This window comes from Rhinolophus hipposideros (assembly GCF_964194185.1).
Source record: "Rhinolophus hipposideros genome assembly, chromosome: 2".
Classification (NCBI taxonomy): domain Eukaryota; kingdom Metazoa; phylum Chordata; class Mammalia; order Chiroptera; family Rhinolophidae; genus Rhinolophus; species Rhinolophus hipposideros.
This window is the reverse complement of record NC_138048.1, coordinates 64,247,268-64,391,446: the sequence shown is the minus strand read 5'-3', so window position 1 is coordinate 64,391,446 and position 144,179 is coordinate 64,247,268. Positions and strand designations below refer to the sequence as shown.

At 36.2% G+C, this 144,179-nt stretch overlaps 1 pseudogene across 1 annotated transcript; it reads right to left on the bottom strand.

Moving 5' to 3' along the window:
- Positions 1-49,529: 49,529 nt before the first annotated feature.
- On the bottom strand, positions 49,530-119,735 carry LOC308510140 (heterogeneous nuclear ribonucleoprotein A1-like; annotated as a pseudogene). Its single transcript has 2 exons — positions 119,658-119,735; positions 49,530-50,457 (listed from the first exon to the last, which is right to left on the bottom strand). The product of its transcript is annotated as a heterogeneous nuclear ribonucleoprotein A1-like (transcript).
- Between the last annotated feature and the right edge of the window lie 24,444 nt (positions 119,736-144,179).

Below are 144,179 nucleotides of genomic sequence, written 5' to 3'. Positions count from 1 at the left end.
ATTGTCTGTAATTTTCTCTGCTCATATTGCCAATGAGAAGTGGCATTATATTAAGGGCTTTTTAGAGAGGGAGTGTGGTTTACGAAAAAAGTGAGAATAAGTAGAAGCTCCAAACTAACTAAATGCCTCCGAAGTTTTGAACCTGAATGCCTGGGGAGGCAGTGGTGCCATTAGCAAAAATAAATGAGGGAAAAGAATGCTCTCCGGTGAAGCCATTTTGCTCTTGAGTGTCTGTCAAATCCAGGCAGACATGCCCAGCAGGCCGTTGGAAAAGGGCTGACGTTTAGGAAAGAGGCCAAAGTTTAGAATGCTCTTTTAAAGATATGAGAAAAAATCAAAATGGTAAGAGAAAGAACAGGATAGTGCTGCGACATATAAACCTAGAGGAAAGAAACTTTCAGGGAATGAGTAGTCAGGTGCCATTGATGAGCTAGGGAGACCAAGGAGACTGACAACCTAGGGAAAGGCCATTGGGTTTGACCACTCATAGCTCATTAGGAGGCTGGGAAATCAGATCTGCTTAGGTTTCAATCCTAATTCCCCAATTATTAAGGGAATTGTGTATCCTTGGGGAACTGACTTTACCTGTCTGGGCCTAACTCATTTACTCTTCACAACAACCCTGAGGGGTGGTCAAGTTATTAGGACACAGCTAAGATGCAAATGAGTAATTTCCCCAAGGTAACACAGCAAGCCATGGCCGAGTAAGGGTTAGAACCATGACTTGTGAGTCTCCTTCCTGTTTAATAGGTCAGTTGCTAGAGATGCAGGAAGATTAAACCATGATCTCAACTCACGCCCATCAGACTCTCAACTAATACCCGTTCACTGTATCACTTTTCCAGTTACTGACCATGAGATTGGGGAAACAATTTATAGGGATCAGCAATACTGGATCTATTGACTTAAAGTAGCTCTGCTTAGGGACCTATGACCTCTGTAGCCAGATGATGATGGAAGAACTCAGAGTGTATTCTCTGGGCCAGTCACACAGGCATTACCTGGAAACTTGTTAGGACTGCATATTCTCTGCTTCCCCCCAGACCTGCTGACTCTGGCAGTCTGTGTTTTAGCAAGTCTTCCAGGTGAGATTCTCACACATGCTAAGGAGTGAGAACTACTGTCTTAATCTAACCTCGCTTCCAAGTATTTCTGTTTCTATTGCCAAGTGGCCAGGTGGATCTGATTGTGACTAGAACCGTGAGTCCCACTATCAGAATCAACGGAGAAGGTTTAAAGGTTACTGAAATCTAGGTGCCATGTCCAGAAATTCTTATTTAATTGGTCTGGGATGTGGCCTAGAAACTGGGAGTTCTAAAACTTCCCCAGGTGATTTTAATGCATGTCAAGGGCTAGGAACTTCTGGTCTAGAGTCAGGATTTTCAAACTTTAATATCAATCAGAATTACATGTGGAGAGCTGCTGGTTAAAAGGCAGATTGTTGGGCCCCACTCTAAGAGTTTCTAATTCAGTAGATCTGAGATGGGGCCAGAGAATTTGTATTTCTATCAGGTTTCCAGGTGATGCTCGTCTGGGGACCACACTATGAGAATTGCTAGTCTAGATGTCACATGTTCCGTTTGTGAGATGTGATGAATTGACTGGCAGTTTCAGTCAGAGAGCTCTGATTCCTGCCTAGGTGAGGGTCCCTGCCAGAGTGTCCTGGTGATACTTCCATCTGTATCTCATTGGCAGCGGAGACTTGGTCTGGAAAGACAGGTGTCTGGACAGTGCTTCTCAAAGTTTAAGCAGGGCACAGATCACCAAGGAATCTTGCTGATGCAGGTTCTAATTCAGTGGGCTTCGGCTGGGCCTAACAGTCAGCCGTTTAGAACTCCTTCCCTGGAGATGCTGATACTGCAGTCCATGGACCACGCTGGCTAGCGAGGCCCTTAGAGTATTTCTCAAATCGGCCGATCATCCAAGTCACCTGACATGCTTGCACTACAGGTTTTTGGCTTCACCTGAGTCCTACTGAGTCAGAATATCCAGGGGGAAATAGCTGTATCTCTATCTGTGTTAAGCAAAACAGATCTATTGAGCACTTACTCTGTGCCAGGCTCTGTCCGTGCTAGGCTAGATGTAAACAAGTAGGTGCATAGTTCCCGATCTCATGGGCCTTCCGTTTTAGTCAGAGAAACAAGCGATATACAAAACTTGTAAAAGGTAACTTATGATAGTGACAACTGTCTGAAAGCACACCAAGCAAGGTGATGAGTCAAGTTCTGTAGTGAACCAACATTGCATAGGGTTTTCAAGAAAGGCCTCTGAAGGAGGAGCCATCTGGTCTCAGCCTGCTGATGTGAAGATGGTGGGAGAGCAGAAGCAGAGCCTCTGGACTGAGCTTGGCTGACTGACTACCTGGAGCTAAGGGGGGGCGGGAGGGGCACAGGTGGGGCAGTCGAGGGCCCTGCTGATTTTGATGCTTCCTCACATTTGGAAAACACTTTCTTTCTTTCTTTTTTTTTAATTTATTAGTTTCAGGTGTACAAGACAAGGTAATACTTAGACGTTCATCATTTATATCCCTCACACTGTGAACCCCCCTCCCCCCATCCACTATCCCTCCGACCTCACACTGAACCATCACATTATATATATAAAATTATAGTTGGCATTCATTAATGTTTAGCTTCTGGTGTACAATGCCATGATCAGGCATCCACAGTATCCCTGAGGTGGTCTCCCAAATAGGACGCATGTCCATCGGATACCCAACAAAATCTTTACAACATTATTGAATAAGTTCCCCAAATTAATTTTCAGAAAACCCTGAGGCCATCTTGTGGTTACCAGCTGCTTCCTAATCCCTTCACCTCTCCCCTTATCCCCAACCCTCCCCTCCCATCTATCAACTCTCGGTTTTTTCTTTGTGTCCCCAAAACTGTCTCTGATTAGTTCATTCACATATTCTTTTCTTTAGATTCCGCATATAAATGAGATCATATGGTACTTGTCTTTCTCTTTCTGACTTATTTCACTTAACATAATGTTCTCTAGATCCATCCATGTTGTTGCAAATGATAAGATTTCTTTCTTCTTTATGGCTGTGTAATACTCCATTGTATAAATGTACCACAGCTTCTTAATCCAGTCATCTACGGATGGGCATTTCGGTTGTAAACATTTTCTTATACCTGTCAAGAATAGGGTAATCCTTTGAAAATGTCAACAATCACCCCATCATTGGTCCCTAGAGGTGGAATGTGGAAGCTATTATATAGTAGTCCCCTAATGGCCAACAGAAAGAAATTATCTCTGAAATTCATAAGGATAAAATTACAATGATGCCCTGCTAATTTTTTAACTATGCGAAAGTGGTCCTGTGCACAGAACATTACAAAAGGCTCAGAGTTATATTCCACTTAGAGAAGGTTTCTACAGCTTTGAGGTTCCTATAGCATAACAAATACTTTTTGGAGGGTTTCTGTGATTTCCCAGAAAGACTAACTGGGTTTCTAAAAGGAGCAAGAGAAATTAAAAGAGTCAAGAAAAAAGTTAAAAAACAAAGACAGAATTAAGTGGGTTTTCTCAGGGAGGAAGGGAGCTCCTATGTTTTTAACATTAAGTTATGCATTTGTTTTATGGCTACTATTGACACAGATAATTTTAAAAGCTTGCTTTTTTTGTATATACGCTGAATTCAAGAACTACCAGTATCTAAATGGTAGAGGAAAAATAAATAAGAAGAAATCTTTGGGCAGAGGCAGATTTCACCTGTATTATTTTTTTTTCAAGCTGTGAGCACTCCTTAATTAGGAGTTTAAAAAAAAAATTAAGATTGGTAACATATGTTGTTGTCAGCATGTATTTAACACCTGCAGAAATGAACATGAAAAATGTGACAGCGCATAGGTGGAACACCCACTGCGTTGACTGTGAACACTGTCAACAAATTTTACTTTGTTAATTTTTTCTTATTAAAAAAATCCAAGAAAAGAATTTAATAGCGCAGGTGTTCAGAGCATCACAGCAAGATGATATAATAAAAGGGGAGGTTATAAACCTTTAACATGGAAGCCGGGGTCTGGATTTGTGGATCTTTAAGCTCTGCTTCTAGCACACTTCCCTCTACTTTTCTTTTAATTAAAAACAAATCGTCCCCCGCTTGTGGGTCTTGGCAGTTGCTGGTGTCCTGCGAGGCATTTCCCCTGGAAGTTAGGGTAAGAGGCAGCCAGGGAAGATCAGCTACTACAGACAGGATCAACACTTTACGCTACCTTTTCCAGAGGATGGACATTGAGATGTTCCTTGTGCACCTAATTTTCCAAGAATGAAGCTGGGATAACTGTAGATAAGAGGTCCCATATCCGCTCCTTCCACAGCAAAGGTTCTATGAATGTAGGTTCTGTCTTCTGAACTCTGTGGACACCCTTCCGTGGAGCAGAGACTGTTTCATTTAGCGGCTGGTGCTCCTCACAGTGCAGGGCAGAGAGTCTGCCCTGGCAGTACTTCCCAAATGATGCTGCAGTTGCCATGCCCGCTTCTGATCTGACCGATTTGTTTCATTACAGAATGGGAATCTTGCAAGTTGTTTCCCATGATTTCCCATCATTGATGATTTCATTTCCTAATTCTATAAACCGGTTTACTCAGGAGGAATGGATAATACTTTTCATTTGAAGAGATAGTTCCACCCAAAGAAGTTGCCTACAGGTTAAAAATAAATACTAGTACGTATGTTAATTTCTACTTTTAAAACTTTGAAGTGCTGATGCTGTCAAAGTATCTACAGGACTTTTCCCATTCTTCCACCTTTCTCTGTCCACATTTTTGCACTGACCTAACTATAGCTAATCCTTCATTCTGGTAGCTCATAAAAAGAAATTCATAAACACAAAGTATTCCAGGGACACAAAATAGAGGGATTTAGGTTAAGTTTAAGTTCTGCCAGGTCTGTGCTTTCCACCAGGCCTAGGCAAAGGCTCTTGATTAAGTCACGGCTCTGGCTGTGTGGTGAGAGAAACGTGTACTTCTCACAGCGGAGCGAAGACCCTGGAAATGATACGTTTTACACCTCTTAGATGAGACTCGGGAGCTAGAAAGCACTTCACTCCCATCCCTCTGGGACGAAGAATCTGTTTGTGGTAATCACTGGCAGTGTTGACAGAATGTTCAAAACCATCTGCTCAAGGGCAAGTGTTAACTCTATCAAATCCTAATATTTTAAGCACACTGATCCCCGGGCCCAGGAGACCTCCTGACAGAGCTCTCCTTGGGCTGTGTGTCAGCTTGCTGTCAATTATTGCCCCACTGCACAAAGGCCTGAGACACCAGCCAAAACTCAGTGAGGAGAGGCCGTTAGAAGAGAAATGCAGCAACAGCATACACTTCATTCAGACCTTGTTAGTTACTGTGAATCCGAAGCTTTCTGATTCTTTAATACAAGAGTTTCTTTGTAACATATGCATAATTTTTGCCTTTGAATTTATCGTTTGTAAATGGGCTTTTTAGGCCCCAATGTATACCATCTTCAGTGTGGGTTTTATATATCCATGTAGACTTACTGTGCTTACATAATTACATACAATTAAGCATACTGGCATATATATCACCAGATTAAAATCCTTTACCAAAATTACCTAATAAAACACAAAATTCAGCTGGTAGATTTTTGGTATATTAGTCTCACAACACTCATCAGCAGCCATAAAAGTGTTTAAACCAGTCAGAATATTTATTTACTTAGTTTTAATATACTTTGCCAGCATAATTGCTCCTTAATATTTCAGAATTAAAAGCATATAAAACATTTTTTTAAAAAGCATATAGCAGTAAAAATATTACAAAGCCCAACGAGCTGGAAACATTGCCTTATCAAAGGAAGCCAGTTTAAATTTTCAAGGACAGGTGTGTACCATTTTCCCCAGTAAGGATCCCACACTGGACAGGAAATGCACTGGTCTGAACCATCTATGAAAATGTCTCCTTGCTTCTCCATCCTTGTCAGAGACATTTCAGTAAAGCCGGTATTATCTGCCATAATGGCTTGGAGGGGTTAAGGCAAATACTGAGAAGAAACCCACCACTAATAGAAATTTCTCAGCCACAAATCCCCAGAAGTTCAACTGTAACATTTTTATTGTTTTAATTTTTTTTGTGTGTGAAAATTTCATCCTATGTATCACTTACCATGATAGGCAATTGTAGGCCATCAATAAATAATGTGTGTTGAGTAAATGGATATAGGTTTTGCTGTACTATGGTACTAATACTATCTGGATTTATGTTCCAGATAAACAGAAGAATTGGTGACAGTCACCACCACCACCAATGCCATCTCCATAGCTAACCATCACTGGTTGTGTGCTACCATGTGCCAGGCACTTGAACGCATTGTCTCATTACCTAATAAGTTGGTCCTATTACTATTATGATAAGCACCATTTCAGAGATAAGGAAACTGAGGCTTAGAAAACTAAATGGATTGACCAAGATCACACAACTAGTTAGTGGCAGAGTCCTGATTAGAGCCTGGGCAGAAAGTTCCAAAGCTCATTCTCTCAACATAATGCTGAACCATCTCTAAAAGAGAACCATTTACTGTCTACAAAATTATTGGAGGCCAAAAACCTGGATGGGTTTGCATATTTTCTTCTCGAGTCCCATTGAATGCCATCCACTCGTTTCTTGGTCAGACATTTATTGAGTGAGGTCCAAGCATTGTGTAACCACAGGAAATGGAGATTGGCCTCAGAGCCTAGAGCAGGGCTTCTTAACTGACAGTTGTATATATTTTTGAAAGTCTGAAGAAAGTTATGAAATATTACCCCAGAAAACACACAATTTTGCATGCATTTGCAAGTGGTTGTTTTGGGGGTCTGGTAGTATTTGGCGAACTATAGGTACAGTTGGTGAATTATAGATTTAGAACTTCTAGGAGAGGCTGCCATGTAATTTAACAAGGCAAAACCTATATCAGACAGTTTTTAATTATTATTATTCTAAGGAAAGATTTGGTAACTGCTTGGAGAAGTCAGAAAATGAATCTTAGAGTTCTGTTTGTTAAACAACTAGTCTAAAACCTACCTATAGGGTACTCCTCTTACCTACCACCTAAGAGCTCTACATTGCAATTGCTCTATCTAAATATGACCTTCAAGGCTTCTCATTTGACAGTTTCTGAGCCTGATTTTCATGAGATGATGTAATATTTTAGGATTTTGTATTTATTTCTGCCATCCAGAGAACATTACATGTTATTCTCAGCAGTCAATGTTTTGTTGTAGTTTTTAAACTGTGTGTCTGCCTCTTTCTGTGTGTGTGTGTGTGTGTGTGTGTATGTGTGTGTGTGTGTGTGTGCAGAGAGAGACAGACACAGAAAGAGGAAGACTTGGTGAACACATAGGCATGCAAATTTACTCATAATTAGGAATTCTGATTCATAGAACTCTTAGATCATCATTCTCTTGAATCGATTGCTTAAGGTTTCTGAGCTTCAGTTTTCTCATCTAAACAAGAATACTTATTTCTCAGGGTTATTGTAAAGATTGAAATAATGTGAGAAAGAGTATCAGTACTTTATCAGGCACATTTTAAATGCTGAATGAATATTAATTCTCTGTTCTCATCCTCTCATCTTGGTTTTTTTTATTTGCTGCTTGTAAAAGGAAATAATGTTAGCAACCTTGGTTCACAGGGAAGAAAAGGGACAGTAATGGTATATTCATATAAAGCTCTTTGGAGAGAGTTTCTCTGAAAATTAACTTGTATTTATGTTAGGATATTGTGACTTTTGTGTTACTATTATTTGAGATGAAGCTACCAAAAAAAGAAAATCCTATAATTAAAATAATAGACTGGCATAATGATTACTACTCAAAGATTTTTAAAAAGATGATTTTGCCTTTTGCCTACATCTTGAAAGCTAGCCTTTGGAGTTCTGAAATACACAGAATTTTGCAGTGGAGCTCTTTGCCTCAATATCTACCATCTATTCGTTCAAACACCTAAGTAGTGGTGAAATGCAGCACTGTCCTAGGTGCTGAAGGGGCTTAGAAGCGATAGACTCAAAATAAGACTAGATAACATAAGCAGTAGTTTTTCAATGCCTAAGTGTGTAAAGATAACTGTACACAAAAAGTGTGTTACTTTTTGTTCTAAAGGATGTCCTGTAGAATTTTTTAAAAAAGGTATGAAAAGCACTCCCTAAAATTTCAGCTTTAAAAATTGAAGAGGATAATAAATAATAAAACATGTAATAATTGACAGTAGACTGTAAAGCCCTACATTAATGCAAAGGACTATCATTATCTTAATTTCCTCAGGAATAAAATGAGGATCTTTATAAGTTGTGAATGTTTTGTTCTTTTTTTATTTACAACATTAACAATAAAGAAGTTTAATATGTTCTATAAACAGTGGCTTTCAAAAAGTACGGACATTCAGCTTTTTCCAGATGGCTGGATTTTTTTTTTCTTTTTCTTTTTTGGAAGGTCTCTGAGGAGTGTTAATTTGTTATTTACTCTTATTCACAAAATGTGTTCTAATCTCTCTGTTGTCCAGAAATTCTGTCCTTTCATGAATCTTGGTCATTTTGATTTTCCTGAATGGCAGGAAGCAGGAGTAGCATTAACTTCTGGGGATGGGAATGGGAGCGTGAGTCCCTGATGCCACTTAGAGAGAAGAATCATAGTAGTGGGCAATCCCTCCCAGTTTTCATAGTCAAGGTCTAATATAGATGAATGGATTTGCCCTTTGGGAAATGAGGATACAATAGAAGAATTGCCAGCAGGGATATGTATCTTGGGTGGGCCTTGATCACAGAGGCCATGAATACCCAAAAGGGGCAAATGGAAGATTGAAATGTGAGTGAAATTTTTCTGCAGGCTGTAAGGGGGAAGGGGAAATTACCTAAGTCCCGTTTGGGAATTCACGTCTCCCTCGCTCTGTGTGGATACTTAGGAAGTATTGCAAGCTGTGAGCTCTGGGCACACTTGTCTCTCGCCTTGCCTCCCTGAGCCCCTTCCCTCGGTGGCTCCATTCTTCCAGCTGCTTCTATAAACTCTCTTCTGTGGCATCTCATCCCCCACGGCTACTCAAATGCGACTCCCCCAAGCCTCTCTTCCTCTCCAGCTTCATCTGTTCACCTCCCCTGCTGATTGATATACTTCTTTAGCTCAGGGACAGTGAGAGGAAATGATTCCAGCAGCTAAACAGCTTTTATTCAGAGAGAATATTTAAATATGCTCAGTTTGCATGATTCCCCTTCACCTCATGTTATGATCAGAGGTTAATGGATTCAGTTCGGGGCTCTCTCTGTTGTACAGACCAGAAGACTTTCAGAAACGAAGGCCAAGATCTTGTCAACACTGTCCCCCCTCCGCTCCCCCAAAACATATATTCATTTAAGAGAGTAGAAATACTTTCCATTCAAACTCCTTTTTAGAGTGTGCTCCATTTTCACCCTAACTCTGGGTAAGACTCCAGCCAAATTAGAAGCTGTTGTTAATATTTATCATTTCTAGTAGATGGAATTTTAAAATGAGTACTGAATTGTCAATGTTAATAGCACCAGAATTATCTTTTGATATATAAAGTGTATTTTTTTCGTGGTACTTAGTGGATATTTTAATTTTTTGTGTTTTTTTGACATAGCTTAAATTTGCAAAAATAAACTTGTGAGACATTGTGCAAAATAATCTTCCAGGTATGCTTGTCTTGAGGATTAAACTATGATGATAGCTTCGCACGGTGCCTGACCCATAATGCCCAATAAATACTAATATATATGCATCCTCGTATATATCCTTCATGTATCTGTCCACTATACATATTTATTTTCTAATTAATTACATGGTATCTCCTAGTGTTGTTGTGCCATTTTCCTTATCTATTTCCTTATTCTTGGGCATTTATTTCTATTTTTCTTTTTTTATCTCCCTCCCTTTTCTTTCCCTTCTTTCTTTCTTTCTTCCTCTCTCTTTTTTCATTTAACATTTTTCTTCCTACTGTCATTCTGTTTTTCTGTCCTTCCAACCTTTCTTCCTTTATTTTTTCCTTTGTTTTGTTACTCTGGAAGATTTAAGAAGAAATACCATTTCTTTACCTTTCTGGAGTCTTCTGTTGTGATGTAATCTCCCCAAATAAAATTTCTAGTTCAAAGATCTGAGCAATGTTTGTCTAGATCTGAGCAATTGTCAAAGATCTGAGCAATTGCTTTTCTCCAGAGTTGAATGTTTTCACAGTAATGTACACTCTCACATATGCCAGGTTCTCCACAGTCCTGGTAACAATGTGTTTTCTTATTTTTCATTTATTTTTGCATGTTCAGTAAGTTTTTAGTGGTATTTTTAAAAGATATTTTTGTTCTGTTAGCAAGGTTATAATTTTTCCATTTAATAATGTTGTAGTTAAATGTTCTTATATGTAAACTGTCTATCTTCTTATACTACTATTTAGCCAGTGAAATCTGGGTAATGATATGTTTCTTTCAAAGTATTACATATTTTGAGTAGTAACTCAACCAGTTAATATTAATTTAGTGACTATTTTGTGCTAGGCATTGTTCTAGGAACAATAGGAAACTGGGGATACAATGATAAATGACATGGACACTGGCTTCCAGGAAGTTTGACAAAATTATCTATTATATAAACAAAGTGCATCATAGTGTAACAGGTGCTGTGATGGAAATTTGTACAGGTTTCACTGGAAATGGAATGATTAATCAAACCAACGATTAAAGAAAACTGTTATTATGGAAGATCATAGAGGAAACTTTTACCGGTTATATTTGTCATTTGTTTTCATTCTGATTCTCATATCCAAGAGTTTCTTCTGATTGTTCACCAAAGCAACTCCATTGGTTTCATTTACCTGGTTACACCACTGTTTCTATAACTCTATGCTATATAACAACATATTTGTGTAGAACATAGCATCAAGGTTCATAGTACTGTAATGGGCTTTTTAGGATTTAAGGTGAAAATCAAATACCCCGTTTCCCTGAAAATAAGACCTAGCCAGACAATCAGCTCTAATGCATCTTTTGGAGCAAAAATTAATATAAGACCCGGTCTTATATTAAATTATATAAGACCCGATCTTATATTATAGTAAAATAAGACCTGGTATTGTATTGTATTGTATTGTATTATACCCAGTCTTATTTTACTATATTAATTTTTGCTCCAAAAGACGCATTAGAGCTGATCTGACTAGGTCTTATTTTCGGGGAAACACGGTATGATTCATGCTGAAGGTGACTTAGTCACCCATGCTTTATTTATTTACTTGAGTGCCAAACTAGTGATCATACACAGTCCCAAGTTTGTGGTTGATCATCTCATGCCTACCCACCACAGACTCATCTACCCCTGCCAGGAAGTCCATGGGATGACCTCATGGGAGTGCAGCTTAGGGAGCATAGTGGACTCTGAAATGTGTCCCTTCCAATTCCCCCATTCCTGAGGATTCATCCAACTGCACAGACCCTGACCTTTCTGTTATCAAGATCTATGTAAATTTACTAACAATTGTCACCCCAATAAATTTAATTAAAAAAAAAGAAAAAGAAAAAGAAAAGATCTTCACTTCTTTCAGAATGATATTAATGACAGGACCTTCCTTAGGTCCTGCGTTATGGATAACAGAGTTTATCTAGTTTCATCTTCTGCTAGCTTTAACGATCTGTGTGTGTGTGTGTGTGTGTGTGTGTGTGTGTGTGTGTGTCTGTCTGTCTGTCATAGGTACTCAAGAACTACTTCCATGCTTGGTTGACTGGTTAGGTTTAGAATCTTGTTTTAAGAGCCATATGAAAATGTTCATTTTTTTCCTCCTTTGGAGATACAGCTTCCCTTCCATCTTTCTGTTTCTTCCTTCCATATTTACTTTTCTCCAATGTGGTTATGTTAGTCCATGAGCTGCCTGAGGGCAGAGACTCTATTCTATCTGTCTTTGTGTCCCACACGCATAGCACCAGTGCTGGCCCATGGTGGGCTCCCAACAATGTTTACTGGATGAGTAAAGCATGCCCTCCTTTTCTTTGGAATTACCTTGGTGCCGCCTTCTTTCTCTTAACATCTAATAATAATAATAAGATGTCTTTGGGGACCCAAATTCCCAACTCCTGACCCTACTCCATGTGAGAAAATTGCTTTGCCGCCAGGTGTTTGTATATCCACTAGAGGGCACTGTTTTGTCAGAGGCTGTTGCCCAGCCTTCAATACCAAGAGCTAGCTCAGCTCGGTGGTCCACGCCCAGCTTTAAGTTCTTTCTATATTTGCTAATGAATGAATGACTCTGAGCTTTCCACTACAACCGTGCTTACAAAAATAGAGTCACAATAGTAAATCATGGTTAAAAAACAATTGTAATAAGGTTAGCTGCAAGCTAACAGTACTAATTGATATGACAAATACGTATTTACTAACAAAAGAGCATATGCTAATTAAGCATGCTCGTATACATTAAGGTCATTCTTCTTATATTTTTCAGATTTTCTTCAGATCAAAACTAGAAGGGCAAGTAAAGTTTTCAGTTAGTCTCCAATTTCATTTTTGCACTTATGTAATAAAAGTGTGACATCGTGACTGGAGAAATTCCAAGTTAAACACATTATATCCAAATTTCAAAGGTAACTTCAGTGGAAATTTGTTGTGAATGTGAATGGCAGTATCAGGTATGCTGCTATTTTTTAAAGTCATGAAAGCTACATTTTATGAAAAGATTTTTTCCTCCTCCATCACTTCTAATCCCACAGAACTATCTTAAGACAGAATCAAATGAGTTTCCTGGGCTTTAATGTTAAACAGCTCAAGTTTGCAAATATTTTCAACTTACACGTGAATCAACACAGGGGATATGTGAGAAGACAAAGCTGCTCTAACTGTCAGCAAGCTTCCAAACACATCATTAACCCAGTGGTGACTCTCCGAGTCCCCACTGGAGCTGTCTGAGGAAGCTTGCAAAAGAGGGAGAAGCCAACGTGGAAGACGGTATCTTTCCCAAGTCGAAAACCTTAACTTGGAATCATGTCATAGAATTGAAGGAGACGGTGGGGCCCAGTACCCAGTCCAATAGTAAGGCACAGAGCATTCATAAGAACGCTTTGAGTCAGTCCTGACAAGAATCGTTGCGATAACGTTAGTGAATTTTCCTTTAAATTACACGTAAAGACTTAAAAAAAAAAAAAAAAAAGCTCACCTTTTTTTTTTTTTTTTTTTTGGTGCCAGGCTGCAAAGTCATTCTTGAAATATTTAATCAAGTTTACTCTGATTTAAAATGTAGGCTTAAATATCTGTTGATTTTGTGATAAGCTGTAGATGTTAATTGTCTTGATTTTATTTTGTATTCCCAGGACAACAAGATCATATATGCATAACTGTCATTGGGGAAAAGAAGGAAAAAATACATTTTTTTAAACAGAATTTCTTAAGTTAGCCAGATGTTACAAAACCACATATATAGGAGGCATCAAGCCTGACAGAAAAATTTGAAAGACGTAGAAAAGAAATTGAAGTTCCCTTCCCTGAGAAGTTATATACAGCAGAAAAAGATGACAGTTTTTTTCATGAACTTTATTTGAAATTTAGAGCCTGTCTAGCATCCTATTCAATAATCCCAACAAGTGGATGTTTGTAAATGACATCATGTCTCTTAAATATTATACTTATTTTCTGAAGGGCTTTATAACTTTAAACAAGAGGAGAAACCACTTCTTTCTACCTATTTGGTGTAGCAGATTATTTATGGAGCCAACATGTTGACACACTATAAACTGTAAAAAAATGAGGCCTAATAAGGTTAATTGTCATCTGAACCTTCCTATGTAGGCTGCAATCTGTGGGCTTTGATTGTTTCCCTTGGGGAAACTCTGCCCAGATGGCGAAGTCCTCAAGGCCCTGACCCACAAGAGGCTGGTAGAGATGGAGAACAAGGTGCTTCTCCACACACTAATTAATTTACTAGTATAGCACCTGTTCCAGAATAGATAGGGCTGGAAGGGAAAGCAGTCCCTGGGCACAGTGGCAAGCTTGTGGGTAAATGGATTTCAGCTGATTATATTAAGCTGATGCTTTGATCGTCTAAAGGCGTTAAAATGGAAATATGTTTTTTCTGGCTGTTGGCCTCCACGAGTGTGGTTTGTACTATTATTGTTATAAATATTGGGTAATAGAAATGGCTGTTTTAGATTTCAGCACGTCCTGTTTAAAAAGTGTGCAGCGTATTTGTTGATTTCTTTTTCCAGTTTAGAAATGCATGTTGTCATAAAGCTGTACCTTTTAAACAATTATACTTTCTTGTTTCCATTTTATTCCAGCCAAATTACTAGCTGGAAATCAAACACCAACACAGATTCCTTTTAGCTAGAACATTTTATTATGTACTCACACCTTTAATTCAATGTGTGTAATTAGGCTTTAATCAGCTGAACACTATTTGTGAAAAAAATATCAGACACTTCTTTAAATGAAATTCTGGTAAAGTCATGCTATTAAGCTTTGGTGACTAGTTACTGGCACGAATAAATCCTTGAGTAAACAAGCCTTGGTAGTAAATGGATTTACAATGTGAGTCTTTCTGCACTCAATTTCACTTTATTGCCTCTTTGATTCCCAAAAGGATTAGAGGTAATTTTTTCAGTCCTTTAGATGCCATAAAACGGTTTCCCTTTCCAAATTAACACTATGATCTTCCATGTAATGTGTTTGGCAAACATGAGGAATTTATAAGGCCACTAGTCTTATGTTGCATAGTAATGGAGATAAAAATATGGTGTCTTAGACGACATGGCCTTACAGTGGGCAGCTTACACCAGGATTTTGAAAGGTTAATGTTTTAAAAATAGAAAAATACTCTTGGTTATATGGAAGACAGCCAAAAGAATGCTAATGATTTGGTAAGTTAAATGATTTGAACTATTTCTCTTACCATTTTGTGTTAAAGTGTGACATTGCAACAGTGAAGTGATTAACAGTGAAGTGTATTAACATTACAATGGGTAAGATTGGGTCTTTTTTAAGGAAGAAAACAAAGCAAACACACAAATTTAACATATAAACCTAGGACTTGTTTCCAGATTGTCCTCTCTTGGTGTGTCCTTATAATCCTTGGAACTATCTGTTATGTGGAAGAAATTGAAATTTTCATGGCTGCTTTTCCTTGGTTTTCTCTTCTAAAACTCCAAAAGTATCTTTAAAATTTTTGTTTTAGTGGATTTATTTTTAAATGTACTTTCATTTAAAAAATAAAAAGGCACAAAAATGTATCTAGTGAAAATAGTGAATTCACTCTTCCACTCTTGAGCCTGGTCCCTCTGTCCAGCTCACATATCGACCAGTTAGTTCTTCGTGTGGCCCTTCCGAGGTGCCGTAATGGTGGTCCATATGAAATGAGGAACATTTGGGTTCTTTCCAGGGATTTACTTCTATAAACAATGCTGCCGTAATATCCCTCAGCACGTATTTCTGGGCCAGTGGTACAAATGCACCTGTAGTATATATTCCTAGAAGTAAAATTACTGGGTCATGGATTGCAAGTATTTTGAATTTGGATAAACATTAAGTTGTGCTCCAAATATGATGCATGAGTTTGACTATTTCTCCACAATCAGGTTTGTTATTTTCCCCCAACTTGAAAGTTAAAGATTTCATCTTATTATTTTGATTTGCATTTCTTTAATTATGACTGAGATTGAATATCTTTTCAAATGATTAAAAAATACTTCATTTTCTTTTGACTTGAACTGTCTGTTCAAGTCCTTTGCCAGTCTCTCTTTGGGTCATCAGCCTTAGTCTTGTGGCATTGAAGAGCTCTCTAGGGAATAAGGAAATCGGCCGTCTGTCTGCCAGTGTGCAGCATTTGTCATTTCGGTGGCATTTCCCCTGTCATCTCTTATTTACCACACCTTATATTCCTCTTCTTTCATCATTGGAAGTCTGGATTTAAGGTTGTTTAATAACTCCTGGAAACTAGAAATGATAATGTCATGGGAAAGGGGTTAATTTTGGTGGTTTTCTGACTTTGACTTATTTTTTTTTTAAGAGTTTAGCAAGTGTTTATTAAACACTGACCTCTGGAGTCAGACTTCTTTTTTTTAAAAAATTTTTTATTGGGGAATATTAGGGAACAGTGTGTTTCTCCAGGGCCCATCAGCTCCAAGTCGTTGTCCTTCATTCTAGTTGTGGAGAACGCAGCTCAGCTCTAAGTCCAGTCACCTTTTTTCAATCTTAGTTGCAGGGGGCACAGCCCACCATCCCATGAGGGAATTGAACTGGCAACGTTGTTGTTGAGAGCTCGTGCTCTAACCACCTGAACCATCTGACCACCCCTCTGGCAGTTCAGTGGCAGCCCGTTGTCTTCAATCTAGTTGTGGAGGGCGCAGCTCACTGGCCCATGTGGGAATCGAACCGGCAACCCTGTTATTCAGGTCTCGCATTTTAAACAACTGAGCCTTCCGGCCTCCCTCTAACTTTGACTTTTGATGAAGTAGGAGGAGAAGGCCTGAAACGGCAAATTAAAAAGAGGGTGAAGTGACTTAGGGATTTGAAAGTGGGGTTTTTACACTGACAAGACCTTTAAAAAATAATTATACAAAAAAAAAATAAAGGAATTTATTTTGACTATAATTTTCTGCTTTCTTTTGCCATTATTATAGGTGTTTGTGTTAGAGTAAGGATTCTCTTTCTAGGTACTTTGGCCATACAGTCATATTTCTGTGTTTTGGACATCACAATTTGTGGTCATCAAATGGAAGTGATTATAGGGCCACAAATTCAGCACAATAACCTTGATCCTGGGTCGAAGTGGAGAGGGGGGAGAGAGAACAGCAAGACTAAGAGCTCTTGTTTAAGCACAAGTACTTTTCATGTTCAGCTCCATATGATGACAAAGTAAATACAAAAACAGGTTTTAGGTGTTATGGCTTTATATCAAAATAAAATATTTTTGTGATGTTCCAAAGTTATCACCATTACCTTCAGAGTAATGTATGAAAGCATGAGCTTTGGAATCCAGCTGCTTGGTTCAGATCTTGAGTCTTTCACTTCTTAGCTGTTTGACCTTGCTTAAGTTCTCATCTTTAAAATCAGGATAATGAGAGAAACGACTTCATAGATTCTTATAAGGATAAAAATGAGATAATGCATGTGCCTGGCATAAACTCCATCAGTACTCATTATTAGCTTTATGAATTGTCAAAGACTATTTGAAAAATATTATCTAAATTGTGCTACACTCAATCTGGTTTAGAATAAGTGAATGGACATCTAGGAAACTCGTACATGTGCTAAAATATGTTGCAGGCTTCATTAAACCACACATTTGAATAGTTTCTCGGTGAAGTTACTTCATGGTGTTTCTTCTCTCTTTGGAATTCTTATTGAAACATGATACCGTAGTAGTAGTGATCAGAATGATGGTAGCCATGGCAAGGGGCCTCATGTACCCTTCACTATGTTACAGTGACTATTGGCTAGCTTTGTCCGTCTTGGTCCCCATTGCATTCGTGTGTTTGCTCATGCTATGTCTTCTGTTTGAAATGCTATCCCTGTCTTTACCATTTATGTAGAAACACACACACACATACATATGTGTATATGTGTATAAATGTGTGTATATATATATGTATATATATATATATTTGTGTGTATGTGTGTATATATATATATATATATATATTTGTCAAGGAAATTGGTAGCTAAATTTTATTCTAAGTCACTTCTGCCGATGAACAAGAATAATGCAAAGAAACACTGCTAAATTAAGTACGACTATCCAGTATTATAAGGGAAACGAGTGTGTTTATTTATTAGTTTTAAGTGAATGACTTTCAATCACTCCAGTCAACATTTCTGATATGAATATTTCACGTGAAATGATTGCTATTGTGTTGGTTAGTTTTGCAAATCAGAACCTATTTGCAGAACACCATTAGGCCAATATATCTTATCAAAATATTTGCTAGTACCGCAGGTTTTACAAATTAGTTATTGTGACTGTAGTTTTCTATTAACATGAATTTACTGATTAACTAATTTGTTTACTTTATGAGAATTAATATAGCAGTGCCAGTGTTCCATGACTAAGCATGATGCATGGATTCTTGGTGTTAAAAACAGCTACCACCCCATTGTACGTTTTCAATTCTGTTTCTACATGCCCACAAAGTGCCCTGCGGAAAAGATGATAAAATAGTCCCTTAGGAAATTAATCAGTAACATTTACAGACAAAACCCTGAATAAAACCTACTCTGTTTTTGAGGGTTGTCCCTCAGGAGTGACTGCAACTTCATCAGACAAAGATCACTGCAATTGTAGTTCCTAACATCTTCTTTTCCCTCCAGATAAACAAGTGAAAACAACGATCAAATACCATTTCCATCTATCAAATAGGTAAAGGTTCCAAAACTCATAGTCGGTTCTGCAGACTGTAGTGAGATGGGTACCCTCTGAGTGGTTGGTGAGGCAGTATATCGGTACAACGTTTCTGGAAAGTAATTTGGCAGTACTTATAAGAATTATACAATGGGCTTCGTGGCAAAATGGTTCATGGAGCACAAGAGTATAGCCTCTCCTCTGTGCACGTTCCCATGAAATCACCAATGAAATATAAAAATAGAGACATATCAGTAGCCAGACTATACTACTACTATAACTGCTACTACTAAGAATAATCTGAACCAAGAATCCAAGATAATAATAACAAAAAGTTGGGAAATTGGTAGAAGAAGTACAATGTGCTATTTCTCATCTAATTCAGGAGTCATTAGATGTTGTTTCATTATGGGAAGAAGTATGTGTGTGTGTGTGTGTGTGTGTGTGTGTGTGTGTTAAACTTACAGGTAATCACTACTAAAATATGATAAATGTTTTCCAGATTACTAGAGAAACAAATATAGGACATAACAGACATGATTCATGATGCAAAATACATGCATACATACATACATATATACATATCATGCATAATAAAAAATAGAGAAAATAATAAGGCAGATATTTCAAACTTGAATTCAGGGATGTCATTGTTACATGAACAATGGTTCATTGTTACATGAACAGTAAGACCAATTAAATTTTATAATTTAATTTTTAAATTTTAAATGGTAGCTATAAAAGGGGGTGCAGTCTGGCAACAAGGGCTGAGAAGACATTCTGGATGTCCATGAGCATGGCATGGCTCTCACGCCTTGCCAAGAGCTCTGGCTGTAAGTAATTGCAGTTATCCAGAATGAAGTGGTTTCATACCTTCCAGTTTAGAAAGATTTAGAATCAAGTAGCCTCAGTTAATTGCCAGGGAAATTGTTATCCTTTAGCAAGTATGCATGTTTCAACCCCAGGAAAATTTAAAATTAAGTATGCAAAGGTCAAGAGAATCAAACCCATAATATATAAACATTTTTGTATTAAGAAGGTACATGCACATATTTAGTATCTTATGTACTTGGAATGCTGAAATTAAATTGGTCTATTAGACATCTGTTTTTTTCAAAATCAAATTTGGTCTGTTACAGTCTTGTCACTCCAACTTAAATGTGCTAAATTGTTAATTTTATATGTTAAATTGGGTAAGTGATTTACATTTACATTTTTAAAATTGAAATATGACTAAAGTTTAAGCACAATATTGGCAACCTAAATAGCTATTAATTATATTTATAAATGTAAACATTGGATTTTTTTGTTTATGCATATAGGAAGTTTAGGTTTGTTAATTCATACAACTGAAGTCCTTAAAAAAGAAACCAAATGTATTAAATACATAAATACAGTTTTAAATATTTGAAGGTGTTTAGTTATCTATAAATTGATTGAGCATTATCAAAAGTCCCTTAGAAATTATTGCTGATATCTTTCAACTTATAAATAGAATTCTGTATTTATTAAGCTCAATTTAAAAACATGGAAAAGCTAGATTTTAAAAAATTGTGCCTTATTCCATTCAATATAAATTTTAAAACCAAAAATAAACCCAATAATAGACATTTCTGTATTAAAAGCCATCTTATGGACAAAAAAAAAAGTCACATTGACAGATATGACAGTACATAAGAATAAAAATAGGGGTGACAATATCAATATTAGAAAATGTAAAATTCAATGCAAGAAACATCAACTGGGACAAAGCAGATCAGTTTATATCAATTTTAAAAATCCAAAATGAGGATAAAATAATCATGAATTATTATATGCAAATAACAGCACTGGAATTTTTTATTGAACAAAAACGTACAGATTTATAAAGAAAACTAACAGAAATATGAGAGTAGAAGGCTTCACACACTAACAGCAAAAGATACATATTCATATTTTCCTAGCCTGAATTTTCACTTCTAGGAATCCACCCTTATAGTATAATTGGAAATGTAGACAAATCTTTAGATGCAAGAACATCCATTAAGTGTTAATTATAATAGTGAAAAATTAATTATTCAAATGTATGACAATTGGGAAATGATCAAATTAAGGTTCTTAATTGAAAGGATCTATGAACACCTGAACTTACGAGGCTAAATTTGGTATGCCTGTTCATAACTTTATCAGCTTCACAAAGTGCCGCATGTAATAATAATAAAATCTCATAATAATAACTAAAGCAAGAGTTTGAGCATCTGTAGACTGCTGATTGTACAGCCACTAAAAAGTTTCCAAATAATTTTAATAACATTTAATATTAATTTTAATTGGTAAATGTTTCAAAAGTATTTTAATAAATATAATAACAAGCATAACAAAATGCTTCTTATGTTGTATGCAGTGAAAATCAGCTAAAATATCTCTACATATATGACAATTGAATAAAACACATACAAAGCACATATTCATAGACTCATTGTAGAAATATCTATGTGGAAGCTTAATTAAGGGCAGGAAAATTGGGTTGTTTTCATCACTTCTGTAGACTCAGCATGTAGAATGGTGTCTGGATGTAGTAGGTGCTTAATAAATAGTTCTTGAATGATTAAATGGAAATTCACCAAAGTGTTAAAAATAATGGTCTCTAAGTGATAGGATTATGGGTATTCTTTGCTTTCTTTATATTGCATTTTGCATAGCTGTTCTACAATACGCAGAATATTTAGAATGCCAAAAAAATCTTCTAAAACTGGGTCAGTATTTATATTATTACATTACAATACTGATACATTATCAGTATTTATATTAAGGAGAAACCATTCTTTTCTTCCCCAAGTTTCATTTTCCCAACAGGGGTAGCTGGGGTGTAGCGTTCGCCATCTGAAATAAATCACATCACCCTGCTGCTTGCTTAGAAGTCTTGAATGTTTGTAAGCCAAATTTTGCATTCAAATTCTAAAATCTTATCCCAACATACCTCTTCAACAGATTCTCCAATTCTTCCATGTTAGAAAATGCTGTTTCTGTGTTCAATCTCTGTTCTCAGTCTTTGCTTCCAGGATGTTTCTAAGACCATCCCAGCCAAATGATCATATAGCTCTGCTTCTAACCTGATCTTCAAAAATCCTGCTTACCTTCACACTTCTTCATGCTTTGTCTGACGATCCCAGCCCAAAGTGAGTTCTGCCTCTGATATTCTTCAGCACCTATAGTAGATGCCTACTGATTCTTGCGACTCTTACTCCTATATCCTTACTGTTTTTCTGAAATGTTTTAGAAGTATATGTCTTGATTTCCACAAGATGCTAGTAAACCCCATGGGATTAGGGAGAAGGATGCTTACTTCTTTATATCTCTCTTCTCAAGCCTGGCATGATGCATTGAAAAGAGCAGGCAGCAAACACATGTTTATTGAAAATGGCTGTTCAGTTCTGACACAATATTTGAAAAAGGAGAGCTTGGGAGTCAGACAAATAAAAAAGTTCATATCCCACACTTGTTGATTATTATTTAGCTTTGTGATCTTACATTAGTAAATTTCTTTGAGCTTTTAACGGTAGCTTACTGCAGTGATTATAAGATATTATAATCTTGGTTCTATTATTTACTAACTATATGACCTTGGGCAAATTATTCTGCCTCTCCACGTCTCAGTTTCCTCATTTGGTAAATAGAGACAACAATACCAGCTAGCTCATAAGGTGTCAGGAAGGTTAATGAAATCAAGCTTGGAAAAGCCCTTAACATAGTTCAGAGCACGTGATCAAGTCTTGCTCAAAAGATAGCGATTATTTTGGTGTGTTTGGGAGGACAATAATAGCAAAGAAATGACATTATTTCTGAACCTACTTCATAGACTTTCTATAAATGTTAAATAAGCTAATGCACAGAGAAGTACTTAGCACGATTCTGGCTCAGTAGTACTAGTGATCATTATTTTAGTTTCAGATACAATGGATTAGTAATACCTACTTTACAGAGTTGTTGGTGGGGGTCAGTGTGAAATTAGTATAATACACGTGATTGATAGATCATAATTTTTCTCTTTATCCTTCTTTATTTTTCTTCTCTCAGCCCCTACACTCCACTACTAATTCTTGGCCACTTTATGAGATAATATTGAACATCTGAAGAACTGTTGGGGTACTCTAGTCATGTCTGAATGTCGAAATGGTTTGTGGAGGAATGCAGGGCCTCACTGAGGTTCTATCTGTGTTCTTTGTCCCCAGAGGCAACTACTTTGCGTGCATTATGACTGAACTGGCGATTGTACTCAAAAGGTAGCTGCATGTGACCAAACAGAATGACAATTCCATAGTTTGCAGATATAGAAAAAGACGACCAGAGAGATTCTTTGTTTTTGTCAAGGTCACACAGCATCTTGTCTTTGTAGTGCTACGCATTGTGCAGATCTACAATGCCTTTCCTCCCCGGGCTTGACGATTACGTGTTATCGCTCTCAGGACCCACATGAGACCCGCACAGCCTTCTACAGAGCTGCAAGACCTGGCTCATCTCCTGCTGGACCTCCCAGAAAATACATTTAAATAAAAGTTTTCAGCTCTTATTCTTTCCCCAAAGCTCATGTTAGTCATTAAATGGCTATTTAATAGAAGGAAACAAATTAACAGGGGAGGGGAAGGAAAGCATTTCTATAATTTTTTTCCCAGTTGCTTTCTGTGCAGGTGGATTGCTGCAGGAGTCCCCTCTTCCGAAACCCATCTGGGATGTTAGTTTAGCTCTATTGATGTTTCAGACTCCATCTTTCATCATATCCACATGCCAAGACAATAACTAATTGAACCACATGTTTTGCCTTTTTAAAAAGGTGTAATCTCTTTCTGAAGTGTAGAGATATTTAGCGGGATTTTTCTAATTTATCTGTCATCACACCATGTGGGCGAGGCTCCAAGCCCTGACTGCAGTGTCTCTTTATCACTGTCTTTTGATGAACACCTGTTTCCAGCATACAAGTATATCTGCTGAAATGCAAAATTAAAATAATTTCAACAGTATATGAATAATTAGGAACCTTTTTTTGAAAGGTCCACCTGTTCCAAATATCAAAATATTGTATTTAGTTGCATATACATCTTTTTATCACCATATATTCTTTATGGTAGGTATGTGTATATTTGATAATAATTCTCCTCTGATATTCCATTAAATAAAAAATAAATATTTTCATTTTTAAATATTCAATTATAAACAGTTTGTTTTTTTAAAAACAACCTGAGTTTTCTATATTCATTGAAAGAGATAAGGAGAAAGAAGGAAATTATTCCAAAACTTTTTAAGAGAAGAAACTTTTAAAATGTTCTATTCTTTATGATTAATTGTGCCCTTTGTTAAGGGTTTGATTTCAAAACTACAACAATGATTATGTGAGCCTTACCTTAGTTATAATTGGCATTATTTTTTAAAGGAAAATATATAAGGGCCCTTATAAGAAAAGCCTTTTTGTTTAAGTTTGGTATATTAAACAATTAAATCAATATATTTAATAAGAAGAATTATTTTTTATAATTATTGTTAATGTCAATTTATATTTAAGGCTTTATCCATCATGCTTCCCTTTAGCTTTCCTGCAAACTATGAGCTTGGGGGTTTGAGTTTTTAGGGTGAAATTACATACCATGTTTCCCCCAAAATAAGACCAGGTCTTATATTAATTTTTGCTCCAAAAGACGCATTAGGGCTTATGTTCAGGGGATGTCGTCCTGAAAAATCATGCTAGGGCTTATTTTCCGGTTAGGTCTTATTTTCGGGGAAACACGGTAGCAACTATAATCTTCTGCTTCATGGTGCCCTTATCAAGAGTGATCCCTGTCCTAATACATGAGAGAAAAATCCCCACTTCCAATAATTCATATAAGTAAAAAACTAAAAACAAAGATAACAGCACATAGATTTTTTTTTATTCCAGAGTTAAGATGACTTTGATATACAATAACCTACATGATAATTTCCATTTAACATTAGCCACGACAGTGTTCACTGTGGGTAAGAATTAACTCCATATTTATACAAGCATCCTATAAAGCAAATTCATAAATGAAATCCAATTTATATAAAAATATATTACAATTTGTCTTCATTTTAAAAATGAGAAATCTAAAGTGCCATATTTTTGGTTGTTTTCTGACAGCCACGCAAAAAAGTAAATCACCAGTTGCCTGGCCCTAACATGCAAAGCTGTCCACAAGGTGTTATATGGCTGGTTGCTTTTTAGCTGTCGGGGACATTTTGGGCAGTGGTTATATACACAAGACTAATTACACTAATTAATCCACACGAACGTGTGAGCAGTAAGCATGTTTTTACAATTAGGATGTAATTTTTTTAAGTCCTTTATTGGGAACATTTAGAGACACAGCAGTTTCAGATTTACCATACAATAGGAACAGGAGTTATCCAAATTGAATAAATGTAAATTTGAGTTTGGGCAAATACATTGATATGTGGCAAATGAAACCTACACTTGTGTCACAAATACACACTTGGTAAAAAATGATTTTTCTAAGCAGGTGTATGGATTGTAACTTTTGTGATCATTAAATTATTGGGATCTCAAATCACTTTGCTTAATGCGATGTGGTAACTTCACATTACTTGTATAGCTTTCTCTTATATGAGTAGTTGTATTAGACAAAATAATGGCCTTTCAAAGATGTCTACATTCTGATCCCCAAAATCTGAAATATGTTACCTTACACAGCAAAAAAACAAACAAAAAACAACCCTTGCAAATGTGATTAAGGATCATGAGATGAAGAGTTTATCCTAGGTTATCTTGTCAATCCCTAAGTATTCACAAGAGTTCTGCTAAGGGAGAGGAGGAGGCAGGGGAGGCAGTGTCAGTATATGACATGAGAAAGGCTCACCCTGAAATTGCTAGCTTTGAAGGTCGAGTTAGACGCCACCAGCCAAGGAATGTAGGTAGCATCTAGAACCTGGAAAAGGCAAGGAAACAGATTATTCCCTGAGCCTCCAGAAAGGAACTATAGCCTTACCACCTTGATTTTAGCCCACTGAGACCTCTAGAATTATAATAAATTTGTGTTATTAAGCCACTACGTTTGTTGTAACTTGTTGCAGCAGCAAAAGGAAACGAATACAGTTTTTCCTGGCTTCAGATTCCTCATCTTGAAAATGGCAATATCATTTACTTGTTATTTTTTATAAGAATTAATAAAATAGTGCATGTGAAATTGCTGTAAAATGTTCAAAACTAAGATATGATCTCTTATAAAATCAGTAAAACTATTTCTAAATTTCACAGTAACTAAGAGACTCTACCAATATAAGACTCAATCTTTTAAAAATCTTCCCCAAATCCCTATCAATTAAGGACTAGCGACTAGAGAACATGGAATATGTCCAACGTCATTAGGAGCATCTGTCAGAAGGTATCCAGGCAGCCAAAGAAAGGGATGGAGTAAATGACCTGGCCAATATAAAAGCCAAGAACAGAACTGATGTCAACAGGGCAGCAGAGAGTCAGTGGACAGGAAATTATCTCAGCAGGGCCGAGGAACACAGAAAATACAAGGACTCATTAAAAGACTGAGTTAGATTATTTAGAGGGAAAAAAACACTTAAATACCCTTTAAATACTATTTTCTAAAAAGATAAATAGACAACTCTTTTTGTTCAGAAGTATTCAGGACTGATTATTTTAAATAGAAAAAAAAACTTGAAAACCATATTAAATGTCCTACAATTAGGGAATGATTAAGTAAAATATGGTTTAACAGTAGAATAAGACACTGGAATTAAAAGCACTTATGAAAAACTTTGAATAACCTTTGGAGGAATACAGATACATATATGGAGTAAAATAATAACTATATAAAAATACTTTTGAAAAAAATGGATGAAATTTACAAATTAAAATGTTATCAGTGGTTGTCTCTGAATGATTCAGTAATGGTAATGTTTTCCTTTTAATTTTTCTTTTCCAATTATAAAATGCACATACGTTACTTCCTGTAATTCTCCCAAAACAGCATAAACTTTAGAATATTATACCATAGTCTTAAAAGAATCTTCCAGCTAGGCAAATGTATTCACACTTACTACTTCCTAATTAATGACTGTCTCACTTCTAATTTAATTCAGTGACATGTATTGGGTAGCTACTTTGTTTCAGGCACTTTGCTAGGCAGTGTGAAGATTATAACAGTGAACAAAATATAGCAATTGACCTCTGGAAATTTATAAGCTAGTGGGCAGGAAATAATAATAAACATTATACTCCAGGCTGGAGTTGTACAGATAAGACTATGTAAGAATAGGGGAAAGTGAGATTAAGCATCTCATGGAAGAGGTAGAGTTTCTGCGGGCCCTTTATACATGATGAGTACAGGAGCAAAGAGATTGAGGAGGGCAGGAGTGTGTGTGGAGATGCCATTAACACCAGGATAGAAGGAGGAAAGGCATGTTTGGAGAACAGCAATATTCCCACTCAGAGTTTGGGGGAAGTAGTAAGAGGCTGGAATGGAGGGAGGACAAAGAGTTGGAAAGGAAACTGAAGACCTGGTTGTAAAGGGCCCTGAAGGCTTGCCTGGTAAATCTGGATATCAGCTTTGTCCATACTAGCTTCTTGACACAAAACCACCATGACAAAAAAAGCTAAGAAGAAAAGGTACAGTCATCTGAATGTTTGACAGCAAAGTGGTTGACTCGATGTTTACCCTTCATTCAAATGTTTTAGGATGTTGAAGACACGCCCATGGGACAGGTGGATTTTCCCATTGATCCATTGATTGTATTTACTGGGAAAGGATTATAAAGAGGAGATTCCAAATGGCCGGCTCACTTGTCCCAGTCAGACCCCTGGGAAGAATTTTACAGCAGTCCTGTAACTGGCATTCAAATTCAGAAGCTTGAGACTGGCTTCTTCCACATTCAGCAAGTTCTCTCTCTCCCAACTTCTTTAATTTTTATTTAATATTTGTATACCACTGTCTCCTCCCCAAAAATGTAGCTCTTCAGTCAATAAGAACAGTGTCTTTGGATGTTTGTTCTTCTCCTTTCTCCCATATTTGGACATAGAAATATAACCATTTTTTTTTACATAAATAGATTGGCATTCTATCCATTTGTGCCAATTCATGTGCAGCGGCACCTACTTAGCCTTTTGATAGAAAACATTTCTGTTGGATTCAGAAGCCATTGCCTGAGATATTTAGAAGGACCATGGCAGCATCCTGAATCCTCCAATGTTATCTTACCATTTTCCCCATTTCTGCTACATTTTCTGACTGAACGTATGATTAGGCATCATGTGTTTTGCATGTTCATAATTTAATTCTCTTTTTTAAACTACTAATATAAGTGCCTGGACTGAGAAAAAATAATCTCTTTTCTTTTTAGAAGATTTCTTTCCACATGGTATTTTAAAATTTTTTCTGTCTCCATCAGTTATCTGATCTCTTGGCAGTTCATGCTCCATTCTCTTACACTCTTTTTAATGACATGTTTTCCAAGCCTTTTGTCATTATTACTACGCTTTGGATTCTAATTTGGATTCCAAATTAGATTATCTCTCTCTCTCTCTCTCTCTCTCTCTCTCTCTATCTCTATATCTATCTAGAGAGAGCCAAAAATTACATGCAGTTTTCCAGACAGAACTTTAGGAATGTGGTAGGTAGTGGGATAATTACTTCCCACCTGAGCTTCATTGGCACCCAAATGGATTTGTAGGTATTCTCTTTTTCCCTTTTTTCATACCAAAGGATGGTGTTCACTAAGCAAATGATCAGATCTTTTATTGAGGAAAATTTAATGAGGAAAAGTTTTGCTAAGTAAGAAATTAGGTGATGCCAAAATACTGATAATTATCTAAAGATGGCCATTTCTGTTGGCAAGTTTTAGATTTGGTAGAAATTTCAAGTTCCAACTAAGTAGTATATGTATTTTGTGTTCCATGCAGTAGTAGAGAGAGAGTAGAGAACTCTCAAGTAGTGGTTTGAGGTGGGGAGAATAACTCATTAACACCACATTTAACCATGCAGCATTGGAACTTACATTAAAAGTGGCCAAAAACATAAGAAGTGAAATTGACATCAGTTAGCACTGTATATTCCTACAGAGTTTTATATATGTTTATTAAACAATCATTCTGTTAAGCACTGTTGTATAATCTATGACTATAAATCATATATAAAATGTCAACAAAACTGTTTCTGACTATAAACCAGATTATTCAGTTCTCTCTTCAAAACTCTCTAGTGGCTTATTCTCTCAGAGTACAATCCATATTCCTCACTAGTTTACAAGGCACCATGTAATCTGGGCCCTGCTCCCTTTTTGACCACATGACTTACCCTCTCCTCCTCAACTCACTCTGCTTTAGTCATCTGGGACCTTGGGGCCTCTGCCAGAAGAGCTGCGGCCGTGGGCAGAGCTCTGAGAATCACTGTCTATTAACCCTTACTCTATGTCAGGCATTGTGCTAAGTGCTTTATACACGTTGTATTCATGCTTTACATCAAAGCAGAAAGATGGTTATTACTATTTCTATTATTTTTATTACTAGTATATTAAATATTACTGATATTGTTAGTAGTATTAAACCATTATTACTGTCTTAGTGAAGAAGAGAAGAAGTTAAATCAGTAGCTCATTCTCACTCAACTAGTAGTTGGTAGAACCAGATTACTACTATGCTCTAAAGAGCTTCTTGTCCTTAGATGTTCTGTTGAAAGTTTCAACTGTAGAAAAACTTGACACCAAGAAACTTGAAAATTTATCCACTGGATCCTTTATTCATATATTCAGCAGTTACTTTGAGCCTCTTCTTACATGCAAAGCTTATGGGAGGCATTTACGTGTATAATGGGCAAAAAAACTATTCAAGAAACTTCCAATTTAGTACAGTTATAGTTATCATATGGACAGCAATCATTCAGATGACTTCCTAAGACTGAAGAATTAACTGTTCTATAATTGACTTCCAGTTCAAGATGATTGTTTAGACCAAAGAATTTAATTCTGCTCCTTTTCAATTTCCCATTGAAATAAATAAGGAAATATAAATTAGGAAGAAAACAACTGTTTCAGTCCTAAACAAGTTGGAAAAGATAGACCAACAGGTCAGGAACTTGGAGTTTATACTATTCTGCAAATAGAATTGTATCACCTCCTGCTGTTGACCTTGAGCTTTGGCCTAGGCACTTTCTCTCTCCAATTATACATAACAAGCCCAATCTCTATTGCTGCCTGTCATGTTACCCAGGACAAAATAATAAGCTTGTATACCCAGCTGACTACTCGACATCACCCGTGGATACTCAGTGAGCATCTCAAATTTAAGTTAGTCAAATAGAACTAATACGTCTTCTACCGTATATCAAACCTGTCTTTCCCCCAGGCTTTTGTATTTCAGGAAACACCACCGTCTACCCAATTACTGACAATAAAAATCTCAGTATTATATTTGATTCTGCTCTTGCCCTCACATTCCCCATCCCCCAAATTCGATCCATCAGCAAATCCTGTGATCTCAGTATCCAAAACATGTCCCAAATCTGGTGACTTCTTTCCATCTCCATTACCTGTCCTAGTGATGCTCTTGCTTCTTCTAAAACAGACTCTCACACAGCAGCAGAGAGAACTTTTACAATAGAAAAACCTGATCATGTCATTCCTTTCCCACAGCAAAAACAAAAAACAAACAGGACCCCAATTTAAAACCCTCCAATGGCTTTGCATTACACTTAAAATAAAATCCACACTCCTTATTGTGATTTATGAAGTCCTCTTTTACCTGGTAACTACTTTTATCACCTTTTCACTCACTTAATATGCTCCAGTTTCTTTCAAATTTTAAAACTCACAACTCTTCCTCAACTCAGGGTCTTTGTGTGCTTGGGTTTTTCTCTCACCAATATCAGAAGGATCATTACTGATCATTACAGGACTGGCTCTTTCCCATCAGATGGGTCTAGCTCTTTAGAGCGACCTTGCCTGCCCTCCCAATTTAAAGTGGGTACCTGTACTTTAATTTTTCACTAAGTATTACAACCGGTTTATTTGTCTATTGTTTCTTTTCATCTTCTCAGAAGAAAATCCCCTGAAAATAAAGACCATATCTATTTTGTTTAGAATTTGCTCTACCTGTGTGATACATAGTAGGTCCCCAATTGATACTTGAATGCATGAATGATTTCATTGTTATTAATATGGTTTTGAAATGTAACACAAATATCAAAAAATTAATAATGATTATTATAATCTAAATGTAAACATCATTTCAAAAAAATCTGAACCATATGGTAAATCTATATAAGAGAAGCAAAAAATACAAAATAAGATGAAGCTAGATCAAATGTTACTAGTTAGTACAATAAATCTAGGTTAAACTCCACCGTTAAATAACAAGTATTTTCAGATTGAGTCTCAAAATATAATCAAACTACTCAGTGATTATAAGAGACACACACCTAAAGTAGAAAGATATAGAAAGAAGAAAAATAAAAGGCAGTACAAAGAAAAGTAAGGAAAATGCAAAAATGGGTAGTAATATCAAACAAAATAGAAATGAATAGAACATGTATTTTCCATTGTTTAAATGTATGCTTCATAAGGAAACTGCAGAGTAATACCCCTTGTGTACTCACTAACATAATGTTGAAATATATAAATCAATAACAAAGCAATTTTAGGTTTAAAAAAACCACAATCATAGTAGAAAGCTTTGGTATACCTTTTCAAGACTTTGATAAAACAAAATACAGAGGAGATAACACTATCACTGATAGTGTTTAGATAGATAACATTATCTAAAATAGATAATATCTATTTTTCAAACATCAAAAGAAAGTTACAAAAGTTGTTTATATCCTAGGATGCAAAGAAAGCTTAAATAAATGCCCAAAAAGTAAAAATAAAAAATATAAACAATATATACAACATAATAAAAATATAAACAAGACACTAGAAGACTAAATAATCTATTTAAAAAGTGTCAAAAAAGAACTAAAGTTTAATGGAATCAAAATTTATGGGATGCAGCTACAAATTCATACAAAGGAAAATTCATAAATTTAAGTGTTCAAGAAAGAAGGATGAATAAATGAACTAGGCATTTGAATAAAGAATTTTAAAGCAACCAAAGATACCTGAGAAAGAATAGAGATTGATGAACAATGAAGCAGAAATTATTAAAATAGAAAGGAGAAAAATGGTTGAGTTTATAATGCTGTAGTACATTCTTTGAAAGGGCCAATAAAATAAAGAAACTTAAGCCTTTTGTGATTAAGAAAAAATAATTGATTGGAATAGATATATAAATGGAAAAGGGGTGATACTTATAAAATAGAAATAGACCAATGGAACAGAATAGAGAGCCCAGAAATGAATTCATACATTTATGGTAAATTGATTTTTGACAAAAGTGCCAAGAACACACAATGGGAAAAAGGCAGTCTCTTTAATAAATGGTGTTGACAAAACTGGTTTTCTATGTGTGGAAGAATGAAATTTGACCCTTATCTCACTCCACATACAAATATCAACCAAAAATGGATTAAAGATTAAAATGTAAGACCCAAAATCATAAAACTATTAGGAGAAAACACAGGGGTAAACCTCTTGATATTGATTTTTTTGGATATGTCCAAAAAAGCCCAGGCAACAAAAGCAAAACAGATAAACAGGATTGTATCAATCTAAAAGCCTTCTGCACAGCAAAGGAAACAATCAACAGAATGAAGAGATAACCTATGGAATGGGCAAACATTTGCAAATCCATATATCTGATAAGGTGTTGAAATCCAAAATATATCAGGAACTTATACAACTCAATAGCAAAAAAAAAAAAAAAAAAAAAAGCCCAGTTTAAAAAATGGGCAAAGGACATGAATTGATATTTCTCAAATGATGATGTAAAAATGGACAGCAGGTACATGAAAAGGTACTCGACATAACCAATCATCAGGGAAACGCAAATCAAAACCACAATGAGATATCACCTTACACCTGTTAGAAGAGAATAACTGTTAACATAAAGACAAAAAATAACAAGTATTGGCAAGGATGTGGAGAAAAGGAAACCCTTGTACACTGTTGGTGGGCATGTATATTTGTACATCCAACATGGAAAACAATATGGTGATCTCTCAAAATATAAAAAAATTAGAACTAATGTATGATCCAGCAATCCAACTTCTGGGTACATATCTAAAGGAAAAGAAATTAGTATCTCAAAGAGATATCTGCACACTATGTTCTTTACAACATTATTTACAATAGTCAAGAAATGAAAAAAACCTAAGTGTCTGTCAATGAATAAAGAAGGTATGAGATACACACACACACACACACACACACACACGAATATTATTCGGCCATGAGAAAGAAGAAAATCCTGCCATTTATGACAACATGGATGAACCTGAAGGACATTATGCTAAGTGAAATAAGCCAGACAGAGAAAGACAAATACTGTTTGATATTATTTATATGTGAAAACTTAAAGAAAACAAACAAACAAACAAAAGTTGAACTCATAGTGGCAGAGAGTGAAACAGTAATTACCAGGAACTGGGGGTAGGGGGAACTGGAGGCAAGGGGGAGATGTTGGTCAAAGGGAACACATTTGCAGTTATGTAGGATGACTGAGTCTAAAGATCTCATGTGAAAGGCATGATGACTATATTTAATAATACTGTATTGAACAGTATTGCTAAGAGTAATTTCAGGTGCACTCATCACACACAAAAAAGTAACTATGTGAGGAGATGATCTGTTAATTAGCTTGACTGCACTAGTCACTTCACTGTGTACAGTCATGTGCTGCATAATGTCCTTTGGGTCAACGATGGACAGCATATACAATGGTGGTGTTCTAAGATTGTGATGGAACTGAAAAATTCCTATTGCCTAGTGATGTTGTAGCTGTCATAAAGCCGTAGTGAAATGCATTACAGTCGCCTACAGCATTCAGTGCAGTAAAATGCTCTGTAGGTTTGTAGCTTAGGAGCAATAGGCTATAACATACAATGTAGGTGTGTAGTGGGCTATACCATCTAAGTTTGTTCACTCTGTGATGTTCACACAATAAGGACATCGCCGAACGATGAATTTCTCAGAACATATACCTGTTGTTAACAGATGCAATACTGTATATCAAGTCATCAATATTTTTCTTTATTTTTTTCCCCACACTGGTATTATGTTAGAACATCTTTCCACACATCAAGACTATATTAAGAATTAATCTACATTTTCTTCAAGTACTAGCATATTTTATTTTCATATTTAATATTTAAATCTCTAATCCATCTAGAAGTTACTTTGTATAAGATGTAAGGTAGAGTTTTAATTCTATATTTTTTAACTTTATGTTTTACAGTTTTAACTTTATATTTTTTAACTTTATATATTTTTCTGCTCGGTTATTCCAATACCATTTATTGAGTGATCATTTTATCTATCAACTAGAAATTGCACCTTATTGGTATACTAATTTCTTAAATTTACTCAAATCTGTTTCTGGAATTCACTGAGCCAATTCTAACACCAATATCACACCCTTCCAATTATTGTCATGATAATAATATATTGTTTAAAAGAAAGGAAACCCCTGTATGCCATTTAAAAATAGTTTTTCTAAATATTCTGTGTTCTTTTATGAATTAAAAAAAAAAATCCCTGAGAAATTTAATTGGATTTTGTTAAATTTTCAGAATAATTTGGAGATGCTGGATATTTTTTACAGTAGTGGGTCTTGTCATCAATAATATAGTACCTCTAATTATTAATTCAAATCTACTTTACGTCTGTCAATATAATTTTATAGCAAATATACAAATCACCAGAGCTAACAATGCTACTGTGAATCAGCTTAACTTACCTCAGAACATCATAGCGACCAATTAGAAAAGGTAGCTATGATTAGTTATATAATTATTATCTGAGATAATCAGTCTTTTATAAGTTATTCTGGAGATAAAATTTGAGTCAAGTATAGAATTTAGAATACTTTGAAGAATAAATGAAAATGACATATCTCCACCTTTCCCCTCTAATAGCAAATCTATCAGGTATTTAACTGGGTTCAGATGAATTTTCAGAAGCTGATTGTCAATTCCTTCATGAACAACCTGAGAGCAGAGCTTTGGGCATAAATAATCTCTGTTGATGAATCAGGGAAGACCCCTGTGCCAGGATTTCATTCTCCTATGAAAGCTGAAGGTCCTGATCATGAGTTCCTTTGTGATCACCCAGGGACGAACACAGTAGTTAGATTAGATCTATGTCTAAATATACAGAGGCCCTTCCCTTCACATCATTTCACAGACACTGCCTCGGCCCTCCAACGGTACTCACTGTATGCTAGGCACTTTGTAATCATAATCTCGTTTAATTCCCACAAAGACTGGTAGAGATGAGGAACTTAGAGATCCCATCTTAGAGATGAGGAACTCTCCCAATTCACACAGCTAATCAGTAGCAGAACTAGGATTCAAACTCATATTTACATGGCAGCCAAGCCTATGGTCCCAACCACTACCCTACATCACTTTTACAATCCAGCATTAGTGTCAGCAGTGTTCACCCTAGACACAAAAGACGTGAAAGTGAGAACATTGGCTTTATCTACTCAGTTTGAATATACGAACTTTTGCATTTTAAAGTAATAAGAAGCATTTGGCTTATTTTTAACACTTGGGGTTTCTGGAGTTTGGGCTAGAGTAACGCTTCTCAAACTTGAAGGTACATGTACTCGAGGATATTATTAAAATGTAGATTCTATTTCAGTAAGTCTGGGGTGGGGCTGAGAATATTTCCTTTTTTTTTTAAAGTTTATTGGGGTGACAATTGTTAGTAAAGTTACATAGATTTCAGGTGTACAATTTTGTATTACATCATCTATAAATTCCATTGTGTGTTCACCACCCAGAGTCAGTTCTCCTTCCTTCACCATATATTTGATCGCCCTTACCCTCATCTCCCCCCTTACCCCCCTTACCCTCTGGTGACCACTAAACTATTGTCTGTGTCTATGAGTTTTTGTTTTTCATTTGTTTGTCTTGTTCTTTTGTTGTTTTTGGTTCATACACCACATATCAGTGAAATCATGTGATTCTCCGCTTTTTCTATCTGACTTATTTTGCTTAGCTTTATAATCTCAAGATCCATCCATGTTGTCACAAATGGTACTAGTTCATCTTTTCTTATCGTCAAATAGTATTCCATTGTGGATATATACCACAACTTCTTTATCCATTCATCTACCAAAGGACATTTTGGTTGTTTCCATGTCTTGGTCACCATAAATAAAGCTGCATTGTAGCACACGTGTCTTTATGGATAAATGTTTTCAGATTTTTTTGATAAATACCCAGGAGAGGAATTGCTGAGTCATATGGTAATTCTATTTGTAATTTTTTGAGGAACCTCCACACTGCCTTCCATAGTGGCTGCACCAGTCTGCATTCCCACCAATAGTGTATGAGGGTTCCTTTTTCTCCACAGCCTCTCCAACACTTGTTACTATTTGTCTTGATGATGATAGCCATTCTGACTGGGATGAGGTGATATCTCATTGTGGTTTTTATTTGCATTTCTCTGATGATTAGTGATGTTGAGCATTTTTTCATATGTCTATTTGCCATTTGTATGTCCTCTTTGGAGAAATGTCTCTTTGGGTCAGGTCCTCTGCCCATTTTTCAATTGGGTTGTTTGTGTTTTTGTTGTTGAGTTGCATGAGTTCCTTGTATATTTTGGATATTAGCCCCTTATTGGAGGCACTATTTGCAAAAATCTTCTCCCATTCAGTTGGTTGCCTCTTTATTTTGCTGATGGTTTCTTTTGCTGTGCAGAAGCTTTTAAGTTTCATATAGTCCCATTCATTTATTTCAGCTTTTACTTCCCTTGCTTTTGGAGTCAAATTCATAAAATGCTCTTTGAACTCAAGGTCCATAAGTTTAGTACCTATATTTTCTTCTATGCAGTTTATTGTTTCAGGTTTTATGCTTAAGTCTTTGATCCATTTTGAATTAATTTTCATACATGGTGATGGATAGCAGTCCAGTTTCATTCTTTTGCACTTGGCTTTCCAATTCTGCCAGCACCATTTATTGAAGAGGCTGTCTTTTATCCATTGTATGTTTTTTGCTTCTTTGTAAAAAATTATCTGTCCATATTTATGTAGGTTTATTTCTGGGTTCTCAATTCTATTCCATTGGTCTACTGTGTCTGTGTTTCTGCCAATACCATGCTGTTTTGATTATTGTAGCCCTGTAGTACAAACTAAAGTCAGGGACAGCAATACCTCCAGTATTGTTCTTTTTTCTTAAGATTGTTTTGGCTATTTGGAGTCTTTTGTGGTTCCAAACAAGTCTGATGATTTTTTGTTCTATTTCTTTAAAAAATGCCATTGGGATTTTGATGGGGATTGCATTCAATCTGTAAACTGCTTCGGGTAATACGGCCATTTTAACTATGTTGATTCTTCCAATCCATGAGCACAGAGAGTATTTCTAATAACTTCCCAGATGGTGCTGGTGTGGTGATTTGACAAACCTCACTTTGGATAACGGGGCAAAAGATCATCACCCACTAATATTCTCTACATTCGTGGCACAGATTTCAGGCAGAAAAAACCAAATGGGTGTATAGAAAAGTTCTAAAGGTCTTTATTATATATTTGCCCAGAGGATCTTGGCCAAAATTAGCTCACAGTTGAAGGGAGGGGGGGAGAACAAATATTTACCGAGTGATCAGGGCTAAATCCTGTGCTGCATACTTGTGTCATCCCTTGAATCCTCACCAGATCCTTGTCAGGAGGAGGTCTGCCCATCCCGCTTCCCCGCACATGACAGAAGCAGTGCAGTGTGGAGGCCGGAGGAAGGCAAGTGTAGGCAGGGGAGGGCACACAGCTCACCAGCACCACCATGTTCTTGTACTTTCACACCCTCACGACTACATGAAATAAGTAATTTTACCTCTAGTTTTGCTCAATGAGGAAACTGAAGCTCAGAGATGTTAATTAACTTGTCTGAGATTGTTGAACTGTGGGGGCCAGAGTAGGGTTGAAATCTAGAACTGCCGGGCTCCCTGGTTACTATTTTCTTCCACACCCTAATGTATTATCAGACCCCTCCCCACTCTGTGGAGATGTGGATATGATATATTTTATTAGAATCAGGGCCCATGAGTCATGATTTGTTGCACACCTATTCTTATTCATAAACACAGGTATAAAACAGATCAACACAAGTGCAGTCAGCTTTGTTTACTCATTTTGCAGGAATCTGAGCTTGATTGAAGCCTGTCGTCACCCAGGGGTTAGAAAAAGGGGGCTGCTGCTGCCTCAGTAAAGCTGCGGTTCATTGTCCAAGTTGAGTTGCATCCAGTAATGGATTCCATAAGCACTGCAGTGCTTTCCTCCTCACATTGTCCCCCTTGGGCCTCATCTCCTTTATCCTGGGGGTGTTTGTGGCTTCACTTTGATTGTTGAGCTCTAGGGAGGAGAGGGCTCTTCTCAGCACCTCATTTGACAGATCCAAAAGGAAACCAACAAAAGAATAAAAAATTGAGGTGGCATTGTCACCCCATTCTCTTCTTTGGAGACATGACTTCAATGAATCCTTTTCCACTTCCTGGACCTTTGGCCCTCTCACAGACACTCGGGGATTTTTCTGGACGCGCAGCAATGAGATCAAGATGACTTCCTCTGGCAACCCTGCTCGGAGTGCTTTCACGGGTCATGAGTTAGGTAAGCTGGGGAGAGCACATCAGACGTAAAAATGTTAGTCTAGAATTAGCTAGAAACTTAAAAGTTGTAAATATTGTGCATGTACATATGTATGTTATATTATAGGATGTCTCTGATAGCTAATCCGCATCTTACATCAATGGATTTGTTTCGAAGTAGGCTAGAGAAAAACAAGGTAGGGAAACAAAGTTGAAAGTGGTTGTCACAGATGGCTACTGAGGTGTGACCGTGTTTTCTGTGCAGAATCAAAGGATGAATGAGATTGGAGAAGAGGGAGGCAGAGAAAAAAGAGGGAAAGAAACTCTTGTTCTAGAAGTGGGGAACAGAAGCAATAGCCTACTAGCCCCTCAGTAAGAGGAAGAGAAATCTTGATTAATTACTGGGCAATAATGTAGAAAGACTGAGCTGGAGATGAGTGTATGAGGGGATCTGAAAATGAAGAAGAGAAAATTACTTCTCTGGAAAAGCAAGTAGAATGCCAAGAGATGTGTGCCAAGGAGAAAAAAGTTTTGCTGTGAACAGTCTTAAGGTTTTGCTAACATTGTGAACATAAGCAAACAGAGTGAGATACATTTCTGCCCGCTGCAGGTAACTTCCTTTCAAGATCTACTCCCATATGGTTTTCATTATGTTTGGCTTTGAATTTTGTAAATCATCTTGTAAAACATTCCTATTAAACCATGGCTAGGATATGGAAGTGAGGGAAAATGCTCCCTAGAGGGATTGCAGGGACACGGGGAGAGAGTAATGTAAGGAAACAGTAAGGAGTCCTTTTTCAGTGGATTATAGGATTCTTGGTGTGGAATAGAACAGGAACTGATTGGAAATTAGATTGGAATAGGCTTGCAGAGGTCTTAAACTTTAGGATGAGGAGTGGAGTTTGGAATTTGCTCAGCACAGATTTTTGTCCTGAGAGCTTGCTTTTTTTTTTTTTTTTTTTTTTTTAAGTGTGTGTATGACATATTCAAGGGAGGGTGGAAATGTCTCGTGTTCTGGAAAGAGGTGAGGTCAAGATTAATGATACCAATTTCAGTGTCTTTTCCGTAGAAGTAATATTCGTAACTTTGGGAGGGATGATGTGGTCCAGAGAGAAAATGTAGGGAAAGAACAGATCGCTTAGAAGAGAACTTTAGGAATGCTCACGCTTTTAGATCATCAGGATAAGTAAAACAAAGGTTATTTATTGATGAAGACAGAGAAGTGGGAAAAGCATCTGGTTGCACATTGCCATAGAAGCTGAATAACAGTGTTTTAAGAAGCCAGGCTGTATTTAACCATACTGAAAACTGGGGGGAAATGAGGAATTAAACAGAGAAGAATTTGTGGGGTGTAACAATTTGTAGGTCAAAAAAGCCTGGTGACTACAAGGATCATAGAGAGACTCAGGTGTCTATAATTATAAACCCATTTCTTGTCCTAGTTCTGTAATGACTGCGAGGGGCTCAGTGTGTCATTAATCTAACTGACAGAAAAGACTCCTCTTGGTCTACACATGGAGAATTAAAAAAAAACATATTTATGATTTAGATCTTTTAGAGGAAAGGGCAGCTAACGTCAACGAGAGGCAGTAAGGTTAAAAAGACATAGGTCTAGAAGAAAACATTCGAGAGGCAGTGGATTTGTTCTTTTGCTGCCCCAATTCTGCTTTATTTTACTTGTAGTGTTGGGGTTAAAAAAAATTTTTTTTTAAATATGAAAGGGTGTAGAATAGGAGGAGAATAAGGAGCTGGAATATTCTGAATTTGATATTTTTGCTTCTTGTGATGATAGCCAGGCCTAAATGTGAGCCTAGGGCTTAATTTCCTTGACTTCTCTGCCCTAAAAATTAAGGACTACATATTTGGAAGTGCCTAACAGTGGAAGAATGAGAAGAGAAAACCCTTTTAGAACTTTCCCATTCAATGTGGTCTCTTGGTTTGTGTTCAATCCCCAAACCTGTCTAGTTTCTCCCTGCCGTTTCTACCAGCCGCGGACTACCAACAGGGTCACCCTCATTCCCTTTCCTTCAAGGAACATATCTGTTCCTTGCAGATTTGCTGACTTACAGTTGACAAATTCTAGATGATGCTTTAGGTTGGGCCTGGTACTTTCTGCATATAGAGTGAACCTTTAATGTACGAGTCTTTTGAAAGACTTTGAATAGTCTTTGAAAAGCAAGGGGCCTATGATAAAAGACAGTTCTGAGGAATGTATTTCATTGTGTTAATATTTTAAAATACATTTTAGTTTGGAACACATTCAGGACCTGTACCAACATTACGTTTTTGTTGATTGAAATTTGCATTTGTTGTATATGTCTGTCTTCATTCACCCATTCCTTTTCCAGGAGGTGGTCTTCCATATTTCCATAAACATCTCATAAAGAGATACTATTTCCCCAGTCCCTTTGAAGTTTGGTTTGGCTATATGACTCACTTTGGCCAATTAAATATGGGCAGTCGTAGTATAAGTCACTTCCAAACGGAAGGTTTAAGGCCTAGGATATAATGCTTCCCACTTCTCTTCCCCCCATCATAGCTTTCGGAAATTCCCCAGATGGTGGCTGCTCTATCAATCTGATCTTGGAGTGAAGACCATGGGGACAGAGATCCCAGCCAACCATGGGAGAGATCCCAAGTCTCATGGACATGTAGCTTGAGAGAGAAAAATACACTGAGATTTTTTCCCCTGTAGTATAGTTTCCAACAACTTAAAATATTTTTGTGGCTTTAAAAGTGTTCTTGATCCTTGTGCCTGAGTCATACTCTTGGTAACCTGCCCAGCCTCCAGACCTGCTACCTGCTGACCTAACAGCTGCCTGCCTGCCTTTTTTAGCATGTCATTATGCATAATTTGTTGCATGGCGTCTAACTCCTTATGTCATCCCTGTTGTTTTGTATTGTACTTAGCTGACTCATCTATCATCATCTGTTACTATTACTATTGTCTCCAGAGGTCCTCTTCTCTTTGGACTCCCCAAACTCTACAGCTGGACCTGTCCTCTAAGTATCTGGCCCACTCCAGTGTTCTGCCTTTGCCAGTTTCTATGGAATCAGTAATGCCCAACAATGTCGCATGATGTGGTGAATCCAGATGACTCTAAACTAATTGATGGTAGGATGATGTTAGAATCAGCACTGTAATACCCTCTTGCTTCAGGACAGGTGTTCTATAAACATTAAATAAATAAATGCATACTTGTAGTAAATTGCATTAAAATTTATTCAAGTTTATTCAAATTTGAGAAAGAGTACCACCTGTTAAGTAGATGGCTTCCATTTTGTTTCAAATTAAACCGCAAATTAGAGTGTCTTTTAGTAAATTTCATCAAAATCTATTGTTTGACAAAATCAACAAAATCAATTGTTTGACAATGAGCAAAACATGTCATTAATGTTTGATTGGACATTAAGAGGTAAAACCGTTATTTCTGCATACTCTTGCAAGATATTCTTAAAATCGTTAGTAATTCAATATGGATAACTAACACGTACCTGGGGTACATAATATCCCATCTCGTTGGCCCACCTCTGAGTTTAGCTGCTTTCTTCCTCAGACTACTCTCCATCAGGGAGCACATTAGCTAGGCTACAGAACAGCAAGTGCAGGCCTTCACCACCTCTGTGGGAATCCTCAGCCAAGAGATGAATGGAGCCGAAGAATGCCTGAGTTTCCCATCTTTGAGGTATTCTGAACAATTTTCAGGAGTCCTGGCAAATCAAGTCCCTATTTTCCACTTGGGAAATGTTTCCAATGTTTCCAAGAACATTAAAGCCACAAAAACATTTTCCACAGCTGTAAATTTGACACTGAACCTCTGTATTGGTCTTCCTTCCCATCTCTCCCTTCCCTGTTCCCTCACTCTTGCATCCTGGGCTTACCTCCCAAATAAATCTTTTTCACCCAAGTCTTTGTCCTAGGCTGTGCTTACGGGGGATCCCAAACTAAGACAGTAATACTCTCTGTATTATAATCCAGTTAACTACATATATTCAACTACAATAATCCAGTCAACTACAGATATCAGCCTGCCCTGTACACTTTTGATTTGTTCTCATTTCAAAGTGAATGTTTTACGTGTTTTTAAATCTTCAACCAATTATTGTGTACCTACTATGTGTTCAACACTGCGCAAAGTCTTGTGAGAGAGCACACTGTAAAAAAGCATGAGGTTTGCTCTCAGAAGATCTGGTGTCAATCTTGGCTTTGCCATACACTATCTAGTTAGTACTTGGCAAATTATTTAAATTCTCCAACCTTGCCTATAGAATAGGGAAAATAATAATGCTTTTCTAAGGAAATGGGCAAATATTACCAATGTTTTAATTAACCATAATAGTATAACACATGTAGTCCACACTGCAAAATATATTGCATAATTATAGAATATCGTCTTGGTGTTGATGTTTCCCTGTTGTGAAGGCTGGAAACACATTGAAGCCATGGAGCATATTTTATATTTTTCTAATCCTTAAAAATACTCGATAGTGCTGGGTATATGTTACTCAGTGAATAAATTATTGGTTGACATAAAACTATAGGATTGTTGTCTAGACAAGTGACACAATTAGGGTGCTCATTTTCATTTTGAGTTACTTGTAGATGTATTTTCTAGGTATCTGATTTGTACATTACAGAAAATGGTATATTGTTAGTTTAGTAGTTGTAAATGGTGATCTGTATAAGAGTGTGTATGTGTGTGTGAGAGAGATAGGAGGAGGAAGGGAGGGGAGGGGAGGGGAGGGGAAGGGAGGAGAAGGAAGAGGAGGCAAGAGAAAAGGAATCAGTTCATGAATGGCTATTTACTTCTCTCCTCAAAAAACTGTATGTTTGGTGATTCAGGGAAGATTTTATTGAAGTAGATGAACCGTCACATGCAGAATAAATCTACTGTTACTGTTAATCCATTTTAAAAACCCATGTAAAACAACTGAGTCAAGGCACAACCTTGAAATTTGTGCAAATTGGTTCAGATGGCTATTCTAAGAAACAAAACAAGCAAAGGCCAGTGGGATAGAGGATGAGTATAAGCATTTGTGTTCTTACAGTAGTTTGACGTCAGTTGATTTTTCAAAGTATTCTCTAAGTAACATGAAATTGCCAAAGGATCCTTATGCAGTGCTATCTGGAGCTACGCAAAAACTAGAAATGTGGTTCTTAGGTTATGGAAAACAAACTGCAGTTAATACTACCCATTTTTTGAAGACAATGTCTTAAACCATGTCCTCCTGCCTGGTAGATTTATCTTGGTGACCTCCCCTCTCCCATCAGCGGGAACAGGTTATTGACCTGGTTGAAGACTTTGGACTAGAGTTAGAGCCAGGCTTTAGAGGTAGTGGAGATGGTTCTTCTCTGTGGGCCTGGACCAGATGGTACAGCTTCGTTTTTGGTTGCAGCACTTTGCAAGTCTAGTCCTTGATAAAAATAAAATTAGAAGAACAGACTAATTAAAACAGAGGTAATCTAACCCTAGTATAAAGCTTCCCAAATTACCACTAGTGGTACATCAGATAATTTTAAGTGATTCATGAATGAACAGTTTTTAATTTTAAAAGCTATACATCTATTTCAGTGTTTATTAGGTACTTCCTATATATGACTAGTAATTCCAGTTATGGAAAACAAATAAAAAGGAATGAGTCCACTAAAGAAATATTGTCTGCCTTTTCAAAAGATGTAATTCAGATGATATATGAGATAATTTGGGTGCTATAGGGATGAATATTTCTTAACTTTTTTAAAATTGGGAAAATAAAATCTATACACAGAAATGTGTATAAAACAAGACAGAGTTTAATGACTTACCAGACACCAAACATCCATGTAACTACTACTCAAGACAAGTAAAAGAATATTGCCATCACCATGGAAACTTTGTGTTTCTCATCCAATCAGTGCCCTCTGCTTCTCCCTAAGAACCATTGTCTTGACTGTCTTTGTGCTGAATTCCATGCTCTTCATTAGTTTACCTATATTAAAATGCACTCCTCAACACCTTCAAATTAGTTTTGACTATCATTTTAATTCTTTGTAAATGGAACTATGTACTATGTATTCTTTGTGTCTGGCTATTTTATTTTATTGTTTATGGGATTCATCAATATAGATCTGGCTGTGTAATATTATATTGCTGACTAACCATAATTTACTTATTCATTCTATTGATGTACATATATTTGTACTGCTTCCAATTTTTAACTATTAACAATAATACTGCTTTAAATATTCTTATACATGTCTCGGGATCTATATGCACACATTTCTGTTGGATATATACTAAAATAGAATTGTTGAATTACTGGATATGTATAAATTCAACTTTACTTGATGATGAAAACTGTTTTTAAAGTGTTACCGGTTTCTATCACCAGCAGAATATGATTGTTCTACATCCTCATCATACTTGTCAGTCTTTTTAAATTTAGCCATTTTGGGGTGTTTGTGTAAGGATATCTCATTATAGTTTTAATTTGCATATTCCTGATTCTTAATGAAAATAAACACATTTTTGGTGTTTATTGGACATTTGGATATGCTCTTTTATAAAGTATCTGTTTAAATCTCTTGCCCATTTTTTTCTATTCTGCCATTTTTCTTCTTCATATTGATATCTTTATATATCTGGATATTACACTTTTTTGGTAAAATACTGGTGTCTTTAATGAGGAGAGGTTCTTAATTTTAATATAATCAATTTTTCAATTGCTCGAGATAAGTGCTTTTTGTCTTCTAAGAAGTATTTCTTATCTTAAGGTCATAAAAAATATACTCCTGTATTTGTTTTCCAGCTACTTTATTGTTTAGCCTGCCATATGAAGTCTGACAATTAGGTTCAGTGAACTTGTTGCAACGATGTTGCTAACCTTTTTTGATATCAGAGGGATTATTCATTATGAATTTGTACCAACTAGACAAACAATTAACCAAGTTTACTGTTTGGAGGTGCTGACAAGGCTGCGTGAAAAAGTTAGACGACCTGAACTTTTCTCCAACAATTCATGGCTCTTGCATCACGACAATGCACCAGCTCACAGGGCACTGCCTGTGAGGGAGTTTTTAGCCAGTAAACAAATAACTGTATTGGAACACCCTCCCTACTCAGCTGATCTGGCCCCCAATGACTTCTTTCTTTACCCAAAGAGAAAGGAAATATTGAAAGGAAGACATTTTGATGACATTCAGAACATCAAGGATAATATGACAGCAGCTCTTATGGCCATTGCAGAAAAAGAGTTCCCAAATTGCTTTGAAGGGTGGAGCAGGCGCTGGCATCAGTGCATAGCTTCCCAAGGGGAGTGCTTCAAAGGTGACCGTAGTGATATTCAGCAGTGAGGTATGTAGCACTTTCTCTAGGATGAATTCACGAACTTAACTGTCAGACCTCGTATTTAAATCTATGATACATCTGGAATTTCATTTTGAGTAATCTGTTAGATAGGACGCAAGTTTCCACTTTTTCATCACCATATATGGAAAACACTGTTCTTTCTCCAGAGCTCTGCAGTGCCATCTCTTCATAAATCATGCCCTCATTTGCATAGGTCTGTGGCTGAGATCTCTGTTCCATTTCATTGCTCTGTTTGTCTATCCCTTGTCAGTACTAGACTGTCTTAAATCTTGTTGCTTTTTAAAATAACTCATGACATCTGGTAAAGCATGTCTTCCCCTGTTTCTTTAATTCTTCAAGTTCATCTTAACTATTGGATTGGTTCTTTTTTTTCTTTTTCATATCAATTTTAGAATAAGGTCAGTGGTGTGTTAGCCAGTTGGCTCTATGTGAGAAAAAAAATCTGTCATTTGTCTTTTTCCCCCCCAATTTCCATAGAGTAAATACTCCCACAATGGCTATTCAAGCCACCACAAACAACACTCTAACTATTTTGATTTGAATCTATAGATCTGTCTGGGAAAAGTCGACACATTTACAATAGGGAGTTGTTCAGCCCATGAATATGATATATCCCACCATTTATTTAGGTCTTCTTTAATTTATCTAAATACTTTACAATTTTTTCTCTTTTTTTATTCTTTTTGATAGAGATCTTGCTCATCCCCTTTAGTTAAATTCATCACTAGAAATTTGGTGTTTTTATGATATATTTATATATTTATGTATTTACATGTGAAATATATATGCATAATTTATATATAAATAAAAGGTTTGTTTAGTTTTTTAAATGTTTGCTGCTGATGTAAAGAAATTGATTTTTTAAAAAGGTTATATTAACCTTGTACCCAATAACATTCCCCAGCCTACGTATAATTTTAAAAATTTATATGTGTTTTTTTAAGTTTATGTGTGCAATCATTTTTGTGTGTGAATGACAGTTTTATTTAATTATTTTCAATCCTTATCTCTCATATGTCATATGTCTTCTTGCCTTGAGGCATTTTATTCCAGTACAATGTTGAATACACTAGTTACTAATGGCAGTCTTGTTTTATTGCAGATTTCAGAGTTAGAGCTTTCAGCATTTAACTGTAAAATATACTGTTTTGACATAGGACTTTTTTGTTATTGTTTTCTATTTGTTTTTGTTTGTTTATTTTTGTACATGTCCTTATTGAATTATGGAATTTCACTTCTGGTCTTAGTCTCCTAAGGGTTTTATAATCATGAAGATTGCTGAATTTTGTCAAATGCCTTTTCTCCATCTATTTAGACCATATTATTTTTTTCTTTCTTATGCAAATGTAATGAATTGCACTAATCACTGTTTTAATATATACCAATCTCAAATTCTAGATAAACTAGTAAATACGTATTACTGGTTTCAGTTTGCTAAGTTTGTTTAAAATGTTTACATCTATGGTCATGAGTATGCCTGCTGGTCGTTTTTTTGTTTGTTTGTTTTTTGTTTGTTTTTTTTATGTCCTTGTCAGGTTTTCATATCAAAGACATTCCGGCCTTGTAAAAGAAGTTAAGGTGTATTTCCCCTTTTTCTAGTTTCTGGAAGAATTGGGATTTATTTCTTCCTTAACTGTTTGGTTCAATCCAATATGAAAGATAAACAATTCTATTAAAGAAAACAGGACTATTGAAGTTTTATACTTTTTGTGCTAGTTTTAGAAAGTTATATTGTTAGAAATTTCCATTACTTCAGTATTTTCAGATTGATTGGCAAAAAGTTGTTCATAATATCCTCTTGTAAACTTTTCAATATCTACAACATCTATAGTGATGCTCCTTTTTTGTTGCTAATATTGGTTTTTCACGGCCTTTTCCTTTTTTCTTCATTAATATCAATATGGGTCATTACATTTTACGAATGTCCTAAAAGAAACAATATTGGTATCGCTTGGATCTTCTCAATTGTTTATTTTCTATATCATTATTTTCTGCTAACTTACCTCTTCTTTCTTTTGGGTTTTATTTTATTGTTTTTTAACTTTTTGAGATAGATGTATACAGAGGTCATTAATTATCAGTTTATCCTTTTTTTTGAATGTGCTTTTAAAGCTTAAAGTTTTCTCTGATCATGACTAGTTGTAGCTCATGTATTTTGATACATAGTAATTTTATTATCTTTTAGTTAAAAATATTTCATAATCTTCAGTATATTCTGTTTATTAAACCATAATTTACTTAAACATATGTTTCATTATTTCTAAATCAACAGGGTTTTTCCAGTAAAATATTTGTTATTGATTTATAAATTAATGGCATTGTGACCCTAAAATATACTCTGTATGATTTTAATACTTTGAAATTTGTAGAACCTTACTTTGTCACCCACATGGCAAATTTTTGAAATGTTCCAGGTATGCTTAAAAGGATTGTGTATTATTCAGTTTTTAGATGTATTATTTTATGCACGTTAATTAGGTCAAGTTTGCTATTTGTGTTATTTCACTGTGTCCTACCTGATTTTCTGTCTGCTTGCTTTTGTTATAAAGAAAAGTATGTTAAATTCTTATGTTGTAAATGTGGGTTTCTTTATCCCTTTTTACTATCAATTGCTACTTTATTTTAAAGCTATGTTATTAGATACATACAAACAGAATTGTTACAAAATGTCCTTTTACTTTTTACCTTAAATTCTCCTTTATCTAATATTATAGTTACACAAATTTTCATTTGGTAAATCTTTTTCATCTTTTTACTTTCAATCTTCTCATGTCTCTTAAAATCTTATCTAGATCTTAGATATGTCTCTTGTAAAAGAATATAGCTTTGAATGCATTCTGATAATGTTTGTCTTTATCTTTTAATTGGAATATTTAGTCTATTTATATTTAATAACATTACCGATCTATTTAAATTTAAATCTACCATTCTATGATGAGCTTTCTATTTGTTATGCACACTTTGTTCTTTTCCTCTTCTTTTTCACCATTATTTATATTGATAATATTTTATTATTCCATTTTACTTCTATTTCCTCAAAAGTTATGCATTCTTATATACTCTCAGTAATTGTCTTAGGGATTATTGTATATATTCCTGGCTTATCAAAATCTAATATTAACAGGTTTTTTTCAGACTCTACACACACAAGGCAAATAGATCAAAGATATTAGAATAATTTAATTTCATTTACTCTCATTTTAATTAGAATGATGTAATTTCATTTATATATAAATACCATTATTTGGTGTGTATTTTATTGGTATATATATATATATATATATATATATATATATATATATATATTAGACCCAACAAAACACTATTATGAGTCTGTCTCATAACCAATAATTACTTTTATTTACTCACTTATTTAGCTGTTATAGCCACTGTTCAGAAATAGGATAATTCCAGTTTGGTTCAACCAAAATTTGGTTCAGTTCTCAAGACTGATGATGCCGCACACATAAAAAGAGGGTATGGAAAGGTTTATTCCTTACCTCATAAAGCTGTGTGAAAAGAGCAGGTCAGAACTCCCAAGCTGGTCTCAAACACTTGGGAGGATAGGAACAAGAGATCAGCTTGGGGTTTTCATGGTGGCCCGAGGGTAGATCTTAGATGAGGGTTCCTGTGCATGAGTAGGGGCTTGGATGGCTTAAATGTCCCACTGGCACTAAAGGAGGAAGCACCCAGGCTTTCTTATTAGCTTGTTCAGATGTGGAGTGGAAGGGAAAAAAGGAGAGGATATGGCTGAAAAGCATAGAGCCAGATTCCTTGCTACACCAGCTTTTCCAAAATTGCTCTTCATTACTTCCTCTATTTCTTTTCTTTTTTTAAAAACACATTTATTCAGCATGATGATCAGACTGTTACATTTAGCATTCAAAAGCCTGGGTCTAAAAAGAACTCTACATTAAAACCCTTTGCCAAAATGTTTTTACACTTTCCACAGAACAGAAACTAAAATAACCTGTTATACAATTAGTCACAAATACAGTCCTTGAGTTTTTCACCCGTACACATGAGTATTGCCTATAACATGTCTTCTTTGTAACAGCTAGGCCCTGACGCTACTGTGCTTGGCTGAGCTCACAAATTTGTTATAACCTGTAGCTTCCCTGTCACTTCTCTGGCTCTCCTCTCCTGCTAAGCTTTGTTTCCTGGAAGTAATTAAAACCCTCTGCCACTGCCATAGCTACTGCTGCTGCTGGAATCACCATAGCCACCTGGGTTTTTGGGTTTGGCAAAGTATTGGCCTCCACTATCATAGGGGCCAGAGCTTCTGCCTCCAAAGTTTCCTCCTGTCATGGATCCAAAATTTAAAGATCGGTTGTTGTAATTGCTCAAATCATTATAGCTTCTGCCACCTCCAAAACTGCTTCCATTATTACCAAATCCATTATAGCCATCCCCACTGCTACCATATCCTCCACTATCACGACTGCCTCCAAAGCCACCTTGACCACTGACGTTTCCTCCACGTCCAAAGTTGTCATTCTCACCAAAACTGCCTCCAGGAACACCACGGAAGTTTCCAGAGCCACTTCGACCTCTTGGCTGGATGAAGCGCTAGCCATCTCATGCTTAATAGGGCTTTCCTTACGTTACAGTTGTGCCATTCACAGTATAATGTTTCTGAATGACAGTCTTGTCTACAGAGTCATGGTCATCGAAGGTCTTTTCTTGCCACTGCCTCAGTCAGTCATGATGTCAATCACTTCAATGTTCCCACACTGTTCTAAAGAATCTCTTAGGCGATTCTTCAGTCTTCTTTAATACCACCAACACAAGTCTTTTCCACAGTGAATTGGGCACCAGGTTTTTGAGAATCTTCTCTTGAGCAGCCCACTGTGATTCCACGACTCTTCCAGCCACTTTACGTGGCCTTGCATTCATGGCTGCCTCCACGTCCTCCACAGTGACACAGGCGACAAACCCAAAGCCTCTGTAGCGCTTGGTGTTTGGGTCTCTCATCACCACACAGTCTGTGAGCGTTCCCATTGCTCAAAATGGATCCTCGACTCTTACTGGTTGTTTCAAAGCTCAAACCTCTGATGAAAAGCTTCTGCCACTGCTCAGGCTCTTTGGGAGACTCTGACTTAGTTAGACATGACAATCACGGGAAGGGACACCTCAGTGATGCTTACTTGGCAGCGTCCACCGACAGGAAGGCTACTTCCTACATGTCTAAGCTTCCATCTGAGATCTTTTTCAGTCTGCCTGAAAAGCATCCTTTAATATTTATTTTAGTGTGTCTGATTCTGGGAAATTTTCTTACTTTGTTAATCTGAAAAGATTTTTCTCAGCATCAATTTCAAAAGGTACAAGTTTGACAGTTGTTTAAACACTTTGAAGATAAAATTTTATTGTTAGGTGAGGTTCATTGTTTCTGCTGAGCAGTCAGCTGTAAGTCTGATTATTGTTCTTTTCAAGGTAAATCTTTCTGACTGACTTGAGATTTTTTTTTTCCATTTTTGGGTTCTAGCAGTTTTATCATTTAGTGCATCAGTGTGGATTTCTTTTTCAGTTATTCTTCTTGGGGTTTGTGGTGCTTCTTGAATTAATAGCTTGATGTCTTTCTCCAGTTTGGGGAAGTTCTCAGCTATTATTACTTCAAAATTTGCTTTAGTCTGATTCTCTCCTCTTATTCTGCTTCAGGCCTATTATTTTACTCCTCTATTTTTAGGACTCCATTTAAATGTTATTCTTTCTAACTGTATCTTCTATATCTCTTACTGTCCTTTCTGTATTTTCTATCATTTGATTTTACAGGGTTCACTGATAATTTTCTAGGTAACTAAATCTCTCTTTGGCTGTGTATGATCTACTGTTAAAGCCATCCATTGAGTTTTTTTTTTTTTTCATCCACCGAGTTTTTGTTTTAATTTATTGAGTTGATAATAGTAAAATCACATAGGTTTCTTTTTTTTAAATTAAACTTTATTGGGGTGATACATTTCTACAATACATCATCTATATATCACATTGTGTGCTCACCACGCAGCCATGTGACTTACTCTCGCCAATTGAATGTGAGCAGTAGTAATGCATACCACTTCTGAGAACTTTAAGAATCATCATGTGCTTCTGCCATCACCCTTCTCCATCTGCCACAAGCGTGGCATATCCCAGATAGAGGCTGCTTGCTTCATCCTGGAAGAGGACACAGGGAATAAAGCTGCAGTCAACCTACCGCCAATGTAGAACTATGTAACCTGAGCAAACTATAATTCTTTGTCTTTGTAATCCACAGAGATTTAGAGATTGTTACCACAAAGTAGATGCTGCCATAACCAGATCCCTAAAATATGTCCTACTGATTTTGTAGTAGAGTGATGGATAACAAGAAAACTGATATTAGAGGATGGCAACCTATTCTGCAGTGGTGAAACATTTTTTTTTCTTCCATACCTTTTTTTTTTCCAATAACAATTGACATTCAATATTTTTTTGTATTAGTTTCAGGTATACATCATAGTGATTAGACATTTATGTAATTTATGAAGTGATCCCTTTGATAAGTCTAGTACCCACATGACAGTATATATATACATAGTTACTACAATATTATTGACTATGCTAGCTTTACATCCCCATGACTCTTTTGTAACTACCAATTTGTACTTCTTAATCCCTTCACCTTTTTCATCCAGCTCCTAAACCCCTTCCCATCTGGCAGCCATCAATTTGTTCTCTATGTCTATGAGACTGTTTCTGTTTTGTTTGTTCATTTATTTTGTTCTTTAGATTCCACATATCAGTCAAATTATATGATATTTGTCTTTGTCTGACTTATTTCATTTAGCATAATACCTTCTAGATCGATCCATGTTGTCACAAATGGTAATATTTTATTATTTTTTATGTCTGAGTAATATTCCATTTTATATATGTACCAGTGATGAAACATTTAATGAAACCACAGATATAATAACATAAAAAGCAGATAACATATGGAGTAACTTTGTGACCTTGGGCAAAGATATTGGGCAACAGAATATTACTAGCATGTTCTGGTTACTATAGGCTGCATTTGAAATGTGGTTCAGAAAGAGAAATGAGCTCACAAAAGGATCGGCCAATTTGTAAGCAAAGATGAATAAGAAATGAAGTCAGAAATCTGGGGACTTAGGGGGTTGGAAGATACGACTTATTCTCATATCTAAAAGTAAAACTGAGAATGCCTCTGAGTGACAAAGCCTGATTAGAACTCAGCTTTGGGGAGTCATAGACCAAATCCAAGATGTTAAGGGTGCTTTTGTTGAATTATGGAGATAACTGGTAAATGTTTTCAGGCACACAAATGGCTTAAAAGAACCTAAGGGTATAGCTCCCGCAGAGAAGTCTGATAAGCTCAGAAAAACCTCTATGTTTAAGTCTAGAGAAAGAGAGGAATGTCTTGAAAAGAATTGTGATGTGGCTCTTAGTACAAAAAGCTAGTGAAGTTGTTGGGAGAATTATACTGCCAAAATAACCATCAGTCTATATTAAGAGACGGTGTCTGTTCTAAGAGCCTGAAGCAAGAAAATCTTAGCTCCTAAGGGAGCATATTCTCCAATGGCTATTTCAGATAGGGTCCAATGAGGATAATGGAAAAGGAAGAAATGCCTAGAGAGGGTGGAGTCAAGAGTTGTCTATAACAATGAACTGGGGAACTACACAAGAGCCTGACCAAGAGGCATTCTCCCTGCTTTCCATGGTGGAGGGTCTTCACCACATTTGCACTTTGGGATTTCGGAATTGGTTTGCTAGAGTTTTAGTTATAGTTCATGGATCTGCAAATGAAGAGCTATATTTGGACCTGATCGTAAGGGCTTGATCACAAAATCCTGGAATTAAAATATGATGCTGTGATGGGATTCATCCTTTCTGCTATTTTCCTTGGGGTTGGGGGTGGGGGTACTTTATTATGAAGAGAAATGAATATTTAGGGCCAAGAGAGCAGAATGTGGTCAATTTTATTGTTGCTCACTATTCACTCATCGTTTCCCACAGGGGACCACATATCCCTGTCCTTTGCCATGTCTCTTGTAGTGTCCCTCCCTATGACAGAGCCTCCCCACTGATAATAGGTTTGACCAATGAAACGTAGAAGTAGAAGTTTTTAGAGCTATCACATGGTTTTGCCACTGATCTTTTTCCTTTGCAATGAGACCGACATAGGGGCTGTACCTTTAGCCTGAGTCCTGGAATGAAGAAGACATGGAACAGAGCCAAAGCCGACTCACACACAGCCAATCTGCACCAAATGTGTACTTGAGCAACAAAATCAACACTTCTTTGTATAAGTTGCTTCTGCAGCAGAGTAAAGCAGACTAATATAGCATTTACATAAATGAGAATGAAAGGAAAAACAAGAGAATTTTAAACAAAAAAAATGGGATAAATGGTTGTCTTTAGTGGGGAGGCAAGAAAATAAAGGGGGGAGCACATGGGTATTTAGATGGGGGTATATGGGTGTTTATTTTATCATCCTTTTGCTTTGCAAATACGATCAATCAATCAATAACTATTAATAGATGGTAGATAGATGATAGATAGATAGAGCAAACATATTTATATGTGTATGCACATATGTATATACATACATGCATATATAAATGTATATATTCTATAAACATTATATGTATACATATTCTATTGTTTGTCCTAAACATTTCATAATTCTAAAATGGTGAAAGTATATTAAACCTATGGAATAATAAACTGAATATGTGCTTTGACTTGTGCTTCTTCCCAAAACCACACTAAAATGACAGTAGAAGGACTACAAAAACAGAAAAACAAGAAAAATGAAAAGAGGAGAAATAGCAACAAAATGTTGACGTAGCAGACCAGAAAAAGCTGAAAATTAGACTAGCAGCTTCAAAAGCCCAGACTCTAAATGATTCAAGTCAAATTACTCCAGAAAAGCTGTAGGCACAATGTCTTTCGATGATGGGTGTTCAATTCATGCTGCAAACAGGAGAGAGCCTGAAAAATCCTGTAACTCACCGTTGGAGCCCCCCAGATCCACTTTCCACCACAAGCGGCCAAGTTACTGCTCCTTCTCTACCCTGCAGAAGACTAGACGTTTAATTCTGAAGATGCGGAGCTCCAGGACATCAGGCAGAACTAATGACAAAAATATTATTCAAAAACCAGGCAGTTCATATAAGAATCCATTGTGGAAAATGTTCCTCCAGTTTTTTACTGTATTCCATGCCAGTTTTACTCTGAAAGAATAAGGAATTAATGCTACCAAGAGATTAAAGTGATCGCTCTTCTAGGGCTATTATAGCTCCTAAAATGTGAATACGTAGGGAATCCTCAATTCAGTCATTCAAAAACGTATTTCTTGAATGTCTACGTATGTGGCAAGAACTGCCCTAAGCAGAAGAGATACAAGAAAGAAATTGTTCCTTGCTCTCTCAGGAGGTGAGTGTTGGAGGGGATGAGGAGACATTAAACATAAATAATAATTATTAGAATAAGTGCTTCATTGAAGAATGGTTTTCTGGGAAGCATTTTGTAGATTAAAAACTATATATTTAGCTGCTACGGCACAGATACTAGCTAACCAGAATAGACGCCAGTGGTGAACGGTTCCAGTGCCGCCCAGCTATTAATAAATAGCATCACTGAATACAGTATATATACTATGAATCTACCTCTCACTCATAGTTTATTTCACATTTAATATTAAAAGTGGCAAAATAAAAGGAAGCTCTTCATGCAGCATACTTGTCTAAAGGCCATACCTGTGATACTGCAAACAGTTGAACTATAATGCCATTCTTGAAGGCAGGTGACTTAAACACAACTGGTTTTCCCCACTTGTAGGACAAATGAAGAACAGTGGAAATAATCATAAAACCCTGGATTATTAGATGACCAAACAGCTCTACAGTGCTCACTGTGTTTTTACATAGTATTAAAAAGAATGATTTCAGGGGATAAGGATGCGAGGGATAGTCTGTGAAATGTCGAATGCAGCTTTTGGAGGTGACAATATTAAGACTTGTAGCAAATACAGAAGTTATTTTTGTCCCTTCCTTAACTGCAGGATCTGGGGTCTTAAATTTGGATTATGGAAGTCAGAAAGGGTAGGAGTCTAAAGGGTTTAAAGAAATCACCTACGGAGTGGAGGTTAAAAAAGAGTCCTCTTGATGTGTTTGGAATTCTTCGAGAGTATCTATCTTGTACAAAGCAGCCTTTTTTCTTTCCTTACTCTGCTCTTTCTGCCTCCCTCATGCTCTTTCTCTCTCCTATCCCCCCATTTCAACCTTCAAGGTGACCTCCTCCTCGTGGTGGGTAAATGATGTATGAGAGAGACCACCCGGCTGGGCCTACCACACTGCAAGTGCCACCCTGGGTCCAGGAGGGTTCAGCAAGACCCCCCCGCCCCCCCATTTAGAACGCTTTGTATTTTGTGTTACATTGTTCTCCCGGCACTGGATAAAAAACATGACATGAACAATAGAGCCGTGTGAGATTTAAAATATCTGAATACATAATAATTTCACCCAGCTTTCAGAAAAAACTGAAAAAGTAAATAACAAAAACCACTCCTCAGAATGTGTGAACCTAAATTTTCGGTCACTTTGGAAGCATTTTCTTCTTTTTCTGGTTTTTCATTATCTAGGCCAGTTGGCAATAAAACAGCATTTAATTATACATAAACGTGAGAACTCTGGTGAGAGAATATGGGTTATGATCTTATTAGAACTAGTTTGGGGCCAGAAATTGTTCATTCTTGATACCTTCAATCTTATCTGCTTTCCCCCTATTTATTTTGTACCCTTATTTTCCCCTACAGTTTTCCTTTCTTGACTTTTTTTTTCTTTTTCTTTTTTTTTTTTTTAGATATGGTCGTCATTTTCTCATTTTCTATTCCCTTTCATTATCTTCTCTTTTAAAAGTCCTACTTTTACTAAGGTGCAAGCAGTTTCCTTGCAGGAAAACAAAAAGAAAACTATTTTGTTCAAGAAATAATTACCCAAACTTGGCAATTTTTTTTTTCAGCAATGTAAACTGTAGTCACATTAATGAAATCACCTCTTATAGTTTAAGGTATTTTCAGGAAAAGTATGGTAAAAATAAGCTCCATTTAAAACTGAAGCTTCTCCTGGAAATTCATCTTGGGCTTCATTTGAATAAAATTTATCCTGTGAATCTGTTGCTTCTTAAGGATTTTGAGAAAGTACCCTGTTCTTCCTGTCAGTGGCAGGCAGCATCTCTTTAATTTTTTCCCCAGTAATATTGCAGTACTCCAGTACTCATTTTAAAGATAGATGGATTTTTTTTCTCTCATAAAGAAGAACATTGTGGGGGAAAAAACGCTGGATGTGATTTCAAAAAATGTCAAAATATGTCAAACGCAGATACCACTCAAGGGTTTCATTAACTGAAGCTTTGGTGATAAGTGTCATCTTGTCAAAGACCCACCCATCTCTTCCAATACATTACCAAATGTACTAATTTCCTTGCCGAGCTTGATGTTTATTGTATAGCTGAAATTGAAAATGGTCGGTAATGGAGTGAGCTTCAATCCAAGACCAATTCTGAATCTAAATTACTTGCTTCTTTCAATAGCATCGACAGAGGAGAGCTTTATGCACCTTGTACCTAATCAACCCTTACTGTGACCCTAAATTCAGCAGTCTTCAGAGATTAATAATAAAATCCTCAGTTCAAACAATTATTTGCCCTGAACAAGTTGCCCATTTCTTATGCTGAGAATGAAAGAATGTGACATTATTTTTTAAAAGCTCTGCATGTTGTGGCCCACCATTTATTTTTGATCTCTGACCCCCCAGTTGCAGCCTGATTGCAAATCCCACATGCTTACTTGAATTTTTTTTAGGGGGGTAAAGGGGTGGGAGTAGCGAGGAGATTTCTTTGTTAGCATTTTAACATGCCTGTTCTCATTCCGTATTCCCTCATGGTTGTGGTTTTTCACAGAATAAATGAGATACATTCTATCAATATATATTTCTAAAGTTTTTTAAATATACAGTGCTATTCATCATGGAAAGCATGGCCTCATTCTGGCTTTGTACAAAACGACTCAGAGTCTCTAGAAAATAAACATAAATTCTCTGGGAAAAATCAACTATATCTCTACTTTCTTAAATAAAAAAATCAATTTCAGAGACTGTCTCTTGAGACTGGAACCACAAAAAATCTTTTAATGAAATGTTTTTTCTTATTCCATTCCATTTGGCAGTGTAGCTTATAGGTCTTAAATGAGATTAGCTGAGCAGTATTGAGTTCTTTTTCTCATATTTACAATAAAAAGTACTCCTTCATGTTCAATGCCAGAATTTTTTTTTGATTTGGTATTTTTAACTTCCTTATGTTCAATTATTATTCATTAGTGTGGTTACAATGATAGGCTCAGTCCCTGCTCTTTATAATATTACGGGGTTGGGCGAAAGTTCTGAAAGAAAACAGTACAGGAAGTATTTGGACACTCTAAATTGCTCCTTGGATTCATCAGCGAGAGTCAGTCCTGTGTCCGGGGGCCTGCTGGGGGAGGGAAGAGACTCAAGGTGCATTGCTGCCCTAGAAACTCTGCCTGACTTTTGACATTGTCAACATTTCTTCTGGCTTTCTGCGTTTGGGGGAAAAACCCTCCCTACGGACTGCCCTGGTTGACAGAATGAGTGTCTCTAGAAGATTCTCCTGCTTTTTGAGTGCGTTTTTTATGCCCAACAGCAATAATAGCCATCAAGTATTGATTATATGATATGTCTGCTGAGGTAGCCAGTGCATTATCGTTGCAAGAGGCTGATAGGATGAGAAACTAGATTATCTAAGAACTCTCTCAGTCACTGAGCATATCTTCCAGCAAGGGTCAATATACAAAGCTCTCTTTGGACCTTATATTACCTTATTCTGTGATTCCAATTGGTAGAAAATACAGTGAGATGGTCAGCATGTTCCAAGTCCTTTGAAAACAGCCTCATGTTTGCCATGGAATGGGCTTAATTTGTTCATCACCACAAGGGGACAGTAGTCTTATGGAGGTCTGCTATGCGAAGAAGGCTAGGGATTGCCCAGGGTGGTGCCCTGTTAGGGCACCCAGATGCTAATTAGCGGCAGTGAATTGGTTACGTAGACTTTGAAAGGCAGTCAGGGCATAATCTAATACTTTTTCTTTCATCCAAAAAAATACAATAGATGGTATATAGTAAGTCTGCTGTGTATAGTAACAGCAATAAGGGCACTGAGCTTTTATTATAAACTGAATTACATCCCCTGTGTGGGGACACTAGACAGCCTATCGTGTATTAAGAATTCAGCTGAGATCACAAGCTCGCCTCACCTAAACCTTCTGTGATGTGATGAGAATGACTTTTGGTGACCGTACATCAGAGGGGCTAGCAGGCTAAACAGTGATTGATCCATTCTCCTCTTTCAAGTCTTCTATTCAAAAATAGCTTTAAAGCAATCATCTAATAAGTGTCAGAACAGAAGATAGAAAATGTTAGTACAAGCGCTACGCATATGTCTACACTAGCTAAATTTTCTGCAAGATGTTCAATGAACAAGGTTTTTAGAGTAAAGGCTCTCATTTCATAAGAGGCAAGAAGTACCAAATGGGCTGCCATTTACACGGAAACAGTGTTGAAATTTAAAGTGATTTAAGGCAAATCCTGTGATTTGCTTGACTGTCAGAGAATTCTGCTAGGAAAATTTGAGAATGGTTTTTATTTATACACCAAATCTGATATAGAAGTTAGCTGCTTGCTTATGCACACAGAAGCAATAGTATTTTCACAATATGTATTCACAAAATTGCATTTATTAAAGTTCCTTCTAAAAGATGAATGCTGATTTAAAGGGAGCAACCATGTGAATTGCCCAGTGTGGAGGTCATTAGAGCTGTTGACAAATATTGTGATTCTTTTTTTATTGTTTCCCTGAAGTCAGGTCTGGCCATATGATTTGCTCTGGACAATGGAAAATGAGACAGAGTGACCTATGTTACATCTGGATGGAAGCTTTAAGAGCTAGTGGAGGATTTGCCATATCCTTGTTTCCCTGTCTTGATGACTGTGGAAGCATGAATCAAGATGGAACATGGCTCCATCTTGGCTCTTTCAACATGGCTCCCTGAGTCATTATTATGAGCAGACCTTCCTGCTGACCTGAACTGGATATGTAGCATGAGCAGGAAATACACCTGCATTATGTTAAGCCACTGAGATTTTAGAGTTGTTTGTTACCACACCATAACCCAGCCTATCCAGACAGATACATCTAGTGACACTAAGCACGTAATAGTTCCATTAGGTCTCTGAGTAATGTAAAATTGTATAGAGTAGGACATCATCACGGCTCATATGCCTTCATTCATCCAGGCAACAAATATTTGTTAAGTATGTATTATGTGCCAGGCAGAGTACATGGGATAACAAATAATTGCTAAATGTGGTTTGATAGGTTACCCTTTGTTACCTCTGTTAAACCCTTGAGGAGTAGATGAATAATAAGGCTTTAAAGAGTTCACTGCTTTAATGTAAGTAATCAAGATAAAAAATAATAAAAAATAAGTGATGGTTTGACATTTTTAATGAATGACATTGTTTCAGAGGACAATTTATTGGGGAAAAAATGGGCTCCTTTCAGAAAATCCTGAGATTTCTCACATTGGCCAAAATTTTGTCACTCTTAACCCTTCCATTTCAGCCATTCCCCAACCACATCAGGTGTTTCTCAGGTTTGCACTCTTGCTCAGGTTGGGCTCTCTGCCTTGAACACGCTTCTTAGCCCCTTCTCTTCATCTTTCAAAGACCAGTTCAAATGTCTTCTCTTCCACGAAATTATCGAGTCTCATCACCACAGCATCAGGTACATACCCCTACTGAGCATTTATTTCCATCTGCTTTGCATTATGATTATTGTTTACATGATATAACTTCCCACTGCAAGACTCACCCTCCCCCCCCCCCAGGCTATACATTCAAAGGGTAAAGTCCTTGTTGTATTCTTTATGTATCTCCAATCTGACTCCTCTTTCCAAACCTCAGTACAAGTTAATTGATATTTGAATTGATTTGAGAGATTTGTTTGGGTGTGATCATGGATTTCTTAAAACAGAGTGCAACTGCCCTGGTTTGGAATATTGGAAAAACAAAGAAACCCTTTCAGCTCTAAGAAGGGCGGTTGTGAGGCTGATACTTTTGGCTACTCTTGGGAGAATTAGTTCTCTCTTGGCCAAGGACCAAAGCCTGCCTCCTGAACACCCATCACACTTAACTAATTTCCATTCTCCCCAGGGACCAAGACAGAAAGACAAAAGAGGAAGGAAGTAGGCATTTCAGCGAGTAACCCACCCTCAAAGAAGCAATTGAAAGGGAGAAATGAGGAGGGAATTGGTGTTTAAAAAAATTACCAAACGAATGCGGAATTTAAATTGTACTTCATTATCCATCTTCTCTGCATCATTCCAATAACTCTCTTGACTTGATATCTCTCCCCAGGGTAATAACTAGCTGCTCATAACTTGGAGCAGTGATCAGAAACCCTCAGTGTTGGTGCCAAAGATACCAAGGCTTTACGTTCAGTTTCTACTTCCCATTTTCCCTTCCTCCCTTGATTCTAGCATCCACCAGCCAGGACATCTGCTCTTCCCTGAAAGTTTAATCCCATGAGTAATAAATAGGAGAAAAGAGCATGTGGTTTTTCTCTCCTGGTTTATCAGCCATTTTGACTTTTTCACCACTCTAGACTTTCATTCTTCAGCAAGATTGAGAAAACCCAGGACTTTGGCTTCAAAAAGGTAGAGGATTGAATCCTAGTTCTCCCACAAACTTGCCTTAACTACCTAAGAAAGTTACTCAACCATTTATCCTTTTCCCTCATCTTATAAAATAGAGTTAAGTACACCTGTGCAAAGTGATTGGGATAAGAAGATAGGGTTGTGAAGTCACATAGTTGTTGCTCAGTATTACTATTGTTATTACTAATAAATATTTCTCAATGATTTTTCTTCCTCTCCATGATCTTTCCATTATGATAATCTTGGTTGTGTCTGATCTCATGTCTAATATGCAATCCCTCCTATGTCAGTTTTCTAAAGCTACAGACCAGAGCATGGCACTTTCACACAACCCCCTTCCACACTTTTAAAACTATTAAAAACTTTACAGTCATTTTTGGGCATCTGTAAGAAAAAAACCTTAACCCAATTTAGCACACAAAGGCTGTAGCAATCTGTCTGTATCCTGTCTCATTGCCAATTGTTCTCCTCAGCGTAACTATGAGAGATGGCTTCTCTAAGGAATCCCAAAGAATCGCACTTCTTGGGGTTCGTGTAATAGTCCCCTTCCCTACTGAGACTGGGCTTGGCCATGTCAGTTGCTTTGACCACTAGGACATCAGCATGTGTGACTCCAGCAGAAGCTTGGTAAGTGCTTACCCAATGGAGCATCCCCTCTTGAAACCCTGCTGATGCCATGTGAAGAATGGCAGCCCCTTGAGAATGAGTGCCTTCTTGGAGAGAGATGCCTAGCCATCCCACATATCCCAGCTGAGCCTAGCCAAAGCCAAGCTTGCAGAGGAATGCAGCTATAGGGGTGCCCCTGACCAAAGCTAGCTGGAAAACTGTCCAGCCAACCCACACAATTATGAGGAATATTACAGCATTGTTGTTTGAATCCACATTTCAGAGTAGTTTCTTACTCAGCAGTAGATAAGTGATACAGTGCCTTTTATCTCCAACTGTAGTTCTATGAAAACATCATATTTTGTCACACACCACATTTCTTTGCAAATACTCTTCTTGTGCTTGTAATGCCCTTCCCTCTTGTCTATTACTCTTTGTATCTCAGTATAAGCAGTGGAGGCTGGCATACACTAGTGTTCAGTAAAGGTTGAATGAATACACTGAAAATGTCAAAATATGCCACAAAACCTCCAAAGGTGTACACTAAATCCACCATTGTTCTGATTGGAATTTTCCATAGAAATGCATCGATGTTGCTGCTTTTATGAAAGAAAATAATGATTTATATGCAACTATATATTCACATTCAAAGCTACCAGAGAAAAATTCCTTAGCTTAAAAAGAGATTTAGCTTTTAATAAAAATGAAACAAGTTCTTTCATTACTTAGCAACTTAAAAATTATAATATCTCGAGCTGGCAGAGGGACTGTAGGGTAGCACTCATCTGTTGCTCGTGCTAGGAAAAATCAGGATGAAATTTGGGAGGTGAATTCCCAAACATGTTTTAGGAAGCATAAAAAATACAGGTTTCCTTTGTCCAGCAATTTCATTTCAGGCAGCTTAACTCATAGAAATAATCAAAATATAGAAAAGTAGGCATGGAAACATTAAGTATGGCATTATTTATTTTGAAAAGTGTAAATAAGTTAGATTCCCATCAGCAGGAACTTGGCTGTTAGTTTCGGTGCATCCATTCAGTGAAATATCATGTGGTCATTTAGTAGCTAAGAAGTTCATCATTTAAATACAGAAGATCAAATATTAAGAGAGAAAAATAAGGGTGCATAATTGTATATACCCAATGACAACAATATAAAAGTGTAAATGTGAAAATAATTACAGAGAATTATGGGTCATGTTCCCCCTTTCCCCCCAGAATTTATATAACATTTTATGTTATTTTTTATAATTTAAATAGAACTTTTAGAAGACAAACATAGATAATATATAATACCATATAAAAATAGAGTGTTATAGAAACAATTTTGAGATTGGCTTTCAATTTAATTCTCTACCTGAGACTGACCTCTTGTCATAATTGCTGTGACATTACAGACTTCAGGAATCCTGCCATTTCACTATTTGGTTTATGCCATCTCTTTAATTAATATTTAGGAATATACATTGTAGGGGTTTATGTCAGTGTACTTAATGGAAGATTTTGTTTGTTTTTAAATTATTTTGTGAACATTATTGGTACTAATGCATTTTGTGATCATTATTGACATGTATTGCCTTTTGCATAGGGCAGTTTATGTTGAGAAGGATTCCTCATGATGGTGGTGAAGCTCTATGCCAAAATGGACCTACATATTCCGTTTAAAGATCTGCAGTGTGGAGAGGGATTTCTCCCCAGTCCCTGGAACAAGACTCATGCTAAGTTGCCAGTGACTTCAGCTCTTCCTGTGGGCTGGAAGACCTCCAGCATCTCTGTCTCAGCCATTAGGACTTTCCCAAGGTCCAATCACACATTTCCAGATATATTTCTACTGGCATGAGCTGCCTTCATCCAAACTCAAGAGAAACAAAATGGCCCCAACTGATCTTTCTCCTGACTTCCATATTTCTCACATTGGCTCACAAGTTGTAAGTCACTTAACCTTCCCAATTGGGAAAATTAATGATTTCTCTCTCTCCATTCTATTTTGTTAATGCTTCTCAGATCAAAACCCTTCTCTTTGCGTTTCTCTGCCTCTGTGCTCATTTAGGTTTTACTACTATTTCAAAAGTCTCCTAATTGGTCCGTATGCCTCACCTCTTCTTTCCTATCCTATCCCACTGTTACATGAATTTGTCTTGAGTGGTCATGTAACTCCCCAGGACATTCTGAAAAATGTGCATTCCTCATTACCAACTCAGGTAAATCAGCTGCAGCATTTAAAACTCTCTGTAACTTAGAGCTAATCTACTTTTCTATCATCGTTCTCTCAAGGCTGCATTACACAACTCTCAGGGCACATGTATCTCACGTTATAAGATACATCTTCAGAGTATCTACAGTGGGTGTAACCATACAACACAGTGTGAATGGTGCCCCCTGAAGTTGTGCAACATGTCACTCTGGACCCCTGTTCTCATTTGTCTCCTCCAGACGAACCCCATTCTCTGAAAACGCCCCTTCAGCCTCTTCATCATTGGACCAACTTTGCCTTCTGAGTCTTGCCCACTCATTAATATCCCTTCTCTTAAAAGCCTTTCCAAATTGCCCCAACCTTTTATCTCTCTCCGGGTACCATTCTAATCATATTAGTTAAGTTCATGTATTGTGATAGAATCGGACAGAAATAATTTTTAATCCTTCCTCATTTCAGCACTGTCTCCATGACTTTGGACAAGTTACTTTACTTCTCTAAGCCTCATCTGTCATTAAACTGAAGATAATATTACCCATCCCCGAAGAGTAAAGGGAAGATTAAACAAGATCTTAAATGTAATATAACACACTTAGCATGGTTCCCGACATATCATAAATGCACACAGTAATTGTAGTGGTAGAGGTGACAGCTACTGCTGAGGTAATGACTGTGGTTTTGGTTTATTCTCCTGGTTGGGAAAGGGGTGCCCAGGGAGAAGGGTTGGATGCCAGGCTCTGCCACTTACAAGCTGTGAAGCCTTGAACAAATTCTCTTTACCTTTCTGAACCTTGTTTTCCTTTTCAATACAATGATCAAATAGCACAATGAATAGAAAATGCTTTGTAGACTAGGCAGGCTATGTAAATGTAGTACTCAATCTACTATTAGACATACAACCTATTGAATATTTGAGCAAAACTTTGTATGTAAGTCCAAAGACTTGTGGAACATAGTTATGTACTTTTAGAGTTTGAAGAGATTTCAGAGATTGTTTGCTTCAGTGCCCCATCTCATCCTCACCTAAAGTCATACCCCGGGTCATAAAGAGATTCAGCAGCTGAACTCAGATCTGCCAATTTTTCAGGTTTTTCTTTCCACCATTCTTTGCTGAATCCCATATTAAGATCTCCTAAATGGAAAAAAGGACACACTTTTTGGCAGATGACATAATGCTATATATAGAAAACCCTAAAGACTCCACCAAAAAGCTATTAGAAACAGTAAGCAAATACAGTAAAGTTGCTGGCTACAAAATCAATGTACAGAAGTCAATTGCATTCCTATATACTAAAAATGAAATCTCAGAGAAAGAAATAAAAACAAAACAATTCCATTTGCAATTGCAAGAAAAAAAATAAAATACCTAGGGATAAACTTAACCAAGGATGTGAAAGACCTATATGCTGAAAACTATAAGATTTTTAAAAAGAAATTGAAGAAGACAAAAAGAAATGGAAAGACATTCCATGTTCATGGATTGGAAGAATCAACATATTTAAAATGGCCGTATTACCAATATACAGATTTAATGCAATCCCCATCAAAATCCCAATAGCATTTTTTAAAGAAATAGAACAAAAACTTGTCAGATTTGTATGGAACCACAGAAGACCCCAAATAGCCAAGGCAATCCTAAGAAAAAAGAACAATACTGGAGGTATCCTACTCCCTGACTTCAGCTTGTACTACAGGGCAACAATAATCAAAACAGCATGGTATTAGCAGAAAAACAGACACACAGACCAATGGAATGGAATTGAGAACCCAGAAATAAAACCAAATAAATATGGACAGATAATTTTTTACAAAAAAGCAAAAAACATACAATGGATAAAAGACAGCCTCTTTAATAAATGGTGCTGGCAGAATTGGAAAGCCACGTGCAATAGAATTAAACTGGACTGCTATCTGTTACCATGTACCAAAATTAACTCAAAATGGATCAAAGACCTAAACATAAGACCTGAAACAATAAAATGCATAGAAGAAAACATAGGTACTAAACTTACGGATCTTGGGTTCAAAGAGGATTTTATGAATTTGACCCCAAAGGCAAGGGCAGTAAAATTTAAAATAAATCAATGGGACTATATCAAACTAAAAAGCTTCTGTATAGCAAAAGAAACCACCAACAAAATAAAAAGGCAACCAACCAAATTGGAGAAGATTTTTCCAAACAACACCTCCAATAAGGGGCTAATATCCAAAATATATGAAGAACTCATACAGCTCAACAATAACAAGAAAACAAACAATGAAGAAACAAAAACTCATAGACCCAGACAATAGTTTAGTGGTTACCAGAGGGTAAGGGGGTCGATGAGGATAAATGGGATAAAATATATGGTGATGGAAGGGGAACTGAATCTGGGTGGTGAACACCCAATGTGATATATAGATGATGTATTACAGAATTGTACACCTGAAATCTATGTAACTTTACTAACAATTGTCACTCCAATAAACTTTTATTTAAAAAAAGTACACATTTAAATGTTATTAATTTTTAAATTAACTCCAAACTTAGCAACCTAGTTAAGGAAATCAATAGAAAGTTCTCTTAAATACAGTGGAAGAACTAGAAAAAATGACCACTGGAATTTGGTGCCATTTTTCTGTTAAATATTTTTCTTCTGCAAGGAACAGGAATCACTGTGGCTTTGAGCCTGAGTCCTCTTGAAAAGAGATGGATATAGGTAATGACTGATGTCAGGAAAGCAAGTGCTGTCAGACTTCTGGCCTGGAATAAAGAGAGGGAAGAGGTGGGGGTAGGCATTCTCAAAATGTTTGCTTTTCTTTAATGCCATTCCTACTGTCATTATCATACTGAGTATCTTCATCCTTCTTTCCCCTACCCAGCTCTGTTGGCACTCATAGGTACCACCACCCCTAATGCCCCTCAGGCAGTAAGAGTTCTTTGAGGTGAGAGATTCTGTCATCTACATCTTTGAATCCTCCTGAACACCCAGTAATTCATTATAGAGGCTTCATGATAGTGGTTGGTGGATGGATGGATGGGTGGATGGATGGGAAATAGGGAATAAATACTGATTAAAAATCCAACGGAACGAAGAAAAGCATAACAACTTACTCTTCTGCTACCAGGGTTCAAGCACATTTTAGAGCGACTTTTCAGAGATGGCTTGGATTCATTTTATTTTAACATCCTTTAATCCAGAGATTATCAACTGGTGCCCATGGGCTAAATTCAACCTATGCATATGTTTTGTTTGACCTTTCCATATTGGTCCACTGTTAAATAAATGAAGAAATAGATACATTTATATTATGTTTAAAAATTGGGAGATGTCATATTTTAAAAGAATCCAGATTTTTCTGGAAAACTCAGCAATAGTGGGCTCATATTTCCACTCCATTTGGATAGGGCAGACACTGACCTATTTGCCACAATAATATTCACTAACATAGATAATTGTGAATTGCCATTTATTACTCATGTTCACACTTTTAAACATCCTGACCCACACTCCTTGCTTGCATTATCTGCTTGGTTCCATTAGGCTTCAGAGTTTATAATTCTGAAGTCACAGCCCCTATCCCAGACTAAAGAAGAGAAAAAGATCAAAGGAGAGAAAATTTAAGAAGTAATAATAATCCTTTATGAGGTTTTGCCAGGTATATGGACTCTGCTATTCTACATATCCTCACCGTGTGGATCAGGAGCCAGTCTTATCACCATTTTATAGCTGAGGAAATGTAGTTTAGATGCCAGGTACCTTGTCCAAGACTATAGTTCATAAGTATTTGTAATCCAGATAGTTCTGCCTCCAAAGCCTATCGTTGGAACCACTACCCTGCCTTTGTACCCTTTCTTAACATATAAATTGTGAAATCAGCACCATAATGTACTTTTTCATCTCTCAGAAAAAACAAATTGATTATACTATACTCAATTTGTATATAGTTAATCCAAATATTGATTAACTATACTTAAGCAATTTGAAATTAGGCAGTCAATTTTGAAGTGCTCCAAATCTTGCTTATTTGTGTTCATGTGTGGTACGCTGGCATTAATAATATGCCTGGGTGAATTCCCTCAGCATTTGGTAGTTTACAACATCCAACATACAGGTGGGAGGATGTGTATAGCAAAGAAGTAACAGAAAATCTCTTTCTTTTCTTTTCAATTGAACTTAGTGTGACATGTAAGGAATCCATTCTGAAAGATGGTGGGTTTCTTAAATGGTGGCTAATTCTGATGCATCTGCAAACACTTGACTTGTCGGATACCCAAGATCCTTCTGCAGTCATGTGTGTGGAAGGGAACGTTATCCCTGAATTAGAGGAGTGAGAGGCATCCCAGACTCATTGTATCATATACTCCAGCCCCCTGGTAGCACGGGAAAGCTTCTTGGCTTTTTCCAGTTAATAGCTCCTATGTCTTAATCAAATACATCTTCCTGGTTCAATTTTTTCCTAGTAACATTTCATTTTTTCTTTTAATTGTGTCATGTGAAATTTTTTTGAGAAATTCTTCTCTAAACCAAATCTCTATCGCCCACCTCCCACCATTATTATGCAGCATTATAATAACAGATCTTATTGGCGGTTCCACATTGTGCTGAAGGCACACAAGGCCTTGTCTGATTGTTTATATCAAGCGCTGTGCATGGAAAAACCCTAAGCTCATGTAGTGAGATAACAGTGGGGTGGAAAGTTGCTTCATTTAAGCGATAACCAAGGCTATCAGTAGGCTTGCTGTTTTGTTTTTATGTGAATGCTTTGCAAGAACACGTGCCCACAGCAAATACAAAAAAAATTATTAAACCTATTTATTGCACATTTCATTATCATAAACCTTCTAGGGAATCATAGCCTAGGCAGCAGCTTGGCCAAATGGGAACAAATGATCGGTTAAACGTAATTGGAGACAATTTTATAGGTTCTAAATCATTTTTCTCCTAGTAGGAAGAGTTCATTCTTATGGTTAACATAGACAATTAGATTCAATCAGAAATTATATTCTTGAGAATAGTCTGCAATATAATCTTTGTTAGGTTTTCAGAATGCATATTAATGTCTTCCTAAGTGTCCAGTTCACTGGTTTATGCCCTTTTTGTTTGAGAGCTCCCGTAAGAAACTCCTTTTTGAGGCAGATGTCTAGTAATGGGGTTTCTGAGGTTGATGATATCTTCTCTTAAATCCACACCCAAGAATATACTCCCCACAAATCTTCCCTGTGGGCTGGGAATTCCCACCATTAATCACTTCTCTGGTAGTAGAGAGCCCTGTCGTTGGGAGAAGTAGCCCATTAAGATCTACTGAATCTGCCGCTATAAAAATTAATATATTCAAGATTTCTCTGGACTTGCCATAAATCTTCCCACTTCTGTATCTAGGTAGGAGACATTTGGAATGTTCTTAACATCTCTTGATCCCTTGTCAAATTGCTTCTCAAAATCTACTATCTGGCACAAATATTCTATTCCCCATAAAAATAACTTCTGACTGCCCTCAGCCAAAAGCACTGCCTATCCATTTCAATACCTAGGGTGCATTTTTATGCCGTCACTAATTCATCATTAAATAAAAACTAGGAAGTTAGAAAAATGTTGAAGATAGAGAAATAAATATGGGTGTTTGCCGTTGGGTCATGTCCTCCAGGGTAGCTTTTTCTCAAAGTACTAAATGTCCCAAGGAGGTATGTGTAATGCCTTTAGATGACCTCTGGATTATTGTTTAATTTCAATTATTACTTATTTACTGTTACATTTACTGTCTAAGTGAGTCTGGTGTCTTAATCATGGGAGTGATATAAAGGTTTTTTTCAAAATAAATTTATTTAACTAAAAAAGAAACAAGAAACAAGTAGAGTTAATGGAGAACTTATTTAAATCGCAAAACAGGTAACCCATAGATATAGGAAAAACAAAAAACCATGAAGTAGGCACTTAGCATTTATAGATGTGAGGAGAATCAGTAAGGGAACCTGTGAAAAATTAAAAATTGGAAGGTTGTTTTAGAAAAACAGAGCTGGAAATAGACAAATGGTAATGCAATTTGGTAAGGGCTTTGGTAAAGTTATGAAAATATGTCTTTAGGATCCTACCAAAGGTATTTGTTGGCTGCTAGGGATGGAGCATCAGACCCAGAGTGGTTTGTTTACTGTTCACCTGATCCCCTATATCTGACCTTATGTGAGTAGACAGTACCTTACCAAAAACGATCCTGGTTAAGAATAACCAAGATCTGGTAAGTAAGGAGGGAGAGTGGGGAGGGTAGGTACAAATCCTGGTGTTAGGCAGATGGTAGGCATGAGCAACAGGAAGTTTGGGCGATAATGTAACCCTCAGGTCTACACCCCAGGGACTACCCAGGTCCAACCCTCGGGGACTAATTCCCCCTGAAAAGGGAGAAGTAAAATCCCTCTCGAATTATCTTGTTTTTGACATCTGCGCAGAATGTTGAAGCTTACCCTTGCTTGAACCTTAGCCTCATTATAATACAATTACAATAAATTAGCATTGTGGTTTCAACCCCTCCCCCCCCACGGTGGATTTTTCTGTGTGCATTATGGGTAAGGGCATGCGCAAAAAGGAATAGGTTATATAACCTACATATGTCAACCAAATGACCCCAGTATGTACATCATACGCAGAGCTGACCCAGAGCCAGCAATATAAAAATCAAAGCCCAAACCCTTTGGGGCCATTGTCTCTCTTGACTTGGACTGTTCTTCCCTTAGAACGTATCCTAATAAACTTTCCTTACTCTTCACGTTTGCTAATCTGTAATTCTTTACTGCATCGGCAAAAGGACTGAGCTGTTACACCGGTAACACTGAGAACCCAGGATTTACAATATCCTATAAGAGATCTCCATAAAACAGCTGCTCTGGAGACCTGACTGACGTCACAGCCTGATGTAAGCCACGCACCTTCCCGCGCCTTCCTTTCTGACTTCTGCTTCTTTGTCTGTCCGCTGGAGTCTCCGTGGAAGGCAGATCTCCTGGAAAATAGCATAACATCTAAGAAGATGCCAGGTTTGGGTCTCAGACATCCTGGATTTGAGTCCTAGCTCTGCCACTTGTGAGTTATAGGACCTGGAGCATGTTACTTAACCTCTCTCTATTTCCTCATCAGTAAAATGAGATGCTTAGCACCTTATTTTTACTGGATTTGTTATGAAGATTTGAGATAAGGACTGTAAAGCACTTGGCCTATATGGTAGGAATCATTTTATAATTATTGTCATAGGAAGGAAAGTTTCCCTGAAAACAGTGTTATGACAGTAAAAGCTGGAATACCCCTAACATCCAAAGTTCAAGGCCACCTAGAGGTAAAAATGAAGAAAAGGTGAGAGCAGTGAAGGAGCTGTCAGATCCTTGTGCATTCTCTGAGATCTGATTAGAAATGCAGACTTTAGGCCTCACCCCAGACCTACCAGTCAGAATCTGCATTTTATCTCAATCCCGTAGTGATGCTTTTGCATGTTAGCATGGGAGAAACATTCTTGTTAGATAGTTCCCCCGCTTCTCTAATTTCTTCCTTTTCTACCCAAGACAAGAGGACCTTGTCAGGCAAATGCAACTGCAAACTTCTTTTCTTGAAGCGGCTCAGAAATAATGATAATAACAAAAAGAGAGATGGTGAACAACAAGTGCCATGTGCTGATATAAGCACTTGACATGTGTTCATCTGTTTAAGCCCCACAGCAGCCCTATGAAATGGGTCCTATTATCATCCCTAGTTTACAATTGAGAAACTGTGGCACAGCGAAGTTAAGTTCCTATCTAGAAGTTATAAAGCTAGTAAATTCAGGTTCTAGGATTACAGCCTAGGAATTTTTGCTCTAGCACTCTTCTCTTAAACACCATAGATGTCAGCTTTTCCTCTCTACCACTTCTCCAAATCGTGGTTGAACTAAAACACATGATTCAAGTAATGATGTGCTTTCCTCTTCCCTCCAGGCAAATATTTCGCCCCCAAACTTCCTTGAAATCATCTAGAAGTGAATCTAGGTGAATAGGTTCATAAACCTTAATCTGCCCTCCTTCTGAACACTGCCTCTGTTCAGAGTTCAGAGCTGAATTTCTTCTTCCTAGACTTAGGAAGTAGCTTCCTCGACTGACTTGCTGCCTGTGGTCTTTCTCCCACTCCTGACTGTTCAAATAGTAAAGCTAGAATTATCTTTTTAAAGAAGCAGCTCTGATCACCTGTTTCCCACATCAAAACTTCAAAAGCTTCTCCATTTGAATATAATCCATCTGCCTCTACTTGAGATTCCAGTTTCCTCCTAGATCCTGCTTCAAGCCTGCCTTTCCAATACTGTTTCCAACCATCTCCCCCAACACATGCACACTCACGGAGTGACACAGCTGCATTCTCACTTTTAGGGCTATGCCTTAGTTTCTCTCTGGAATGTCTTTTCCCGTATTCCATCTGCCTAAGGTATACTCAGGCCCCAGACTGATACTACATTCTCAGTAGACTTTTCAATATGTACAGAGCCAATATTTATCTCTCTCCTCTTTTCCTGTTCAACTCTGTGACTCTCTCACAGAGATACCTTGCATTAATGTTGGGTATGTGCTCTGTACTGGTCTAGTTAATTGTTCTTTGAATAAAAATATTGACCACAGGTAATGAATTCTACTTAATCCACTTTCAAACTTGGCTTCCTGAGGCATATTTATCCAGCTCTGTCTGTGGAGTACGTCTCTGGCATTTAAGTAATTACATGGTAGTACATTAAGGGAGGTGGTAGAAGAAGTCCCTCTTCTGAAAAATCTGACTCACTCATTGATTTTCAACAGACGTGAGAAGCAATGAATCTTGCATGAACAGCAATGCACAGCTTTACGGCAATCCTACCCCATTCCCTTATTCCTGCCTTATACCTAAGTTTATACACATTCATCCAGCCATCCATCCATACATATATGTTTTTAAACACAAGAAAAGTAGTTTAAGCTCGAACCATTATCCAAAGGAATTCATTTTAAAAAAATATGTATACCCTTTGATGTGACAGTTACTTCTAGAAATCCTGGGAAATTATGATGAATACATGCAAAAAATTATGCTACAATGATGTTCATTGAAGGGTGGTTTATATTAGTAAAAAATTCAAAAATAACCCAAATGTCCAAATGGTAGTGATAAAGTAAATCATGGTGTGTCCAACCAGTGGCATGCTTTAGATTAAATTATATTGAAAATGTTTGTGGAAATAGGTTCATCATATATATTTAACTGAACAAAAAGTGTATGAAAGAATAGAGAACCCAGAAATAGACCCACACAAATACGCCCAACTGATTTTTGACAAAGGTGCAAAAGCAATTTAATGGAGGAAGAATAGTCTTTTTAACAAATGATGTTAGAACAATTAGACATCCACAGGCAAAACAATAATAATAATAATAATAATAATAATAATAATAAAATAGATAAATCTAGACATAAACCTCACACTTTACAAAAAATTATTTCATAATGGATTATAGATTTAAATGTAAAATGTAAAACTAGAAAACATAGGAGAAAATCTTTAGGATCTAGGAAAGGACAAACAGTCCTTATATAAGAAACAATAAGGATGATCCACAAAAGAAAAAATTGATAGTTTGGATTTTGTCAAAATTAAAAACTTTGGTGCCAATGAAAGACCCTATTAAAAGGATTGAAAAAGACAACCTACAGGACAGGAGAAAGTATTGGCAAACCACCTATCTAACAAAAGACTAGTAGAATATGTAAAGAATATGTAAAGAATTCTCAAAAGTCAGCAAGAAAGAGAGAATAAGAAAACCAAAAATCAAATTAGAAAATGGACAAAAGGCATGAATAAACATTTCATTAAAGAAGAGATGGCAAATAAACACATGGAAAGGTGTTCAATATCATTAGCCATTAAGGAAATGCAAATTGAACCCACAATGAGATGTTACTTCATATCTAGCAAGATGGATAAATAAAAACTGATGATAATACCAAATGCCGGTGAGGACATGAAGAAACAGAATCACTGGTATATTGCTGGCTAGCACGTAGAAAGGTACAGTCATTATGAAAACTAGTTTGGCAGTTTCTTCAAAAAAAAAAAAAAAAAACCTAAACATGAACTTAATGTACAACCCAGCAATCACATTTCTGGACATTTATCCCAGAGAAATGAAAAGGTATGTCCACACGAAAACCAGTACTTTATTTGTAACAGTCAAAAACTGGAAACAGCCCAAATATCCTTCAGTAACTGAATGATTAAACCAATTGTGGTACATCCATATCTATACTGGAATATTACTCAGCAACATAAGGGAATAAACAATTGATGTATGCAACAATTTGGATGAATCTCAAGGGAATTATGCTGAATGATAAAAGCCAATCTCAAGAGGTTACTCATGCTTGATTCCACTTATATACATTTGCAAAATGACAAAATTATAGAGTTGGAGAATAGATTAATTGTTGCCAGTGGTTAGAAATGGGGTGGAAGAGGGAAGGGGATGGGTGTGACTGGAAAATGGTAACACAGGGATCTTTGGGGTGATGGAATAGTTCTGAATCTTGACTGCAGTGTTACATGAATCTACATGTGTCATAATTACATAGAACTATACACAGATACAAACACATGAGTGCAAATGAGTACCTGTAAAACTGATGAAATCTGAATAGGGTCAGGGGATTGTATCAAAAACTGTATCAATATCAGTTTCTTGGTTTTTATATTATACTATAGTTATCTAAGATTTTACCATTGGGGAAAACTGGGTGAAAGATACATGGTACCTCTGTGTACTGATTATGTAATGTCCTGTATATCTATAATTATTTTGCAATAAAAAGTAAAAAACCAAACAAAACCCTATTTTGTTACATGTGATAACTTGGATGGATTTCAAGAGTATTATACTGAGTGAAAAAAAGCCCATCTCCAATAGCTACATACTGTATGATTCCATTTATAGGAGGCCGTTGACTGATTGGCTGATGAAAATGTTACCAGAGGCTCACAGGAAGTTAACCCTGAATTTTCCTGATTCAATATTTGCTAATCAGTGTTTACAGTGACTTTTTGGAACATAACTACCATGAATAATGAGAATCAACTCTGTCTAATTCTCACAATGGCAGAATTATAGAGACAGAGAATGAATGAGTAGTTACCTAGGAATAGGGATGAGGAGGGTGGTGATGAAGGGGCAGGCTACAGAGGATTTCCAAAGGGAGGTTTTGTGTAAAGGAATAGTTTTGTATATAGATTGTGGTGGTGGTTACACACATCTATACATAGGATCAAATTGCATGCAAGCACACACACACGTGTGCGTGTGTGTATGTGTATGTGTTTGTAAAACCTTGTGAATTCTGAACAAGGGAGACTATAGTTAGCAATATTGCACAAATGTTAGTTTCTTGCTATTGATACTGTACTACATTTATGTTACCATTGGAGGAAGGTGGGTAAAGGATATGCTGAACTCTGTACTGTTTCCAACTTCCTGTGCTTTATAATTATTTCAAAATTTAAAAAGTATAGAAGACAATATGTGTAATACAACTACATATGTATAATTTTAAGTTGATATCTACAACCTCAAATTTCAAGTCCTAATTGCTGATCAGTATAAAAGTTTATGAGGAAATACCAAAATCATTGGGGATGATATCATTGTGTGGCATGATAGGTGCAAATTAGCTTTTAATTTAGATTAGATTTAGACTTAAATTTAATTAGCATTTAGGTTTAAATTTTATTAATATAGAGATAATGTTTAATGTAACATAAATTTAACCCATAGTGTTAGTGTTTTTCTATAGCCGTGGGGATCAACTCTACATATTTGATAGTTTACCTTTATATAATAATTAGTTAATTTGGAATATTATTAATTTATTTACCACTTGAGTGTATCCAACAGATTAGCTTATGTTTGTAATTTAAAATGTAATTGATTAAAGATTTAAAAATTTAATTTCAAGTTGAAAGTAAAGTAATTCTATTAAGATTATAAATATTGTTGGAATGTTTAAGAAAACTTAAGATCCATCGTGTTTCAAGGTTTAATATAATAGATGTAGAAAAGTTAAACATTAGGGAAGATTTGTTAAACAGTTGAAGTATTTAAAATATTAATTTAATCCAACATATAACATATAGTAAATTTACAAATGCATCATAAAGCTTAAAGAAATTTAATTATTAAACACTTTAAAAAGTGATAAAAATGTACCAATAGAATAGTAAGATTTAAAGTCAAACTTAAAAGCTTAAGGAAAAATTGGGTTTATTAATGTGTGATTTTATTAAATGGAATAATATTTTTAAAGCAGCCCCAGAATGCTCCCTTTTGTGTATTATCAAAAATACCCAAATCTCATGTTGATACTATAGGATACAGATACTTATTTAGTTGGTATGTAAGCATTACAAAAAAAAAATTATGAATCTATGTATTAACATGGAAAAATGCTAACATAAAGCAGGAAACAAAACAACGATTTAAATATGATGTATATCACGTTAGGTAAAACCTTACTTATTTGAACTATTTGATATTTTATATTGTTTCCAACACATCCACTGAATTTTCTAACAACCCAGAAAGGTATCTTCTCTAATTTTTTTAGTAAGAAGGTATGCTGGCCTGGAAAAACAGTTTTGAGAAGGATGCTTTGTTTTCTGTCCTGTAGAAATGAAGTGAGCACGAGTTTGGTGTCAGAATTGAGTTTGAATCCAAGCCCTGACTGCTGCCAGACATACCACCTTGAATGGATGTCACTCGGCTACTCAGCACCTCTGTTTTTCTTTTCTGTAAAATGAAAAATAATAATACTGGCTCATATAACAGTATTCACTACACAGTAGGCACTTTATTAAAGCCCCCCATTTTTTCTCCGCTAAACTTATGAAAGTCATGAATCTCATACCTGATCATGCTTCCCCTTTTGCTTGTGACCTGGAGCAGCACCCCTGGTGACTCTGCTAAAATGGTTATACATTTCTGCATGTGCCTCTCACCCTTGGTCTTACTGTTCTTCAGTTTTATTTTCCTTGTGTGTTACCTTTCTCTCGTAAATGTACCTCTCATGTTATATTTATGTTTGTCTAGGCACCTTAAATCCTTTGTGAAAGGTGTTGGGGTGGAAGGTACTGAGTAAGTACTGGCTGGTTCCTTTCCCTTCCACCATGGCTAGACACCAAAAGAGAGTCCCAGCCTCCCTCTTTTTGCAATGGACAGAAATTTCTAAGCAGACCCACAGAGTTTCATTTAGAATGAGTCTAGTAAAGAAGTGGCAGCCGGAATCATCTAATATGTTCAGCACTTGATTCCTGAAGTGACTATTAGCTCCTTCGTATAAAGCTCACAGAAGATTCTTAGTCCTCAACCAGCTTTCCCCTGTCAGCCAGCTGTTTTGTGCTTAGGGAATGAAAGTTGATGTTTGTAAGTAACTAAGAAAAATACAATTAGGAATGAAGTCTGTATTTTAAAGGAGGTGTATGATGTGTTTTAAAAATAAAAATAAATAAGAGTCCCAGATTATAACCTGATTTTTTGTTTTTATTCTATCTTAGCAGTTAGTTGTAATATATCGTTACAGTAATTGGTCAGATATTTCTTTTTTTCCCATTGAAAAGTGCTGTCATTAAGAGAAACCTCCTATTCCCCAAACTTTAAGAGTGAAAAAAATATGCAAATAAGTATGAAAATATTTTCTGTGGTTTTGAATGGGATCAGGATATGTGTGCACTCTGCATGTTTTTAAAATCCTTCCACCTGGTCAAAATGCTTTCAAAAGAGAAAGAATAGCTGATGCCTCTTGTTCAGACTGAAAAGTATTGTGATTGCACTAAAAAGCATGGCCCCTCTTGAAGTTTAGTTTTTTACTTCCTTTATTTGAGTATAAAGCAAAAAGGAGATTTCTCTAAGATGTCCTAATAGAAGCTTTTGAATGATGTGCAGAGGTAGCATTGAGGTGAATGGAGTCCATCAAGATTTGCCCGAGTATGAAATAATTATCGAAAGGATTCCATTAGAGACGAAAGCTACCTAGACTAATAGAGGCAGAAAAGGCTGACCCTTTCCTGGTCCTTAACTTTCTCTAATGGATGGCCTTAAGTTGAAATCAAGACTCAACTGGACCACTGATTCTTAAAAAAAAATTGTTGAGCATAGTGGCATATACGCAAGAGCTGGAAAAATGGTCAGATATATTTATCCTTTAGTTAAAGCTTGATATGAAAATTATTATTTGCTAAGGTTTTGGGGTTTTTTTGAGGTCATAGGAATGGAAGCTAAACAATAGGATATGTTCTCGTGGAGTAAATATCAGTTGTAATGAAGAAACAAAGGCTTCCTCTAATAAGTACAACATCAACTCAACAAAAGGAATCTCCAGATTTTTTAAAGATAGTTGCCATTACACATTACCTAATAGGTTAAGCAGAGTGTGCCTTGGCTAGTAATTGACCCATGTGTCAAATTCTACACTTTGCTCTGGGGGGGATCATGGAAGTGCTTCTCCCACACAAAGTCTTGGGGGTACATTTTGCAATGCATATATCAATAGCCAGCAAGTAACACACACACATAACACACACACATACACGTACACACATACCTAGCGAGGGTAAAATGGGTCAAATACCTGAAATTTCCTGTGTTTGTTGAAAGCAGCAACTGATGCCTATACCTCTAGTTTTTCCAAAGCACTTCATTGCTGCTGGATAAAAGTGTCTTGAGTGTCAGGTTGGTAATTAAGTGGTCCGTTATAGAGGGAAAATTGCAAATGATAAATAAAGGTACTGCCATTGTCTGAGCGTAGGATCAGCTGAAGTCAAGGATGTCAAGGAGAGAGGTGAAATTGTGCATGAGGCATTTTGGTTGTCATTTAAGTTAATATTAGGCTGCTCCTGATAAGCAAGATGGCTGAAGTGGCCAGAAATATGAAAGCAGCAATAAAGAACCTATTTTAAAATCTCAAACATAGCACTAGGATGAATTTTAAAATGCTGTATCATTTAAGACATGTCATTATACTAATATACTGGTTAAAAACTAGATCATTAATAACTGTATCAGTACTCAAATTAATATTCTGAGAGAATATAGGAAGACCGAGAATACAGTTAATGAATCTCATTTCTTGAGAATCATATACAATTGATGTAATTTTACACTGAGGATAATAAATAATTCCATAGTAATGACTCAGCAGATTCTGGATACATTTTTATCAAGATTTTCTAGTTTATATTACTGAAAACTGCAACTGTTTTAAATTATCAAATAAAGTTATTTAATCATTCAATAAATGTTGGATAAATTAATATACATACAAACATATATAAGATAAAGTGCAAAAATATATGGTTGTAGTTTTACCAATAAAATAAAATGTTTTCTGAAATATAAAGTTATATCTTTTAAATATAATATGGCCCTAAATATTACTCTGAGTTCTTTAACTTCAGAGTAACTTTTATCTTACCATGTGTCCGTATTATATTTGTTTGGTTATACTTTCAAAACAAGCTTTCATAGTTATATATTTTTCAATTCTTCCTCAACAATTCTATGAAGTAGATGGGACAAATATTATCACTGCTCCATTCTACAGAAGAGAATGACAAGGCTTAGAAGGTTCAAGGAAGTGATTTACCTAAAGTCACATAACAACAAAGTGGCAGTTTGGAATTAAATCTGTTTTCTGATGACTTCAAAAAGTGTGGGATGTGGGTATGTGTGTGGGAGTCGGTAGGGCAGTGGTTATTGTCATTACTGTTCATATTTGAAGATGCTCATGCTAATGGCCTTTGTGATAGAGTGATTTACTCAGTGATGGGGCTGAGGGTAGAAGGAAGAAGAGAGAAAATAAAAGAAATACGTGTTTGGGTCCAGTTCCCACAGTGCCTGTTTGGTGAATGCTTGACTGCTTATAAGATGTTTTCGTCTTTTGTGAGTCACTTGTATGCCTTCCAGACTACGTCACACCTTGGTTCAAAAAGAGACAGTACATCATAGAAAATGGAAATTGACTTAGTGTCAGCTAATGGAGACTAAGCTATTTGCAAGAGAGCATCATCACAAGAATGGCCTTTGGGAGCATAACATTGGTTGAAATTTAACTAGAATGGACCAGGACTTGATAGTATTAGGAGGTTTATATTAAAGCTGTTGAAATGATACATTTATTGATATTCGAAAATGAGGTTGGAAGGTTTACTATTATATATTTTGCTTAAGAATCTCTTTTATATCTGTCTTATGAATATCCTTTATACTATGCTATATCTAGAAATATCTGCAGACCTTGAAGTGTTAAGAGTACAATGATTTCCTGATTCTACATAGTAGAATTTTATAATACCAGGGGTGCCAAAAAAAATGTATACACATGACTTTTATTCGTCTTTTATTATCAGTATATGTTGTGTATTACAATTTTAATACAGGTTTTTCCTTTCTTAAAATGTGTATGCTTTTTTTGGCACCCCTTTACAGATTTAATGTGTCATGATGGGCTAGGGTAATTTTTAATTACCTGTTAGGAATGTCTTGAGAGGCAAATAATCAATGATTATGAAGTGTCTTCTACAAATTGGACCCTTATCGTGAGGTAGTGACCCAAGCTAATTACCCAGAAGCATATCTTTATCATCAAACAGAGTTCATAAATTGAAGATTTATCAAAGATTCAAAGATCTTAAGATAAAACAATATTGAAATGCCTACTCAGTTCCCTGCATTATAATGAGAATTTGTTTGAAAGAATTTGTTTAGTGCACAAATTCTATCCCCAAATATGTTTACAACTATAAATAAGGCCCTTTCCTTCCCCCCCCACCAAATATGTTTACAACTATAATTTGCTTGCACGGCAAACTCTAATGGAGTCAGAATATTTAAATATTACATACTTCATTTGTTGACAGAACTGATCAAGTCCAAATGTTATTTTTGGTTTTGCAGACATCACAGATGAATACTTTGGAAGGAAGAACACTAGAGTAGGAACTGGAAATGCTGAAATGTTTTCAATGTATATCAAAATATAAATCCCATTAATTATGCATTTAAGTTATACTCTAGGCAAAAAGAAAAGCTTAATTCTTCTCTAATATGTTTTTTAGGTTTCCCAGTAACTAGAGTATGCTGAATAAATAGCCCAACTGGAATGAGTAGGTCCAAAGTGATAAAAATATGCAGGGCAACAGGCCTAGCAGTCTGAAGCTGGTTTGACATGAAGGGGGTTTTAGGTTTCCCAGACATATAAGGGAAAGAAAGGAATAATAATACAGGTTACAGATTATGATAGTCCAAATGTTATGTCAATCATTAAGTAACACTAGTTATGTAATAAATTAAACCAAGCTAACTGATGGGTACAGTGTTATATATATTCTTAGTAGGAAAGGAGACAAAGCATTTGGCTTTTTGATGAAATTAACACTGTCAGAATATTTTTAGGACCATATTGACATGTTAAAAATATTCATGTGTTACTAGGTTCCTTTGCTATTAAATATAGCCAAGTATATTTAGAATATATAGAAAACGTCAATTTGAAACTGTTGGTGAAAAATCTGCCTACCAAGTCAACTGCTCCAGGGACATAGGTCAAGGGCAAGCAGAGGAAGGGAGAAAGGTTCATTTACGTTTAGATTAATAATGAACAATTTTAAATTGGCTTTGCATCACTTTCAAGTGGAAAAACATGGTTCCTTGTTTTTTATATTTTACATAAAAAGAAAGAAAAAAGACTCTTAATATCATCAAAGATTTAACAGGTTTGGAGGTCTGAAGACAGAGCTCATCCTCAAGTCAATAGTTTTACTGGAAATATCTTTAGCTGAAAAATTTTTAAATGTGATTTACATGGAACAAATCAGTTTTAGGTTTCAACATAACATTTTGATCTGAAGCAGTTTGCAAAATCCAGCTATACATATTGGCAAAATAGTTCATTTATTTTAGATAACCATGTGCTTTTGCAAATGAGTTCCCTTTAGAGTAGGGAAATAGCACCAATTTTTACATAGAGTTTCATTTTCTTGCTATTATAATCCTTGTTTTAGTTATTGCTGTTTTCACCTGATTAAAAATTAATTTTATTTAGATTCTGTATGTTAGTGATCAGTCCCTGCCTCCCTCCAAATCTACCCTGTCTGTTAAGAGTCTGCTTGGTTGAAGTTATATAAACTAAACAGAGTTAACTAAATGCATTTTTCATTCCTCAGCTTTTGTTTTGAGCAAATAGAAAAGCAGCTAACATTCATTTATTTTTCTTTTTGTTTCTCTTTTGAGAGACTCAGTCAAATAATATGTATTTAAATGGAGATGCGAGGAAACGGCCTTATTTATAACTATTGTCCAGTAAAATCTCTTCATTTTGTCTCTACAAAGATATAGGTTACATAAATGTCAACATGAAACTAATTTGAAGTTTTATTTCCAAATGTTGATGTATGGAGATTGGGGCTGTCATTGTGCTGATAAGAAAATAAATGAAGCATTTCCCATGATAGATGAAAATCTTGAGTAAGACCTTGAATTTCTGATTTTTTTTAATTGTACACATTAGCATTCAGTATATAGATGTTGGCCAGACTATTCTCAAAAAATGGATACTCTCCTCATTTTCCAATCACGTGTCGAATGCAAGATTGTGAACTACATCTTAGGAAGAGTGAAACAGGATGTCCATTTGGGCTGGTGCAAAATGAAGCCAATATACTAGGAAAAAAAATGTTCCACACTTGCTTTCAAACTCTTAAGTCTCTAGTGTTTTACCATTGTTTGAAACATTTAAACATTTTGTCACATATTTAAATTACTGATGGGCCTTTGAGTCACATATCACCCACTGTTTGTAAATTATCCATGATCCATGTGAGCTTGGGGCAAACAGCCATATGTGCGTGGGACTGAGTAAGGAACTTCTCTTCTTTAGTTGCAGAAACTACTGCTTCTGTCTTACTTCATTCATTGACTTAACACTTCAGAAACTGACTTTTTTTTTTCCTGTGCATGATTTTTTGCCTGTTTTGTATATCTGATAAGTAACAAATTATGTCTTAAATTAAGATATTTTTTATATTATTTTTTTATTAGTTTCAAGTGTTTTAATATCAGATGTGGGCATAATTTTCCATGAAAAATAGAATGATTGTATTTTAAAAGTCTTTCTTGAAAAATGTTAGCCAGAAGAGTAAAAACAAATTTTTAGACCAATAAAATTTTTAGGATGAAAATTTGCTAATCTAATAGGATAGCAAGAATAAATTTATTTACTGACACATAGCGGTAAGGAATATTATAGAATTAAAAAATTTAGCCTTAAAGGTGACTTATTTCAACACCCCTATTTATAAGTGAAATACTCCTAGAGTTCTGTGCCTTGCATAAAATTATACAACAAATGACCAGGAGAGTTATCTATTCATTATTCAACAAATATTGTTGGAGAAACTACTATATGTTGAATACGGTGGAAGATCCAAAGATAAAAAAAATCCAGACCATGTTTTGTACTCATAAGAAATTTATAGCGTAGTGGAGTAGAAAGACAAATGGAAATAACTAAATTATAAAGATAATATGACTTATAAGGGTGATACAAGTAGAAGGAATTATGGAATTTGAAAGAAAAAGGAAAGTTTAGAACTCAGGTGTTCTTTTTTTCCTGGTTTAACTCTACCCCTACTAGAGTATAAGCTCCATTAAAGCAGGGACCTTCCCATGCTTGATAAAGTGTTTGGACTACAGTAAATTCTCAATGAATGAATAAATGAATGTTCTTTCCATACTATAATGCCGCCTTTTAAAAATAGCAAGTGTGTTGGGGCAGTCGGATGGCTCCATTGATTAGAGCACAGGCTCTCAACAATAAGGTTGCCAGTTCAATTCCCACATGGGATGGTGGACTGAGCCCCCTGCACCATTTTAAAAAATAAAAGATTAAACACGGGAACTGGATTTGGAGCTGAGCTGCACTCTCCACAACTTGATTGAAGGACAACGACTTGGAGCTGATGGGCCCTGCAAAGGCACACTGTTACCCATATTCCCCAATAAAAATTAAAAATAATAATAAAATAAAAGATAAAATAAAAGTAGGAAATCTGTATGCTTTTCCTGGGGAGCATTTATCCTCCTCACAATGATTGGAAGATCTGCTCTCTCGTTGACTATCCTGTGTTTAATACCATTCTGGTGATATGCCAGAGTATAATATTCCTATTTTACCATATTTAAATAAAGTAAAATACTCTTATGTTTGTCTTTCAGATTAAAGTAAGCAGTTTGCAAATCATGCATCCTAAAGTATGGAGTTAAAAACATGAACCTCATTGTTTCTAACATATTCCTAGCACGTATAAAACATGTGTCTTGTAACTAGGAAGATGGGGTTTTTTATGTAATAACACTTGAAAAAAAGAAATTTGGCCACTTTCCATTATGAAACTTTTGGCTTCCAGGATACAAATTACTATTTAAATCCTCACATATACATGCTCATAATTAAAGAACTTGGGAAGATTTTTAATAAGAAAAGTAGACGCTGTGATACAACCATGCAAGAAATTCTAACGCTTTTAATTATAATCTGTCTGGTTTAAAGCGGGTGAAAGAGCAAAATGAAATGTCATCTCTAGGTCATGTATTTCAGTGCAAAAGGACTAGAATGACTTAGAAAATGTGACAACCTGTTTGGGTCTCCACATAAAACAAAATGAACAGAAAAAAAATCATTTTAATTATAAACGTAGGTGCTTGTTCTAGCCAGAATTCTTCAAATAGTTTTCTTTGATTTCTTCTTTACTGTTGTGTATACATAATATGCTTTTTAAATTTGTTTAGAAATTTTTATGAAAACTGTCCACTTTATATATCATCTTCTTATTGAAGAACGTAAAGAGTATTTTTTACAAGAAAAATTATGTCAAATAGGGCAATACTTAAAGTCAGTATTTTTGATAGTTTCCTATAGTACATTATTTACATAGAGTGGAAATATATAGATAATACCTTCTTTTCACTTTTCTTCCATAATATTCAGCTATAGGAATATGTTAAAATTTGGGGGCCAATAGCTAGATGTCATCTCTGAAGTCTAAGACATGGAATAACATATAGTATATTATTATCAAATTAGAATTCTGGGCATATCTGATCATTTGATAGAAAATAAATTTTCTTGCCTTTACCCAGAAAGGGAAGAGAGCATTAATTTAAATTTAAGGAAGGGTTAATTTGGATAATTATAGATATCTTTGGTGGCCATACATTGTGGCTTACTTAAATAGCATATGAATATTTGGGTTTAAATGTGGAAATGTTATATACAAGTATTTATAGAAATCTGACTAAAAATAAAATATGCATTTAAAATTGAGGAAATAATAGAGATGATATAACATTTTATTTTAAGAAATGCGCTTTAAAATTATTCAGCAATGCTACATTATGTAAAGTACCTCAGTCCTTTTTCACATTTTTACCAGTTTCAATAAACAGATTAAAATTTTAAAATATTTAATTATATGTAGCCATCAGAGAAGTCCTGTGTCATGAAATACACAAGGAATTTGAGTCATTACATATTTTAAAATATCCTAATCATAAGATTTTTTAAATCACATCAGATTTAGTTAATTGTAAATTACTACAGCATGGAAAGAAGTTATAAAGTCTCCTAATGCTGGCAAAACTGGAGAAGAGAAGGAAAAGAAGCCCCAACTGATGAAATGCCCAAGTATTCCTAGGAGTGGAGTTAAATATTTTAAATTACGCTAGTCTGTGACTCAGTATTTAGCCTATGCAGTCTAGGGATTGTGCAATAAGTAAAAATTGTATGACAAAAAATTTCTAACGAATACCATAGAAATAACTTAAACATTTTATAATTTTGTAAAGAACAGGACACAAAATACATCTTCTGGTTGCAAAACAAAAGTCTAATAGATGTACCTTTGCATGGCTGACTTGGAAGTCCTTGTAAATGGGCAATGCATTTTGTATTTTTTGGTCATTTCCCCCAAGTGCATTTTAGTTATAACAATCTGAGTTCAGTTTCCTAAGAAGCCCTCTTTCTCATTTGTCACATCTAAGAGGTTAGAGAGTATGTTTAAACAGATATATTTTCTTTTCGTCTAACCTTGTCTGGAAGATATAGGAAAACTAATTTGCCTTATTTACATATGGCACAATCTATCCAGTATTCAAGGGTTTGTCAGAAACAGGAACCTTGTGCATTTCCATGGTAACCGATGGCATGCTGACAGTATCTGGCTTGTTGCAGCTTCGTCTAGGCAGGCCGGCAATTAATCAGCCATCTACATGCACAAAATTCTTTGTGAGTGAATGGCAGCGCGCCTCTGTAGTGCTGTCTGTGCTTTTACAATTTGGTATTCCTGCCGGGCAAAGTACTTTTTTGTCTCTTCTATTCATTTTCCATAGCTCCCCAAAATGTGCTAGAAAAGAGTATGAGGGGGTGGGGAACAGGGAAATGCATCTACCTGTAATTTCAAAATGACATTATTTCTTCCTAGCATCAAATATGATAGGGTGCGTTTCTTCTTTTTATTCCATGCCTCATAGTGGGATTGCCTTTTATTTTTTTCTGAGTTGTCTTGGGTTTGTGCTACGGTGTATAGTCCCTTGATCTGTGTCTCAAGGGCCTTTATTGTTGGTGCAAATAGGACATACCTACTAAAGCAGGTCTATGCATAAATCAGGGCTGGACCTGTGTCATGCAGTGTGAAGCCTAGAAGTCCTTTTACATTCTTTATCTAGTTCCGTCCTCTCAGCTACATGGAATGGATATCATTCCCATTTTGCAGACTGAGATGCGAGCAATTAAATGATTCAGCCGCTTTCCAAAGCAAGTTTGGGATGAAATGCTTAAGTGCTCTTGTCACTGTGTCATTGCCAACACTGAAACAGTCGCAGTCCCCTTATGTGTAGTGATGTTTTAGGGTACAGGAATCATTGTTACTTCAGTATCTTTGAGCTTTCTTCCTGAAAAAACAGTACCATTTATTTTATTCTTTTGGAACCTTATATTGTCTAGGATCTGAACAAGAGCATGAGGAAGGTAACAGTTTGGGCCTTTTCTTAGGTGTTTATTAGAAAACTGTATTTGTATTTTGCTTACAACCCAAACTAACATTATGTTTGGGGAAGTTGCTTAGCTTCTTCTCTGTGAAATGAAGGGAATGGATTCAATTACCTTGAGGGGTCCACTTAGTACTGAAATTCTATGGTTCTTCAAATTTTCTAAAACATTATTATACATAGTGGTAGGTAAAAATTAAGATCCATAATTCGTTCAGTCTATTGTCCTTGAAAGATGACAGCATGATTTGCATTGAATTGAATTGAATAAATTTCTTTTTCTAAAAGGAAAAAGAGATTTGACATCTGGGTGGTTGACAAATCTCAGAAAGTCAAAGTTCACTGAAATCAGATTTGGACATTAACATTTCCACAAAATCCACGCAGCAAAAATTTGGTTGCGTTCAAAGTCAAGTTCAAACAAAATATCTAGAGAAGATTATAAGTATATTGAGTCCTAGAGATAGTAAGTTTCTGAAAGTTTCATACATTAAAATAAAGTTTTTATTGGGAGAGTTTCAATGGGAAGAAAAACTAGCAAAAAAGGTATTTATTCGTAGAGTAGAGGGAATTAAAGTAAAAATACATGTAAATTTTAATGTTCTGTATAAATATAACATCATTTTATTAGTTTAGAAATATAAATTTAATTGTATAAATATATATTATGTATGACTATCTTTTAAATAAGTTCATTACTTTTTATTAAATTTATTTATTCAAGGAAGAATTACATATTTATACTTTTCTTTTAAATTCAAAAATTTATAAAAATGTGACCTCAGTTTGAAAGTAAATTCCATTTCAATAATATAAAGATAAGGATGCTCTTTTCATGCAAATATTTTGCCACTGTCTCTTTTCAGTTCTGTTTTATTTGTTTTATGAACGACAAAATTGCTAGTGTAACTGTTTTCTCCAATTTTGTCTTTCTGCTAAAAAACGGTTGAAGCATGTGCACGAAGCTTCTGTTTTCTCCTAATGATTGTCCATCCTTTTGTAAGTGCTGTAATCACATGGGCTTCATTTGTTCTTCCATACTCAGTTTCTCTTCTTTGTTTATGTGCTTACTCTACGTAACACACTAAATAATGTCCTAAATAATCTAACATTTTAACTCATTTTAAAATATCCTATTTCCTCCAGCATTCAGTTAAATGTGCCAACGGCATTCCAGAACATAATGGTGGTGTTCTTACAATTAAGTCCTTCCCTGACACACCATGTTTTTTCAGAAATCTTATGTTTATACAAGAAGTTTATCCCTTTTTAGTATAGTATGTGTAGTCTCTATAAGTTTTTGCTGTTTTAGAAAAATCAGCCCAAAACATTGTCTACATGTATATATAATATTACCATGAGCTTTTGCATGTTCTCCCTCAAAGTTCTCACTATTTCATCCTGTCTTTTCATTCTGTCACATCATTTAGTCGTTCATCAAGCATTTGTTGATTCTTTACTTGGGTTTTTGGAAATACACCAACACCACCAATGCCACCATTCCCAATAATAAAAAGTATAAGAAATCTTCTCTATGGTAGAAATTATCTTCATTGGTAACTAATTCGGATGTAAGAAATTTGAACTCATGTCAGAATGGATTTGTTTCAGATTAATTTTACATCTTCCTTTTTTTATTTCCTAGGCATTTATTTCCTATAAATGACGATAATATTACCTAATTCATAGAGTTTTATTAGGATTAAATAAAGTCATCTTGCTGATTTTACATACTCAAAAATTGTAGAAATATCAGTTATCTGAAATATGAGAAACAGAAAGAATGGTGATCACTAGGGGCCAGGGACAAGGGAGAATGGGAAGTGACTGCCTGATGTACGCAAGTTTTAGAACTAGTTTTAGAAATAGATAGAGGTAATGGATACACAACATTATGAGTATGCTAAATATCTTTATATTCTACATTTTAAATGCGTAAATTTATGTTATTTGAATTATATCTCAGTGAAGCTATTATTTTTTAAAAAGCTAACATTAAAACTTAGAAAATTTCACACAAAATTCCAGATTGACTTATTTTAGAAAAGTCCTTTGATCTGATACCACCAGCCACATGGTCCTTCATGGGGTCCCTTATTTAATGGATAGAGTTTCATTTTAGCTTCTTTTTGAATCTCCCCTTTAAGGGTCAGTACAAGTCATTGGATTGCATTTGCTTTCTGGCTCCTCCAATTTCTGGCTGTGTGATCTTCAGGCCCTGTCTTCTTATCTGTGAAATGAAGAAGATAAATTGAGGTCAACATTATATGAACTAAATTATGAAAAATACTAAACCCAGGTCCTGGCACATGGTAGGAGCTCAACAAATGTACTTTCTTTCCCCTGAATAGCAAAATATGAGACAGTCTGTCATAGTTAATGACCATAATTAATTGAGTTAGACAGAGGTGAGTTTCAGCCACCTATTTTAGGCAGATTACTTCTCACGTGTCCTTAGTCTCACCATCTGAGAAGATCTATCTTAAGGATTATGAAGATTAAATGCTGTTTCATACATAAAGCACCTCACCCACTTCTGAGAATATATTAAGTACTCAACAAATTACCTTAACCATGGATTTACTGTTTACATAATCCTTTTTCTCCCCAAGTTGTTGACCCACAGAAAGAGGAGAATGTTCTTAGGAACTAACCATACACTCATCTCCTTTCCTCAGAATTTTTCCTACCTTTATTCCTTTTTCTCTACCTGTCTCTCTGACTCCATTGTCACCCCAATCCTATTATGCGGGGCAGGATTCACCTCACTTTACACTTAAGGCCCTTTGTCATGCTCCCAAATCGAAGCAGAGGATGATTAGAAGAAACACTGGAGAGGGCTGAGTACTGGTTCTAGCTCCAATAGCCACTAATTTATAACCTTGGCTAGTTATTGCCCCTCCGAAGAATTTGGAGGCGATTAGAGTTTCCTATATCCAGCATTGACCAAGCTAAGATGAAATGAGGAAATAAGGACAGTATTCTATGTAGCTGTAACATATTTATCTATACGTACATTTGTATCTATATCGCTGTAAAGTACTACCTGTCCTTGCTTAGGAGAGGTTGTCCTTTATGCAGACGCTACTCTTCTTCCTTTTTTTGGTTTCCAAATGCCTATTCATTTATGGAATCACAAATGAGTAGATGGTGGGTTTTACACAACATCCTAATTTGGCAAAATTAGAAGCTGGCAATCCTCCATCCTCCCCATAAAAATTGTAAAATCCAAAAGTCTGCACCTTTTGGATTAGTTCAGTCTAAGGATTTTTCTCAATCTGACATTCAATTATTCTAATTAGAATGCAGCAAAGCTGTGGATCCTTAAGTGGTTCCTTAGGTTGAGGATTAGAGAGGCAGCCCCCTTTCATAGCCTCTTTTGTCCACACACATCTTTGCTTCACTAATATAGAAGCATAGACCTCTTTCATTTTTAAGACTTTATCTTTTTAGAGCACTTTTAGGTTTACAACAAAATCGAGAGGGAGGTATAGAGATTTCCCGTATTCGGTCTACATCCCCACATGCTTGGGATGTGCATTACATTATCAGCATTACTCACCAGAAGGGTACAGTTTTTTGCCAAGGGTGAACATACATTGCACATCATCATCACCCAAAGTCCATAGTTTACCTTAGGGTTCACTCTTGGTGTTGTGCATTCTATGAGTTTGGACAAATGTATAACAACATATATCCATTGTTAAAATAGCATACAGAGTGGTTTCAGTGCACTGAAAATCTTCTGTGCTGTGTTCATCTACCCACCCTTTACCTCTGGCAACCACTGATCATTGTACTGTCTCCCTAGTTCTGCCTTTTCCAGAATGTTATATCTTTGCAATCGTATAGTGTGTAGCCTTTTCAGATTGGCTTCTTTCACGTAATAATATGCATTTAAGTTTCCTCCATGTCTTTTCATGGCTTGATGGCTCATTTCTTCTTAGCACTGAATAATATTCCATTGTCTACATGTACCATAGTTTATCCATTCACCTATTGAAGGACATATTGGTTGCTTCCAAGTTTTGGCAATTTTGAATAAATCTGCTATAAATATCCATGTGCAGGATTTTGGGAGACATAAGTTTTCAACTCCTTTGAGTAAATTCCAGGGAATGAAATTGCTGAATTTTGTGGTAAGAGTATGTTGACTTTTGTAAGAAACTGCCCAACTGCCTTCCGAAGTGGATATACCATGTTACAATCCCACCAGCAATGAATGAGTATTCCTGTTGCTCCACATCCTCACCAGCATTTGGTTATGTCAGTGTTCTGGATTTTGATCACTCTAAAAATTGTGTACTGGTATCTTGTTTTAATTTGCATTTTCATATGCTTATTTGCCATTGTACATCTTATTTGGTGAATGTCTGTTAAGGTTTTTGCCCTATTTTTTAATTGGATTGTTTGTTTTCTTATCGTTGAGTTTTAAGAGTTCTTTGCATATTTTGGATAACAGTCCTTTACCAGATATGTTTTTTGCAAATATTTTCCCCAGTCTGTGGCTTGTCTTCTAATTCTCTTAATGTTGTCTTACACAGAGCATAAGATTTTTTAATTTTAATGAAGCCCAGATTATTATTTCTTTCCTGAATCATGCCTTCGATGTTGTGCCTAAAAAGGCACAGCTATACTGAAGGTCAACTAGTGTTATATTCTAGGAGCTTTATAGTTTTGCATTTCACATTTAGGTCTGTGACCCAGGTGTAGTTAATTTTTGTGAGTGATGTAAGTTATGTGTCTATATGCATTTTTTTCTTTTTTTGCATGTAGATGTCCACTTATTCCAGAATGATTTGCTGAGGTGACTATCTTTGCTCCATTGTATTGCTTTTGTTGCTTCATCAAAGATATATTTATGGGGTCTGTTTCTTGACACTCTGTTCTATTTTACTGATTTAATTGTCTATTCTTTCACCAATACCACACTGTTTTAATTACTGTAGCTATAGAGGAAGGCAGCTATGCTCACCACTGTACCAGCAATGCCGCCCTGCTATAGCTTTGTAGGAAGTCCTGGAGTTGGGTGGGGTCATTCCTCCAACTTGGTTTTTCTACTTCAATATTGTGTTGGCTATTCTGGGTCTTTTGCTTCTCCCTATAAATTTTAGAATCAGTTTGTTGATATCCATAAGGTAACTTGCTGGGATTTTGATTGGGATGATACTGAATCTACATACCAGGTTGGGAAAAACTGACATCTTGACAATATTGAGTCTTCATGTCCAGTAACATGGAATATTTCTCCATTTATTTATTTCTCCTTTGATTTTGTTCATCAGAATTCTGTAGTTTTCCTTGTATAAATCTTGTACATATTTTGTTCATGGTAAACTTTTCAGAAAGATAAACTTTCTTTTTGCATGTTGGGTTCTTTGAACATGCTAGTAAGTATGAAAAGTGTGTTAAGTTAGAGAGGGAAACCCATTACCTAGAATTGTGTAAACAGGAAAACAAAAAGTATGCATCATCACTTATTGCAGTTTTATTTTTCTCAACACAGTGCATAATAGCAGGAAGTTTTCTTTCATAGCACTTATGATAAATGTAATTACACCTTTACTAGTTGTATGGTTATGGGGTTACCTTGCTAGATTTTAAGTTCCATGAGGGCAAGGATTATGCTGGTACAGTCACCATGGTGTGGCTGACATATATTGTGTGCTCTGCAAATACGAATATAAGGAATAAGTGTCATAAGAAAAGACAGCATTTCAAGTTCTATAACAAGATCAAGGAAAACCTTTCAGAAAAAAATAGCTGGTAAACTAGCCTTAAATGGTGGCCGATATGAAATACAGATTTGGCATACAATATGAAAGATTATATGGTACTCAGTATAATTATAGAACTAAGTACATTTTAGTGTACTAGTCCTTTGAACATTGGTGATCTCTCTATATAAGGTAGCCTCTAAATAATCTTGAAAAAACAGAATTAATCAGATCAGCTTACCCTAAAGTCAGTGTAGGAAAAGGGGAGTTTTCTCCATATAAAAGGTAACATAGGAAGGACTGTGAAGTCTTAGCCACTGAAGGATGTAAAGAATGAAGATTTTCCCAAGAATGCTAGTTTCAGAGACCATCAAGCACAATCTCATTGCGATAAAGACTCTGAGCAAAAGAACATTTTAAATAAGAGATAAGGAGCTCTGTTTCCATCTACCTGCAAAATAATTGATGAAGTAGAAACTTAGAGACAAGAGGCAGCATGCCATGTGGAAAGAGGTTTGGTATTAAATAGATTTGGGCTTTATCCTCAGTTCTATCACATACTCACTGATAACTTGGGACATAGTAATTAAACTTATTAAATCTCAGTTTCTTCTTTAGTAAAATGAAGCTAGTACTCTGTAGGATTATTATTATTATTATTTTGTATAGGTAAAATAATATATATGAAAGGGACTAGCACAGAATTTAAAACATAATAGGTATTTAGGAAACACTTTTTCCTCTCCCCTTTCTTTGTCTACTTCAGCTCTTGAGGTATGCTCCTTTTCAGGAAGATACCTACCTCTTGGCACCACGTAGGCTCTTTGTGTGTCCCAAGATATAGAAGCAAATATTTAAATAGGATAACAACCCAGCGAGTTTAACAGTAATGCCAAATTAGTTTAATCTGCAGAAACAAGCCTTGAAAATTAAACCTTGGAATCTTTGCTTCTTTAAAATGCTTAAAACAATTTATCTATTTTTTTCCTGCCTTCTCCGTTCTCAAATTAAAAGAGAATTAAAGGTCAAGTTTACAGCTTGGATGCAGATTACGTTATACCAAATTCTCTATTCAAGTTGATAAATTCAGCCAGGTCCTGGAGTGATGGAACAGACTTCACTGTGGGAGGAGGTGGCTGGAAGTACTACGGAAGTTAAATGGAGCAGGGGCCAAACCATTTGTCACTAGGTTTCGAGAAGCAGCAGGTTATACTGTTTAGACTGCTGGTGTTATAGTCAGAAGAAATCTTCTTGAGCTTTTGGTCTCCTGCTTATTAGCTTGTTGATCCTGAACAGGACCCTTTAACTCTCTGAGTCCCCAAAAGAAAAATCTGGCACTTCAATAGTGCTAACCCAAAGTAAGTGCTCAGTAAATGTTGAATGAATAAAGGCTACGGAAAGTGACCTCAATACTTACTTTCCATATATTTGTTCTGGGTTTCCTCGTAACCTTCATTAAGCCCACAGACTATGTAAAACCAAACTTAGTTATATCCTACCAGTTAGCCAGAAATACGGATGTGCCTGTTATACAATGAAAGTAACTGGCCTAGAAGACTGACACATCACTTGTCATCTTTAATGTTCCTTCATCATACAGCCTCTCCATGGATTCATATATCACCTGTCAAGAAATCTTCTGGAGAAGCTTGACTATAACCATTTGTTCTGTGGTTTGGATGATGAATGAGATGGGTTAGATCATTTAATTCACTATATGGCACCCAAATGGTAAAGCTGAGGGAGAAGAATGTCTGACAAATTGTTTGTTGTCATTAAGGTTTATTTCTCATATGTCTTAGATGGTTTCCTCCACCTCATTCATTGTCCAACACACAAAGCTAACTATTATAAAGAAGACAATACTTAATGGATGCTAGACAAATGATAGTCGAAGCTGTCTGGTGCATGATCCGATAAGTGAGAGCCAAATTATAATGTCGTTAGATGGGATGCCTCAAGTTATTATAAAGTTGTGCTTTCGACAATGTCTTTTCTTTATCCTCAGTATGGTTCTTCCTGGTATCTGGTTTCACTCAGCAGCTTTATTATTTTTTTTTTATAATAGACCAAGTTTTAAATCTTCTGTTATGCTAATTTTTAAATGCCTAACTGATTCACAAAACATGTCACACAAATATAAACTTTAAAAACTATAGTCGCAGAGATGTTGGATGCAAAGAAGTCCCCACTTATCCATCTCCCGGGCCTGTTTCCTCCAGACACAAATTCTCTTCCTAGACTGTGTGTTCTTGTATCTTGGAACATTGGCATTCAGTTAATAACTAAAGAATGAATGAATGAGTGAGTGAATGAATGAATGAATGAAAGTACATTCAAAGGTACAGATAGAAACTTACTGAATGAATGTTAGTGTAAAATATTTTGCTAATGAGTTCACAATAGAGAAAGTGAATTCCACTACTACCACAGAGGACGTTAGGATTCCTTGGCTTTTTTATTTGCAACAAACAGATTATCTTGATTATTCTTTTAATAATCTTTTAAAATAGCTTCATGAGTTCACTTACCTTTCTCAGATATAAATAATACCTGACCAACAGAGCTGTGGATTTATTTATGTGTATGAACTATATGAAAGAGCAAGTTTCATTCTTTTTTTGGTATTAATTAGAGCACCCAGCTGACTTAATCATTCATTGACAATACATGCTATATGGTGTATTAATGCCTGTTACACTGTCTACTTAAATAGAGCTCAGAAAAGGACCACCCCAAATCTTTTGTATAATATTAGATAGCACATTTTAAGTATAGCCTTGCTCTTTCACTGGTGTGAAAGCTCTGAAGTTAGATATATCTGGGATCAAATCCTGGCTCTATCAGTTATAAACTGTGAGATAAGCTAAATCAACTGTATGCCTCAGTTTCTTCATTTTACAAATGGGAAGGAAAATAGTATCAACATAGAGTTGTAATGAGAGCTGTTCACCTGTAAAAAAATATAAGACCCAGTCTTATTTTTCTATTATATGAGGCTGGGTATAATATAATATAATATAATATAATATAATATAATATAATATAATGTAATATAATACCAGGTCTTATATTAAAATTTTCCGTAGCAGCATTGAAGATAAAAAGAAACAGGAGAAATTAATTTTTAAAATATACTTTCTTTAACCATGTATATTAAAAATATTATGTTAATGTGTAATCCATATAAAAATTTAATCAGATATCTTATGTTTTTTTGTTCTTTCTAAAGTGTCAAAAATCTGGTGTGTATTTTACACTTACAGCACATCTCAATATGGGAGTTAAATTCTGATTAGAAAGATTTGCTTTAGATTACATAAATTTACAGTTGAAAAAGCAAAGTCACATATCCAAGTTGTTCCAAACATATTTAGGAGTTTTCTATTACATTTAGCTTTTAAATTTAAATTTAATTATATTTAAAACTCAATTCTTCTGTCCCACTAGCTGCATTTCCAATTCTCAGTAGCCTTGTGTGGTTATTACCTCCTAAATTAGACACCATCGTTCTCAGCAATCTCAAGCTGAATATACCCAACACCCTGCCACCCTACCCTCATGAAGCTGAGCAGCATTTTCAGCTCTAGTGTTGGGAAGTGGGGAAGTTTGAGCAGAGTGGGACCAAGAAAAGACACCGAGTCCATGTGACATCCCAAACCCGCTATAAAGGAGAAGAAACAATGGTGGGGTTGGTAGTTAGAGTCAGGTAACCCACAACACATCCAGAGAAACAAGCTCTGGCAGTGCATGACCCTGCAGACTGCTGTGTCCCCTCTGTGCAATTGTCTGCACTGCCCATCCTTTCTGGTTTGTCATGCACATATTAACCTATATCAATATGTCTAGGCTAGAATGTTCAGGCAGTTGTAATAAACCACATCATCACAGTTCTTTGTTAGTGGATAAATAAGTACCTAAATATTCAGCTTTGAGGATGTGTGTTCCTCAGAACCAAGGTTCTCTGAATCAGAGGGTTTATTTGTTGGTTTATTTTTATTGTATATGTTCCCCTCAAAAAATCTGACCTGACTTCATAATACAAAGCCTTTAAAAAAAATAGTTTACCACCAAGTTCATTTATTTGTACTTCAAGGACTATTTTGAAGTACCCACTTTGTTTCAGGCTCTCTGTTATGTACTGAGAACACAACAGTGAACTGTGGTAGACAAGCCTACATCCTCATATACCGTGTTTCCCCGAAAATAAGACCCGCTGGACCATCAGCTCTAATGCGTCTTTTGGAGCAAAAATTAATATAAGACCCGGCCTTATTTTACTTATTTTACTAAATAAGACCGGGTCTTCAATATAATGTAATGTAATGTAATATAATTAACATAACATAACATAACATAATATATAATGTTATATATAATACTGGGTCTTATATTAATTTTTGCTCCAAAAGACGCATTAGAGCTGATTGTCCGGCTAGGTCTTATTTTCGGGGCAACACGGTAGCAGTATCTGGTGGGGCTATAGATTAGTAAATGGACAAGTGCATCTCAAGGTGATACAGCTCAGCAATAAGGGCGATGGTGGAGCTAAGCAGCAAAGAGGGGAGGTGGCTAAGCCTGAAGCACAGCATGAGAAGAGGGGGTCAGAAAAGACTTCTGGAAGGAAATGATGTCTACATGGAGAGAGAAAAAATGATGAAGAATAATTCAGGGAAGAAATGTCAGGAAAAAGGAATAGAATGTGGGAATGCCTGGAAACAGGAATGTGCAAGGAAAATTTGGTGTGGCTGAACTATGAGAATGAGGGCTGAGTCAGAATCAGAGGCTGGGGAGGTAAGCAGTGGTCAGATTATCCAAAGGCTTGTGAGCACAAGAGAGAGTGGATGAGACCTGGGGAAAAGCATGATGAAATTTGCATTTAAAAACCATTGCTCTGGCTCGGATATGAAAGATGGAGATGAACAGGCCAAGAGGAAAGTGGGCTTGGTGAGAGACTCTCACATAGTCATCTAAGCAAGATATGAGGCTGGTCTGGAACTGAGCTTCAGTAGTGGGGCTGGAGAGAAGTGGATGGGCTGCAGAGAGATTCAGGAGGGAGAGTTTACAGGATTCAGTGATCCATGAGGGAAGGCACAACAGAGTCAAGAATCGTGCCCAGGCTTCAGACTGAGTAGTATTTCTATTCATTAGGTCAGGGGGAAAAGGGAGACTTATTAGTTTGGGGATAACAGTTCAGATTTTAAGCACATTATGTTGAGATATCTTTGGGATAAACTAGTCATAATTTCCAGTTGGTAGGTATAGCTGCAGGTTTAAAGCTCAGGTAAAAAATCCAACTGAGATGTGATTCTTGGAATTAGCATGTAGAGAGTAACTGAAACTATGGTAATATGTGAGGACACCCAAGGGGACTGTATAAAGGGGGATGAGATCAAAGGCCAGAATAAATCCCTGTGTAATGCCAATGTCGATGGGACAGACAGAGGAAGCAAAGTATGCAAAAGAGATGGGTAGCCAAACATGTAGGTGGTCATCAGTAACACAGAGTGTCAAGGAAGTAAAAAGGCAAAAATATTTCACAAAGAAGTAGTTAATGGTGTCAGAAGTAACAAGACTGTTGGTGACCTTGTTTTGACCTCGAGTATTGGTGAGGCCAGTTTCACTGGTATGGTGGGAACACAAACCAAAACGCAGTGGGCTGATGGGAAAGTCAGAGATGAGGACAGTTGCATTCTTTGTCTTCTTGCTTCAATTTCTTATCTTAATTTTTAAACAAAATGTAGTGTAGGAAAGAAAAATATTGTTTCTTCTTATACACATGGCCAAAGCAGCTCGTAATATCACTCATGAGCTGACCTTAATTTCTGACCTCAAGTACTACAGTCTAAAGCAGTCATTAGCCATCTGTCTAAGGTAGGTGCCAAGCCCTTGTTAGTCATTCCCTTATGATAAAACTGGCAGCAGAGAGATGTGAAGACTGGTAGTAATTGAGGTTCTTGGAAACCCCAGACTAGGAATGGAGAGTAGAAATGCACAGTAGGGAAATTCCTAGTTCTTCTCCTCCTTGCATTTCCTCCTTCCTCCTTTTGTGCTCTCCTTTTATTTTTCCTTTATAAAATTCCCTGTTGAAGTGTCAGGTCTTTGAAAATTCTTAGTCAGCATCTCAATTAAGGGTGAAGTTTTATTAGAGTGATTGGAAGATGGAATAGAGACTGAGGGTGGAAAGGGACAGCAAGGGCAGAAGCAAATAGCTACAAAACGAGTTTTGTTTACCTTACAATTTGTACTTAGTGTTGGTTGTCTATCAGCCTCACTGTTCATACTAGTTGTACTCATTGACTGTCACATGAGAGCCATTGCTGTTACGTAGTCAATTATCTCCATGGCCATCCTTTGGAAAGCATAAATGGAGAAAGTATTAATCTGATGAAGGGACACATTCTAAGGGTCGTTCCTAAGAACATTGTATAATAATGGTAGATCTAGAGAAAACGGAGTACACCGATTATATTTTAAAATTAGAATTCACCCAGAGGTTTATGAGAAAGGCGGATGGATGGATGGATGGATGGATGGATGGATGGATGGATGGATGGATGGATGGGGAGAAGGAAAGAAGGAGGGAGGGAGGGAGGGAGGGAGGGACAGAGGGAGGGGGACCCTCAAAAGAGTCCCTGTGGCTGTTATTATTGTTGTTGACCTTGTTTTAACATTAGAACATATTCCATGCCACTCACTACATTTACGGTGGGGAAAGCACAGGTTTTGGAATAAGATGACTGTTATCTTCTGACTTGTATTCTGAGGGAATTTACTTTCCTTTTCTAAACCTCATTATCTTATCTCTTAAGTGGTCTTATACTATGCACATTACAGGGATGTTATAAGCATAAAGAATATTTTCTGTAAAAGATCATGTATGTAAATCATGATGCACTGTACATACACTAGTTATTATTTTGCATCTGAGTACAATTTATCTTCCTGGAAGGAGGATTGCCTGGATATAACCTATTGTGAACAAGTGTGAGAACTTTTAATACACTAATAGCCTTAGGCCTCAAATCCTGGAGAGCTTATTAGTGCTCATTAGTGCCCATGTAGTAAGTCCTCACTGACTCCTTTGAGAGTTTTGTACACTATAATACTCTTTTCATACTGGTTTCGGTTATTTTGCCCATACGCTTCCCTCAAAAGTGCTACTTTTTCTCTTGCAGACTCTCTTCTCCATGTTTAGCTCTTCCATTTTATAGAGTAAATAATTTACCCACTCCCACCCACTGGCATACTTTTAATCGCTGCTAATACTTGAGCATAGTTTTATGCTTCTACTTACTCTCCGGAACACTACTCCAAGTGCTAATTAGGACCAACTTGAGCATATGTCAGCAACCCTTTAACTGTTCTCTTTGAAATGGTTCCAGTTAGTCCTTTTAAATGAACTTCAGAAAAGAACTCAAATTAATTTGCTTCTCAATGTCCTATGGTTCAGACATTGGATTTTTTTCCCCCATAGTGACTTCTGGTTAGCAATCAAAGAGCTGCTTTTGTACATTATGATTTTAACTCAACATCCTGGGAATGGAAAGATTCAATCACTTCTTCAAAATCCATAATTATTATTTGTCTTTACATTTGCTACTTCTCCAAAATGCTTTCCCTTCCCATTCTGTTTTCCTCCTGTTCTGTTTAGGTTACCATTTGAGGCTGTATGTCTTATGAAGTGTCTTACCAGAAAGTCTAAGACAGGAACATCTCTGCGGGGGTTAAATTGTTCATACAATCAGAACCGGCTATATTATTTGAGGGTCCCAGTGCAAAATGGAAATGCAGGGATCTTTGTTTATAAAAAATTATTAAGAATTTCAAGACGGGAACCATAGAACATTCAACCAAATGCAGAGCCACAGGGCCCCATGCAGCTGCACACGTCACATTTATGAAGTCCTGTGTATAACGTCTGTGTGGTGATACAAGCTGACCCTCTTCGTCGCTGCACATCTTAATCATGGACTTCACATTTTAAAATAAATATATGCCTTTGATCATCTTTGTCATAGGCTATTATTAGACAGGAAACTATTACTCTATTTGGCAATTTTTAGTAACTCAGTTATTTTATGTGAATTTTCTGACACCTTTATTTTAGTCAATGCTTACCTTAGCTTTGGGTTGTAAGATTAATTAAGATGTTTCAGGGAAGTAGAATTCTCAGTCATACTTTCATGATGGCATTACATCAGAAATTGCATTTATTGCAGTTTTATTTGTTAGCACAAAAACATTTATAGTATTGAGAGCTTTTAAAATCCAAAAACACTAGAAAGGTATAAACATGAAAGAGTATGCAGTCTGATAAAACCATGGAAACAGTTCATGCATGTTTGGGGGCGACCTACGGTATCTGAATTGATTGTAAAATATATTTAATGCTGAAGTGGACGGCATCATTACAGGGCCTTGTGTTCTTGCATGCATATTTTCAGACCTTCTCCTCCTCCACCTGGGCTAGCCACCACTTAGCCCTGCAGGAAGCTAAGTTTCTATGCTTATCTGCTAGGCTAGGGGAGAGCAAGTGGTGTTGATTTTGCTGTATGTGGCCAATTATCTTGACCTTTATGATAGATCAAGCCGTGGTGGGACAAGGAAGCCGAGTCTCCCTCCCATTTACATCTCTTTCTAGGGAGTGTAGCACATTGCAGTCGTGTCAGTTTGTGGTCTTATATTTCACTCCCCAGCAATGCACATCTTGAGACACTGATTAGCATCCCTAATTCCTAAAAATTGACTTGCCTTGTTATAACTAGAGAGCTGTCGCCTAAAATACTTCACCTACTGTTCAAAAGGGTATTATTTTAGTGCCCTGGGGATAGGAAAAGTTTTCAACCCACCAGTGCAGGGATTAGTTTTATTTTAAACTATTTGAAGTGTTTGAGATAACTTAGCTAAGAATGATCCAAGTTCAGTGGCCTCCCAAGAGTCTTTAAAAATGTGCTCCAAGTCCTTATCTGACAACAATGTTTAAAAATGCCTGCTTTCTTATTTTCTCTATATATTTTTGGATATCAAGACCTATCTTCTTTATATGTCAGACAAATTAAAGCACCTTCTGAATCAACCAAACGCAGAGTGTGATTTCGTCTGGATAAATAACTTTCTCTTTGAATAGGATTTCTGACTGAACCACGTAGATTGAATCATACATATGTCTATTGAATAGCATGTGCTCTTTTTCTTGTTTTTCATATCCCTGCCCACTAAGCAAATAAAAGCATTTCTCTTTTTATTAATTGGGGTATTCAGAGTTGCTTGTGTAATTTTAGAGAAAGACATAATTTTGTAATTCACTTAGAGTCAGATAAAGGTTATATCTCCTTGAGACTAAAAAAGCATCATCGCTTTTTTAGAGAGGATGGTATAAAAATGATCTCTATACCAGCTTCTTGAACCATTGAGTGATTTACCCAATCAGATTAGTTTATGTGTTTAGACTCAGTCTGAGTCAAACAGCTAGTGTTAATAGGTTGTGCTTCTTTGGGGGGTTTTGGTTTGTTTTGTTTTGTTTTTGATAATTGAATTCACTGTTCCATTCTTTTAACAGAGTTGACTGCACTAACCAGACTTTTCAATGATAATTCAAAGGTGGTATTTTTTCTGTTTCATTTATGAACATGGGCAATAAAGCCACATATCCAGAATATCTGAGGAAAACACGTATTTTCATTTTCTTTCATCGTTCTTCACTTGGGCTAGAAAGCATGACATGTAGTCCCCTCAATAAAAACAGCATTGGTGAGAGCTGGTATCAGAGATCTTCCATCCTCATTCATAACTGTGACTTCTCTTCCCAAATCTCATTTTTCAGAGGTAGAAACTGAGACATAGAAAAAACAAACCTATGTTAATAAGTCATACAGCTTAGTCAAATAGCCGTTTTGCTTTTGTGAGTTTCTCAGGTATTCTTTTATGCACCTTATTAGCTGGTTGCTCGCAGAGCACCTGAGTGAATATTCAACCTAATCCAACAGAGTGACTGCAAATTATAGCTGGAATGCTAGGCTACTGTGCTCCTGTTTGTACCTGCAACTCTTCCCCACTTCACATAAATGGTAGAGTTCTTAGATGACACTGTTAAGAAGACAGGTGTCAAGATTTTAGCACTTTCAAATCATAGGTTACTACTCTTTCTCTATCGACATATGACTGGTGCCTGTTGGTTACAGAAGAATGATAAACTAGATAAAGCTATGCAATTAAAAGAGGCAGTCACTGTGGGTGCATTACTTGTGGTTTGATTACAGAAGAAAGCTTTGTAACACCCTGAACTACAGTATCAACAAACAGTACAAGAAGTGAAGTCAAGGCACTAGTAGCTCACTGCATAAAAGTAAGTAATACTTATTTTTAAAAGTTTAGAGCAGGGTTTCTAAGCCTCAGGACTATTGACTTTTTACACTGGATAATTCTTTGTTGTGAGGGGCTGGTCTGTGCATTACGGGATATTTAGCAACATCCCTGGCCTCTACCCATGAGATGTCAGTAGTCCACCCTCTCCCAACTGTTGCAACTAAAAATGTTTCCAGACATTGCCAAATGCCTCTGGGACAAAATAGCCTTCGTTCCAGAACCACCGGGGTAGAGCCCTCCAATATTTAAAAAACTTGGATCTCCTTAACAATTCTGTTAGGGATTTTTTTTTTTATCCCTATTTTGCTAAAAGGAAACTGAGACTCAGAAAAGTAAAGTGATTTACTTAAGGTCTTACAAGTAGTATATGATGGAGATGGAATTTAAACTCAGGTCTTTTGAAGCCATATCAGTTGTTCATTTTATTATACCAGTAAAGAAAGATATTGATTCATTCTGAACTGGACTACCTCCATTTGTCTTCTCTGCTTCTTTTTTTGGGGGGGATGGGGTGTGTGTCCTGGGCTTTACATTAATAGTATTGAACCAAAATAATTCTTAGTGTCCCAAGGGGCAGCGCTCAGTGTTCAGTCTTAGTAAGACAGCAACTTCTCATTTGGTCTTTAGTCCCAATAGTCCCAACATATGTTGACAAGAGTAAATCAGATCTCTATTGAGAGCTATAAAATTTATCTAAGATATAATCTTAGATTCCAATAAGATGACTGAATATTTTTACTTCAGTGAGGTTGTAGATCTAAGTTTCTCTTCAACTTAAAATTTCTTGTCACTTCAAGCCCACATTAACAAGTCACACTCAGAGTTGGTTTATTAGAAAATATGTTCACTTTTTTATGTTAAAATTTCTGGGCAGTCAATAGAAAAATATAAAAAGTGGCTTCAGATGCAAATAAAGAAATGCCCTTAAGAACTAACTTCAAATTGGCCTGTGTTGTGCTGTCCTGGCTGCTTTGATGTCCTGAATTTATTCAAAACGTTTACCTTTTATAGTCATTTTGTCTTTGGGGAAGAGCCAGAAGTTGCATGGTGCCAGATCCAATGAATAAGGTGGATGAGGACACACCATCATGTTTTTATTTGATAGAAATTGCCGGACCAGAAGTGATGTATGACACGGAGACTTTCCATTGTGATCACAAAATACGGTGAACACTACTGCCGAGTGGCATCCAATGGAAAAGCAGGGATCTTCGATATGGGAAGTGGCATGTCAAACCTTAGCAACAGTAAGTGACAAGTTTCAACGTGTTTGGTGCAGTCAGTCATGTGTGAGCTACAGTTGAGAGAAGGTGTGTTTTAAAGTGTACGGTAAATCATCCTCCATCATGACAATGCTCTGTGTCACACATCACTTGTGGTACGGAAATTTCTGTCAAATAAAAACATGATGATGTGTCCTCATCCACCTTATTCACCTGATCTGGTACTGTGCGACTTCTGGCTCTTTCCCAAAGTCAAAATGATTAGGGACATAGAGGCAGCCATGACAAGCGCAACTAAAGACACTCACGAAAGAGGATTTCCAGAACTGCTTCAGAAAGTGGCAAGAATGATGGGATAAGTGTGTTCCGAGCAAGGGGGAATATTTTGAGGGGGATTGATAGCAATGTGTCTTTTACTGTAATAATTTTTTTTTTTTTATTAAACATTCACCATTTTGTTTGATCACACCTCATCGATGTCCAACAACAGGAAAGAAGTTATGCCAGCCATGGGACAGCTATAAGATAGATTGGGTACTGTGCCATCATTTAAAATTTTATTAAGGAGAATATATAATGGCAAAATATTTAAGGGGCAAAGGTTCATAATATGTTATTAAGTGAGAAAAGAAATACACCAAAAAGTTAATGATTCTTTTAGAGTATTGAGTTAACAAATGATTTTTATTCTTTTTTATCTTTCATATATCCATATTTTCTACAGTGAAAATGTATAACCAACAAAAATGCTACATAAAAATAACTATTAATGAAACAAAAATTACTGTGCTGAAAGGTGCCTGAGTTGCTGAGGCATGTTTAGTTGGGAAGAGTATTCAGCAGGAGGTAGGGGAAGCAAAAATCAGAGCAGTCCCTATACCCACCATGGTACTTGGTGGTCTCTGTGAGGACTGGGAAGAAAGCATACAGATAACAAGAAGCCTGGGAAGCCGAGCTCACATATCAAAGGAGATCACATCAGCCTTAGGTGGACATCTGGATGGATGGATTTAAACAAAGTTACACCGCTGATTTCTACCAGTCAACATTATTAAAAGACCTGTACCCATTAATGTCCAATAGCCAGATGAGATGAAAGGGTTTTTCCTTATCTCTTTGAATTTTAGATACTTTCTTGAGCTGTGCTTAAATCATGTACAGGTTAATTGTATAGATTCTGTATAGCTGTAATCATTGTATTTTGAATACAAAATAAGTAATACAAGATTTTTCTTCAGAAAACTATGATCTTATTTAAGTAGAAAGCCTTATAGATATCCAAAAGTTAAATCACATTTAGGTCTACATTTAGTGAATACCTTTACATAAAATATTGTGGCTTTCACTAAAAAACAAAACAAGACAAACCAGATTTATGATGATCAAAGAAATAGTTTGTACTGTCATAGGCTATGGATTTATGAACTCTTTGAGATCAGGGTGTATCTCTTTCCTTTATTTTTCTAATTTGAAAAAGTAATATCTGTTTACTGTAAGCTATTTAGGAAATATAGACAAGCATAAGTTAAAAATGAAAATTATTGGCATTTCCTTCACTCCCACGTACTACTGTAAATATTGCAGAATACTTCCTTTCAGACTTTTTATACACATTTATTCTATACTTATAAAAAACTGCATCATGAATTTAAAAACAGTATCATGTTATAGCAAATTGTAACCTGTATTTTTTAACTGAACACATTTAGAAAATGTTCTTATGTCATTAGATATTCTTTACAATGTGATTTTTAATAAAACATGGTTTTCTTCATTTGGACGTTATACTCTACTGAGCCAGTCTCCTTAATTTCAGACATTGAGGTTGTTTCCAGTTTCTACCATTATGAACATGGTTGTCATAAACATTTTTGTATTTCTACACAGCCATGATAAATTCCTAGGCATGGAATTACTATGTTAAAAGTGTGAATGTTAAGGCTTTTAATTCGTATTGTAAAATTGCTTTCCAGAAAGGTACTGGACTCCCAGCAGGATAGAGAGCTGATTTCCCCACGCTCACACCATCACTACTATCATTAAAAAAAAAAAAAAAAAGCCAGATGGAAAGATGAAAAATAATATCTCATTAATGTTTGATAAGCTTTTTGTTGACTACTGCCGAAGATGAACTTTTGTTTTTTAGGTGAACATTTTTATATAATAATTGAGCACTTATTTGTAATTATTCTTTTAGAAAGTTCCTCATCTTGCCCTTTGTTCATTTTTTCCCATTTTAATCTGTTTCTCATTGATTTGTAAGAGCTCTTTTTATGTTAAGAATATTACACAGAGGCTCATTTTTTTAAGCTTCGTGTCTTCTACAATATCTAGTAAAGACATAGGCAAATGGTGATGTTTCTGTACAGCAGGACTTTATACTATGACTGTGATTAAATCAATCACATGTATTCCTTTGTTTAAAATAATGTGCAAATCACATTATTTCTCTTTATTGTCTTTCACTTCAAGCACGGAATGTGATGATTTCAGTGTTTCAGAGGATAAAAATAGCCCAAGACTCAGAGAAGAACTTTAAAGGAATTAGAGCTACTTAGCAACAACAAAATGTGAGGTTGAGGGGAGTGACAATACACTTTCAGAATTCTACAAGGTGAAATCACTAACCTTCAATGAGGTCAGGTTGAGGAGAGTACTTAAATTGTAACCAAAAAAAATGTGGTTTAGAAAAGAACACTTTCGAAGAGGATAAATGAGTTAAGCACTGAGTCGGGTTCTTCTAGGGTGATTTTAATGTGCCCTTTCTTAGAATTTTTTAACAAGAGCAACTAGAGGAGGGCAGAGACAGCGTCCTTTATTTTTGTGGCAGCAGTGGCTGGATGCCCCTGAGCCCAGTGAGGATGAGGCAGGACAGTGGGCCCCTGGCCCAGACCTTGTGTTCACCGAAAGCCTCCAGTGGGCCAGCATGTTTGGTCACAGAGATACCTTGACAGATCAGAGAGAAGGGAACTGTGGTGCCCTGGGACCAGGTCATGCCACCTGGAGTGCACTGCAAATTGGAAGTCTTACAAGTATATTTTTTAATATAGATAATCATATAGCATTGTATATTGTGTGTTTATTTATAGCACTGTGTTAGGCATTAGTGCTATAAACATAGCATTTTAAATGCTATATTTTAAATATAAGACAATTTTAGGAACTCTGCTTTAAAGTATTTCAACAAATCAGGACCATCAAAATATGAAAGGGCCTGGGCTTTGTCCAGTCTCTGACAGGCCTTTATCATGGATTAACAAATTGGAAATCTTGAAAATCCCCTTATCGTGTTTGTCAATTTGCAGATTATTTACCTGGATATGTAATTGAGCAATACTGTGTGATTGGCCTACTATTTGTGATTATGGGAGCCTCCCAGGGGATCATATTAATACCAAAATTACTTTGCTTTTTATTAATCAATTATGGGCTGCTTTTTTTAGGGGATGCAGGGAATTTGCAGCTGTGAAAAATCCACTGGGGCTTTAAAATTTCTTATTAAATCTTCTGAAGGTTTTTCCCAAAATGTGATTCATAACAGAGTTCTATGATATGATAAGAAAGCAAAGTATACCATTTGTAATTCTAAAAGAAAATTACAGGTAACTTAATTCCAAAAGCAGTAATAATTAGAATAGCAAGAAGTACCAACATAAAATGCATTAAATCCTTTGGGCATCTTGTGGTTGTTTTGAAGAAATCATTACCTGCTTTAATCATTTGGATTATATGTGCTGGGAATGCACTGGTGATTAGGGATTTGATAGATGTATAATTTGACTCTGGATGTCAACAGGATTACAATTCTAGATAGTAAATATTGCCAGTTACTGATGATGCCTGCATAACAAAATGGGAAAATCTTCAAGTTGTGACTTGGACCTCATCGATATATTTATGTTAGTAAACTTCTTTGTGGGAGGGAACAGCATTGATTTCTCTTTGAGACTTTAATTTTCTCTTTTTTTTTCCTTTTCAATTTTTAAATTCTTTCCAGTGCAAATCACTGTGATATAGGACATTCATACTGGTATTTTCGTTTGCCTACTTGTTTTCTTTAAAAAGACTAGTCTTTCCTATTGGTTAATCTGTCAATGTAACAGAAAAATAGTATGTCAGATGAGTGATTAACACAACCTTATTAACAGTATTATTGCACACTGATTAGACTGTCCAATAGACTTAGAGGGTAAAGCCTACTACTGGAGAGAAAGGCAGAGGGACTCATTCTTGTAATAGATATGCTTTGAGCCTACTATGTTCCAGACTTCGTACCAGATGCCCTGGGTATGCCCTCTTACCTATATGGCGAACACCAAAAATTGCTAAACTCAACTCTCAGTCTTTACTAGGAAGCCACAAGTTTACGTTGCCTTTGTTGGGTTTGAAGTTGATGAAGAATAAGTGGATGACCAAAAAAGTTTTTCTCATGTGAATTTCCAAAACCTTAAACCCTATCAGAAAAACAACGTTATCTTGTGGAAAATAAAACTACCTTAAAATAAATCAGTATTTTAAAAGCTGTGTTATTTATAGTACTAATGTTACAGTTTTACAGTAGAAAAGTGACTTGCTCTTTGCCTCCTAGAAAAATGACAAAAGCCGAAAGATGTGATGATACATTTAGTGGAGAAAAGTTAAACTTTGTATTTATCAGAAATATGGAAAAATGAAGATGAGGAGTGGAGCTACCATAGTCATTTATCTATTCCAAACCTGCATACTTTTCCCATTATCACCAACCTTATACCACCTTTAATTCAGTCTTGAGGTAAGTAAGCTTAAGATACTGGAAATACTGGCTGTATGCTTACTTCCTGGAAGACCCATAGTGGGAGACCCAGCGAGGAAGACACTCATGATGGGGTTAAGAGTGGCCTCAGCGGTGACCTGCACTGGACCAGGCAATTCCATCCCTGAGGCTCAAAAAGCCCGAGTGACTTAACCAAGAAACTAGTGGATCTGTGAATGAGTTCAACCCAGGAAGGCTGTTAAGGGATGTTTGAGAACTTGAAGAGTCACCGAACAACCAAAATCTATTTCTCTTATGCATTTCCAAATCCATCTGACTCCAAAACTGAGGCTTTTTCTGTAGAGCATGAACACTCAGGTGAAAACACAATAAAGGAAATTCCAACTCAAAAGAGTCTCTGCATACATATTGTTACCTCCACCATGACTGTTATCACCAAATTCATAGGGGTGCATTTCCCAAGGATAGTTCGTCCAGTGAGCAAATCAATCTTGAAACAAAAGCCCCTTCTGGAAGTTTCCATTGCTACTGTGTTTCCCCGAAAATAAGACCTAGCTGGACAATCAGCTCTAATGCGTCTTTTGGAGCAAACATTAATATAAGACCTGGTCTTATTTAACTAAAATATAAGACCCAGTATAATATAATATAATGTAATGTAATGTAATGTAATGTAATGTAATGTAATCTAATCTAATCTAACGTAACGTAATATAACATAACATAATATAAAATACTGGGTCTTATATTAATTTTTGCTCCAAAAGATGCATTAGAGCTGATTGTCCAGCTTGGTCTTATTTTCTGGGAAAGAGGGTAAGATGTTTTCTGCTCTTTGTGATGAAAACTGAGGAAGTTGATTGACCAGAATCCAAATTCTCCTTATTCCATTACTACATAAGAGGTTGGGTAGAAGGTACAAATTGAGAGAGAGAGAGAGAGAGAGAGAGAGAGAGAGAGAGAGAGAGAGAGAGAGAGAAGAAAAAGGAATATTTTTTATACCTGCATTTGTTTAATTTCTCAGGAGACTAGTGTTAATAGACTATACTTTTAGAAGAAGTAAATTAATTTTATACAATGTTTAAGGAATATTGTATATGTAGGACCAAATAAGGGGAAAGGATAGTTTTGCCAAAGGCAATTGTTATCAAGGTTCTGAAATTAATTGGATGCTTTAATTGAGGTAGATTACTAGCTAATGCTTGCTTGAATACAGTAATTCTCCTATTAAATTATCTTTGAATAATTACCTGAAATTTCTCAGCTGCAGGGACTGATGGCTATTTAACTGCACAGTGATGTTGCTATATAATTACTTAACAAGGTGTCCTTAATAGTTTAATTCCCTTTTTACTGAAAAAAAAGTGGATGATAAAGTAACTACAAATACCTCTTTCATAAAAAATAAATTGCTGTAGATTTTTTCCTTCAGATTATTTAATATTTGAAAGCAAATGAAATTATTTCTAAATTTATTATTTATGATTCAAGTATTGATGCTTTTTAAAAATAGAGCCTCTCTAACACACAATACATTAAATAACATTTCAAAAGGTTGGGATTGTCATTTTTAATTTTTGCTTATCATGAGCATTTTATGTCTCATTATTAAATACCCAAGAAGTTGCACCCTTCTCTTCATTTTTGTTGCATATTTAATCTGAGGTTTTCAAGTCAGGTATCTAGTCATTCAATGAATAATCAATTATTCAAATATGACCCTATATCATACGACAAAGATATCACAGAAAATTGAATGAATTGCCTGAAATTATTTGTCAAACAATCTGCAAAGTAGGTAGTTTCCACCAAGACATCAGTTTGATAACATTTAGAATATTGTTACAAACATTATTGGAATATCAACTACGAATATTATCGGACTCTGATCAAGTTAATCTCACTGACCTCTATAGTAATATTAATCTGATCCTAAAGTCGAAAGCAAAGGGCACAATATATTTTGACACTTTTGGCCACATAGGAAGTAGTGAAATCTTAGGAAGGTGCAGCTGATTGGGATGTTGACTGAAACAGCAAATCCACATTAGTGCATCGCCAGTCTTAGCACATTAAATGTATTTCCAGGATTTGTCCTAATGATTTAACATTGTATACATGACCTTAATACGAGAATCACATTCTTCTTAAGCTTAACCATATCAACAATTTGTTGGCCAAGACTAGAATTGAAAAGTGTTTTGATAAATTAAGAAAATGGGTTGCATTAACAGGATGAGGTTTGACAGATTCAAGGCATTTCCATTCATATATAGAGAAGAGAAGGAAGGGTCTATTTCCAGCATGCCGGAAACAGCACTGAATCAATATGGAAAATGAGCTAAGTATGAAAATTCACATTAGATCCTTCTCTAAGCAAACCTAATACTGAATACATAGAAATCTTATCATCTTAAGCATTGGTTAGTACCAAACTTAGTACCATCTGAAGCATTGGTTAGGTAGCAAAGTCAGTTTCTAATTATCTTTTTAAATCACAATTCATTGATAGAATATATGCACTACATGAGTTAAAAAACAATAAACCTCTCAGTATCTGCAAGTTATTTGTCCTGCCTCCAGTATGAACAGTTTCATCCTACTTACGGTAAATCTTGGATTTATCACTAGGTGATTTATCACTTGGATAAATCACTAGGTGAACCCCTAGTGATTATTGTGCAAGGAATATAAGAAATGCAGATGGTCCCTCCTGTGATGAAATTATAACCACATGTTAAAGCTCTACACGGATTCATTGCCTGAGAAGTATACCACACAGGGAAATGCACACTATGACTTGAGAAGATTTTCCTTTCTGCAAGGAAATCTGATCCAACAACCTTGCATTAGGGAAGCAGGTGCAGTGAATTTAGCAGCTAGTGAAAACTGTACAACAGCCACTGTATCTCTGAGATCTTTAAGATTAAAATGGAGTTTTGAAATTCTGTTAAATGAGGAAACAGAGCCAAGGTATTTGCTCATTTCAGCCTTTTGGCCTCTTAACATTTCAAAGGTAAAGCCAAACAGAAACCAGTTGCTATAGAGTCTGTCAGGAAGAAGGAATGAGGTGATGCATGGTGAGGAGGGAATGATGGTGGGGCAGGAATAGTGGAAACGGAAGTGAGGGAGATGCAGAAAGCTAATAATATTCCTGGTGATCCTCGAAAGGTTGTGTACCCTGAGATGCAATCCTTTGGTTGCTTATGAATATTGCAGTTGTGGGCACTGTTTTGTGATCCACATCAGTCTTATATACTTCTGGTTTTGAAGAGAGGGTGCCAAAAGGCAACATGATTCTGCTTCGAACCTGTGACTAAAAGGGAAAATGGTAAATTACTGTTTCTAGGAAATTCTATCCCTAATACAGACACTTAGCTGAGCTTGTGGTGTGCATGCATGTATGGCATATCCTCCCAGGAAACTGTCCCACTGGTATGCAAGGATAAGACAATCATGGCACAAGGTAACCTTCCTGACATAGTGGGCCATTAGCACTGTGTACACTCTGGTAATCTATTTTTCTCTTAAATAATAGTACTATGGCAACAATAATAGCCTCTGAGGTTTCCCGTAGATACTACAATTTCTTATTTTGCCAAGTAGCAATTGTGGATAAACTTTTTTTCTTTTTTCTTTTTTCCATGTAGAAAATAGATCATGTGCTTCAACAGGAAATACAGTACCATTATCTTTTTTTTTAAAAGGTCTTAATTTTGGTTATTTAAAGTTGGAGCTCTGTTCCAATCACATGATTTAATCAGTGGGTGTGTTAGTCTAATACAACTGTTGTGCTTGACTTTAGAATCAACTATTTTTGCTTTTAAAAATAGAAGCGGTCCTTGAATAAAATGAATAGTCTGATTTATTAAGAATGGACTTCATTTTCTTGTGTGGCTTTTCCTCAAATGGAAATATGTATCTCAGAAATAATTATACAGGAAACCTTCCTTCAGCTCACATATCCGCTCACCCCTAAAATAAAATGAAATTTCTTCATGTGGTTCCAAAAGGAAGGAGACATCATCTCTGTTCCCTGTCTCAGTAATGCATCTTCTGCCAAAAGACAAATGTCAAAGTAAATAGACAAGACAAAATAGAAATGTCTTTATTGGGAGCAAGCTGCTTTGTCCTACGGGGGCATGTGTTTACAGTCATGTCACTCACTGTTCAGTGGCTGAGATCGATTCTTCACTGGGACGTACATTTTCACCATAAATGAGAGACCACAATTAGGTCGAACTTTGATCAATCTTCCTGCCAACAGATCTGGAATCAAATTTTAAGCCTGATCTGAGCTCACGTTCTTCCTTTATTCCAGTACAAAAGCTTGGAACCACAGCCTCACTGAAGCATTCTTGAAATCATTTGTGTTTCACTGGTGATGTGAGATATGGCAATTCTTTCATTTCACAAACTAGATGGGCTCTTTTTTCACTTTCACCTGAGGAGAATTACTTAGCCTTTTATGGCCTTGTTCTCTCATTGGCAGACCTAGGGTTTTCGACTCTAATCAGTAGTTCCCCAACTTTATCATGCCGAATAATCACCTGGCAGCTTCATAGAAATGCATTTTCCTAGGCTCTCCTGCCAGAGATTCCAGTTCAGGAGGGTTGGGGAGGCACTCAATCTTCTGCATGTTTAGCAAGCTCCCCAGACGATTCATCATATCTCTAGCACAGTGTTTAGATGATCTCTGAGGTCCCTTCCAAATTCTAACCTCTGCAATCAATTCATGAAATCCTAGAGCTCGAGAGTCTCCTAAAGATCAAATGGAATTATTTGTAAATTGTTTGTGCAATACAGAGGAGATAGTATATCGGGTAACAATAATATTAAACAGCTAATATTTCTTGAGCATTTCCTAAATTTAAGCTAGCCTTATTTTAGGGCCTTTATAAATATTAAATCATTGATCTTCAAACAATATTAGGAGGAAAGTAACACTATTATGTCCATTTCACAGCTATAGAAGCTGAGGCCCAGAGAAGTTAAATCATTTACCCAAGATTGGACAGAACTTGGGGATGGTTAGACAATTTCTAGGCTGAAAAGGACATTCTAGGTAGAGAAAGCAGAAGAAGCAAAGGCCCAGATCCATAAAAGCTCATGAATTTTTCAACAATAATGAGTGCTGCTGTGCCTGGGGCCCAAGTGGCTTTGTTGTGTGTGTGATGAAGGAGGAAAGAGGGAAGGAGAAAGGGTAGGGAGAGAAGTTCAACAAAGCTGCTGAAAACACAGCTCAGAGTCTAGTTTATGGAGGTACTTAGATGTTAGGGAATTTGAGCTTTCTTACTTTTCTACTTTTTACTTTTTTTCTTTTCGTTGTATGAACTATGGCCAAAGGTCAGCTGTATTTATAATGTATATATCCTTTATAAACTAACGAATTCCACTCCTAGAATTATAATTCATAAACAGAAATGTGCATTAAAAGTTAAGTACAGAGCCATTATTCATCACAGTTATTTATAATACTAAAATCTTGATAACAACGAAAATGTTCAACAATAGGAGATTCCTGCAATACATCTTTGTGTGTGCATGTGACAGAACATCATTTAGTCATTAAAATGTTTTAGAAAAATATGTAATGACAGGAAAATGTTCATGAGTCAGTGTTACATTTTAAAAGCAAAGTTATCAAAAACTATAATTCTAATTTTGTGCAACATGTAAAGGTGTATGGTTATATATATGTGTGTGTGTGTGTGTGTGTGTGTGTGTGTGTGTGTGTGTATTTAAAAGACTGAAACACTGACGGTTCTCACAGCAAATTATGTTTGCTGTGAGAAAATAAAAAAATGTTTGATTTTCATTTTTTTCTATTTGTCCATGTTTTATAATTTTTTCTCTATGAATCAGTGTTACATTTTATTTTGTAAAAAAGCGTAATAAAGTATATTGTTTAGATAGATTTTCGATGTGAATGGAAGCAAAAAAGATTTTCTAATACCAAAGCATTTAATCGGTAAACCCCGTTTTTGCACATTACAGTTAAATTTTTAGTTTTGAAGTGCACATGCTTCAGTATCATCCCAAAGTTTGTTTTCATTTTATTTTTCTGGGCACTCACCCTCATGAAAATTTAGGAAGACTTACCTCGTGCTTCCTCACTAGTATGCAAATTCACAATGAGGTACAAAGCCATAACATAACAGTGTGTATGCTGTGGGTTTAGGAATTGTCTGTCGTGCGGTTTGAGATGGGGAATGTAGGAAATTAAATTGTTTCTTCCTTCTCTTTTGGCCAAGCAATGTAGAAAGTAACTGTGGCTTTGGTAGCAGGCTATTTATGCTTGTATAACTTCACAGACCACCTATTGCCAAGCAGTATCAACACTCACTGAAGAGAGAGATTAAGAACTGTTTACAAAAGTATCTTCTGATAAAGCCTAAGGAGCTTTGCTCAAGAATGACTGGCACTGAAGTTTAGCAAACTTTTTTTTTTTAAAGTTTATTGGGGTGACAATGGTTAGTAAAGTTACATAGGTTTCAAGTGTACAATTCTGTAATACGTCATCTATATATCCCATTGTGTGTTCACCACCCAGAGTCAATTCTCCTTCCATCACCATGTATTTGATCCTTTTTACCCTCATCTACCAGCCCCGTCCCCCCTTACCCTCTGGTAACCACTAAACTGTTATCTGTGTCTATGAGTTTTTGTTTCTCTATTTGTTTTTCCTTTTTCTTTGTTGCTTTCAGTTTTATGTCCCACATATCAGTGAAATCATACAGTTCTCGACTTTTTCTGTCTGACTTACTTCACTTAGCATAATAATCTCAAGAGCCATCCATGTTGTCACAAATGGCACTATTTCATCTTTTCTTATGGCAGAATAGTATTCCATTGTGTATATATACCACATCTTCTTATCCAGTCATCTATCGAAGGACACTTTGGTTGTTTCCATGTCTTGGCCACTGTAAATAAAGCTGCGCACACACACACACACACACATACACAAATGCAATTGAAAAATGGGCAGGGGACCTGAATAGACATTTCTCCAAATCGGACATACAGATGGCCAACAGACATATGAAAAGATGCTCAACATCACTAATCATCAGAGAAATGCAAATAAAAACCACAATGAGATATCACCTCATCCCAGTCAGAATGGCTATCATCAACAAGATAAATAGTAACAAGTGTTGGAGAGGCTGTGGAGTAAAAGGAACCCTCATACACTGTTGGTGGGAATGCAGACTGGTGCAGCCGCTATGGAAGGCAGTGTGGAGGTTCCTCAAAAAATTACGAATAGAATTACCATGTGACCCAGCAATAGCCAAACTTTTGAAGCAAGTGGCAGTTGTTGAGATGAAGGAGTAATGGTTTACTTAACAATTGATTTGGAGATCCTGGGATGCTTTTCATTATGGTGACAGCATTCAGGGTGTACTCTCTAGAACTTTTCCATGGTGTTAGCCACGTGTAGGAAAATAATTAAAACGTCAGACCCATCTGGTGCTCTCTGTGTGCTCTACACATTAACCTGTCATATAATATTCAGTCTCACCCATATGATGTAGGTAATATTATTCCCATTTTACATGTGAAAACACAGAGACACAGGGAGGTTTAGAAACTTGTCCTGTCCAAGCTTGTCACATTATCACCATTTCTCAGGGTTTTATATGTGCCAGGCACTAGTGCCTGAAGATCACTAGTGCTTTTAGCACTTTCCAGATTTTTATCTTCGAGCCTTACAGCAATCTTGAGAGGTATCAATATGTCCATTTTTCAGATGAGGAAACTGAGGTTCATTTTAAAAGAACGTAAAATACTTGAAAGGGAAATGGCCAGGTGGGGAGGAATAGCCATGCCAGTGGCCCATTTTTCCTGCCCTGAATTTCCCTTTCCCCTGCTGCTTCCACCTCACAGGCCCCCAAGATATTATTGTGCCATTCCTTAAAGGTCCAAATACAGATTCAAACATTGTCAAGGAAAACTTACGTAAGTCCCGGAGTAGAGGAATTCAGGTCTCCAGAGTCAGATAGAAACAGTTAAAACCTGACTCTGCCACTTAATGGTGGTTTGACTTTGGGGACGTTTTTTTAATTTTCTCAAGGCCTCATTTTCCTCATCTGTCACAAGAAGATTATAATGGTACTTACATCATGTAGTCATGGTGAGGTTTAAATGAGATTGTTCTTATAAAGCACTTAGCAAAGTATACTCAGTAAATAATAACATGAACAATAATAATAACTGGAATCACGTTGGTTTTTAAGGGAACTCATCACTAGACCAGTGTCAAGCTGTGTTGCATGAGTCACTAGTTCCTTGAAGCAGGAATTGGACTCTATGAAAAGGAAAAGGAGGGTAAAAAAACCCAAAACAAATAAATACAGAAAACTCTGGTTTAAACAAAAAGAAACCAGATTTTTATTGTAGAACTTGTCTAACCCGCTAATATCCAATATTAATTGGTGAAGGTGTAAGAGTGCGATATAGAAAGCGAGTTTTCCGAAACCACTGGAACAATTTTTTTCCCCTGGGGACCATTTGGGAAAACCTCTACCAGACAAAATCCTGGTTATACATTAAATTATTCAGAAACATAGGAAATACGTCTATTAGCAAACGGTATGCTGCCATGTCAGAGACTTTGTAATGGAGGTTAAAAAGGGTATATTCTAACATTTTCAAATTTATGTAACATACCATATACTAGAAAAAGTTAGGGCTTTAGGAGAAGTGGGATATGATAACAACATTTTTGATATTACCTAGAACAGACCTGAACCTCAGCACAGAGGTCAAAGGTAGACTTGGGGAAGCTCAGGGAGGGAGGGAGGAGAGAGACTCACTGAGGAGATCGAGGAGGGAGAGGATCTGGGGAGCAGAGGCCTGCTGGACAAAGACATGTGGGATGGGCTCCAGGAAGCCAGTAAAGGCAGGGAATGTCCTTGGAACCCAAGGGAATCAAAGAGTGGGGTCCGGAGCATGCCCAACAGAGGGTCCTGATTGTGCTAAGCACCACCTTATTCACCCTCAGCTGTTTCCGTGTAACCAGAGGCAGTGCATGCAGGCAGTTTTGTCCTACACAAGTGCACTTATTTGCAAGTCAATAGAAACAATGCTAGTGAAAGTCAACACGGCTTTGAATGATTTGTAAGTTTCTTTAGAAAACATGGCTGACTGTGTCCTAAGGGCAGCTCCCAGGTTATCCCATAGAAGTATGACGGCATGTTCTTTGCAGTGAAATTGCTATACAATGGTGAATGAACCCCAGAAAGATTTCTTAGGGCACCTAAAGCCAACTCACAGCTTGAATCTTGAGGAACATTTAATTATGAAGTCCACTGCCTAGCTCCTTCTCATCAGCCTCCTCAAGTAAATTCCTCTTAACATCCAAGTCTTTTTCCAAGTCGAAATCTCAGAACTATTTGGTTCCTCCCTCTCCCAAACCATACATCCAAACAGTCACCCAGTACAACTGATTTAAGTCCAATATGGTATTTTGTTTTGTTGTTAAATTATTAAATCAATGCATCCTCATAGAAAAATTGATAAGCAGATAAAAAGATGAAGAAGCAGGGAAATTCCTCTTGATTCCACTGCTAATATTTTCTCTCAAGTTCTGTATACAACTTTGAATCCAGATTTGGTTTCTGTGGTTTGTTTGTTTGTTTGCTTGTTTGTTTGTTTTTTCAAATCTGTTCTTGACTCTCTTGCTCGCTCTCATTCACTACAACTTTATTCAGACCTTTCCACGTCTGAGATCAAATATTTCCTGTCTCTGAGGACGTGGGTGTGATCACAACAAGCATGAGCCCTGTTGTCATGGAGCCTACAAGCAATATACATGTGTGTATCAGTCTTTTCCCCCTCTTTAACACAAGGCATTGAATGCAGTCCTTACTCTTCTGCACTTTTCCTCCTAACATTACATCTTAGAGATCATTTTACATCAGTTTCTTATTCTTTTTTACTTTGTATATTATTTCCTTATATCCTTGCATCATAGTAGAACCAGTCCCTCCTGATGGACATTTAAAGTCTTTCCAATCTCTTATATTGCAAAGAGTACCACAGTAAACAACCTTATACATATGCCATTTTGCACAGGAAGGAGCAGAGCCATAGGATAGCTTCCTGGGAGCAGGGCTTGGGTAGAAATTGCCAAAGTGCACTTAACAGATGTTTACCAAGTAACATTCCATCAGCAACTTATAAGAGTGCCAGTCTCTCTACCAACTTGAAACCCTCTCTCTATCCTCATCTGAAAACCACTTGGTGTCCTAGGGAAATCCCATAGCTGATAGAACTGACGAAGTAAAGGTGAAGAGAAAGGATTCTTTTCCTCTCTGGCCCCCAAGGGATTTTTCTTCATAAAAATCTGGGTTTATTTTTAAGGCCCCTTTATTCCTTAAATAAAGAAAACCCTATAATGCTCCTATGTAGGTGCTACAAAGAGGAACAGATTTATTTTCTGTGTTTTCAACGAAACTAACCACTTAAAAAGATACAGGGCGGCGTTCAGGGTTGTTGGAGCAGTAGGGGGACACAGAGCTGATCTGCAATCAAATGGCCACTCTGGAGAGCAATCTGTGTGCTCTTACCCACAGAGCAGCCAGTGTCACCTGAGCATATGCAGGGCCCATTCGCCGGCCTCTTTGTGTGGTGCATACACTCCCCATCTTCGCGGCTGGGGCAGGTTAGGACAGAGCGCCCATGTTGTACAACAGATATCTGAGCTGCCCTTTATACCTACCTATTTCTTTCCCTGCTTTCACCCCTTTGTGTGTTTTTAATGGGGATAAGTGTGAGATGTACTGGAGTGCAATCACATTGTGGTCTTAAAAGGATCTCTGATGATAGAAAATATGTCAATTTATTATTTCCCTCGGGACAGAGAAGAAAAGTACAAAGGTTCAATGGATGATGAAGATAATACTTGTGCACTGTACAGCATTTTCCAACAAAGGATTTTAAGGTGATTTTCCTTTAAAAAATATTTTAGTCCCATTTTGTAGGTGGGGAGACAAGAAGATTTCGTAGTAACTAAAATGTCCTAGTGGTGGGACCCTGCATAGAGTCAGCATCTCTATGATCCTTTCTGGGCTCTTTTCACTCCCTCTAGTGGAATTTGGTTCTTCACATCAGAGTTTTCTGCAGCAATAGCAAGCACTGTGCTATTGTGCATAATCTTTTGGGTACCAGAGCCACAGTTTCATCAAATCTTCAACCCGATGGCTCTGTCTGTGATCCGAGCTACCTCATGTACCTACAGCTCCAGTTTCTTTAAATAACAATTAGCCCAGCAGATCCTGGGCTGCTCTCAAATGCAGGACACATTCTGGGGAGGCTCAGCAAGGAGGTGGCCGCTGGCTTGTTATTTGTCACGCAGGGTCATTCATAATGAATCAACAAAGCATTGACAATAGTTTTCTTGTAAACTGAACAAACCTTATAAATGGTGTGTGGTCTCCCCTCCCCCATGAATTAGTTCCTTTGTCCTGAAATGTGTGGTTAGCACAGATATTCATTCTGCTCTGCTGGGAGAGGGGCAGAGTCTAGGGAGGCACCCGAAATGTGCAAGACAAGTCGACATTTTACATTTTGGTCTTCTGTGTCAGAGCTGGAAATATCTTATTTGTACCTTAAAAAGCCAGAGACAAAAGATAGGTGGAAAGCGTAGCAAACTTTCTAGGCTATCTGAGTGATCAGTTTTAGAACGTGAATGTGGTAGCTAGGTACTTCCTCTCTTTTATGTGTACAAGGATGAAAGGAAGTTAAGACTGTAGACACAGTTTTTTAAATGCTTCCTATGACTACTTGAAATGCATTGTATGATAGCCTGTTTTTGAAAAACCTAACTAAGGAGGGCTAAAGTACTTAGAGGGAAACTCACTGCTTTTAGCTTTTCCTCCTCAGTGTATGCTGTTCTCTGCTATTATAAAATCTTGAATATTGAGCAATTGAATGAAAGAACCAGTGTCATACTTAAAGTGGGCAAACATCATTTGCTCTTGGCATCTTCCTTGGCTCCTCAGGGGAGGGGATTTCATAGTTAAATTTGCCATGACTTAAAATTTCATAATATCAGCCTTATTTTTAAAACACTGAAACAAAAATTCACAGAATTGAGAAGGGCAAATCTATGTGGAGGGAGGCTTTTTTAAATCTTGCAATGTTCAAATATTGTTGCTTGTCTTTATTAAAAGGAAAATTATGGCATAATTTCTGGTATGTTGTTACCAGGTAGATTGTGTTAGAATATATATTAGATCAAATTGATAGATTGCTGCATGAAAAGAACTTCAATATTCAAACTTGATTTTTATGTATAAAATAATTGCAGAACTATACCACGTTGATACCATCTATTTCATTTCAGAATTTTGCTTAATGGTAAATTTTTATTGAATGTGTTTTTCTCTTTTAAAAAGAATTGCCAGAATCATTGTTAACACATGAAAACAAGTCAATGATTAAGATCACATAAACACATGTAATATGTATATTCAGTCCAGAATTGTTTTAGGGTTATTGTAGCTATAGTGTTTTCAAATAAATTATTTGAATATAAAAGTAGATTATGTATTTCCCCTGTGGCTGGCCAAATGTCTTTTCAACAAAGGGTAAAATAAGAAGGCTATTTTTTGTGTAAAAGAGTGATCTTTTTAGTCATGCTTGGCTGCCTTTTCAGGACTGTCTCCATTTATAATGAGATATTCTTGAACTCGTTTGAACCAGAAAGTTTAGTAAATTTGTGGTACATTTTTTACATAAAATATCATGATTTGTTTAAAATGATCAGGGCTAGAGCAAACGGAGAGTAGATTAATGATTGTTTTGATTTCTAGATTATAATTTTGAGCTGACATTGAAATTGGACAAAATCTAGAATATTGAAAATATGTATTTACTTTATTATTTGATACTTCTTGGCAGTTCTAATTTCATCTTATTGTCTGCTTAAAGGTATACTTGCTATTCAAATCTTGGTTAAATCTTCATTGAAGCTATCAGAAAGGCTATCAGAGCAATAGTTTTTATAGTCGTCATTTTCAGAGTTCCTGACATTGAAAGGTGGAGAGGACCCTTCCAGAATAATGAGGAAAAGTGTTTCCTATACATTTTATGGCTCTGATTTGAAGTAGATTTGACAAGCAAATTCGCAAATATTAACTTTTTCTTTTCCTTTGTCTTCATGAACATAGTACAAAATTCCTGAGAATGGAAACACATACATACACACAGACACACACACACACACATACAGAGTGGTAAAACAGATCTTTTTGATAACTGAAAGTAAATTTTGACATGTTCATTAACATATGAAAACATGTTTATGTTATTCTCTAGTGTTTTAAGATTCTCTATATTTAATTATTTTTTCTAACATACCTGAAGGTCATTTAAAACAAACCAAAAAACTCTTAATTATATATTTTTGCAATTACAAGCAGAAAAATCAGTTAATAGACCTTAACCTGATTTCATAAATCAACTCATATTATACTCGTTTCCAATCTTATTTCTCTAATTTTACTTTGAAATGGACACATTACTTGTTTTACATTTGTATTTCCCTCAAACCTTCTATTTTCTCTTTAATTCCTCAGCAACAAATGCCTTTTTTCCCCTATTCTTTTGCCTTTCCTTGATTTTTACAGCAAATGATGTGTCATATCTCTCCTGAAATTGACCATTCTTTTCAGAAAAGATCTTTTCTTTTTTTTGGCCTGTGGCGTTACACTGAAAAAGTCACCCTGCTAAAATGAGTTACTTCATTTCCAAATAAAAACAATAGTGTTTTCATGCCTGCACTTATTATTATTCTGAGAATGTACTAATTTGTTACATCCAAGATGACGGTTCGTTGGGTCTGTGAAAAGGGCAGTGTGCCAACTATAGCAGGGAAGTAAAAGGACTTCTTTCATGGGAAGTAGTGGGACAGAAAGTAGCCCGCAGTTCAGTGGGTATCAGGAGGCACGCTGCCAGTGGAGTCATCCCAGTATCAAGGTTTCCTGTGTTGGGTTCTGAATCAAGCAAAAACTATGATTTCACTAAATGTCAGCCTGGGCAGCCAAATTTTCAAACCTGCTATTGCTCTAAGGAGCAACTGATAAATGTTTTATCCCTGCAGGCACTGGCTGATGTGACACAGAGTTTTGAATGTGTGCAGTGCATTATTACTTTTGGCATTAAGCTGAGATAATTGTCTACTTACCCTGAGCCGGTAATAGCAAAATACAAGTGAAGGATATTTTTATAAAGTAAAACTACAAAATAGATTTATGTGTACTACTATGGATTTCTTTTTTAACTGCTGTTCTTCTCCCTGATTAAATTTGAATGATAATGAAGTTTGATTCTATACCTTTATTCGGCTCTAAACCAGGGTGGTCTCATAATTTTGTTTTACATGCATGACATTGCTTAAGGTCATTAGTTGTAAATCGTAGTATAAAAAGGCTGAAAATATATTCAGCACTTTGTAGTTTCCGAATACACATTTAAGAGCTGCTATGAAAAGTCGAGACCTACATGGCAGATTTTCTGGCACTGAATGGTCAATTTAGTGATGTAGATTAGTGAAACCAAACAGTAAGTGGAGAGACTATAATAATGCTTTGATATGTCCCTCTGTAGAAGCATATCCTAGTTGATCCATTTTCTACTGTTGTAATATTTTTTTGCCCTATAGCAAAATGCTCTCTTATTTTTTAAGCATACAACACAGATAAAATTATCAGATTTTGAAAATAATTTTCATCTGCTTTGGTACCACTGAACTAATAAATGAAAAACAGATTTGGATTGATGAATTTTATTTTGTTGGAGTAAAAACTTTTCTTTGGGAATGTTTCCTTGTTGTTCTACATGTATTTGTCAAGTTTTCTTTTATTGTAAAGTTTAAATGCATGGCCCTTTTTATTTTAAAGGGGAGTGTACTTTAAATAACATTTAAACAACCCTTTTAATAATCATAGTGTTATTTCATCTAACTCTTGAGATAGGTCTTACTTAAAAATGTGACTGACCTTAGCTTGGATTTTTGAGTCCTATTTCATTTCTGTAATTAATTATTCATGTTCCTAGGTACTGAAAACAAGTTCTGCCTTTTGTAATTTTTCATAGATTACGAATTTTGTTTTCTCGACACCTTTTTTCAAAATTAAGGGCTGTATGTATTATTTTTTTCTCATTCCAAATGGAAACTGGTCGAATTTACAATGATGATAACTGAAAATTGGAATTATTTAAAAATAAAAACAAAGATACACTGTCGGAACAGATTTTAAATGAAGTAGATTATTAAGTGGATGGCTAATTTTGTCTTTCCAAAATGTTGGATATTTAACCCTCAGAATAATTAAATATTTGTAATAAAGCAGTTAATTCAAGCAGTTTATTGCTGTAATTTGCAAAAGTACATTGAGCTGCTTTCTTTTCAGCTCATTGATGGAGGAACAAACATTTCTTTAATAAGACTACAGCACATTCTAATTTTGTTGCAAAAGCTTAGATAAGGATCAGGCCCCCTCTGAATCACTGCATTGACCTATGACATTGAAAGTGCTGAAGCTCTTTGGCAAAAGAAGAGTTAGACAGTCATTATTATGCACAGGACTTTCCAGTTCTAAAGGAGCTCTGTGCTTTCTCTGAGATAGACTTTGTTTGTTGGAAATGAGAACTGTATTTTGGCAGTAAAGGACCAGAACTGAAGCTACTCTGCAGGCAGACTCATTATGACATAATCCTTCATTAATCCTAATTCTCTCTTAATAAATCGTGCAGAAGTTCTGCTTTAGTTTGATCATCTTCATCCAGGAGCTATGGAAAAGCATTACCAGTGAAATGCCTACCTCTGGTTTTAAGGCTGCTGGTTTATGTTCAGATTTTTAGTTGCAAAGATTAATGGTGAAAATAATCTCTTGGACTTTGCTTCGTATACAAATGACATATGAGCACCTAAAAAATCTAATGTATCTGGATCTTAGTGTTTGGAGGGTAAAACTCACCTGGGAAGAAAACATACCATTTAACAATAAGAAAGAAAGGTTTATTAGGCTAAAATTTCCCCTAGTGAAATAAAGGGATTCTAGTTGCTGAAGTGTAGGAATAGTGGCTGAACAGTCTCAGTTCCTCTAGTGCTTCGGAAAACATGTTATTATACAATATTGAGGTGGGTGGGGTACATCTACTCTAGAAATATGTACATATATGTATGCTTGTTTTTGTCTAAATTATCTGCCTAGATCAATGATAGGAGACGCAACATCCTATTTTTTTGTTAGGTTTTCATCTCACCCTTTTACAGCATTTTGGAACTCATGTAAATATGTACTATTTAGAAAGAATAAATAAATGTGCTTTTTGTTTGTTTGTTTGTTTGTTTGTTTTTTTAAGTTTTCTAACACCCTTAGAGTCACTGGTGAGCCAGAAGTTCTCATAGCAGGTCTGACTCGGCACCCTCTCTGAGCACCATGGCCTCCTACTTTCCCTGCCTCTGTCCATATGCACCAAGTCCTTCCTTACCTTTGTGGACAGACCCTAAACCTCATTGGAAAGTTTAATTCAGGGACAATAGGAGGAAATTCTAATGATATTCCTTTCATCTTTAGTCTGCAGAGGTTGAGTATTACAAAATAAAATACTATCAATGGGGAGATTATTTGGTTAAGCAATATGTACATTTTCCCAAAGGAATGTGCTGGAAAACCTTTGTCTGTGGTTGGCAGGTGATGGTTCTGGTAGAAATATGCTCATCATTTTGAGTCCTTAGTGGAGATTCTGTCTCTATTGGAGCTGGCTGACAGCCCCAGATTGATCCCTGATAATAATACCACTAATACTAGTAATATTAGAAAATATGCATGCTACAAAAAGAAAAGTGTAAGTCTACATTTTTATATTGTCTTACACATATTTGTGAATTGAACAAAATTCAAAGAAGTTAAAGAAGTTGTCCATGAACACACAAATTGTAATGGTTTAATTTGGCTTCTAATCAAGTCCTTCTCATCTCTTAATGTTTTTATTTACTTTCTACAGTAAAGAGAACTGAGATTTATTAAACAATTATTATAAATGGACCACCTCCCTAGGTACTTTACATGAGTGATCTAAATTTATTATAGGGTTAATACATAGTCTAAGCTAATTGAAAGAGAATCACCACAGAAGTCTAAGGCAAATGCTGCATTTTTCTTAAGTTCTTGATATTCAAATTGTGTTGGAATCTGGGTTTGAACCAGAGATGGTCAGAGGACAGTCCAGTCAAAACCTGAAAGGTGAAAACATGACTGGGGATATTTGTGATCTCTTGGCTCTCCTTTTGTTCTTCAGAAGTGGCTGGCAGTGGATGATAAGACAACATAGATGACACATAGATAATACTAAGCCCCAAAAGGGTGTCTTCACAATAGCAAACGTTCATACTCTTAGAATGTACCAAATAAGAACTCTGAAGTTACCATGACCAAGCCAGGACCTGCAAACCTGTAAAGCTAGTCAATCTCCCCATGGTGGACAGCTTTTCAGAAATGTTTGGCCAGATTTTCATTTGTTTGCTTTGATCTGAGGTTTTGCTTGGCAATAACAACATAACATTTAATTAGTTTATATACACAACAAAAGTATTGTTGCATATAAAGAAAATAAAGATTAGAAAATGTTTGAGAAATGTATTTAAATTTTAATAAAAATATAGATCATAGCAATTTGCTCTTGTCTTTTCTTGCTGAGTTTTCTGGTGTTTGCGTATTTAAGAGCCACAGAACTCCCCACCGGACCATTTCAAATCGCTCTTGGACAGAATTCATCCTCCCCTATATTATTTTCCTATTGCTGTGGTAATTACTACAAACCTAGTGACTTATAACAAATCAAATTTATTAGCTTACAGTTATGAGAGTCAGATGTTGAAAATGAGTCCACAGGGCTGTGTTCCTTTTGGAGGCTGCAGGGAAGAATCTTTCCTTGACCTTTCCAGTTTCGAGGCCACATCCATCCTTTGACTTATGGTACCTTCCTCCATCTTCAAAGCCAACATGTAGCATAGCGTGTTTCTATTTCTGTCTCTCTATCCCTTGGCTTCTCGTCACACACATGTCTGAATGATTGCTCTTACATCCCCCTGCAATTACATCAGGCCCACCCAGATAATCCAGATAAACTCCCCATCTCAAGGTCCTTAACCTGGTCACCCCTATAAAGTCCCTTTGCCATTCAAGGTAGCATTCACAGTGTCCAGAGATTAGGGTGTGGACATCTTTAAGGACCACTGTTCAGCCTACTACATCCCCTGACCCTCAGGGAAGAATAGGGAACTATTTTCATGTCCTCAAGCATGAAATAGTGCTGAGATCAGTGGTTCTCCACCTTGGCTGGGAGCTTTTTAAAATCCCAATGCCTAGGTTGCACCCCAGACGCTTTACATTAAATCTCTGGGAGTGGTTTACAAGCATCAGGTATTTTTAAAGCTCTCCAGATGATTCCAATGTGTAACCCAAGTTAAGAACCATTCATCTGATGTTTGCTTTTCTTTTTGAAGGCCCTCCTGAGACATCGCCTGGATATATGAAGGTGACTCAATGTCACCAAATTGACTTAAGAGTTTATTAAGAGGCAGATGAAAATGTCTAAAAGAATGCATATTTTAATGGCTCAGTATTTATCAGTTTACATTAGCTTTAGGATGCTATAGTCAAGAGGACAGGATGAAGACAACCTATTCTATAATGATCAAGTTCAAGCACTAATGATTTAAATTACATAAATCTATAGATGAGTCTTGTATATGCTGATTATGTAAATTAAATAGCACTTTCTTTTTAGAATTTTTCTATAATAACATAAATTCAGTGCAACATCTCACATGCTATTTCAGCTATAAATCAATGATATTAAATATAATTCAATATTCTGGAATGAAACTGGCTTAATGGTGCATTACATGGGTTTGAATCTGAAATAATTCCTGCCTCTCTGTGATTGCACTATGTCTTCACTTAAAGTTCACCTCTCCTCATGGCTTGAAGGATCTGGTGACTTAGGAGAGCTCAGTTTGGTTGATATTTGGATATTCAATTAACATACAGTCCCTGGATCATCAAGACCTTTAGCCATGGCACAATCTTCATTCTATATACCAATATATACCAATAACAAAAGATGAATACAAGTCATGTGTACATACATTTTTTGGCACTCCCGGTATATATATATATATATATATATATATATATATATATATATATATATATATATATATAATGTCTATATATATAATGTCTATATAATTATATATATAATGTATATATATACATATACATATATATATACATATATATATAATGTCTTCAGATAATTACTCCTAAAAAAGGCAGACAAAAAGAGTTGAGATTGTTTTTTATTCCACTGACTGAATATTTGGATGGTTCATGGTTCATGGATTTTTACTGGTTATTTCTATTTCCTAAGATTGGAGATCATTTGTATACTGAGCTCCATTGAGGAAAATGGTTTAGGAATAGTTACATGACACCATTACATAAAATGGTCAGTTGGTGTTTACATTTTGGTGCGATAAAGACAACAAGGAATATAATGGATGCATTTTTTAGATGAGGACATAGAGTCTAATAAATGACGTGTGCCCTACTTTTCCATAGAAGAGGAAGTGTGGAAAATGTTGTATACATACTGTATTACTGAATTAAATTGCACAGGGCATTTTCATAGGTCATGGGGGCAATGAATGAAACTTTTAAAATCGCACTGTTCTCCAGATTTATTGCAAAGGTAGGCTTGGTTCTAAGTCATTTGTTAAATTCTTATTAATTTAAATAATGGGAAACATTTATTAATGAATAAATACCAATATAACAAATAATATTATGTAATTGTGTAATATACCAAATTGCTCAACTGTGTTGGACAAAGGAATGTGTTCATTAGCATTTTTGACAAACACTAAAAACACAAAAAATCCACACACCACAGGCATTGTATTAATGCACATATAGTAAATAATAGCTACATAATACACTTTAAATAAATTACCTCATTTACTTTAATCCTCACAATAACTGTTTGATATAAATTAAAAAATACTCCATTTTACAGATGAGAAAACTGATAACTGAAGTTTAGTAACTCTATCAAAATCATACAGTTATAAGTGGCATAGCAGGGAGGCACACCTAAATGTGATTCTTAATTTCAGTCCGACATTATAAACTTTAACTAACTTCCAAGTGCTGTGGATTCACAGTTATAAGAACTAAGATCCTAGATCAAGAGAAAAGAGCAAGTACATGCCAAAGATTTGTGGCCAGGTTAGTTTAAAGGACATAAAACTATTGGAATGAGAAATTTTACTACAAAGGAGAGGTCTTCTAGGCACTTGATTTTTCATTTCAGATTTTATCTGATGTTTGTTTAAAACGTCCTCCAGATGATATTGATGCCTCTTTGTGTGTGTTCACTTTGAAACTTCTGATCATTTGGAGGTAAATTAGTTTCATTTCATTTTTAGCCTATATGTAAAATATCTCAATTTTATTTTCATGAATCAGTGTTTCTCAACCTGATCCTTAAATCACAAGGATTAGAATTACCTGCTTGTTAAAAATATACTTCCTGGACCCACTTTAGACCATCCGAATCAAACTCTCTAAGGTCAGAGCCTGAGGAAGCTGTGTGTGTTTTTACAAATCCATTTGATGATCTGTGGTGGAAATTAATTTCATTTGCTCAAAATATAGATTCTGAAATCAATGCTCATTATAATGATTTAGACGGATGATACAAAGCCTCCAGGAAAGTAGGACAATGATAATGATATACTCCATATTTTCTTTTCCTCTATTCCCATTTTCTCATGTTAACTTCTTTGGGTACTTCATTCATCAAACATTAGCTGCACCTTCCACAGTGTAGCCACTAGGCTGGCCTGGTCAAATAGTTTGGGAGACCCTGTACTTCATCCTTTTGCTCTTGCATGTTAGAGAAGTCCTGCTGTAAAGAAACTTGTTTAAGATTATTAAATCCACCATTTTCCAAAATTATTTACTCACATATTTACCCATATTTACCCTTTGTTCAAAGAATACCTGTTATCCTGGAGACTACCTTTAGAAAAAGTGGATATTACAATGACATATTTTTTACATATTCAAATGCCATCAATAGGTAGTGGGATTTGCTGGTGGTGCATTCATTGCCTTTCAAAAACAACCATTGCTAAAAAGGTAAAGGGTAAAGGATTGCTCACAGGTTATCTATGCCCTGAAACCTTCTCTTAGAAGACTTGATCTGTATTGAAAGAAATAGAGGCAATCCTGAGTTTTATGATTATACCATATCTTATGTAAGGATTCTAACTTAAATATTTTTAATTCTCTTAGAAACATGCAAACTCAACCAATTCAACTATTTTGTCCTAAATTTGGGTAAATGACTCAGTGAGATTAGTTTTTTCTCTGTTTTATTGTTATGTTTCAGTTTGTCTTATTTGCTTTTTTTTTTTTTGCTCTAACCAATTATTTAGCAAAATGTCCTTTATTAAGCCTCAAGCCTTTGATTAGTGAGTTTTTTTTTGTAACATTTTTTATTAGTTTCAGGTGTACAAAACAATGCAATAGTTAAACATTTATCATTTATATCCATCACACAGTGATAACCTCCCTCCCCCCCATCTATTACTCCTCTGACATCGCACACAACCATTACATTTCCACTGTCTCTATTCCTAATGCTGTACTCCGCTTCTTGTAACAATATATATACATATGTATATATAAATAAAATTGTGGTTGACATTCATTACTGCACTGTACACCTGAAGCCGAAGCTGAACAATAATGTTTTATTTGCTTTTAAATTATTAAAACAACATGTGTTCTTTAAGAACTCACAAATAAAACAGAAGCATATAAAGTACACAGTAAAAATCAAAATGGACTCCCCATTCCTACCATGTTAGTCCCATTTCTTTCCATATTTTTTCCTATGTTGTGTGTGTGTGTGTGTGTGTATGTGTGCATCAGCGTGCACACACACACACAAATATATGGTAAAATAAATATATATCACATATAAAACTTTTACAAAGATGGCATCATTTTTGTTCTAAAATTCTTTTTTGTCTATTAAGCATATTGCCTCAGGTTTCTGAAGTTCCCTGGAAATAAGTCTCTCAAGTACCTAATGCACATTTCACAATGTTTAAAGTACCATGCCATGAGCTATGTATAATTCTTGGACCTAGTCTTAAACAGAATTCAAGTGAGTGAACTGCTTGCCCAAATAATCAGGCACCACTTAGTTAGTTAATAATGTCTCAGCACGTTTTTACAGGAGGATATATTCTGATGCATTAATTATAAGTGTGCCGCACGATTTTCACAACTGAGTTCTACATAATCGTATTTTTGCAAATCAAACACTTTTAAAATACATTAGAAAGGATCACAAATTAAAGGAAAGTGTGATACAAATTCTGTTTTACACCTAAGAATCCTATTGTAAAACAAATATTGCTCCCTAATTCATGAGTCTGAGTAATCCATGTTTTTATAAATCAAAAATGTGGGTTTGGGTAAGACTTTACAATACCCCAAAATAACTAATTAATGGAACCTTACTCTTGTGAGATCTATGTCCTTTTCATTTATAAAATCATGACCAATAAAAAAGGTAAAGCTAAATCTTTATTTTTTAATTTTAAATTTATTTTTCCATTACAGTTGACATACATTATGTTAGTTTCAGATGTACAACATAGTGATTAGACATTTATATACCTTATGAAGTGATTACCCCTATAAGTCTAGTACCCATCTGACACCAAACATAGTTATTACAATATTATTAAGTGTATTCCTTATGCTGTACTTTACATCCCTGTGACTATTTTGTACTGCCCATTTGTACTTCTTAATCCCTTCCTTTTTTTCACCCAACCCCCCAACTATCTTCCCATTTGGCAACCCTCAGTTTGTTCTCTGTATCTATGAGTTTGTTTCTATTTTGTTTGTTAGTTTATTTTGTTTTTTAGATTCCACATATAAGTGAAATCATATGGTACTTGTCATTCTCTGAGGTATTTCACTCAGTCTAATACCTCTAGGTCCATCTATGTTGATGCAAATGGCAAGATTTCATTCTTTTTTAATGGCCAAGTAATATACTATTGTTTATATGTATCATGTCTCTGTATCCATTTGTCTATCCACGGACACTTAGGTTGCTTCCTAAGTGGCTACTGTAAATAACACTACAATGAACGTAGAGATGCATACGCCTTTTCGAAGTAGTCTTTTAGATTTCTTCTGATAAATACCCAGAAGTGGAATTCCTGAGTCATATGGTAGTTCTATTTTTAATTTTTTGAGGAATCGCCATGCTGTTTTCCATAGTGGCTGCACCAATTTACAATCCCACCAACAGTGCACAAGGGTTCCCTTTTCTCTACATCCTCTCTAACACTTGTTGTTTGTTGATTTATTGATGATAGCCGTTCTGACAGGTGTGAGGTGATAGCCCATTGTGGTTTTAATTTGCATTTCTCTGATGATCAGTGATGTTGAGCATCTTTTCATATGTCTGTTGGCCATCTGTATGTTCTATTCAGGTCCTCTGCCCATTTTTTAATTCGACTGTTTCTTTTTTCAGTGTTAAGTTGTATGAGTTCCTTATATATTTAGGATGTTAATCCTTTATCAGATGTGTCATTGGAGAATATCTTGTCTGATTCAGTAGGTTTTTATTTCATTTTGTTGGTTTCCTTTGCTGTGCCAAAATTTTTTAGTTTGATGAAGTTTCATTTGTTTATTTCTTTTATTTCCCTTGCTTGAGAAGACATATCCAGAAAAACATTGCTAAGAGCGATGTCAGAGAGTTTACTGCCTATGATTTCCTCTAGGTTTCAGGTCTTATGTTTAAGTGTTTAATCCATTTTGAGTTTATTCTTGTATGTGGTGTAAGAAAATGGTCTAGTTTCATTTTTTTGCATGCGTCTGTCCAGTTTTCCTAACATCATTTATTGAAGAGACTGTCTTTACCCCATTGCACATTTTTGCCTCCTTTGCTAAATCGTTAAGTAAAGGAGAATGTTCTTTCCACAGTGTCATTTCTTTCCCTTATTTTTCACCTTTGGAGAGATAGTAAATGAAGGATTTTAAAAATTTATGTTTACTGAACTATTACTTGGTGAGATTTACATTTAAAACAAAATATTCATTTGATGGGATTAGCTATGATCAATACAAAATTACACTTACAGAGTTTTGTAAAATAAAGTGGACCATACACTTGATAAAAATGCTTAGGCAGTAAAGAAAGATAGAGACTAAAAGCAAAATCTCTCTCTTCAAATCCCACCGCCAACAAGAAGTGCCATTCTCTAAAGATAACTGTGGTTTATAGTATGTTGTGTTTATCCTTTCTGAAAAGAAGTCATAGCCAGATCTATATATCATTTTTATTATTCCCCAGATAGTATCATTCCATATACACCATTCTGAACCTTGTCTTTTTCACTTAGTATGTTAGAACTCATCGTATTGGCATACACAGATTTATTTTATTTTTTAAAACAATGTTGTATTTCTCCTTATGATTTACCATAACTCATTTAATCTAGCCTCTGTATTGGGGCATTTAGGTTATTTCTATCTTCTTGCTAGTATAAACAATGTTGCAATTAACGTTCTGATGCATATTTTGGCAGTTTTGCAAGAAGATGAATGGATAGCTTATAGCATTGATATTATTCACAGAGATTAAGAGGCATGGTAATGTTCAAGGTTCAAAAGCATGACAAGAAGCAAGAACTCTCTAATACTGGTCATGCAAAATGGTACTAACTTCTAGACAGCAATTCAATTATATCTTGACAAAATTTGAAATTCTCATACAGTTTTATCCAGAAATTTTATTGTCAGAAATTGACCTATCAATCTATGTGATCATTTCTTCTGGACATAATCTCTTATATTACATCTGAATTTATAAATTATTTACTACAATTCCTGAGGTCCAAAGACATTAAGTCACATAGTGAACAAGTGCCCAATAGAAAAGTAGTACAGAAATTCTGCACTAGCTGCTAGATATTCTAAAAGAGATAGCCAATTAGACAATTCCTTTATAACTTAGGCCTTCATCTCATTGACCACAGTCACTAGATTGCTACCTGTCCTCCTTGCTGTTTGTCCTTGCACTGTTTTGTTAGATCTTATCAAAGGTGTAGCTCTATAGGTTTCATATCCAAGGAATGCTTTCTCCCAGAGGATGGATCCACTCCATATGACTGAGGGCAGGAGAGGATATGAGAGTGACCAGGGTTAGGTAGGTGAGTGAGATAGTGGCCTGGCATTTGTTCTTATAGGATCAAAATTAGGAAAGGTCAGGGGTCAGGATGGTATCCTTAGTGACCAGGACAGGTCCTGATCTATACTGACCCTAATCCAAAAAGAAAGACATCTGCCAGTCATAGGTTTGTACAACCCACATGTGAGTCATAGTTTTCTGCAACGGGCATCAAATGACTGGTCAGTTAGACGGGGGTTTCATCGAATGATAGCTTTGTATATTTTTAATATTCAGCATCTTAATACATGGTATATAGGGCATAGGGCAAGCAGACATATATATATGTGTATATATATACATATATATACATACACATACATATACAGTAGGGCATCAAGAGGCAATTCAAAGAAAAAAACAAATTACTAACAAAAAGGGGAGGAATGTTCATCCTAATTAGAAACAAAATAAAAACAATCATAAAGTGCTATTTTTCTGTCCAACAAGTTAGCAAACAATATTTTTTCATATAATACATAATGTTATTGAGATTTCTTTGAAATGGATATTCATAGGGGTGAGGGATTGTGAAAACACAGTTGACAATATAGATATGAAAACATCTGGGGCCAATAATCCCACTACTGGGAATTTAGCCTGAGAACATCGTTCAGAGAAAGGAAGTTGCTATGAGCACTAGACTGTTCCGAACAACTTTATTTTTAACTAGAAAAATTGGAAGCAGCCTAAAATCAAATTAATGAGGAATGGTGAGTAAAGTTGTGGCAGGTCATATAGATGAAACACTAAATAAATGATGATTATCAAAGCCATGTAACTTCATAAACATATATAATAATGATATATCTGTAAAAGCAAGACATGAAATTGTACACACACTGTGATCGACAGACTGAATGTATGTGTGTGTACAAATAAATTCTGTAAGGACTACACACACAAACACACCCAACATACAAAGTGGACTTTATAAAGTCTACATATTTTTTGTTGTCCCCACATAGGATGTGAAGAAGAGAAGAGATATGTTTGTCACAATATATGTAATTTCAGGTGTAATATAATTAGACCCTTTCAGAATTTAAGCACAATTCAAATGTTCTCTTTTAATTCGTTCTGGAAAAGGAGGACCCTTAGTGATGTAACAATAGAATTAAATCAAATAAGACTTTCTAATGATTGCTTTTTTAAAATGTGAGATGTGCATTCATTCAGTGTTTCACTATTTCCAATGACAGGAAAGTCACTAGCTCACATACTTACATTGTAAATTTTGATTCATTCATTCATTCATTCATTCATTCATTCATTCATCATATATATATACCGGGGTTGCCAAAAAAATGTGTACACATTTTAGGAGATGTTATCTATGCTCAAGCAGTTCCTTTCTTAAAATATATATATATTATTTTGGCACCCTCTGTGTGTGTGTGTGTGTGTGTGTGTGTGTGTGTGTGTGTGTATTATAATGCTATTGAGATTTCTTTTTTTTAAGATTTTTTTTTTTAATTGAGGAAGAGGAACAGGACTTTCTTGGGGAACAGTGTGTACTTCCAGGACCTTTTCCAAGTCAAGTTGTTGTCCTTTCAGTCTTAGTTGTGGAGGGTGCAGCTCAGCTCCAGGTCCAGTTGCCATTGCTAGTTTCAGGGGGCGCAGCCCACTATCCCTTGTGGTAGTCGAACCGGCAACCTTGTGGTTGAGAGGACGCGCACCAACCAACTGAGCCATCCGGGAGCTCAGTGGCAGCTCAGCTCAAGGTGCCGTGTTCAATCTTAGTTGCAGGAGACGCTGCCCACCATCCCTTGCAGGAGTCGAGGAATTGAACTGGCAACCTTGTGGTTGAGAGCCCACTGGCCCATGTGGGAATCGAACCGGCAGCCTTCGGCTTTAGGAGCATGGAGCTCTAACCGCCTGAGCCACCGGGCCGGCTCGAGATTTCTTTAAAATGGGTTTTCATTGGGGGGGTTTGTGAAAACATAGCTGACAGTATAGACGTTGAAACATTTTGGGCCAATAATTAATATACCAAGGGTGCCAAAAAAAATGTATACACATGACTTGTATTCATCTTTTGTTGTCAGTATATATTGAGTATTACAATTTTAATGCAGTTTTCCTTTCTTAAAATGTGTATACATTTTTTGGCACCCTGTGTATATTGAGCCACTTCTCTGTTTAGAATGAACAGTCTGATAGCATCAAGATTGAAAATGTGGAGACCAGTTAGGAAGCTTTCTCATTAGTGTAAGTGAGAGATGATGAAGCCTGAACTAAGTGAGAAGCAAGAGAGGAAACTGGGAGAACAAATGTAAAGCATATTTAGAATGCAGATCAACTGGAGGTAATTAATAACTCCAGTCCATATTCAGAGAGGGAATTAGTTTCCACCTATCAATAAGAGGAATAGAAAATGAAAATCATGGCCATCTTTAACCTGCTACATCTTCCTTCCATCACACCATACTTTGTGTTGCAAAGCTCTAGGGTATCCTATCTAATCCTGACATTGCTTATGTCACTTTGCTCCATGAGACTTTACCAGGAATCATATTATTTCCTAAGCCTTTTCAAGTGATATCATATGAAATAATTCAATCAAATGAAAAATGCTCTGCTTTTAGTGAAATATATGCCCAGATAGCTCAAGTTGCCTATCATAAATATATCTTTTCACTGAGCCTATTTTATACTCTTTAAGACATTGATTAAAAATTTTATAGCATCACATAGAAGTGGTATGAAGCAAGTATAATTATCTTCATTTTATAGATGAAGAAATACAGGCTCAGAGAGAACATGTAAGTTGTTCCAGGTCAGACAGCTGGTAAGTAGTAAGTGCTGCCTCCCTAATCTGAATCATCAGACTGATCTGCACAAAGTTAAAAGGAAAACGAGTCTGGTGAAGTTTCCTAAGACAAGCATTGCTTCTCTACTTATTTAAGTGAGATTTCTGGGTATTTGGAAAAATAAAACTATTTATTTGGACATGGCACAGATCCTTCTTGATCCATTTTCTATTACTAGCCATAGATGAAGAAATATTTTCACCGCCCCTAGTTCTCCAAATAGCTATAATGTCATGAGCAACTTCAAGTCTCCCCCCAACCCGAGTCCTCCAAGAACAGGCTTAGGCGTAGTGATGGCATTGTCGTGTTGAAGTTATGTAGAGAGCTTTTCTTCTTTGTTGAACACCAAGAATCGGGTCTGGGGAAAAATCTGTAAGTATTATAATTAACTTCAATTTTAATTTCTGGGTGTCTTTTTTCTTCCTAGCTGCTGCCAAGGTTCTCCTTCAGTCCCATCAGTTAGAGCAGCATTCATGAAGCTCAGGCCGGAGTCCTTTGGTGATTTTTGTTTCAGGGGGATGTGCTTGAGCCTTCCTGGGAGACTTGGAGCCCCAAAAAAAGGCCACCAATTTCAAGAAACCAGCTTATATTTCTCAGTTTGAGGAAAACCTTTAGAAATTGGATTTTAATACTTCCTTGTTTTCAAATTGTTTTGGTATATTTTTAATCTTTAGTTCATTTTTTTGGAGCTTATTTTTTACTATTCCTTCATTTCCTAATAATATTACGTTTCTGTATATGTGTTTATACATAGCTCTGTGTGTATTTGTTCTGTTATGAATTGAAAGTACTGAAAGCCCCAGAAAATGTGTCCCTCTAACCTACTATAATGCTGCTTAATTAAGGTCATCATTTCTTTAAAATCCAATTTATATTACATGTGGATTTTTGGAGCCACGTTTCATATATATGAGTTATAATGCCTGTGGACCCACACATTCACAGTGCACCAGATAGAACCAATGGAATAGAAACAGAATCTATTTGACGAGTTAGGCTTAAGGAATCAAAAGGGCCCACTGTAATTCATCTTAGGGAGAGGACGTGATGAGGGCACACTGTTTTATTTATTTATTTATTTATTTATTTATTTATTTATTTATTTATTTATTTATTTATTAGTTTCAGGTGCACAAGACAAGGTAATACTTAGACGTTCATCATTTATATCCCTCACACTGTGAACCCCCCTCCCCCCATCCACTATCCCTCTGACCTCACACTGAGCCATCACATTATATATATAAAATTATAGTTGGCATTCATTAATGTTTAGCTTCTGGTGTACAATGCCATGATCAGGTATCCACAGTATCCCTGAGGTGGTCTCCCAAATAGGACGCATGTCCATCGGATACCCAACAAAATCTTTACAACATTATTGAATACCTTCCCCAAATTAATTTTCAAAAAACCCTGAGGCCATCTTGTGGTCACCAGCCGCCCCCCAATCCCTTCACCTTTGCCCTTATCCCCAACCCCCCCCCACACCCATCTAACAACTCTCGGTTTTTTCTTTGTGTCCCCAAAACTGTTTCTGATTAGTTCATTCACATATTCTTTTCTTTAGATTCCACATATAAGTGAGATCATATGGTACTTGTCTTTCTCTTTCTGACTTATTTCGCTTAACATAATGTTCTCTAGATCCATCCATGTTGCTGCAAATGATAAGATTTCTTTCTTCTTTATGGCTGCGTAATACTCCATTGTATAAATGTACCACAGCTTCTTAATCCAGTCATCTACCGATGGGCATTTCGGTTGTTTCCATATCTTGGCTATTGTGTAAAGTGCTGCAATAAACATAGGAGTGCATACAGATTTTTGAATTGGAGTTTTGGATTTCTCCGGGTAGATGCCTAAGAGTGGAATTACTGGATCATAGGGTAGTTCCATTTTCAGATTCCTGAGATACCTCCATACTGTTTTCCATAGTGGCTGCACTAATCTGCAATCCCACAAACAGTGCACTAGCGTTCCATTTTCTCCACATCCGCGCCAGCATTTGTTGTTTGTTGATTTATTGATGATAGCCATTTTGACTGGAGTGAGGTGGTATCTCATTGTGGTTTTTATTTGCATTTCTCTGATGGTTAGTGAGGTTGAGCATTTCTTCATATGTCTTCTTGCCTTCTGTATGTCCTTTTTAGAAAAATGTCTCCTCAAGTCCTCTGCCCATTTTTTAATTGGGTTGTTTGTTTTTTTGGAGTTGAGTTGAGTAAGTTTTTTATAGATTTGTGATATTAATCCCTTATCAGATATATCATTGGCAAATATCTTTTGAGGGCACACTGTTGACAGGCCTGAAGGCTAGAAGGCAGTTCCATTCGGACGTGCACTAAGGAGTGAGAATGTGCGTGGTGTATGAGGTGTTCTGGGTTTGAAGAGCATGCACGACATAATTTCAGTCCTTAACATGCTCACAGTCTAGACAGGGAGATAGTTAAGAACATAAAAAGCAATGTGTACACTATGAGAATAACCTAGGAAAGAGATTTATTTCAAAGGAGATGGAGGAGTTTAGGGAAAGTTCATGGAGATGCTTGTGTCTGAGCCAAAACCTAAAGGATGGACAGGAATTCAATCAGCAGGAATGAACAGTAATGATAGTGAGAGAGAAAACATAGTTTGTGGTATTATCATCCACAGAGGTGGGAAAGTGAAGGCATGTACAGGGAACGTGTGATTAATTGAAACATGTGCATGAAGACCTGTAGAATTGGAAGCTAGAAAAGTAAATCCCCCCTTTTTATCACTTTTACCAATTGCATATATCTTCTGAGACCAATGCTTTTCATTTCTTTTTGTAAACACATTTCCTTCTCATAAGGCCTCTTGATTGAGAATGTTGTATTTGTTGACAGGTATAAGGAAGAGGGTTTTGTTATTTTTTTATTGGGCTTCATAGCAATGTGCTTCCTGTATATACCGCATTTCCCGGAAAATAAGACCTAGCCGGACCATCAGCTATAATGCGTCTTTTGGAGCAAAAAAAATAAAAATTAATATATTACATTATATAAGATCCTGTCTTATATTGTATAAGACTCGGTATTATATTATATTATATTATATTATATTATATTATATTATATTATATATTATATTATATCCGGTCTTATATTGTATAAGACCCAGTATTATGTTATATTATGTTATATTATACCTGGTCTTATATTAATTTTTGCTCCAAAAGACACATTAGAGCTGATGATCCGGATAGGTCTTATTTTCGGGGAAACATGGTAGTTCCCCATCACTTTCAGGCATGTCAATATTCTTTTAATGTGTGGACAGCTAAGCCACTTAAAGATAAGTTATTATTGTGAATATGAGATCTATAGCACAATCTAGTTAGTCAGGGCTTAATGAAAGCAGAATATAAGTCATTGATATGTCTTTTCCTTGTTCAGTTTACTTTTAATTTTATTCTTGTAATTCATATAGGATATCTCCACTTCTATTATAAGAACTATTGAAAGATACTGATTGAAAAATTCTCTTTGAATTAATTTGACTAAAAGTTAAATTGCCATGTTCTGACTTCTCCAGGCTCAAAAGTGAATATCTGTTTTTGTTCTATAAACGTTGTCAGGTTTAAATTCAATATTACTAACTTCTCAATAATTCTAGCTGATTTGTGTCATCTGATCTAAGTGTATCCATTCTCTGGGCTTCAGTTACTTCAAAGGTAATGTGAATATCATGGATTGTTAGGCATGCCAGACGTTCTAAACATATGCAAAGTGCCTTATTTTTTGAATTTGTCCCCTTAGAGTATATTACTTAATTATTTAATTCATTGTAAAGTTTTCAAGGAAACTTTGGACAGAATAGGAATGGAGGGTCATCCTTGGACATCTGGAAGCTTTTTCTTGACTCCTAGCTTCAAAATCCTACTTTGGATAGCAAGAAAATTTTGCATCGTTGAAGGCAAGAGAGAGAGGGAGAAAGAGAGAGAGAGAGAATTATATGATTACTGATAGCTCTCCCTAGGCTTACATCTATTAATTATCATAAGAGCCAAAAGTCCTCACTTTTAGGAAAATGTATCATCCTTATTTTGGATTCATAAAACTATAGTATTTCAAATTCTTATATTATTTAATGTGACTATTCATGTGCATATTGAATATATCATAGATAACAGATAACTCTTCATCCACATATTTACTGATAAGAATGTTCGGGTTCTATTTTCACTTTCATTTATACTCTCTTTCAAGATGTGAAGGCAATACATTTTTCTCTCTCCTCCATCTGCTTCCCTCACCCCCTCTTCTTTTGCTCACAGCATGGCAACAAGAGTTACAGCTTAGCCTGTTTTGCTTATGGAACTGTGCCAGAAGCAGTTTTGAAGGTGTTTAAAAATGAAGACATCTGGCAGCTGGCATACTTACAATTCATTTGCCAAAGACAAGTTGCACGCTGCTGGAATTTTCAACTGAAGGTCACGCACCAGGTGAGAAGCAGTCAGGTGGAGCTGGTGCATAGGAAGCCACACACTGAAAAATTGTGAGCTCTGTGAAGCTGGGCGGGCTAAATCAAGAAGCATGCTTGTCTCCTTGTCCACCCACCCCCTTGTCACAAGGCCCCTTTAAAAGAGGTAAAAGAAAAAAAAAATCTAAGCCAAGAAAATTGACAGTGAATTACAAGGCAGTGACATGTCAGCAGAAGCCCGGGAAAATAGGAAAGGGGGCTCAGAAAAAAGAGAGAGAGAAAGAGACAGAGAGAGAGGAGAGAATTTAATACAGTGCTGGACAAACACATTCCTGTCAGTTGAGAGGTCTGGTTTTTCAGAAAGAAATAGCATAATGGATTATGAGTGTACAGCTCACTGATGATGTACTAACAGGACACCAATGAATGGTCTGTGACTGAAGAGTTACTTGATGCTTGATAGTAGTAGTATAGCATTTGGGGTTTTCTGTTTTAAAATCTTTCCTGGTAACTGGCAGTCACTAAATACTAGTGTCAAATCAATTGGTATTTGTGATTTTACACTTGTGTTAAATGAAAGTATGTTTTATGGTTTTGTTTTGGTCTTTGGTTTCCTGCAGCAGGACTTTAACACAGAAACACGGGCACTTCATTATGACATTAACACTTGACCTAACAGAGCAAAGGCAGGAAATGATCTCACTACATCGACCATCTCTCTGACAAATTTCAGCACTTTAAAAGTAATGTGGGCCATCTTTGATATGCAAGCAATGAGTTATAGGTTTATAAAGCAGTAATGAGAGATTACTTATATTAGACCTTGATATATTTCCGTGCCATAAATCAGGATGTTTTTCCTTCTGTCCTCTGAAGTTCAGGCCTGTTGTGTGTAATGCTCCTATCTTCTGTTGAAAATACTATGGATAGAGGTATTGGTTAGAGGAGAAGAAGAAGAGAGTGTTGCATTTATAATTTTATTGTTGAGGACAGTTGCCCTCACTTTACCCCAAATGGAGACAGAATTGCAGACCCTACAGAGGCTGCAAACCTGTGGTGCAGCCTCTAGCCGAAAATCATGTGCTTTTGACGCACTCACTATTGACCTGCAGTGTTTACATTTTTAAAAAAACAAGTTGACAGGAGGCTTTACATTTTTAAAAAATTTAGAATGCCAGTATCTTTTAAAAAATTGGAAAATCAGGCATCCCTGCCTACAATTCTTCATGAGAGCAATCTGCTGGCCCTGGCCCCCCGCAGACGATGCAGGAGTCACCCTGTCACCAGGGTCCTGCCACCCCATTCTCTCCCCAAAGCTGAATGCAAATTGCTGCCTTGTTGCATTCCTGTTATTTTTTCCAAAATCAGAGTGAAGAGGAAAGTGACATATTTCTGGCATCTTTGTCTCTGTCAAAAGCAAGGAAATGAAAATAGGCCAGAGGTACAAGTTTTTCTAATATCAGACCCACTGCCCACAACCTCTGCAGCCCCTGCCGTCCTTTGAGTTTGTTTCCTTTCTTACATGAAGCACCTCCTCTCACCAACTTAGGTTCTGCGGGTTGAAACTCCAGGGGCTCAAGTTGCCTGGTGGCTCAGCCTGGATCACTAAACCTACATCAGAACTGCTACCATTTCACAAATGGAGCCTTCTTAAAGGTACACAGAGGCCCTTCCTGGCTTTCAAACGCTGTCAAGGGGTGGGAGGGCACATGGATAGGGGACAAGGGGTGGGGGACATGGGGTTAGGAGCAGGGAAGGGGGGTTGAAAACTGTTTGATAGTGTGATGTCATTTAAAATGTAGTCATTGTTCATACATTTTTCTCATAAATTGGTATTACCTTGGAGAGATTTTTCTGCCATCAGCCCCTGCTTCTTTCATTGGAATTTAGTAGTAACAAAACCTGGGGATATTTCTCTCTCTCTCTCTCTCTCTCTCTCTCTCTCTCTCTCTCTCTCTCTCTCTCTGTCTCTCTCTCTCTCTCTCTCTCTCTCTTTCCCTCCCTCTCTCCCTCCCTCCCTCCCTCCTTCCTTCTTTCCTTTCTTCCTTCCTTCCTTCCTTCCTTCCTTCCCTCCCTCCCTCCCTCCCTCCCTCCCTCCCTCCCTCCCTCCCTCCCTCCCTCCTTCCTTCCTTCCTTCTTTCCTTCCTTCCTTTCCTTTTTTAAGAGAAAACACCACAAACATATGTGGGGAAAATGGTACCTCGTAGAAATGAAGGTGTCTGCCAGGTGATGTTAGTGGTCAGATATGAAATCAATGAAGCAGTAACTGCATATCCTTTTCACAGGGCCATCCCTTTAGTGTAATTGCTCCCTGAGGGAATTTTCCAGTTCTTAGAATTGTGAACTACGTGAAGTACAAGCACACTCTCCTTCATGTGATCTAAACTAAAAACTCAAGAATTGAATTATACATGCTTAGGAATAGGTTTTAGAAAGAATATTGATAATTTGTCAACTCTTCATCTTTCCTGTAAAACTTCTTTGTTTTTGTTT